A 119,258-nucleotide genomic window follows, 5' to 3' on the forward strand; every position below is an offset into this window, starting at 1 on the left:
TGTCATAAGTCACTTCTAATGAGGGCCCATAGGTGGTGTTACCACATCACAGGATACTCTCCTATCTACTTCATGGGAGAATCATACTTGTTGAATGTGTCATACTTGACAGAGCTTGGAAAAGTTACTTTTTTGAACTACAACTCCCATCAGCCCAATACAGTGGCCATGATGGCTGGGGCTCATGGGAGTTGTAGTTCAAAAAAGTAACTTTTCCAAGCTCTGATTGTAGCAAGTGACCTAATAGAGAAAGGATGTGTAACCTCTTGAGAGAATTCATAGTCTGAACCTAATACACAGTTCTACTTCTGTGTACTTTCAGACCCCCCAAAAGGGTCTACAAATTAGGCATTAAAGGGATAGATTGATGCATTCCACATGTTAAAAGACAATGCAATGTCCTTCCAAAATATGCACATGGACTCCAACTTCTCCTGCATTTTTCTTTTACAGCTGATACTCTAGGTACTGTCAGGCCCTCTCGCACATGCACACATGCCTCCAGTGTCTCCTCCTGCACTCTTTCTTCTACAACTGGGACATATGGGGTGAAGAAATCTATCAGCAACTTTCATCATCCTTCTCTGGCCTCTCCCTGTCCAGTACTTGGGGCTTCACTCTTGGGGAGACATACCTAGACCCTATCTGCACTAGGCATTTAAAACAGTATGATACCACTTTAAGCAGTCATGGTTCAAAGATTCCTGGGAAGTGTAGTTTGTAAAGGGTGCTGAGAGTTGTTTGGAGACCCCTATTCTTCTCAGAGAGCAGCAATTCCCAGAGTTTCCTGGGAAAAGGGATATGTGGCGGTTGGCTCCTTGTTGAGATTTTTCAAATGCTCCTGGGTAATTTTCTCAAAGGGCTTGGCTGCCATCACTTCCTCCCTCGTCTTCATCAATAAGAGTGAGCATCCTCTGAATATGTACAGTTCAAGCTTCACTAGTGGCAACCCTGTAGATTAAAGTAATGCAGGATACACAGGAGATACGTGGTGTTGACTCCTTGCTGAGCAGTTCAGATGCTCCTGAGGAATTTTGTCACAGACCATGGCTGTAGTCGCCGTCCATTCCTAAGTAGCAAGCAAGCATGGAGAGTTTCAGGTAAGATGGCACCATGAGTGGAAATGACTTTGCCACTCCTGGGCCTATTTTATTTTCATCTGAAAACATCCTGTGGTGGAAACTCTTTTTTCATCAAAAATTTGCAAAATAATTCCAAAACACCAGCATCAAACAAAATTAAATATATAGGATTGTATTGAACATAGCACTAAGCAAATTGTTCCATCAGCACAAGGATTTCTTCTTGTTCAGTGGAAAGTTCTCCTCCCCCTCTCCTCCTTTGTGCGCACCCTAAATCTGTTCTGGGTTTTCCCCACTCTCTGGAGCAGATTTGGGGATGGTGCGGGGCACGCTTGGAGGGAAGTCCCACTGCACTAGCTTTAATCCTTGCGCTAGTGCAACTATTTAGTCAAATACTGCCCATAAAAATTCCCTCTACAGACTTGTGTGTAGCATCATTATTGTATAGCTTCTGCCATATGCTGAAGAAACTACTCTTTACCCTGGACTTTGACACCTGCGATACAGTTTTTTTTAGGAGCCACCCTTTTTTCTGACTGTAAATAGTTTTTCCTAATTTTGTGTTTTTTCATTGTTGTCCTGGGACCTTATGATAAAGGGTAGGTAAGAAATCCAATTGATAGCAACCCCAAACAGATAAAACTCCAAAATATATAAAATAGGATTCCACCCCCTCAACACCCACCCAAATTCCAGCTAGGATGGCACCCTGAGTGGAAGAGACTTTGCCACTCCTGGGCCCATTTTATTCTCATCTGAAAATATCCTGTGGCGGGAACTCTTTCTTTTCCTCTTTCATAAAAAATTTCCACAAAATTTTCCAAAACACTGAAATCAAACAAACTTAAATGTACAGTAGGGCCCTGCTTTTTGGCGCCCCTCTTTTCAGCATTCCGCTAATACAGCGGCGCCAGCGGGGTGATCAGCTGTAGCGCGGGGAGCTCCAGCCGCTGCGCTCCAGCTGACAGCAATCACTGTCAACTGGAGCGCAGTGGCTGGAATACAGTAGGGCCCCACTGTATAGGGTATTCAACATAGTGCTAAGCAAATTGTTCCATCCGCTCAAGGATTTCCCCTTGTGCAATGGAATGTTCTCCCCTTTCCTCCCCTGTAGGCCCCTAAATCAGTTCTGGGGTTCCCCCAACTCTCTGGAGCAGATTTGGGGATGATGCGGTACATACTTAAGGGGAAGTCCTGTTGCACTAGTTTTAACCCTTGCACTGGTGAAACTATTTAGTTGAATGCCACCAATAAAAATTCCCTACCCACAGCCTTGTGTCTAGGATTCCACTGCCTCAACACCCACCCAAATTCAATACTATTCAACTCTACTGTTCTGTACAGTAATTCTATATCCCCACAAGCACGCAAAAGGCACAAATCAAATTCCAGAAAACAATACTGAAAACATCAGGAAGAATTCCTACAGCAGATCAATATACAGTCCCATAAGCAGAAGCGCCACCCCAGACCATGAAGTTGCCCACATGGCCGTTTGTCTTGGGGCTTCAAGGTGTTCCCAGTCCAAGCCCTCCAGCTGCCCATCCACTTTCTGGATCTCTTTAGCCAGCCCAGTCTGGGTGCTCTGCAGCTGGACTCCCAGGTCACTCTCAACCCCTTGTAGTGGCTGATCAGGCAGGGCTCTCAGGAGGAGGAGGGGGAAGGAGGGGATTGGAAGGGGAATGTGGGAGGGGGAGGGAGGGGCAAAGGAAGGGGAGGGAAGGGGCAAGAGGGAGGGGATAGGAGGGAGGAGGAGGGGAGGGCAGGTTTGATCATTTGCATGCTTCCCCCCACTCCGCCACCCCATGGGATTTACTCCTGTGCAATCATGCTTAGGATAGGTGAAACTGACCTGGGGGAGGGGCAGGGAGGAAAGGAGGAGGGCAGGGAGGGGAGGAGGAGGGAACGGGAGGGGAGGAGATTGGGTGGGTGGGCACTGGGCAGAGGGGAAGCCCCTTTCTTTTCCAAAAAGAAAACATTGTGAATAGTATAATTGAAGATGCCCTGTTCCTCACACAGAGTTCAGTCAGAGAAATAGGAGTCTCCTAACAACTCTTAGCACCCTTCATAAACTACACTTCCCAGGATTCTTTGGGGGAAACCATGACAGCCTCAAGTGAAATAAAGGCCTGGCATGGGTGTGGCCCCCAATTAGCCAAGCCAAGCAGCTGTGAGTCTGGCTTTTAGAACACGGACAGTTGGTTCTTACTGAGAATACTTATCATTGACTACAATGTTAAATTTTTTAAATGAATTAAAAATTGGCTAGGCATTCTTTTAACTTTTAAACTGCAGAAGATGAAGGTCAGAATATGGGGCAAGGTCGTAATAGGATTACAGGTATTCTGTGAACATAGCTGATTAATTTGTTTAATTAATTTCAGCAAATTATGAGAACACTGACAGAAAAAAGTCCAAGGGGAGTCTGTTTTCTCTCTCTTTTTACACTTTGAACTTTTGATTTTCTCTGATTGTTTTGTGTATCGCCATGAAAATTTAGAAGGTTGTTAAGAAAGCATTTCTGAGTTTGGGACTATATGTTTTATAAGGTTATGTTTTGAAATGAACTTATGGGAAGAATCAGAATGGCATGGGGGGTATTTTCAATTTAACATTGTGGAATGTGAAAAATCCATGCCGACTATAATATATAGCTGCTCTCGTTGCTGTATAATTTAGTACATTCATTTTGGAAACCAAAAATGTACATTTTACACTCCGTGCATACGATTTTATTTTTAAAAGTGCTGTCACGTGCAAAAGATGCCAAATGCCCGCAAAGCCTATGTCAGGCAGCTTACCCCTATCTTAATACAGATAAAAAAAAGTGCCGCTAAGCGCTGGAAAGAAGTACTACATTTCCCAGAATCCTCTCTGCTTGGCTGGTCAGAGTCGGAGAAGGGGTTGGAAAAGGACTACAAATCCCAAGAGGCCTTGAAACTGGAGGCTTCCTGAATCCTTGTTGTGCCTGGAAGTCCCTGTCCCTCTTTGAGCTTCGAAGGCGTCTGTGGTGGGCGGGAGAGAGGCTATGTAGCAGAAGGCGGGGAGGTAAGATGATGGAGAGAGGGAGGCCTTCCCGGGCATCGAGTATAGGAGGGGGAAGCACAGAGAAGGGAATTTCTAGGTACTTTTGAGGGCTCGGGGGGGTGGGGCTGTCCCGCGCATGGTTGCTGCACACGCAACTCATCGGCTCCCTTTCTCTCTCCCCTTCCATGCGGTCATCATCGTCTCCTACAGTATGGAGCACCAGGGGAACCTTTGCTCCGATCCAGCAGGGCGTTCCTCCCCCTGCCCTCCTTCTTCCAGCCCTGGTGGCGGGAGGGCGCCGAGAGAGGACACGCCAGTCGAGGAATGCCCGCTCCAGCATCCTGATCTCGCCGCGGCCGATAAGATCCCGATGGGAAGCCCGCAAGGGGGGCCTGAGCACCACGCCGCTCTCCCCGCTCCCCTTCCTCAGCAACGGGTATCCAGAGGTACACTTCCGACACTAGAGGTAAAACACATACACCACAATTGTCCTCTCCTCCTTTGAATTTGTCTGAACTCCTTTTAAAAGCATCCAAGTTGATAGCCGCGGCTGGTTCTTGTGAGAGAGAAATTTTATAGATTACCAATGCACAATGTGAAGAAGTGCTTCCTTTTGACTGTCCTGAGTCTCTCACTCTTCAGAGGAACCTTGATTATTGTTTTAGGAAAGAGGGAGAAAAACCTGTCTCTTTTTACTTTATCCATACCACGCACAATTTTACACATCTCTATCATTCCCCTCTTACTGGCAGTGGCGTCAGTAGGGTTGGTGTCACCCGGTGCGGTAACTCATGGTGTCACCCCCATGGACCTCCTCCCGTACCAGACCATACAGAATCCTTAGTAATGTTTTTTGTACTAATGTTACTCGTAAATCGTAATTCCCGTATATCACTGAATGTAATAGCAATAGTAGTGACATAAACAACTAGCAAAATTAAAATTACACCTTTAAATTACAATATCATACGCACAGCCTAAATGTATTTACATTTATACATAGTTTCATGTGGTTAAAGTGAAAATTCACCACTGAGATTAGGGAGCAGAAGGAATATGGCAAGCAGGGCCGCTGCTAGACTGGTTGTAAGTAAGGAGGTCGCAGAGCTTGAAAAAGTTATTTTTTTTTTTTTTTTCAATAATTTTTATTCAGATTTTCATAAAACACACAAGACAAAATCACAAAACATTCAAAGACAAAAAACAAAATCAAAAATAGTTAAACAAAAAGAAAAAAAGAAAAAAAAAAACAAAAATAAAAAATAAAGAGTAAAATATTGACTTCCCATTTGTCAAAGATCAAATCAGTTATAAGTCTATAATATATAACAATCCTGTCTCTTAAGTCATATTATAAAATCACTTTCCTCCAGTAGTTATCTTACTTAATCATCAAATCTCATAAACATTACTTTATTCTTTCCACAAAAAGTCAAAGAGAGGTTTCAATTCTTTAAGAAATATATCTATCAATTTTTTTTTCCAGATAAGCATATCGATTAATCCATCTCATTACTAATTATGATAATCTTATTGTCATAACCATAGTCAAAATAAACATTTCAATTAATCCATCACATCAGAATCTGTTAGGTTCAATAATTTCAGTAGCCATTGTTCTATTATCTCTATTAGTTCCATTTTCCATCTTCCATCTTCAGTAGTCTTGTTAAGTCCAGTAATTTCAATATCCAATCTTCCATTATCAGTATTCCATAATAATCTTGCTGTCAAAGCCATAGTCATATAATAAGAGTCTGATGGGGATTACCTCTATCCCAAATATTTTCTTGCCATCCATTCTGAATAGGTTGCTGAAATACTGCTGTAAAATCATATCTCTGTTCTTTTTTTCAAAATACACTGGGTCATCTCTTAAAAGTTTTTCCATTGTCACATGGCTGCAGTTAATTCCATAGATTTTCTCTATATTGGGCTCCATCACATCATTCCAGTCCAGAAGATTATCCATGCCATTGATAACTTTATCTCTAGAATCTTCATTCATTTCTTCAGAGATAACATTGAGTTCCAAACAATAGATTTTATTTCTAAAGTCCATAGACTCCAAATCTTGTTCCTGTTCCACGTTGGTTCCAATCTCCGGGATCTCCTCTCTCACAGGGACCCCTATTCCAGTCTCCAGGGTCACCTCTCTCACAGGGACCCCTGTTCCAATCTCCGGGTTCTCCTCTCTCACAGGGACCCCTTCCAGGGTCACCTCTCTCACAGGGACCCTTATATCTTTAATCTCCTGCTTCATTTTACTCAATTCAATTTTCATTATCTCAATCTCATCCATTATTTTCTGAAACATAGTTATTTCCAGATTTTCAGCCACTTTCTTAATTGCCATTTTAAAAGAAAAATATAGGAAAACCACTTCTTATTTCAGCAACAATTGGGTTAATACTCCAAACTTGGTGACATCACAGTATAAACAGAGCAGACAGCCTTATCTCTCCAATAGTTAAGTAAACAAAATGCAGTTCCCAGGATCGAAACAATTAATGGCAATCGTCAAGAAACAGATTCGTCAAAATAAAATAGACCAAAAAGAGAATAGTCTCAAAACAGTATAATATTTTTCAAAATAAAAATCTGGAATAGAAATCCCTCTTCTGTGTATATCTTTAGAATGCAAATCCAGGACAGCTTTTTGCAACAAAAACAGAGATAAGCTATTAATTAGTGCGTAGCAGAGAGAAGTTATGGCTCCCCAGTGAGATGTCAAAAACTGATCAATCTGGCAAATCTCTTTTAAACAGCAACAATTTAAGTCAAGTAAAAGAAAAATATAGAAAGAAGGGTGCTTGCCTGTTAGTGCGTTCTCTCTTAGAAGATAAGGTGAACGTTCGCTTTATCAGATAGAGCTTGCTGTTAAAAATCCGTCCCACTTTCGTCGGCTGGACCTCGTCCCATAAATTAATGAGATCTGGTCGTCCCAACAAAAATAGGCTTTGAGGTTAATCTCTTCGTTTCTCCCTACCCGGGAGAAGTTTAATCAGTCAAAAAAAAAGAAAAAACTGACTGATATATCTGAATAAGCTTCTTTTGAGGCAGGAGCCCGTCTCAAAAGCAGGCACAGGCTAAGTCACCCTTCCCGGAAGTCCGAAAAAGTTATTTTTTTGAACTACAACTCCCATCAGCCCCAGCCAGCATGGCCACTGGATTGGGCTGATGGGAGTTGTAGTTCAAAAAAGTAACTTTTCCAAGCTCTGGAGGTAGGCAGGCCAGACTGGCAGATGGGGGTTGGCTGAGGGCAGACTTAGCTTGGTGGGGTGGTGCCCTACTTGCCCTAATTAATAAATCAGCCTCCAGTGGAACTTCAGTGTCGTCCCCTCAGTTATTTTGGGAGTTAATGGCATTCCATATGAGAATCATGGTTCCACACACACACCCTGCAGTAGTGCAGATTTAGGAACTTTTACTGTTGTGTAATTTTTATAGAGGTGAAAGAGCCAGGCTTATTTTGTCCCTTAATTGCTCCCTTCCTAGGAAGACTTTAGAAAGGTTTAGAGCTTTCCTGGACACTGATAACGCAACCTGAACCTCATGTAACCAGTAGGGCTGGGAAGGACTCCGGTCTGAAACCATGGAGAGCCGCTGCCAGTCAGTGTAGACAATCCTGAGCTAGATGGACCAGATGACATAAGGCAGCCTTCTATGGGTGGTATTCAACTCAGTCCTACTCAGAGGAGGCCCACTGAAATTAATGGACCTAAGTTACAGTGCAAGCCAATATATGTCTACTCAGAAGTAAGCTCCATTAGGTTCAATGGGAGTTACTCCTATGTAAGTGTGGATAAGAGAAAAATCAACTCATTTGAAATGTGGTGCTGGAGGAGAGCTTTGTTCATACCATGGACTGCAAAAAAGACAAATAATTGGGTGTTAGAACAAATTAAACCAGAACTGTCACTAGAAGCTAAAATGATGAAACTGAGGTTATCATACTTTGGACGCATAATGAGGACATGATTCACTGGAAAAGACAATAATGCTGGGGAAAACAGCAGGGAGTAGAAAAAGAGGGCCAAGCAAGAGATGGATTGCTTCCATAAAGGAAGCCACAGACCTGAACTTACAAGATCTGAGCAGGGTGGTTCATGACAGATGCTCTTGGAGGTAGCTGATTCATAGGGTCGCCATAAGTCGTAATCAACTTGAAGGCACATAACAACAACAGCAAGTGTGTACTGGATTGCAGCCTTAGTCATGTCCATTAACTTCAATGGGTCTGCACTGAGTAAAGACTAGCACTGAATACCACCCAATACAATTAAAAACAAAATAAAACATTTAAAACAATTGAAACAACTAAAAGCATGTCTAGAATCTTGTTTGGAAGAAGGATTTGGCTAAAATGGGGGGGGAAGGGCTTTGAGATTCCATTATGGCACTCCCCCTCCAAAATTTCCAGCACTGCTCCCACATAAGTGTACCTAGGTTTGCAGCCTGAGCAGTAGACCCATTGAAAATATGGGGCATGACTTGATCCATTCAGTTCAATGGCCCTACTTTGAGTAGAAGTGAATTGGCTAAATAAAACACAACCCAGTGCTTTATTGCTGATGCGCTTGCCGCCCTGGGCTCTTTTCAAACCATTTATTTCAATGTCTCTACTCTGAGTAGGGCTGCTATGCACCCCTCCACTAAGAGTAAGCCCCCGTGGAGCTCAATGGGGCTCCCCACCAGCGAAAGTGAGACTAGGCAAGCAGCAGCCTTGGGGAATCATGACTTACCCGAGCTGGCCGGCTGCTTGCTCGGGGCTGTCCCTTACCGGTAGCGCCCAAGGCCAGCACATCCTTCTCACACTTCCTGTCACCCCCCCATCTTCCTTCCAGCAGGGCCAGGCAGGGCCACACGGCCGGCGATTGCGTTGGGGAAGGAGAGAACTGTGTCACTCCGTCACTCCTGCCTCTCCACCGCCTGGCCCCGTGTGGGCGGCTGAACTCTGGTTGGCTTGTTGGCTGGCCCGCCAAGAGGCCGGCGTCCAGCCAACCAGCCCTCAGCAGCAGCAGCAGCTGCCACCGCTGCACACAGCCTGAAGCCAGGAGGGATTTTCTGGGTTGCTTGGCGGCATGCCTGGCCTCAGGCTGCTGGAACTGCGGAGAGGGAGAGAGATCGCACCATTCTGCCAGCCTGTGAGGTGGCAGGGCGGGTGCTGAGTGAAGAGGGCAGTCGCCGCGCTCGCTCCTCTCTCTCCTCCTTGGCCGCACCTGCCGCTTCCCGGCAGCGGTGCCTAGGGCGGGGGCGGCGGCTCGTGGTGTCACCCCTGTCTTGTGGTGACACCCAGTGCGGCCTGCACCTGCCGCACCGCCATAGTGACGCCCCTGGTAACATTAGTACAAAAAACATTACTAAGGATTCTGTATGGTCTGGTACGGGAGGAGGTCCATGGGGATGACACCATGAGATGCCGCACCGGGTGACACCAACCCTAGTGACGCCACTGCACAGAACACCAAAGTCAGGATCATTTAGACCATGGTATTCCCAATCTCTATGTATGGATGTGAAAGTTGGACGGTGAAAAAAGAGGATAAGAGAAAAATCAACTCATTTGAAATGTGGTGTTGGAGGAGAGCTTTGTGCATACCATGGCCTGCAAAAAAGACAAATAATTGGGTGTTAGAACAAATTAAACCACAACGATCACTAGAAGCTAAAATGATGAAACTGAGGTTATCATACTTTAGACACATACTGAAAAGACAGGATTCACTAGAAAACAGAAGGGAGTAGAAAAGGAGGAAGGCCAAACAAGAGGTGGATTGATTCCATAAAGGAAGCCACAGACCTGAACTTACAAGATCTGAACAGGGTGGTGCATGACATGCTCTTGGAGGTCACCGATTCATAGGGTTGCCATAAGTTGTAATCAACGAAAGCACATAGCAACAAAAATATTTAAGGTGAGGGAATTCCAAAGGGTAGGCGCCACTACACTAAATATCCATTTCCTATGTTGTGTGGAACAGATCTCCTGATAAGATGGTATCTGCAGGAGGCCCTCACCTGCAAAGTGCAATGATCAACTGGGTATATAAGGGATAAGACGGTCTGTCAGGTATCCTGGTCCTAAGCTGTATAGGGCTTTGTACACCACAACTAGGACCTTAACCGTAGCCCAGTAGCAAATAGGCAGCCAGTGCAATTCTTTCAGTAGTGGAGTGACATGTTGGTGACACCCTGCTCCAGTGAGCAGTCTCGCTGCTGCATTTTGCACCAGGTGCAGCTTCCAAACCAACGTCAAGGGTAGCCCCACATAGAGTGCATTACGGTAATCCAATCTGGAGGTTATCAGTGCATGGACAACAGTGGTCAGTCTATCCCTGTCCAGAAACTGCCGCAGCTGTCTTACCATCCAAAGCTGGTAAAAGGCACTGCTAGTCATGGAGGTCACCTGGGCCTCTAGTGACAAAGATGGATCCAGGAGCACCCCCAGACTATGACCTGCTCTTTCATAGGGAGTACAACCCCATCCAAAGCAGGCAACTGACCAATTATCCAAACTTGGGAACCACAAATCCACAGCGTCTCTGTCTTGCTAGGGTTCAGACTTAGTTGATTTGCCCTCAACCAGCCCACCACAGAGTCCAGGAACTAGTCCAGGCCTTGCACAGTCTCTCCTGATTCAGATGTTACAGAGAAATAGAGCTGGGTATCATCAGCGTACTGCTGACACCTTGCCCCAAATCTCCTGATGACCGCTCGCAAGGGCTTCATATAAATGTTAAACAGTATGGAGGACAAAATGGTACCTTTATGGTCCTCAAGGATGGCTGACAGTCAACCCATACAGTATGGTGGAGAATATAGCTGCAGGCGTTGCCTCAGGGAATGAAAAGAATGTCTGCAGACCTGGTCAGTTACTATCTGAGCATGAGGAGAAGCTGTTTTCTGACAGGAATGGGCACCAGCTGGAGGCCCAGATTGGCTTTGTGAGAGAACTAAGAAGGCTGCTGCACTGGTTTCCTTTGGTGACAGATTCTCAAGTGAGGAGTGGGTGCAGTGTCTGCCCACTTCTAGTTTACCATGATGAGCCAAGAAGTATTAATTTCATACTAGAAAAGATGGCTGAAGCCTCCTGATAACCCCAGCAGCAATGGCTGTATCTGGCCCCTTATTTGACATTTGGTGTACATGCTGTATTACCTGCACATGCATCAGATTATTATAATCAAGTCTGGGGAATTCTGGATTGGCACAATACCTTAAGAAATATATTCCACCCAACTGGCAAACAGCCCCCCACCTCAGATAACAAACCCAAAAGTCTACATTCTGCCTACCCCTCTCCATGTATGTATGAATCATCTCCCAGTTTTTTAACGGATTCCAAATGCAGAATTTGTATTTTCTGCCCGCAGAACTTGTTTTAGTCTTGGGTACATAGCAAAGCTGCCTTAAACTGAGTCAGGCCACTGGTCCATCTAGCTCAGTATTATGTGTCCTGACTCGAAGTGGATCTCCAGGCTCTCAGGTATGGGTGTTTCCTAGCCCTATCTAAAAATTCAGGGACTGAACCTGACATATTTTGCATGCAAACCAAATGCTCTTGCCATTGAGCTAGAACCCTTCCCCGGTCACAAGAGCTGTGCTCTTTCAGGCAGCATTCCAATCTCAATATAATTTGTTGATTGTAAGTTGCTTAGGATTCACTATTGTGAGGAAGAGTGACTAATACATTTAATTAAATAAATAGTAACAGCCAGGGAGTTTCACTGAATTTATTCCATCTGAATAAGCACACAGAGGATTGCACTGTTAGTGCAATATTCTAAGCTTTGTAGATGTAACCAAAAAAAAGCTGAACACTGCTCCAGTAGTTTGTATTTTTGCAAAATGTTGAGCTTCTTGGAAATGCTGTTCAAAGATTTTATTCAGCCAAATAGTGATGCTGCAGTGTTCTGTCGATAGTTTTCAGGAGGTTTCAATCAGGAGTAAAGTGCCCCACAGGGGAATGTGTCTGCAACAACTTATCCTGAAAGAAATCCCTGTAAACTGACTAAAGACTGTGGTTAATGTTTTCTTCAAGCTTGCACCTTTCAATTGCTTATTTTGGGGGATAATTTATAGGGGGTGCTTTCACAACTGTGAACAGAGAACAGAGAACAGGACCTCAGATGTGTCCAGCTCTGTTCTGCAGCAGCACGTTGCAGGGGAATATTGATAACAGAGAGGCTGCCTTGCAAGGCAGTTGAATCACTTCCCAGGAAAACTGGCATTGCATGAATTAATAAAAATGGAAAGTTGTAGTTTCATACCAACTTTATTTCTCCCCCCCCCCCCAGAATCACTTCTTTTGCACAACAACCACCTCAAGTTGACAATGAAATGCATGTGGTAGATTTAAAGGAATTGGATGAGGCTCTTTTAAGAGTGAGAAAAGTCTGTTAATGGCACCATTACACTTTCTTATTTTTCTGGAAAGGACAAAGACAGCACATGCTGCATCGTAAGAAGTGAATCTTGTGCAAGGCCAACAATATTCAAACAGATTACCAGGAGGGAACAGGAGGCCAGTCCTGGGGGAGGGGGAACACCATTTAGGTTTGGGCTGTTGTCCAGGTATTTTGAAGTCTGCTTTCCATAGGCTGAGCTTCATTTTACACAAGAAGGAAACCACTTCTAGACGCAACCCTTACATAGTGCTTCTCAAACAGGAACCCGTACAATACACCTGGGACAGAGAAATTATCTGTGCTTTACACATGAAAGGAGCTTGCAAGGCTTGTAGCTCAGTCATGACCAGGTTTGCTGAGGTGGTAAACTAGTTTAGGACTTACTTCCAAAGACAGTATGTAGCCTTAAAAACTGAAGGTAGCAGTGAAAGCTGATCCACACATCAGGGGAGGCAGCGACAGACGGGCAGGCAGCGGCGGTGGGGGGGGGGGAGAGAGCCAGCGACAGGCGGTGGCAGAGGTAGCGACAGGCGGGAAGGGGACGGCAGGACAAGCGGTGGAAGCGCACACACACACACACACCCCATCACTAACCTCAGCTCTTCTGCTTCTGCCTTCTCCTTCTTTCTTGCCCTCCGGGTCGGTCTGGCTCTCCACTTCCTCCCTCGTGCCTCCTGATACAGAGCACGAGGGAAGAGCAACACTGCAGAAGCCTAGTGCGAGGCACATGTCTTTTTTCCACCAATCACAGGAGCAGACTTCCCTTGTTCCCCCTCCCCACGTCTAAATGTAACGCGGGAAACATCGTTACAGCTGAAAAGTAATAAAATGACCACTTGTTACTTGTAATTTGTTCCTTTTTTGCGTAAGGAGTGGGTAACTTCGTTACATTTTGCTTGTAAGAGAACGAGTGGTAATTTTATTACTTCCAAGCTCTGGAAATAATCCCATCAGCTGCGTGTTTCTTGCAGGAGAGACCAAAACGCAGCGTCTCGCCTCCCCCTTTCCTGTTAGCCCTGCCGCCCAGGAATGAGCCAGGGAGACATCCAGGAGAGGCGATCTTACATTTTTGTCAGTTTCACTTTGCAATTGTGTTAGTGCGCCGCACAGACAACGCAGCTCACCACCATCCGCCTGCCCCTCTTCCTGGTGCCTAGGGGGGCAGGGCGGCTCTGGGTGACACCCCCATCTCGTGGTGTCACCCGGTGCGGCCCACACCTGCTGCAGTGCCCTAGTGATGCCCCTGCTTACTGGCATTTTTTCCCTTAACACATTATTAGAGGAATTGAAAACAAAAAGTGAGCACTCCCAGAAAAAATGGACACCCCATTGCGGTGGTTCTGTTCTTACTTGGCTGGTTGGCTCCAGAAGGTGGTTCTTGGGGAGCATTGCTTGGCTTCATGGGTTCTCCAGTATGGGGTCCCGCAGGGGTCGGTTCTGTCCCCCATGTTGTTTAACATTTACATGAAACCACTGAATGGGGTCATACAGAGTTTTGGAGTGCGTTGTCATCAGTATGCTGATGACACATAGTGCTATTTCTCCTTTTCATCTTCTGCAGGTTTGGCAGTAGATGTGCTGAGTCAGTGCTTGGTTGTAATAATGGACTATATGAGGGCCTATAAACTGAAGCTTAATCCAGACAAGACTAAGATGCTGTTGGGGTTGGTTCCTCTGGCCATCTGAGTGGTGTGTGGCCTGCTCTAGATGGGGTCACACTCCCTCTGAAGGAGGGGTTTCATCATTTATGGGGTCTCCTGGATCCACTGCTGGTGCTTGAGACACAGGTGGCCTCAGTGGCATGGAGTGCCTTCCATCATTTTAGGTATGCATCAGTATCTATGCTCTGGTAACCTCAAGGTTGGATTATTGCCATGTACTTTTTGTGGGGCTGCCTTTGAAAACAGTTTGGAAGCTTCAATAAGTGCAAAATGCAGCTGCCTGACTGTTAATGGCTTCAAAGAGAACAAGGTGTATAACACCAAATTCTTCCAAGCTACACAGGAAGTGGATTGGACTGTGAAAGACCAACCATGGTGTTTGCATTTTGACAAATTTGTAGGGTAGTACAATGTCTCAGAGAGGAGGTCAGGTCTCCTGCTCCCCTGGTGCATTCACTATAGCTGCCCAATTTCCCTGCTTTTTAAAGTTTGATAGAAATATCTGTTGGCTATAGGTACATTCTTAAACTGCACGGTTTTTTGACTATTAGTGAATTTCGCTGCTTTTAGCCTGGGAGGTAAGAATTGGGATCCTGTGCAAGTTTGCTGAGAATGGATTGATCAATTGCATGCTTATTGACTTAAATGGGATTTACTCCCCTGCAATCATGCGTAGGATAGGTGAAACGGACCACAGGAGATGGGGAGGGGAGCAGGCAGGAAGGGGAGGAGGAGGGTAGGTTTGATCATTTGCATGTTTATTGAGTTCAGTGGTATTTACTTATGTGTAATCATGGTTAGGATAGATAAAACTGACCATGGGGAGGGAAGCCTGGAGTGGGCAGGGGAGGAAGAAGAAGGGAGGAGAGGAAGAAGGGAGGAGGAAGGGAGAAGGAAGGGAGAGGAGAAGGGACGGAGGAGAAAGGCATTCAGAGGTGGTTTCAGAGGCTGCCTTCCTCTGAGGCTGAGAGGCAGTGACTGGCCCAAGGTCACCCAGTGTGCTTTGTGGCTGTGTGGGGATTTGAACCCTGGTTTCTCAGGTCGTAGTCCTAAGATTGGTAAAACTGACCATGAGGGGGAAGGAGGGGATTGGAAGGGGATGGGGGAGGGGAAGGGAGGGGTGAAGGAAGGGAGAGGGAAGGGGGAAGAGGGAGGAGGAGGGTAGGGTAGGTTTGATCATTTGCATGCTTTGAGTTCAGTGGGATTTACTCCTGTGTGATCATGCTTAGGATAGGTGAAACTAAACTGGGGGAGGGAGAGGAGATTGGGTGGGTGGGCACTGGGCAGAGGGGAAGCCCCTTTCCTTTCCAAAAGGAAAACATTGTGAACAGTATCATTCTTATTCAGGGTTTCCCCCACCATTTTATTCTACAGCAGGCACGTGTAGCCTCCCACCCAAATTTAAATCAAAGCTGTTCCTGGCCACATCCACACCAGACCTTTATTTCACTTTAGGCAGTCATGGATTCTCCCAAAGAAACCTGGGAAGTGTAGTTAGTGAAGGGTGCTGAGAGTTGCTAGGAGAGGCCTTGTTCCACTCAAAGAGCTTCAATCGGAGTGGCTGACTGTTAAACCACTATGACCACTGGAGCTCTCTCAGGGGAATAGGAGTCTCCTTTCAGCACACTTCACAAACTACACTTCCCAGGATTCTTTGGGGGAAACCATGACCTTCTGAAGTGAAATAAAGGTCTGGTGTGGGTGTGGCCCCCTGAATAGGCAAGCAGCTGTGAGTCTGGCTTTTAGAACACTGACAGTTGGTTCTTACTGAGCATGCCTGACATCATTGAGTTCAAGCCAAAATTTCTTAAATTAATTAAAAATCAGCCAGGCATTTTTTAAACTTTTAAACTGCAGTAGATGAAGGTCAGAGTATGGGGCAAGGTAAGTAATACGATTAAAGGTACTCCGTGAACATGGCTGATTTTTAATTAATTTCAATGGATTATGAGAGAAAAAAGTCCAAAAGGGATGTTTTTTCTCTCTCTCTTTTTACACTTTGAACTCTTGATTCTCTCTGACTGTTTTGTGTATTGCCATGAAAATTTAGAGCATTGTTAAGCAAGCGTTTCTGAGTTCAGGACTATAAGTTTGGTAAGGTTTTGTTTTGAAGTGAGCTTATGGGAAGGATCACAGTGGCATGGGGGGTATTTTCAATATAACATTGCGGAATGCAAAAAATCCATGCTGACTATAGTATACAGCCACTCTCGTGGCTGTATAATCCTGTTCCAATTGGATTGGCTGCCTATATGCTTCTGAGCCCAATTCAAAGTACTTGTTTTTGACCTATAAAGTTCTTTATGGCTCAGAACCCCAATGTCTTCTGGAATGCTCCTCCCGATATGAACCTACCTGGATCCTTAGATCTTCCTCTGAGGCTTTACTCCAGGTCCCCACTTTGAGGGAAACTTGGAGGGTGGTAACAAGGGAGAGGTACTTTTCCGATGTGGCTCCCCATCAGTAGAATATGCTCTCCAGTGAGGTCCGCCTGCTGCCATCATTGACCTTTTCGGGTCCAGGTAAAGACATACCTTTTCTCCCAGGCATTTGATAAGATTGAGCTGATGTTTTGTTTTTAATATGCTGCCAAACCTTCCTGTGGCTGTGTGGGGTGGTATTACTACTTTTTGTTCTTGTTTATTGTTATGTTTTTATAGCCTGCTTTATTTGTTTTGTTTTAACATTGTGTGTGTTGCTTGGGGACTTCGGGTATCAAGTGACTAATAAATCAAATAATAATAATAATATATGATCTAGAAATATGGCTATTAATAGGTGTGGCGTATTCTTTGCTTTTGCTATAGTCAATGATATACTATTACTTGCATTATAATGAAGACAATCCGTTCTTTTCCCTTGATAAAATACAAAAAGAGAGGGAAATGTAATGTTGCATAACCCCAGATATCTGGGACATGATCCCCCCCCTTTTGGGCAAGGCTTTTGACATCTCTGGGGAGGCATATAGGGCTGGAATCTTAGGGCTCTTCTGGGATGAGCACATTGAAGCAAGTGGAATGAAAGGAAACATTCATATTAGATAACATTTAAATATCTTTGTCGTACGCTACTACTGAAAAGCTTACAACGACCAATAATAACTGAAACCATGAAACATAAATATGTCTGAGGGATGAAATTCTTCCTGTCCTTTGTCTTTCCTTCCACAGCCTCTGGAGCGACATCACCCTCCGGACCCAGCTTCCATTCCCTTCACAGTTCAGTACATGCAAGTGATGCCCATAATAAGCTACGTACTGGTGACACCCGTAATAGTTCAAAAACTAACACATACTCCTCCGTCACTGGCATCAGAGGCACGGTCTGGCTCTTCTCCTCTTTGCGGTAGAGTGGAAAGAGATTCTCCCATGCGGCCTCCTATGGTAAGTGAGGGATAAGTGGGAGAAAATGCAGGACCTCACTGACTCAGTATTGTAACTGAAACAAATCAAAAGAGCTTAAAGGCAAAATACTCAAAATAGAGCAAGAAATAATATAGCAATTAAAGCATGGCTAAAATCAAGACCTTCTTCGCAGCAAACGAGGCCTTTCTCATATGTTAATTTGCCACTGAGCCTGGTGCCAAACAATGGATATTTTCTTTCTTTCAGCGGCTGGTGTCCTTTGAGGAAGTGGCTGTGTATTTCACCAAGGAAGAATGGGATCTCCTAGATCCAGGGCAAAGAGATGTGTACAAGGAAGTCATGCTGGAGAATTATGGGAATGTGGCCTCTCTGGGTAAGGATATCTTTTCCTTGGTTTCCTGAATGGATGAATTCTCAGGGTTTGACCCTGCACTGTAGGAATCCCAGTGTTGAAAGGGGTGTCCAAGCCTTGCATCCTGAGCACTGACCAAGGGCCCAGGAGCCAAAATAATTGCACTCAGTGGGGAGGGGCATTGAGAGTGTCCTTCCGCACTGGTCATGTCTCTGGCCTGACAGGAACCATGGATACTTATCATGGTTTGTGAGGGGAGGGGAGCGACCACTAAGAGCAAAAATAACCCCACACAGTGGAGAGGGGCAGTGAGAGAGTCCTTCCACACTGGTCTTGTATCTGGCCTGACAGGAACCATGGATAACTTATCATGGTTCCCCAGCAGCAGCGGTCTGCTTGTTGCAGCTATCAGTGTGGCGACATTTTCCATACCATGGAGACCCAACATGTTTCTGGCAGTGGAGGAGGGGGTAGTGGTAACAGCAGCAGCGGCCCCTGCAGCAACAGAGATGGGTGGCAGGTAGGGTTGCCATATTCCAGTTCCACAAATCCGGGCAGGTTAATTTGCATATTATGCAAATTATTTGCATATTATTTGCATATTATGCAAATATTTGCATATTAATATTTGGATTGTCCAGTTGTTTTGTTTTTGTGCCTAGGAATTACCACCAAAAACTGGGGAAAGATGTGAGAAATCTTTTTTTTTTAAGCAACATTTTCAGCCTTAAATGCGTAGACTCTAGTTTCCAACACTATGGAATATTTATTGATTGATTAAGAGAATTTATATCCTGCCCTTTTGCTGTTAAAAACAGAGCTCAGCACAGCTTACAAATATAATAAAAACATAAAAATACACAATCAATATAAAAACATAATAAAAACACAAAATAGCAACAAACATAAAGTAAGTCAGGGCAGCAGCATGGTTAACCATAACATATACAATATATTTCAGAGATGTGGTGAGTGGAGAAAAACAAGCCAAAATGTTAGGAAAAGGAGTCTTTCACACCACATGCTCAGTTCTAAATACTGTTGCAGCAAGTTTTACAAGTTCCTCTAGTATTCCACTGGTGCAGGCACTCAGACATTCAAAGTATCTGTATGTTTCTTAGGTTTTATAAAAGCAGAGCTTTGCTTAACTCAAAATTTCTTCTCCCTTTGATCAACCACATCTACACAGGTTCCACCTCCATACTCAAAATGAAACTGGGCCTGGAAGTGTGCAACAACCCCACACATACCTTGCTAATTAGATTACCAATGCCAGGATGTCTGTCTTATCGACTACTCTCCTGCTGCCCCCCACCCCGCCCCGCCCGCGGCATCATGAAAGACCCAGTCCTGGGCTCAGAAAGAAAATAAATATCTGGTCCTCTTCAAAGTACTCATAAGCCTCTTGTTTTAATTAAAATAATTATTATAAATTCTTGCTCTTATCACTAATGGGAGTTAATTACCTTGCATATGCTGCTGTTGCTTCTATGGCTGTAACGGAGTGAGGTTAAAGATAAGTAAAATGCAAATAGGAAAAACAACAACACAAAAGGCAGTAACACTTTCCTAAATGCAATACCATACCAACCACAACAAGATTCCTATGAGTAAGGCAGAAAACTCAGCATCCCACAACCAGTCAGGATTCATAACCAAAAACCCAAACTAAAAAAATCCTAGCAGCCAATAAGCCAAGGTCACAAAAATCCCCATGCAGCACAGCCTGACCTGGGAACTGCAGTTAATGCAGAATGCTGCAGCACAATTGCTGACATGAGTGAGATCCTATCAGCACATAATACCTCTGCTCTGAAATCTGCATTGGTTGCTGATTTGCTACCAGGCCAAGTTCAAGCTGTGCTTTCCATGTTATGGGTGCCACGTAGTACAGTACTTGTTCTGCTCTTGTAAGAAATCAGTCCTGTAAAGTGGCAGCACCTACACTTTGGAACTCCTTGCCTATTGACATTAGACAGATGCCTCTTTTCAGCAGCTGCTAAAATCAGTGTTCTTGAGGCAAGCTTTTCCAGGCATGTGGAAGCTATTGTGTTTTTAAATCTGTTTTTAACTCATTGTTGGTTTTATTATTTTGAATGTTTTTAAGTATCTGTCCTTAATGCTTTTGCCAATAATTTTATTGTTTTAATTCTTTCTGTAAACTGCTTTGAGATTTTTTACAATAAAGCAGTATATAAATGTTGTAAATAAAAATACATGAATAAATGTTGAAGTCACTGTGGCCCTTGAGTCTCTTCCCACTTTTAGGAACCAGGGAATCTGCCTTATACTGATTCAGGCCATTTCGTACCATGATTTCTTAAATGCAACACCATACCAACCACAACAAGATTCCTATGAGTAAGGCAGAAAACTAAGCATCTCACAACCAGTCAGGATTCCTAACCAAAAATATGATAAATGAAGAAATATTTATATAAGCGTGACTATCAAATATATTTATTATTTATACAAACTGTAAAGATATTTATAGTGCAATCCTAGGTTTATTTATTCAGAAGCAACTCCCAGTGTATTTAGTGGGGCTTACTCAAACTGGGACAGGAATGCAACCTCAAGTGATAAGGAACTTCATTCAGATAATCCAAAATTCCGAATCATGCCACTTTACGCTGTTTTGCAACTGTTTATACTTGTTTTATGGTCATTGGATTTTAAATGGCTTTATTTCTTGTTGTGAGCTGCATTGGTTTCCAACCCTACCTCACAGGGGTGTTGGAAAGACTCCATACACACACACGCACACACAGCAGACGTATAAATACATACAGCCCATATAATAGTTTATTGTCAAACCAGTTGGTTATTGCAGAAAAATTAGTATTAGTTTTTAAAAAATCAGTATTACTTTCCTACAGAATAAAAACTGTAATACCTAAGTAAGCCCTGCCTACTTGCTTTAAAATTGGACTGGAGACAGAAAGAGTTAGAACACAAACATAATTCTTTTTTACATTCACTCCAAAGTCCCATTGATTTTCAGCACATTCATAACATGTCTACTCAAAGTAAGTCCTATTGAATTAAATGGGATTTACTTTGGGCATATGGGATTAGCATTGCTTTTACAAAAAGCAAGTATTGGGAAGGTTTTCAAAACACTGCCCAAGCTCTGACTCCTGCACACAAGAGGAAAAAAAACTGAAATGTGTATACTTACCCAATTTATGAGATTTTCAGATAAACGGGGGTGGAGGGTGTGAAACCACCATTTTGTTTTCTAGACACTGCCTGAGGTCAATGAAACTGAAACACAATCCCTGATTGGCTGCAATGCTGAACGGGCGGGGTTAAAGCTACAAAGTGCTATAGCACAGTACTGTTTAAAGAAAGATTTAACAGTCGAGGGGGGTCCCGGCTGACATTTTTATGTATATCTCGAGAACCGGACCACCTAGAAACTTAATTTTTTTAAAAAATTAAAGCTGAGAATCCGGGCCATGTAAGGAACTAGCCGGGCGCCGGGTGGCATGCATAGAATCCGGGTAAAACCCAGCTATCTGGGCAATATGGCAACCCTAGTGGCAGGGGAAGGCGAACAGGCCTGGCACTGGTGTTGGTGAGAGGCCCACTGGGCCTGTGGGCCCCTAGAAACCTGGAACCGGCCCTGCTTTAAGAAAGATAATGAGATTGTTAATGCCATGGAACTCAATCGTCCTTCATACTGGCAGTATCTTAAGCTAAGGAATATTGCAAAGAGCATAATGATTAAACATGGTCCAATTTGAGGAAAAAATGGAGTTTGACAATGTTAGCAAAGGATGCCGTATCCAAACCATTAAGTAAGATATACAAATTAATCAGGAGTTTGAATGTAGCAATGAACAAGTATCAGATTAAATGGGAAAGACACGCCGGATAAGGCATTCCTTTCACTATCTGGAAATGGCTTTGGAAAAATGTATCACATAAAAAAAACAGCTTTATTTTAAAAGAAAATGTCTGCAAAGTTCTTTTCATGTGGCATCTTACCTCAGCTAGATGAAATCCAGCAGGCTCTCCTTATGTTCTTATGAAATCAGAACTACCCGACATCTAATAATTTGTGCTGGGGATGTAAAGCCACGCAAGCTGACCCTTTTGCACATCATTTGGTCATGTCAAAAAGTAACACTTTTTGAGGCTGCCATATTAAAGGGGAAAGAAAGCATCACCAGAGATACTTAATCAGTAAACCTATTAATAGTACTTTTATATAAAAGATTATGTATTAGCAGAAGGCAGAGAAATGGTAACCTACTTTTTGACAGAGGACAGTTAGTATTGGAAAAAGATAAATCCCAACATTGGATAATTGGATTACAAAACTATGGGAAAATGTTTTAATGGTAAAACTAACCAATATAGTCAGAGTGAGAGAAGGAAGGCAAATGCACAATTATTTTATTGAAAGACAGACCCCTTTTATTATGTATTGATATATCAAACTACAAGAGAATGTGAAGCTGCAGACATTGCTAGGAACGCTTCATATCTTTTCCTCGCCTTCCTTGTTTTTTCTATTTTTCTTTATTTTTTAAAAAATTGTTATTGCTTTATTTCAGACAATCAAATAAGTTAAGTATGTATCTTGATTTCAATTGGATTTAATGCATATTTATAATAAAAATAATAAAATTTTATTTTTGAGTCGCCTATCTGGCCGAATTAACGGTCACTCTAGGCGACGTACACTAGTAGGATAAAATACAATATAAAACCACAAAACCATATTGAATAATTAAACTAAACAGCAGTAAAAGCTAACCTATCCCAGAAATCCCATAGGCTTGCCTGAACAGCCAGGTCTTCAAGGCCCGGCAGAAGCCCATCAGGGAGGGGGCATGACGAAGATCGAAAGGAAGGGAATTCCAGAGGGTGGGGGCCACAATCGAAAATGCCCTCTCTCTGGTCCGCAGCAGCCTAGCTGTTTTGACTGGCGGGACCGAGAGAAGGTCTTGTGTGGCTGATCTTGTCAGGCGGCATAATTGGTGATGCTGGAGGCGCTCCTTTAGATAAACTGGGCCGAAACCGTATAGGGCTTTAAAGGTCAACACCAACACCTTGAATTGGGCCTGGTAAACAACTGGTAGCCAGTGTAGATCAATTAACACCGGAGTGATATGATCACGGTGACAGCTGTTCTTAATCAACCGTGCTGCCGCATTTTGTATCAGCTGTAATTTCCGGACCGTTTTCAAGGGTAACCCCACGTAGAGCGCATTACAGTAGTCTAAGCGAGAGGAGACCAGGGCATGTATCACCCGTGGGAGCAGATGGGCAGGAAGGTAGGGTTGTAGCCTTCGTATCAGGTGAAGTTGATACCAAGCCGCCCGGCTCACTGCTGAAACCTGAGCCTCCATGGACAGCTGGGAGTCAAGAATGACCCCAAGGCTGCGGACCTGGTCTTTCAGGGGCAATTTTACCCCATTAAATACCAGGTCTATATCTCCCAACCTTCTCTTGTCCCCCACGAGCAACACCTCAGTCTTGTCGGGGTTCAGTTTCAGTCTATTCCTTCCCATCCATTCACTTACGGAGTCCAGGCACTTGGACATGGTATCCATAGCTAACTCTGGTGAGGATTTAAATGAGAGATAGAGCTGAGTGTCATCCGCATATTGGTGATACTGCAGCCCAAATCTCCTGATGATAGCCCCCAGCGGCTTTACATAGATGTTGAATAGCATGGGGGAGAGGATAGAACCCTGTGGCACTCCACAGTTAAGGGGCCAAGGGTCTGACACCTCATCCCCCAATGCCACCCATTGGTGTCTGTCTGAGAGATAGGAACGGAGCCACTGTAAAACAGTGCCCCCTATTCCTAATCCCCCCAGGCGATCCAGCAGGATACCGTGGTTGATGGTATCGAAAGCTGCTGAGAGATCTAGGAGGACTAGGAGAGTATCTTCTCTTCTATCCAACACCCTCCTCATATCATCCACCAGGGTGACCAAAGCTGTTTCAGTTCCATGTCCAGTCCTGAAGCCCGATTGGAATGGGTCTAGATAATCTGCTTCATCCAAGTGTGTCTGTAACTGTTTGGCCACCACTCGCTCAATAACCTTGCCCAAGAATGGTAAATTAGAGACTGGGCGAAAGTTGTTTAACTCTTGGGGATCCAAGGAAGGCTTTTTCAAGATGGGCTTTATTACTGCCTCCTTGAGGGCTGATGGCATTGCACCCTCTTTTAAGGATGCATTCACCACTGCCTTGATCCCTTCACTCAGCCTCTCTTTACAGGTCATAATAAGCCATGAGGGGCTTTAATTTAATTTATATTGGTCTATATTTGTATTTGGTTTTGATTTTAAACTGTAAATAAATGTATGGCAGGGACAGACACAGAACTTCACTTCAACTTTTACTCACACAAGTGTTGTTAAAACTTTACTTATTTATTATTACATTATATCCTGCTTTTCCTCCTCCTCTGCCATCTTGGTTGATGGCATGCACGCGTGCAACGCGCACGCGTCCCTGCCATCAACCAGGATGGCGGAAGGGGAATCAGCCCCTTAGGGAAGCCTCAGCTGCCATCTTGGTTGATGACAGGCTTGTGCCCACAGCGCAACCAGCATTTATGTCAAGAAAGAGGTAGATGTGGCATGCAGGCGGGTGTCACAGGCCTGCGTAGCAGTAGGGGTGTGTGTTTGGGAGCTCCCTCTCCGCAATCCATGGCAGGATTGGGAGCTGATGCTGCCGTGGATCGCAGAAGGGAGTGCTACCCACCCACCCTAAGAAGAGGCCCTTCAGGGGCCCCTTGGGACCTGGCCACCCTCCAGGCGTGAAGCAGAGGTTGGGATGTGCCCAGGGCAGTTCCTCGGGCTCACAAAAACAAATGGGATCTCTGTCTTTGGGGCCCTGTGCTTACATCAGAGAATGCTTGCTCTGGTTCCTGTGGCCGTACTGCAGTCTCCTCCCCACAACAGAAAAAAGAGGGAGGGGCCTGTGGCACCAGCATGAAGTGGGCGGGGCATGCCTCACTGATGCCAGCACTGTCTCTTGCGCAGGAACAACAGCTTAAAAAGCCCTGGTTGGTGGATGGTCCATCTCCTGCTGGTTCTCTCCTTTCCCTCCCCCAGTTAGAAGAAAGGCCCTCCCTAGCCAAGCACCCGGTGCCTCCACCACAAGGCAGGTGGGACAGTGGGAATCCACCTCTGTCGCTCCCCGCTTGAGCACCAAAAAAGAAAGAAAGCCAACTCTGTTACTCCTCACCTTGAAACAAAACAGAAAAGGAAAGCCACGTGAGGCCAGCTGTGGCATTGGGGGGAGGAGAGTAAGAATCTTTATCCCCATCCCCAGCCACCCCCTACTTACAGTTTAAAATGAAACGGCCTCTTGAAAAGGCCCTTCCCACCTCTGGAAACAAACCATCTTCCTGGCCAAAGTGCCCACTATTACCAGTAGCACAAGGCAGGTGAATGAAGACCTGGCCAGATTCCCCCTCTCTGGTGCCCCTCTCTGACTCAGGGGAAAAGGGAGTCTTCCTCCAGCATCTCTCCTTCAGTAATAAGTTCTGCCACGCAGCTCAGCCTTGGAAGTGGGCTGCTTTTATCCTCTCCTTTCCTCTTTTTTGAGCCAAAAGGGAGGGGATGAGTAGGGTAGCACATGTCCTAACTGAATCCAGGTTCCTCTGCCAGAAAGGGGGTTCGTGGGTCAGTATAGCATGTTGGAAGTAGCCGTGCGACTAGCCTTTGGAGGAGGAGGGATGGCCTCCAGGTTGAGGTTTCCTGCCCTTGTGTTGGGATATACCCCAAATACATCAACAGCTGACTCTGTATTCACTGTGCCAATGAGCTGACCTTAACGTATCCATTCACTAGTGCCAGATGGATTCTGCTTGGGTCCACAACATGCCCCTGTCCTAGTCATGGGCAGGAGATACAAGAACTTTTCTTTGTCTGGTCTTGACTTTCGGGAGGGTGTCATAGCAATGATTGGATGTGGAGTATAAGTGTCTCTGTTTCTCTGAAAGGTCTCCCCAAACCTGACCTCATCTCTTGGCTGGAAAAAGGAGAAGATCCATTTGTCCAGGGCTCTGAGGAAGGGGAGAGATTATCAGGTACCTACTTAAGTGAGAGGGGTATGTGTGAAATTTTTCAGTTTTTCATCTTGCAATAGACAGACTGACCATCAGGCTCTGAATTCTTCTAATGTACTTACTCTGTGTGACTTCACCCTCCCAGGCATGTTCACTTGATAATTATCCTACAGTCTCCAGAGTTGCCTTTGTTCATCAGAGCGCAAATAGGAGGTAGACGCTGAGGTGGTCTATCCCATCACTATAATTCAAACTGGATTGTGAACATTTCTTAATGTTTTTTTCAATAATCCTTTTTTGTATCTGGGATGAATTTTGAACAGGGTGGTCCCATCTCAGAAGATGAGCACAAGATTAGGCATGAACATTTCCCACCCCAGTATCATCAGGGAAACGGATAATTGTAAGGCATTGGGACAAATGTTTCAAACCAAGATTCCAAATAATCAGGGTCCGGCTGTTTTCTTTGTCGTGCATCGCCAGAGGTGTGCTTCCACTGCGAGTCTGGCAGACTGAGCTCTTCTAGTACATCAGCCTATAGTGGTGCAGTTCTGCTGTGCCTTAGCCTGTCCGTTTAAAATTACCTAGGTTTTCTGGTCCTCCATCATGTATAAATAGAGGTCACATTTTTTCTCAGTGAGGCCTGAATCCATAGGATGAAGATTGCTGTCTAGTAGATAATCCTGGCCCCTCCGGCAGAAGTTAAGGCTTGGATAGCCCCACTCTTCTTGCAACCAACACCTTGATCACTTCATCCTCTAGCCTTATTTGTGTTGTGTGTAGTCCCTATGTTCTTATGATCTGCACTGCATGGTTGACAGATTATTGGATCTCAAAATGAGCCATCTCAAAATACAAGCTTCTTTGTACCTGCAATTGAGCAGATCTCAGCACTAGAGGTTTGGGAGAAGCCATCCAATCCCAGTCCTGAGCAAACAGGCCAGGCAAAAAGTGGGGGAGGAACATCAGTGAGAGCGGGAAGGTAGGAGAAAACTGTGAGAAGAGTGGATTGCAGGTAAATTATCTTTTACTGCATCATAGAATAGTAGAGTTGGAAGGGGCCTATAAGGCCATCAAGTCCAACCCCCGCTCAATGCAGGAATCCAAATCAAAGCATACCCAACAGGTGGCTGCCCAGCTGCCTCTTGAAGGCCTCCAATGTTGGAGAGCCCACCACCTCCTTAGGTAATTGGTTCCATCGTCATATGGCTTTAACAGTTAGGAGGTTTTTCCTGATGTTTAGTTGAAATCTGGCTTCCTGTAACTTGATCCCCTTGTTCCATGTCCTGAACTCTGGGATGATCGAGGAGAGATCCTGGCCCTCCTCTGTGTGACAACCTTTCAAGTATTTGAAACAGTGCTATCATATCTCCCCTCAGTCTCTTCTCAAGGTTAAACATACCCAGTTCTTTCAGTCTCTCCTCATAATAATGTCATCTGGCCAGGAATTTCCTTTTTACTACATACAGAACAGCAGTACAAACAGGTCTTGGGCCACCACTGCCTTAATATCTGACATTCCAATCTTTTGGCTCACCTCAGATAAATCATGACCACAGAGTAGTCCTCTTGTGGAAATTTATACCACAGATGTATCTCTAAACATCCCCCCATGCCTAGCAAATCAAGTGGACACTTCATGTTACTGTCAGACAGAGCAGGGTATTCAACAGCCGACCTACTATTTAGCAGGGAGTACTCAAAATCAAATATTGAGAACTGCATTAAGAGAAACAGCTAACGGTGCTTGATCCCTAGAGAAATTCATGGTTTCTTCTTTGACCAGTTAATATAATTTTCATTTCCTTTTCCCCCAAGCAGTTGATGAACAGGACAGTGAGAATTATTGGAAGCTATCTGTGGGGTCATCAGAAAGAACCAAACATGAAGCAGGAGATGAATTGTTTGGGAATCAAAGGAGTGCAAAATGGCATGAGCAAAACCAGTCACAGAAATGGAGGAAGGAGTCCTCTGACACACATGGTAAAACCCATACAGGAGAGAAGCCACAAGCATGCATGGAACATGAAAAGAACTTCAGTGATAGGGAACTGCCTATAAAACATCAGGCAACCTACACTGGGGAGAAACCATATAAATGTATGGAGTGTGGAAAGGGCTTCAGTTGGCACTCAAGGCTTATTTCACATCGAAGAACACACACTGGGGAGAAACCATATAAATGTGTGGATTGTGAAAAGAGCTTTAGACATAAGGTGACCCTTATTTCTCATCAAAGAACACATACTGGGGAGCAACCATATAAATGCATGTTGTGTGGAAAGAGCTTCAGTGGGAAGGAGGGCCTTACTTTTCATCAAAGAACACACACTATGGAGAAACCATATAAATGCATGGTGTGCGGAAAGAGCTTCCATCGGATTGGGAATCTAACTGCTCATCAAAGGATACACACTGGGGAGAAACCATATGAATGCAAGGAGTGTAGAAAGAGCTTCAGGTTCAAAAGCAACCTTAGATTTCATCAAAGAACACATACTGGGGAGAAACCTTATACATGCATGATGTGTGGAAAGAGCTTCAGTCGGAAGGAGCGCCTTACTTTACATCAAAGAACACACACTGGGGAGAAGCCATATAAATGCATGGTGTGTGGACAGAGCTTCAGTCGGAAGAAGTACCTTACTTCTCATCAAAGGACACACACTGGGGAGAAGCCATATAAATGCATGATGTGTGGAAAGAGCTTCAGTCGGAACGGGCACCTTACTTCTCATCAAAGAACACACACTGAGGAGATACTATATGAATGCATGGATTGTGGAAAGAGCTTCAGCCAGAAAATAAGTCTTAGTGAACAAGGAACTCACACCGAAGAGAAACCACAAAAATGCAGGAAGTGTGAAAAGAACTCCAGTTGGCACTCATGGCTTACTTTACATCAAAGAACACACACTGGGCTGAAATCGTATAAATAAATGGAATGTGAAAAGAGCTTCAGTCAGAAAAGCAACCGTATGAATGCATGGAATGTGGAAAGAGCTTCAGTGACAAAAGAAGGCTTACGTAACATCAAAGAATCTGTGCAGGTGTAACATTTTATAGATGTATGTAGTGTGCACCTTCTTGCTATTATTTTAAAAGAAATTTCTACTAAACCTACTTTTGCTGATACACATCCGCTTTGGTCCCATAATGAATTTCAACACCTGAGGAGTATCTTTATTTAAATAAACCCAGTTATCACAATATTTATTCCACCTGCAAGATAAATGTATCGATATATGGGTTATATCCATCTGTCAGCCAGGATGGCAATATGGTCTGTGAGCGATAGACAAAACTGGCCTAAATTAATAGAAATAGTTGGAAATGTAAAGAGCAGCTCTAAGTCAAGTGAAGTAGGCAGTATGCAATAGAGGACACATTCTAGGAGTAAAAAGAATCTGGAATTATATTTTCCACTCTGAGATTGACTGCACTTATCCAGTGTATTTAAGTTGTCCCTTTACCATTGGACAGTAATGGCTAACGTGAAACTTAGAAGCATAAGTTGGACCTGGAGGAAGTAAAATCTAAGTGCCTTCCTAGTGCAGTGGATCAATGGTTTGGCCCCACGTCTTGAGCTTAAGATTGAGGAGAGCATGGAGACACAACAGCATGTTTGAACATGTATGGGATCAAGCAATCCATCTATTGGGCACTGAGTAACCTCAGGTCCTGAAATATTAAAGTGTACCCACAGAAATATACAAAGCTGTCACAGGCATGTAATGCCTTAGTTCCATCATCAGAAGTAATTACGCTGGTGTCCCAACAGATGTAGCAATATTTTTCTAACTTAGGAAATACTAGCATCACTTGATAGTGATCAACGATAAAACAAATGTACAAAATGAACATCCACCATAACTAATTCCAATACACACAGCCCTTGAATACTTGGCAGTAGTGAGTCTGTTGAGCAGATAAATATGTAATGTTAGTCAGCTGTGGCTAGTTAGGTTGCAGTCTAACACAGGTCTTCTCTCTTCTTTCTAAATTTCTTCTCCTTTACTTTCTTCCTCAGACCTGTCTTCCATTTCTTCAGTCTGCTGCTTGCTCTCCCATTCGCTCTGGTCTCCCCCAAAAGTCTCTCCGTAACTGACTCTCATTCTCTTCTGTCACCATTCTGTGCTGTTCCTTTTCATACAGTTCACATTCTAAACCTCTTAGGAGAAGACTTCACAGGAGACTTTTAAAAAAAGGTGACTACTAAAAACTGGAGGACTTTGAACACTGACTTGATGAAGGAATGGACCAGATAAAAATGGCATCTAGCCCTAATGGAAAAACTGACCCACAGATCACACTGAAGGAGAAATGAAAAACCAGAGACCAAATGGGCGGTGTGGGGTGGAGTTTTCTTCTGTTAGTCTTCTTTGTAGTTGTTATATCTGAAAAATTAATAAACATACTTATTAAAAAAAGATGGCTTTTCTCAGCAGTAAGTTGTTGCAGGAGGCAAAAAATACCATTGGGGGTTCCCAGTGAAGTTAATCCTCAAAGGGAGGGCAAGGTATACATAGCAGCGTGTTCCAAAGGTGCAATCATGCTCAAAGAACTCCTCACAGACTTGGGAATGTGTATGTATGTATGTATATGTGTGTGTGTGTGTGTGTGTGTGTGTGTGTGTGTGTGTGTGTGTGTATATATATATATATATATATATATATATATATATATATTATGTGCGTTCAAGTCGTCTATGACTTATGGCGACCCTAGCATCTGTCATGAACCACCCTGTTCAGATATAGTAAATTCCTGTCTGTGGCTTCCTTTATGGAATCAATCCATCTCTTGTTTGGTCTTCCTCTTTTCCTACTCCTTTGTTTTTCCCAGCATTATTGTCTTTTCTAGTGAATCATGTCTTCTCATTATGTGTCCAAAGTATGATAATCTCAGTTTCATCGTTTTAGCTACTAGTGATAGTTCTGGTTTAATTTGTTCTAACACTCAATTATTGGTCCTTTTCGCAGTCCATGGTATTTGTAAAGCTCACCTCCAGCACCACATTTCAAATGAGTTTATTTTTCTCTTATCTGCTTTTTTCACTGTCCAACTTTCCCATCCATACATAGAGATCGGGAATACCATGGTCTGAATGATCCTGACTTTAGTGTTCAGTGATACATCTTTGCATTTGAGGACCTTTTCAAGTTCTATCATAGCTGCCCTCCCCAGTCCTAGCCTTCTTCTGATTTCTTGACTATTGTCTCTATTTTTGTTAATGATTGTATTGATAACCCTTGGCAAGTTCAATGTCTTCGTTGTCAACTTTAAAGTTACATAAATCTTCTGTTGTCATTACTTTAGTCTTTTTGACGTTCAGCTGTAGTCCTGCTTTTGTGCTTTCCTGTTTAACTTTCATCAGCATTCGTTTCAAAACTTTAGTGGTTTTTGCCAAGAGTATGTTATCATTTGCATATCTTAAATTATTGATACTTCTCTCACCAATTTTCACACCTCCATTTTGGTCCAATCCTGCTTTCCATATGATATGTTCTGTGTATAGATTAAATAAAGAGGGTGATAAGATACACCCCTGTCTCACACCTTTTCCAATTGGGAACGAATCAGTTTCTCCATATTCTGTCCTTACAGTAGCCTCTTGTCCAGAGTATAGGTTGCGCATCAGGACTATCAGATGCTGTGGCACCCCCATTTCTTTTAAAGCATTCCATAGTTTTTCATGATCTACACAGTCAAAGGTTTTGCTGTAATCTATAAAGCACAGGGTGATATTCTTCTGAAATTCCTTGGTCCGTTCCATTATCCAACGTATGTTTGCAATGTGATCTCTGGTGCCTCTTCCCTTTCTAAATCCAGTTTGGATGTCTGGCATTTCTCACTCCATATATGGTAAGAGCCTTTGTTGTAGAATCTTGAGCATTACTTTAGTTGCATGGGATATTAAGGCAATAGTTCGATAATTACTGCATTCCCTGGGATCCCCTTTCTTTGGAATTGGGATGTATATGGAACACTTCCAGTCTGTGGGCCATTGTTTAGTTTTCCATATTTCTTGACATATTTTAGTCAAAATTTGGACAGATTCAGTCTCAGTAGCTTGTAGCAACTTTATTGGTATGCCATCTGTTCCTGGTGATTTGTTTCTTCCAAGAATTTTAAGAGCAGCTTTCACCTCACATTCTAAATTTTCTGGTTCTTCATCATACAGTTCCTCCATGAATAAATCTGTCATCGTGGCATCTCTTTTATAGAGTTTTTCCATGTATTGCTTCCATCTTCCTTTTATTTCATCTCGGTCAGTCAGTGTGTTCCCCTGTTGATTATTCAACATCCCTACTCTTGGTTTAAATTTGCCTTTCATTTCTCTAATCTTTTGGAATAGGGCTCTTGTTCTACCCTTTTTGTTGTCCTCTTCTATTTCTATACAATAACTATTGGAATAGTTCTCTTTGTCCCTATGTACTTGTCGCTGTATTGTTGCATTTAGGGTTCTGCCCGTGTTTCTATCTCCTTTTGCTTTTGCTTTCCTTCTCACTTTAACCATTTTAAGAGTTTCTTCAGTCATCCATTGAGGTTTTTCTCTCTTTTTAACTAGAGGTATTGTCTTTTTGCATTCTTCCTTAATAAGGTCTCTCATTTCACTCCATAATTCTTCTGGTTCTCTGTCAACTAAATTTAAAGCCTCAAATCTGTTCCTTATCTGATCTTCATATTCTCCTGGGATGTTATTTAAATTGTATTTTGGCATTATGATTGCTTTGTTCTTATTCTTTAGCTTTACTCTGATTTTCGATACGACCAGTTCATGATCTGTACCGCAATCTGCTCCTGGTCTTGCTTTCGCAGAAAGTTTGGAACTTCTCCATCTTCTGCTACCAATTATATAATCAATTTGATTCCTGTATTGACCATTTGGTGATGTCCATGTGTACAGTTGTCTTTTCGGTTGCTCAGAAAATGTGTTCTCAAGAAACAAATTATTGGCTTCACAGAATTCAATAAGTCTTTCTCCTGCTTCATTTCCGTCTCCTAAGCCCCATTTCCCCACAATTCCTAATTCTTCTCTGTTCCCTGCTTTTGCATTCCAATCCCCCATGATTATCAGCACATCTTGTTTTGGTGTGTGATCAATTTCTTCTTGTACTTCTGCGTAAAATCTCTCCAATTCCTCTCCTTCTGAGTTTGCCGTTGGAGCATAGACTTGGATGATGGTTAAGTTAATAGGTTTCCTGTTTAATCTCATTGATATCACTGGCTCAGACCTTGTGTTGTAGCTCCTAATTGCTTTTGCTACATCAGTTCTCACTATTAAAGCAACCCCATTTCTTCTTGATTTCTCATTTCCTGCATAAAATATTTTGTAGTTGCCTGATTGAAAATGTCCCATTCTCATCCATTTTAATTCACTCATGCCAAGTATTGTAATGCTGGTACGTTCCATTTCTTGCTTGACAATTTCTAGCTTTCCTTGGTTCATGCTTTTCACATTCCATGTTCCTATTGTGTGTGTTCTACAACTCCGGACTCTCCTTTCGCATCTGTGCGCATCAGCCTCTGGGCTTCCTTTCAGCTTTGACCCAGCTGCGTCATTAGTCACAGCGCTACTCGTACTTGTCCTTTGTTCTTCCCCAGTAGCTCAGTGAGTGCCTTCTGACCTGGGGGTCTCATCTTCCAGCACTATCTCGTGTTGCATTTTGGATACTCTGTTCATAGGGTTTTCGTGGTAACAAATATTCAGAGGTGGTTTACCATTGCCTTCCTCTGAGTTTGGATGCATCTTAGTCTGGTGTCTCAGCTTTGACCATTCTGCCTAGACTCCTGACGGTGTTGCTCTCAGCTTCTTCAACACTCTCAAACCCCCTCACCATGTTGTGCATCCTAGAGGGGGAGATATATATATCTTACCTGCATTTTACCATAAGGTCCCAGGGTAACAATATAAAAATTCAAAATCAGTTAAAACAATTTGGAACCAGAAGAATGTGGAGAGTGTCATGAGAATCTCCCCATTCTTCTGGTTCCAAATTGTTTTAAATGATTTTGAATTCTTATATTGTTACTCTGGGACCTTATGTGAAAGTGCAGGTAAGAACTTCATTTGATGGCAACAACAAACAGATAAAACTCCAAAATCCACACAAATTCCACACCATTAATACTCCCGTACCTCAGGCAACCTCCACCTGCACACATTCATTCATACACATACACTCCCTCTCAACAATTACAGATATCCAGCAATGGGTACACATACACAAAGACTGTCTAACACTAGGGCCCTATTTGCACTGAATACTTAAAGCAGCATAATCTCACTTTAAACAGCCATGGCTTTCCCCAAAGAAGCCTGGGAACTGTAGTTTGAAAAGGGTGCTGAGAGTTGGTAGGCAAGGCCTGTTTTCCTCAGAGTATTTCTCAGAGTTGTCTGGGAGGAGCGATTGACTGTTCATCCACTCTGGGAATTGTAGCCATAAAAATACAGTTTAAAATCAATATGAGTATCTAATGTGGTCACGCCATGGACCACCCAGGCATTTGGAAACCCCTGTGCTAAGAAGATAAATGAACTGGTTAAGCTTGTCTTGGTAGGAAAATCCAGTTATTGGGGAATCTTCATCAGTTAAATGCTTGCCTGACCCAGAAGACTGGCTAGGAAAAACCAAAGGTAATATTATGAGGGGGAGGAGTTGGTGAACTCTGTGAAGGGCTTCCCCAGGGAGGGAAATCTGTCTGCAGACCACAAGTCTATATAGAGAAAGAGAGATCTTTTAAAGATGGTATACTCAAAGCTCTTACATAGCAAAGTAGCACACACAACTGGCTTAAAAATATTTAGGGGACAAAAAGAGAGGCAGGCTCTGGTGCTTGGTAGGTTTATTAAGGCTCAACGCGTTTCGGAGTAATCCTCAGGAGCAATGGAGATCTGTTTCCTTTTCTCTGCCTGCGCAGTTCAAATTCTTTTGTATGGAGCTGGATAAATAATTTGAACTGCGCAGGCAGAGAAAAGGAAACAGATCTCCATTGCTCCTGAGGAAGGATTACTCCGAAACGCGTTGAGCCTTAATAAACCTACCAAGCACCAGAGCCTGCCTCTCTTTTTTGTCCATTGCTTGGTGCTTTTCCCTTTTGTTTCTGCCTTAAAAATATTTAGCACATTCATTTTGGAGACCAAAATTGTACATTTTACACTCAGTGCATACAATTTTGCTTTAAAAATGCTGTCACATGCAAAAGATGCCAATTCCCCACAAAACCTACATCAAGGGCACCTCTTTCTTCATATGAAAATGAAATGGACTGCGTTCAAGTTGATTCCGACTTACGGCGACCCTATGAATAGGGTTTTCTTGCTAAGCGGTATTAAGAGGGGGTTTACCATTGCCTTCCTCTGAGACTGAGAGACAGCGACTAGCATATAGACAAGGACAAAGCGCTGGAAAGAGCTACTACATTTCGCAGAATCCTCTCTGCTTGGCAGGTTACAGTCAGAGAAGGGGTGGGAAAAGGACTACAAATCCCAAGAGACCTTGGAACTGGAGGCTACCTGAGTCCTTATCATGCCTGGAAGTCTCTGTCCCTCTTTGGGGTGGTTGTGGTGGGCGGGAGAGGCTGTGCAGAAGCAGGCGGGGAGGTAAGATGGTGGAGGGAGGGAGGTCTCGCTGGGCGTCGGGTATAGGAAGGGAAGGTACAGAGAGGGGAGTTTGTTGGATGTTTGTTCCACACACAAGACATACCCCTGTCCCACTTCCCTCTCTCCCCTTCCATGCGGTCATCATCATCTCCCACAGTTGGGAGCTACCCAAGTTCTTGTTATGCCTGGGAGTCTGTCCGTCTCTGAGCTTGCAAGGCGCTGCGGTGGTGGGCGGGAGAGGCTGTGCAGAAGCAGGCAGGGAGGTAAGATGGTGGAGGGAGGGAAGGGGGCCTCGCTGGGCGTCGGGTATAGGAAGGGAAGGTACAGAGAGGGGAGTTTCTGAGTAGTTTTAAATGCTGGGGGGCGGGCTGTCCCGCTCATGGTTACTGCACACACAAGTCATCGATCACCCTTCTTTCTCTTCTCTCCCTTTCCATGTGGTCTTCATCATCTCCTGCAGTATGGAGCACCAGGGGAGCATTTCCTCCGATCCAGCAGGGCGTTCCTCCCCCTGCCCTCCTTCCAGCCCTGGTGGCGGGAGGGTGAGGAGAGAGGACACGCCAGCCGAGGACTGCCCGCTCCAGCATCCTGATCTCGCCGTGGCCGACCAGATCCCGATGGGAAGCCCGCAAGGGGGGCCTGAGCACTATGCCGCTCTCCCCACTCCCCTTCCCCAGCAACGAGTATCCAGAGGCACACTTCCGACACTAGAGATACGACACACACAGCCAGAATCGCCCTCTCCTTCCTTGAATTTGTCTGAACCCCTTCAAAGCCATCCAATTTGATAGCCGTGGCAGCCTGTGGTGGGAGCAAATTCCATAGATTAACAATGCACAGTGTGAAGAAGAGCTTCCTTTTGCCTGTCCTGAATCCCTCACCCTTCAGAGGACCACAGATTTTGGTTTTATGCAAGAGGGAGAAAAACCTGTCTCTGTTTACTGTAGGCGTACCATGCACAATTTTACACACCTCTGTCATTCCTGTCCTACTTGCATTTTACTCTAAACACTTTAGAGGAATTGAAAACAAGTGAGAACTTTCAGACAACACTAATTTAGATCTATATATCTCTATCTGTATAATATAAATTAGTATAAATACAAATTAATACATATATGAGCTAGAAATATAAGATGGCTATTAATAGGTATGGAGTATTTTTTGCTGTTGCTATAGTCAACAATATAGCATTAAAAATGTCAGTTCCTTTCCCTTGATAAAATACAAAGAGAGAGGGAAATGTAATTTTGCATCACAATATTGGAGTTAATTTTTTGCAACCCCCTTTCCTCTGGTCAGCAACCTGAGTCTTCTGGAACCAGTTTGGCAACCATTACAACACAGCGGGAGGGAACCGCAGAATCTGGGACATGATTCCCCCCAGGCAAGACTCTTGACATCCCTGGGGAGGCATATAGGGCTGGAATCTTAGGGCTCTTCTGGGATGAGCACCTTGAAGCAAATGAAATGAAAGCAAACAACATTTATTTTAAATAGCAGTTATACATATTTGCCATTATCTACTCCTGAAAAGCATGCAGCTGCTTATAGTAACTGAATCCATGAAGCATAAACGTGTGAGAGATGAAATTCTTCCTGTCCTTTGTCTTTTCTCCCAAAGCCTCTGGAGCGACATCACCCTCCGGACCCAGCTTCCATTCCCTTCACAGTTCAGTATATGCAGGTGATGCCCATAATAAGCTACGTACTGGTGACACCCATAATAGTTCAAAAGGTAACACATACTCTTCCGTCACTGACATCAGAGGCACAGTCTGGCTCTTCTCTTTGTGGTAGAGTGGAAAGAGATTCCACCATGAAGCTGTTAGGTCCAAACCCAACACGCGAGTCGTCTCTGTCAACCCCAACTCGCTTACACCCGAGAAAGTGCGGAGTTGAGTGCAATTGAACCCACTATCAGAGATCAAGTAAACACAAGACAATTCCTTTGCAAAGGGGACCCAATACTCACAAGCCAAGGCAGGTCAGCATGGGAACCTCGTTTATTGATAGCTTAGGGAATATATAGTCTCCCCCAAAGTTTACAATATCGGGGGCAACGTCATAAACACAAAAGAAGCAATTGCTAGTTATTGTAACCTTAAGATATGTAGAAGGAGGTAAAGGGGTACAGGGGAAGGGCATAAGTAGAAACATTGAGACTATCTTTTAGACTCTATGTCTGCATATTTCACGTGTCCTTGAGATAAGCACTCTGCCGGAACAGACAAAGAGAAAAGTTGGAAGAGGAGGCCCAGCTGCAACCGGGTGCCCCTCAAGTGGAGACAGACATGAAAGTACTAAGCTTGCATTTCAAAGGGTTTTACAAGTCAAGGTCTGTGGGGCATCGGAACAAACTTTTAACATTTCTATGCAAGGCACATTTGTAACAATAAGCAAGGTTATAGACATAGATGTGATACAGGAGACACAGGTTTCCAGCTTAAACCGGCTTTTATTACTCGAGCCACTGGAATGTAGGTAAGGGTCAGGTCACCAGGAAATAAACCGACATTTTATATCAAAAGTCATTCAAAGGCCACTTTGGTTCAGTTTCCCGTGATGCCCAAGTTATTTCGAGTAAAGTAAGTGAATTATAGTTTTCAGGCAACTGGACACCTAACAAAGCCATCTATGATAAGTGAGGGATAAGTGGGAGAAAATGCAGGACCTTGTAACTGAAACAAATCAAAAGTGTTTAAAGGCAAAATACTCAAAGCAAGAAATAATAAAGCAATTAAAGCATGTCTAAAAACAAGATCTTCATCTCAATGGACGAGGCCCTTCTCATCTGTTAGTTTGCCACTGATGCTGGTGCCAAAGCCCCGGGCAGCTTCTCAGCTGCAGCAAAGCAAACTTTGTCCATTTCTGTCCTCCCTCAAGGTCTGCCATGGCTGTCCTGAGGTTTGCCTGATTGAGCTGTCTGCTGTGTCTTATGGGGCCTGATTGATAGCGCTGACCTCTCCAGAATATTATACAAATTCTGTCAAATGTGTAGGGGAGATAATTTCTGAGTGGAGATCTTCTTTTCTTTCAGCGGCTGGTGTCCTTTGAGGAAGTGGCTGTGTATTTCACCAAGGAGGAATGGGATCTCCTGGATCCAGGGCAAAGAGCTCTGTACAAAGAAGTCATGCTGGAGAATTATGGGCATGTGGCCTCTGGGGGTAAGGACCCTTTTGGTTTCCTGAATGCATAAATTCCTTCTCAGGGTTTGACCCTGCACTGTAGGGATGCCAGTGTGGAAAGGGGTGTTCAAGCCTTGTGTCCTGAGCATGCCTTCCTTACCAGGCTGTGCCAAGGCCTGGCCTGACTAATGCCACTTTTTGAAGTGCAAAACTGTATCTTTAGAGGCGTGAATCTTGCAAAGGTGGCCCATTGTGTTTGTTCATGTGTGTAGCACCTCCTCTTACCTCTGTGTCCCTCTTTTCTTAAGAGTAGATGAGGTAATAAAACTTTGGCTCCTGTTGGGGAGTCACAGGATTTAATGCCCTCCCATACACACATATAACAAGCAAACAAAACAAGGGAAAATCCCTTACCAAACTGGGAAAACTATGTGTTGGGGAGAACCGTTCTAATGCAGCTGTCTCCCTGTCCTGCTAAGTTTATCTGTGTTTGATTCTCATTCTTTCTTTCTTTTAATGGAGAATGATTCCACTCACAGGTTGGAATGCTGCAGTTGCCATACGGGTTTGCCGTCGGAGAGCCAGTGTGGTGTAATGGTTAGAGTGTTGGACTATGACCTGGGAAAACGGTTCAAATCCCCATTCAGCCATGGAGCTCTTTGGGTTACTTAGGCCAGTCACTGCCTCTCAGTCTGACCTACTTCACAGGGTTGTTGTGAGGATCAAATGGGGAGGGGAGAACCATGTACGCCACCTTGAGCTCCTTAGAGGAAAGGTGGCATATAGATGTAAGTAAATTAAGAAATAAATGTAAATCGCACCTGCTGTTTATGAAATCTAGGCCTATCTTACCCTATTTCTCATCCCTCTTGTGGTTGTCTACCACATGGAAAGGCCTTGTGGGGTGAGGTTTTATTTATTTGTATTTGGGAAGTTTGTGTCCCACCATTCAAGGGAGTGAACTCATTTTGACCCTTGAGGTATCATTAACCCCCCCCCAACTAAGAATAAGCTCAATTTTTTAAAAAGATCAGAATGGATAAGATAAAATTTAGACAGAAATATAAAAGACAAAATAACAGAGCAGTGTATTATATCCTGGAGAGATAATCCTGTTAGATATCTTGGATAACTCCTAGTTTAAAAAATCTATCCTAATACAGTGATCACAAATTTATGAAAGAGGTCATAAAGGATTTAAATGAATGGGCACACTTATCAATCTCATTAATGGGACAGATGGCCACTGTTAAGATGGTGATTCTGCCAAAGATATCTTTTTTGCTGTTAGATATCCCATTACAAGTATCCTTAAATTTATTGGTAGAATGTTAATTAAATTTGTATGGGGAAGAAAGATGCCCAGAGTAAATGAGAAGATGCTATCTAGGGCTTTGAAAACTGGTTTGGCATTTCCAAGCATTCTAAAAATATGTTGAAGCTGCTGTGCATGTGCATATAAAATTCTGGTACCAGTCTGATAAATGGTTCTTGAGCAGCGTAATATTACCACAGACTTGAAAAATGTATTATGGTACCAGAAGTGATTTGACAGAGATGTGATGAAACAAAATTAATGTTTTTTTAAAAAAATCTGTCCAGTATCTGGCCCCCTCTAGGATGCACACCTTAACGTGGGGAGGGGGTTTGAGAGTGTTAAAGAAGCTGACAGCAATGCCGTCAGGAGTCTAGACCAAGAGGCTAGACTCCTAGCAGGGGCACCCAAGGCGGAATGGTCAAAGCTGAGACACCAGACTAAGACTAAGTTGGCCACTTCAAAGAAACAGACCCCAGAGAAGTAGTCCTGGAGTGTGCTGGGGATCTTAGCCCTCTGTCTCTCTCTCTCTCTCTCTCTCTCTCGCACACACGCACGCATGCACACACGCACTAGCAATCAGCAGTCAATCACTCTCACTGTGTTTCATGCGGATTCTCTTGCATTGAAATTTTTTTAAACATGCTAGCTCCCTACCACAGCATCATATCCTAGCCAACCCGGGAGCCATGAACAGTAAAGAAATGAATTAACTATTATTATTATTTTTAAAAGTCTTCACTACCTGGACACTATCTGCTCCCCGGTGCTGCTGCAGATGACACCTCCCTCTTGTTCCAAATGAGAGGGGAGGACTTTCCTGAAGCGCCAGAGCATCTTTCAGGCACGGCAAGGGCAGGCATCTGCTTATATCACACAAGGCAGATGCTAAAGGAGGCTGAGGGAGGTGCTGCCAGGAAGGAGGGGATTACTATCCCAGCTCCCGACTCCTCGCACTGCCGCTGCTGATGACACCCTGGCTAAGAACGAGAGGAGCCGGCTTTTCGTGAAGCAAAAAGAAGCAAGGCTGCAAGGAAAGGCTGCTTTTCCCCTTCCTTCCTGACAGCCAGCCTGCCTGCCTTTCTTGACTCCTGCTTTGCTGCCACTTCCTTTTAAAAATTGTTCTTATTTGCAAGGCCGCCCAGAGGGAGCCAAGGAGCAGTGAGGAAGTTCAGGACTTGCTCGTCCCCCATCTCTGAGGCTAAGTGTGTGTGCCAGTGTCCCTCCTTTTTTCCACCTACATTCTGTCCCCCCAACCCCTCTCTCCAAGATGCTGCAGCAGTTGAGGGTTTCCCCCTTCCCACGTGCCCAAATGCATGCACCCCTAGATGCTTGTGTGAGGGGCAGGTGTGTTTGTGTGTGTGCTAATCTGTCTTCTGCTCCACTCTCATTCCCCAAGTGCACGCTAACCAAGTTACCAGTTCTGATGATTATCCCAAGGCCTAAAAACACTAACCCCCCTCCTCAACCTATCCCCACCACTACCATATTGCTGCTTCATGAAGATGATGATGACTTTAAGAAAGCTCAGCAGGTTGGCTGAGCATATTTATTTATTTATTTATTTATTGCATTTATATCCCACCTTTCCTCCAAGTTGCTCGAGATGGTGCACATGGTTCTGCCCCCCGTTTCCATTTTATCCTTACACCAACCCTGTGAGATATGTCAGGCTGACAGACTGTGTATGGCCCAAGGTCACCCAGTGGGCTTCATGACTGGGTATGTATTTGAACCTTGATCTTAGTCCAACACTGTAACCTACTGGTGTTGGGAGACAGGATTGTACATCTTCAGACTGTTGGGGGGGGAGAATCCCAATTTGGTGGGATTTCTTTTCTGAAGAAAAGAAAGCAACACCACCCTCTCTGCAGGGAGGTTTTTATGGAATGGGATATTTGGAGATCTGATTTTTTCCACACACCATTTCCTCAATTAACAGTGGGTAAAATTACAATGGGGAGGGGGTCATGAAATTTTTTGAGCTTAGAAAGGGGGTCCTGTACTCATAAAGGTTGGGAGCCAGTGTCCTAGATCATATGTGTGTTAATTGACTGAGCTATAAGAATCATGGATCTGGTGTATCCTAGGCCACAAACACATGGATTCAAGGCGTGGATGCAACCCTGTTAATGACTTTTACATGGGATCGGCCCAAAAACGTACACTGTTTGAATCCATGGAGCCAGATAGGATCTCTGCTTCGATGGTGTTGATAGTATCAGGTTTCTGTGTCACTCACAGCAGATCCCAAATGATTTCATGGCTTTTTGCTTATCCGGGTTAGATTTCTACCACCCCAAATGTGCACTGGAAAAGGGAACTGAGGCCAGGTTTGGCTTTGGGCAGGACACAGAGTAGGAATCTTTATCCCCATCCCCACCCCCTACACACATGGCAGAGGTCTCCAAAAGGCCCTCCCCACCTCTGGAAACAAACCCTCTTCCTGGCCAAAGTGCCCGCTGCTACCAAGAGCACAAGGAAGGTAAGGACCCCGCCAGCTTCCCCCTTTGCTGCTGGTGCCCCACTTTGACTCGGGGGAAAGGTGATCTTCCTCCAGCATTCCCCCTTCAACAATAAGGTCTTCCTACATGCTTAGTCAGTCACCACAGCTCAGCCTCTGAACTGTGCTGCTTTTCTCCTCTCCCTTACTCTTTTTTGAGCCAAAAGGGAGGGGATGAGTAGGGAGGCACACATCCTAACTGAATTAAGGATCCCCTGCTAGAAAGGGGGTTCATTTCCCAGTTTCCATACAGCAAAATAAGATGAGAGGATGGGTCAATATTGCATGTCGGAAGTAGCCGTGCAACTAGCCTTTGGAGGAGGAGGGATGGCCTCCAGGTTGAGGTTTCCTGTCCTTGTGTTGGGATATACCCCAAATGCAACAACAGATTACTCTGCATTTACAGTGCCAATGAGCTGACCTTAATGCATCCATTCACAAGTGCCAGAAGGATTCTGCTGGGGTCCGCATGCCATTGGCAGGAGACAGAAGAACTTTCCTTTGCCTGGTCTTGACCTTTGGGAGGGAGCCAAGCAATGACTGGACTAAGAATATTTTGTAGTCAGAAGTAACAATCTTCTCTTTTTCTTTGAAAGATCTCCCCAAACCTGACCTCATCTCCAGGCTGGAAAAAGGAAGATCCATTCACCCATGGCTCTCACGAAGGGGAGAGATTGTCAGGTACCTACTTACGTGAGAGGGGTGTGTGTGAATTTTTTCAGTTTTTAATCTCGCAATAGACAGTCAGGCTCTGAATTCTTCTAATGTACTCACTTGATGTGAATTCACCCTCCCAGGCATGTTCACTTGAGAATTATCCTACAGTCTCCAGAATTGCCTTTCTTCATCAGAGTGCAAATGGGAGGTGGACGCTGAGTTGGTCTATCCCATTCTTATAATTCAAACTGGATTGTGAACATTTCTTAATGTTTTTTTCCCCCCAATAATCCTTTTTTGTATCTGGGATGAATTTTGAACAGGGTGGTCCCATCTCAGAAGATGAGCACAAGATCAGGCATGAACATTTCCCATCCCAGTATCATCAGGGAAACTGATAGGGAATTGTAAGGCATTGGGACAAATGTTTCAAACCAAGATTCCCAATGATCAGGATCCGGCTGTTTTCTTCGTTGTGCATCCCCAGAGGTGTGCTTCCACTACGAGTCTGGTAGACTGAGCTATTCAGTTAATACCAGCTTATTGGACCACTCATTTGACTGATCTGAAGTGCCAGTCACTGGTGGTGTGGTTCTGCTGTACATTAGCCTGTCTGTTTTAGATTACCTAGTTTTTCTGGCTCTCCACCATGTATAGGTATAGAGGTCACATATCTTCTCAGCCAGGCCTAAATACACAGGATGAAGATTGCTGTCTAGTAGAGAATCCTGGCCCCTCCAATAGCAGTTAACACTTTGATAGCCTCACTATTCTTGCCACCTTGATCCCTTCATGCTGTAGCCTTCTCTGAGCTGTGTGCGGTCCCTGTGCTTGGGGCTCAAAGCCTCCTGTCAGTCAGAGCCCACTTGGGGGAAGAGCCCTTAAAAGGGAATGTTGCCAGCATTGCTTTGTCCCTCAACATTCCTCCTCAAATCTTATTTAAAACTCTCTTAAATTGGGCTGTTGGGGTTTGATATTTATTGGTGATTGCTCACAAGAGATTGTGCCTAGGCTCATTAATTCCATGCTACGTGATAGTGCCTAGGGAGAATTTGAGGACAGCAAGCTGCTCTGCTTTCTGGAGAGGAAGAGGCGTAGGCTAGATGTTCCCTTATCCGCCTGACTTATCTTCATCACATGTTGCTTGGAGAATTGCCCTTTTCTCAAGGTGAGAGGGAAAAGGAAGGGCCGGTGGCAGCACACTTTATGGTTGAAATCATGAGCAACCCGTTTCCAGGCAGATAGGATTGAGCTCTTATGCTCTGCACTGCATGGTTGACTGCTTATAGAATCTCAAAATGAGCCATCCCAAAATACAAGCTTTTTTGTACCTGAAATTGAGCAACTCTCATCAGCACTAGAAGTTGGGGAAAAGCCATCCAATCCCAATCCTGAGCAGACAGACCAGGCAAAAAGGAGGAGGGGGACATCAGTGAGAGCAGGAAGGTAGGAGAAAGCTGTGAGAAGAGTGGATTGCAGGTAAAATATCTTTTACTGCATCATATAATCTGGCGAGGAATTTCCTTCTTACTACAGAACAGCAGTACAAACCAGTCTTGGGCCACCACTGCCTTCATATCTGACATCTAGTCTTTTGACTCACCTCAGATAAGTCAAGGCCACAGAGTAGTGCTCTTGTGGAAATTGATACTAGACATGTATCTCTAAACACCTCCCCCATGCCTGGCAAATCAGGTGGACACTTCATGTTACTGTCAGAGACAGCAGGGTATTCAACAACTAACCTACTATTTAAAAACAGGTACAAAAAATCAAAAGCGAACATTGAGAACTGCATTTAGGGAAGCGGCTAACTGGGCTTGATCACTAGAGAAATTCATGGTTTCTGCCTTGACCAGTTAATATAATTTCCTTTTTCTTTTCCCCCAAGGAGGTGATGAACAGGACAGTGAGAATTATTGGAAGCTATCTGTGGGGTCATCAGAAAGAACCAAACATGAAGCAGGAGATGAATTGTTTGGGAATCAAAGGAGTGCAAAATGGCATGAGCGAAACCAATCACAGAAATGGAGGAAGGAGTCCTCTGACACACATTGTAAAACCCATACAGGAGAGAAGCCACAAGCATGCATGGAACATGAAAAGAACTTCAGTGACAGGGAACTGCCTATAAAACATCAGGCCACCTACACTGGGGAGAAACCATATAAATGCAGGTGGTGTGGAAAGAGCATCAGTCGGAAGGACAACCTTACTGTGCATGAAAGAACACACACTGGGGAGAAACCATATAAATGCATGGAGTGTGGAAAGACCTTCAGATGGCGCTCAGGGCTTGTTTTACATTGAAGAACACACACTGGGGAGAAACCATATAAATGCATGATGTGTGGAAAGATCTTCAGTCAGAAGGACGGTCTTACTTTGCATGAAAGAACACACACTGGGGAGAAACCATATAAATGCATGGAGTGCGGAAAGAGCTTCAGGCAGAAAAGCAGTCTTAGTGAACATCAAGGAATGCACACAAGAGAGAAACCACATACATGCATGAAGTGTGGAAAGAGCTTCAGTTGGAAGGAGCAGCTTACTTTACATCAAAGAACACAGACTGGGGAGAAACCGTATGAATGCATGGAATGTGGAAAGAGCTTCAGCGAGAAAAGAAGGCTTAGGGAACATCAAAGAACCCATGCAGGCATAACATCATACAGATGTATGTAGTGTGAAAAAACTTCAGTGTAAGCTTCTGAGGCCTTTCTTTTAATCAAAGAACCCTCACAGCAGAGAAGCCAGGTAAATGTATGGAGTGTAAAAGCCATTCTGCAGGGAATGCTCTGGCAAAGGAGATCCCTGCAGCCAGTACGATTGAGCCCACCACTCCTCAACTGGTAAGTAGTGGTTTAATCCTGCAGAGTGCTGCTTTGCCAGTGTGTTCCTTGTGGGGAATGTGCTAGACCCAGTGCCTGCAGGAGGAAGAGACCATCACCGCCAAGGGAAGGAGAGGCTGCTGCTGCTGCTGCTGCTGCTGCTGCTGCTGCTGCTGAGGGACCACCACCTCCACCGCCCTTCCCTGTAGGACTTCTGCCTGGCAGGACCAGGCCCCAGGTACCCAGCCAGCTAGGACTGATTTTGACCACCTGTCCCTCTTTGGAGGGATACATAAGCCGGCTGGCTGAGGTGGCCTGGGAGACCCAGTGCCTGCAGGAGGAAGAGACCATCACCGCCAAGGGAAGGAGAGGCTGCTGCTCTTGCTGCTGTGCTGCTGCTTTCTTTTGCTTTGATGTCTGCCGCTGTTGTTTTAGCTGTGATTGTCTGGTGTGGATGAGTTTGAGTTATTGTATGAACTGTATGACTGTGTTGTCTGGGTTTTTGTGTGGCTGATTTGTGGTTCGAGTTTGGTGTGAATGGGATTGAGTGAGTGTGTGAGTGCATGAGCGTGTATTTATGTGTGTTTTGTCATGTGCCTGGGAGAGAGAGTTCGACTGGGGGGACTTTCGGGGGCCCCAATCAACGTAGTGATGGGTAATGGGAGGTATGGTGATGTGAGAAGAACATGCCAGGTAAGGGGAACTCGTCTCAGACAAGTTGTGTCTGTACCTTGTTCCGGTCCTTCTCACACCCGCAGGACTGTTGGTTGTCCTATCAGCCAGCCCTTGGATCTCCAAGTGCTGCTTTTAAATGCCAGGTCGGTACATAATAAGATCTCCCTTGTCCATGACTTAATTGTTGATGGGGAGGCTGACCTGGCATGCATAACCGAGACCTGGGTTGGTGATCAGGGAGGAATTGCTCTTTCCCAGCTCTGCCCACCTGGGTATACGGTTCAGCACTGTGGCAGATCTGAGGGTCGGGGAGGTGGGGTGGCTGTGGCCTATAGGAGTTCTCTCTTGCTCATCAGGCACCCTGTCCAGGTGACGACTGGCCTGGAATGTCTCCACCTTGTGCTGGGTCAAAGAGACAGACTGGGAATTTTGTTGGTGTACCGTCCACCCTGCTGCCCAACAGCTTCCCTAACTGAGCTGTCAGAGGTAGTCTCGGAGGTACTGTTGAGGTCCCCCAGACTATTAGTACTGGGAGACCTCAACATCCATGCCGAGGCTGCTTTATCTGGGGCAGCTCAGGACTTCATGGCTTCCATGGCAACCATGGGGCTGTCTCAATTTGCCACTGGCCCTACACATGTGTCGGGGCATACTCTTGATTTGATCTTTGCCACTGGACATGGAGATGGTGATCTGGAGGTGGGGAGTTTTTTATTGACCCCATTGTCATGGACAGATCACCGCTTGTTGAAGTTTAGGCTTACAGCCACCCTTTCCCTCCGCAAGGGTGGAGGACCCATTAAGTTGGTCCGACCTCAGAGACTAATGGATCCTTTGGGTTTCCAAAGGGCTCTGGGGGATTTTCCGGCTGATAAGACAGGTGCTCCTGTCGAAGCCCTGGTCCAACTGTGGAATACGGAAATGACCCGGGCCGTGGACACGATCGCTCCTGCGCGCCCTATCCCATGCAGAGCTCATGCAGTCCCGTGGTATACCCCGGAGCTGAGAGCGATGAAGCAAGAGAGGAGAAGGCTTGAGTGCAAATGGAGGCGTACTCCCGACGGATGCAATTACGCCTTGGTGAGTGCCTCCACCAAACTCTATACAGAAGCGGTGAGGGCAGTGAAAAAGCGACATTTCGCTGCCACTATTAAATCAGCTCTCAACCGCCCAGCGGAGCTCTTTAAAATTGTCCGAGGGCTTTTACATTCTAGCCCTCAGGATATTATAGTACCTTCTGAATCCCGCTGTAACGAGTTCGCTGGGCACTTCCAAGATAAAATCTCTTGCATCCGCCAGGACTTAGACTCCAGTATTATGGCAGTTGAATCTAATAAGGTATCTGGAACACGGTCTTGTCCTCATTTATTGGATGAGTTTCAGTTGGTACAGCTTGAGAACGTTGACAAGGTGCTTGGACTGGTGCGTGCAACCACCTCTGTACTGGATCCTTGCCCCTCTTGGCTAGTGAAAGCTGGCAGGGATGGAACAGCCGGCTGGGCCAGGGAAGTGATAAATGCCTCCTTGAGAGACGGAGTGGTCCCTAGTTGCTTAAAAGAGGCAGTAGTGAGACCACTCCTGAAGAAACCTTCCCTGGACCCAGATAATTTGAACAACTATAGACCGGTGGCGAATGTTCCATTCCTGGGCAAGGTCTTAGAACGGGTGGTTGCCAGCCAGCTCCAGGTGCTCTTGGATGACACTGATTATCTAGATCCGTTTCAATCCGGTTTTAGGCCCGGTTTTGGCACTGAAACAGCCTTGGTCGCCCTGTATGATGACCTATGTCGGGAGAGGGACAGAGGGAGTGTTACTCTGTTGATTCTCCTTGATTTCTCAGCTGCTTTTGATACCATCGGCCATGGTATCCTTCTGGAGAGGCTCACAGAGTTGGGAGTTGGAGGTACTGCTTGGTGGTGGCTCCGCTCCTACTTGGTGGATCGTCTCCAGAGGGTAGGGCTAGGGGAGCATGCATCGATACCCTGGACTCTCCATTGTGGAGTCCCGCAGGGATCGGTCTTGTCCCCTATGCTTTTTAACATCTACATGAAGCCGCTGGGTGCGGTCATCAGGAGCTTTGGAGTGCGTTGTCACCAGTATGCTGATGACACACAACTCTATTTCTCCTTTTCATCTTCTTCAGGTGAGGCTGTTGATGTGCTGAACCGCTGCCTGGCCGCGATAATGGACTGGATGAGAGCTAATAAACTGAGGCTCAATCCTGACAAGACCGAGACACTGTTGGTGAGTGCCTTCTCTGACCAGATGGTGGATGTTCAACCTGTTCTAGATGGGGTTACACTCCCCCTGAAGGAACAGGTTCATAGCTTGGGGGTTCTTTTTGATCCATTCCTGTCTCTCAAGGCGCAGGTGGCCTCGATGGCACGGAATGCGTTCTACCACCTTCGGTTGGTAGCCCAGCTATGTCCCTATCTGGAAAGCAACGACCTCGCCTCAGTTGTGCACGCTCTGGTAACCTCTAGACTGGATTACTGCAGTGCGCTCTACGTGGGGCTGCCTTTGAAGACAGTCCGGAAACTTCAGTTAGTGCAAAACGCTGCAGCCAGACTGCTGACGAAGACCAGGCGGTCCGCGCATATTACACCTGTTCTGGCGCGTTTGCACTGGCTGCCTATTTGTTTCTGGGCTAGATTCAAAGTGCTAGTTTTGACTTATAAAGCCTCACACGGTGCGGGACCACAGTACCTGGCGGAACGCCTCTCCCAATACGAACCTACCCGCTCACTACGTTCAACATCTAAGGCCCTCCTCCGAGTTCCGAATCACAGAGAGGCTCGGAGGGTCGTAACAAGATCTAGGGCCTTTTCAGTGGCTGCCCCCGAATTATGGAACAGTCTCCCCGATGAGGTCCACCTGGCGCCTACACTTCTATCTTTTCGGCGCCAGGTGAAAACCTTTTTATTCTCCCAGGCATTTTAATCTACCTTTTAAGCTTTTAATGTATATGAGGTTATTTATTGTTTATATTTATGTTCTATTGTTCTTGTGATGTTATTGTATTTTATTCTATGCTGTACACCACCCTGAGAGCCTTCGGGCTGTGGGCGGTATATAAATTGAACAAAATAAATAAATAAATAAATAGCACACTAGACCCCTCAATCCTACAGGTCAACTTTGACAGATTTTACAGACTGTCCACCTTTCAAACCCCTGGCATCATCATGAGGATGGGGGGAGATACAGATCTGGCATCACTGGGCTAAAAGAATTCCCTATCTTTGGCCTAACAGAACTTCTACATCTGTTATCTACTTAATCTTTCTTAGCATCTGTATGGAAAAGTTTTGTAAAACCAGATAATTACACCAAACATGCAACATATGTGCTCTATAGAATTTGCATTTCCAACATTCGGCTTTCTCCTCTGGGTAATTTTTTTCTAAATTCTCAGTAGTCATGAACTGTTCTGTTATTATTTTAAAAGAATTTTCTACTGAACCTACTTTTGCTGAAATACATCTGCTTTGGTCCCATAATGAATTTCAGTAACTTCTCAGGAATATCTTTATACAACCTGCTTATCATAATGTTTATTCCACCTGTTATATAAATCTGTCGATATATGGGATGCATCCATCTGTCAGCCAGGATGGCAACATAGTCTGTGAGCCCCAGACCACAATGGCCTATATTAATAGACTAGTGGAAAATGTAAAGAGCAGCTCTAAGTCAAGTGAAGTAGACAGTATAGAACAGAGGACACATTTTAGGAGTGAAAAGAATCTGGAATTGTATTTTCTACCCTGAGATAGACTGCAATTATCCAGTGCTTTTCTTTTGGCCATGTAGCATCGGACAGTAATGGCTGGGCTGAACCTTGGAAGCTTAAGTTGCACCTGGAGGATCAGGAGAATTGCAGGTGGGGAGGGGGGTCTTAGATTCAGAATGGTCCTAGAGTTGGCAGAGAAGTAAAGCGTAAGTGCCATCCTAATGCAGTGGATCAGTGGTCTGGCCCCAGCTCTTGAGCTCAAGACTGAGGATATAGACAGAACATGGAGACACAACAGCATATTTGGACGTGTATGGGATCAAGCAATCCATCTATTGGGCACTGAGGAACCTCAGGGTCATGAAATATTAAGGTCTACCCCTACAAATATACCAAACTCTACCACCAGCATGTAATACCCGAGTTCTATAATTAGGAGGACTGGAAATCACACTGGAGTCCCAATAGATACAGCAATATTTTTCTAACTTAAGAACTATTAACATTACTTGTTAGTGATCAACTCACATCATCTCAGCTGTAATCCACTGCCCACTCCTGGGCCTAGGATAAGTAATAACGACACGTCTTTGGGAACCTGAGTTTGTGAACCTGCCACCCACGTGTCCCATGAAACACACCTCCTTGAGAGGAGGGGGGTCTTTTGATAAGGATAAAACAAGCATTTTGCCCTGAAATGTGCCTATATGGTGCATGAATAACCCAAGGAATGCAGGTCCAAACCAGACATAAAGCAAAGATTTTTCTTATTGAAAGAAAAGAAAATAGCATTACAAAATTACTGGGTGCGTGGCAGCATTAATCATTAATATCCTAACCCATTCATAACTATACTAAAGAAATAAAAGGTCCCTATTGCTATAAGGAATGGCAGGTAGCAGAGATTATGTATCATATGCCCAGGAGCGGGCACTGGAATACAGCTGAAGTGATGTGAAGGAGCTCTGACCAAAAAGCAGGAAGGAATCTGTTTGCCTCAAGGCTTGTGCCGAGACACAGAATCCCTGCCGGAAACCACAGACCAGAATTTACAAGATCTGAACAGGGTGGTTCACGACAGATGCTGTTTGAGGTCACTGATTCATAGGGTCGCCATAAGTTGTAATCGACTTGAAGGCACATAACATACACAGGGGCAAAGTAAAACCAGGCAAATTCTACACTATATGGAATAGGTTTATTGAATCTGTTTATGATGTTGGGGCACCGTCATGTCCCTTCTGCAATACGACAATGAGTTTGACTAGCTGCTTGATGGATGTTCTTCGATGGCAAGTTATGGGCGGACTGGAGGGACTCTTTGTGGAGCCCTGGAGCTTTGGTCTGGAAGGAAGTGGAGAGACAGAGACTTTATGTGACATTCTGGCATTTGAGATCTATTTCAATTATTTTTTCTGTTCTGTGAGATGTAGTTATATCTATGTGTGAAGCCACACACAACTTTTTTTTCTGTTTTATTTTAATTTTGTTTCGCAACAAAGATTGTTTTTAAAAAAAGGGTTTGAAGGACCACTTAATGATTTTTCTGCGTGTGGCAGCAGTTGTAATGCACTATATAGATGCTGTATGATTTTTAATTGTATATTTATTACTTTTATATATGTTGTATTTTATTGTATTATGATTTGACTTCCATCAAATTCACATTGTGATACAATAAAATACAATTTAAGAAATAAAAGAAGCAATAAAATACAATTAAAAATGAATATGAACATTTAATGCAATGGATGGGCCATCCCCCTTCTTCAACCACAGATACACTCCTGGACCACTGGTGGGAACCCTGTAGATTAAAGTAATGCAGGATACACAGGAGATATGTGATGTTGACTCCTTGCTGGGCGGTTCAGATGCTCCTGAGGAATTTTCTCATAGACCGTGGCTGTAGTCGCCGCCCATTCCTAAGTAGCAAGCAAGCATGGAGAGTTTCAGGTAAGATGGCACCCTGAGTGGAAGTGACTTTGCCATTCCTGGGCCCATTTTATTTTCATCTGAAAACATCCTGCGGTGGAAACTCTTTCTCTTTCATCAAAACTTTTCAAAAAAATTCCAAAACACCGAAATCAAACAAAATTAAATATATAGGATTGTATTCAACAGAGCACTAAGCAAATTGTTCCATCAGCACAAGGATTTCTCCTTGTTCAGTGGAATGTCCTCCCCCTTTCCTCCCCTGTGTACTCCCTAAATCTGTTCTGGGGTTTCCCCCAATCCTCTGGAGCAGACTTGGAGATGGTGCGGGGCATGCGTGGGGGGAAGTCCCGCTGCACTAGCTTTAATCCTTGTGCTAGCGCAACTAGTTAGTCGAATACCGCCAATAAAAATTCCCACCGTACAGACTTGCTAGCATCATCATTGTATAGCTTCTGCCATATGCTGAAGAAACAACTCTTTACCCTGGACTTTGACACCTGAGATACATTTTTTTAAAGGATCCACCCTTTTTTTCTGACTGTAGATTGTTTTTACTGATTTTGTATTTTTACACTGTTGTCCTAGAACCTAATGATAAAGGGCAGGTTGTTGTTATGTGCCTCCAAGTCAACTAAGGATTACGGCAACCCTACGAATCGGCGACCTCCAAGAGCATCTGTCATGAACCACCCTGCTCAGATCTTGTAAGTTCAGGTCTGTGGCTTCCTTTATAGAATCAATCTATCTCTTGTTTGGCCTTCCTCTTTTTCTACTCCCTTCTGTTTTTCCCAATGCTATTATCTTTTCTAATGAATCATGTCTTCTCATTAAAAGGGCAGGTAAGAAATCCAATTGATAACAACCCCAAACAGATAAAACTCCAGAATCTATAAAATAGGATTCTACCACCTCAACACCCATCCAAATTTAACACTAACACACCCGTACCTCAGTCAACCTCCACCTGCACACATTTCACTCATACACACACACTTCCTCACTCTCAACAATTACAGATACCCAGCAATGGGTATACATACACAAAGAGAGTCTACTGCTAGGGCCTTTTTTGTGCTGTATGTCTGCTTTAAACAGTCATGGCTTTCCCCAAAGAATCCTGGGAGCTGTAGTTGGTAAAGAGGTCTGAGAGTTGTTAGGTGAAGCCTGTTTCCCTTAGACTTCTCAGAATTGTCTGGGAGGAGGGATTGACAGTTCATCTGCTCAGAAGTATAGCCATAAAAATACAGTTTAAGATCAATAAGCATATTTAATGTGGACACACCATGGACCACCGGAATGAAGCTTGTGGACCACTGGTGGTCCACGGTTTAGTTTGGAAACCCTGTGTTAAGAAGATAAATCAACTGGTGAAGCTTTTCTTGGTAGGGAACTCCTATTATTGAGGGATCTTCATCAGTTAAATGCCTCCCTGATCCAGGAGCCCGGCTAGGAAAAACAAAAGGCAATATTTTGAGTTGGAGAGTGGAGATTGTGAAGGGGCTTCCCCAGAAAGGCCGGAAGGGGCTTAAAATATTTAGCACATTCAGTTTGGAGACCAAAAATGTACATTTTACACTTGGTACGTACAATTTTACTTTAAAAAGTGCTGTCACGTGCAAAATAGGCACAATGCTCACAAAACCTGCAGTGAGGCTCACCCCTGTCATATAGACAAGAAAGGGGCTAAATGCTGGAAAGAGCTACTACATTTCCCAGAACCCTCTCTGCTTGGCCGGTTACAGTCAGAGAAGGGGTGGGGACAGGACTACAAATCCCAAGAGGCCTTGGAACTGGAGGCTACCTGAGTCCTTGTCATGCCTGGAAGTCTCTGTCCCTCTTTGGGGCGGTTGTGGTGGGCGGGAGAGGCTGTGCAGAAGCAGGCGGGGAGGTAAGATGGTGGAGGGAGGGAGGTCTCGCTGGGCGTCGAGTATAGGAGGGGGAGGCACAGAGTGGGGAATTTCTGGGTACTTTTGAAGGGTGGGGGTGGGACTGTCTCTCGGATGTTTGTTGCACACACAAGACATACCCCCGTCCCACTTTCCTCTCTCCCCTTCCATGCGGTCATCATCATCTCCCACAGTGTGGAGCACTAGGGCAGTCTTTGCTCCCATCCTGCCCTTCTTCTGCCAGATCTGGTGGCGGGAGGGCGAAGTCAGAAGAGACGCCAGCCGAAGACTGCCCGCTCCAGCATCCTGATCTCGCCGCGGCCGACCAGATCCCGGTGGGAAGCCCGCAAAGGGGGGCCTGAGCACCACGCCGCTCTCCCCGCTCCCCTTCCTCAGCAACGGGTATCCAGAGGCACACTTCCGACACTAGAGGTAGGACACACACAGCCACAATCGCCCTCTCCTCCCTTGAATTTGTCGGAACCCCTTTTAAAGGCATCCAGGTTGATAGCCGCGGCTGCCTCTTGTGGGAGGGAAATTACATGAACAATGTACCCTGTGAAGAAGCGCTTCCTTTTGTCTGTCCTGAATCACCCTTCAGAGAAACCCTGATTGTTGTTTTGTGGGAGTGGGAGAAAAATGGTCTCTGTTTACTCTATTCACACCATGCACAATTTTATACACCTCTAACATTTTACCTGCATTTTATTTCTAAACACATTAGAGGAATTGAAAACAAAAAGTGAGAACTTTCAGAAAACATGGATCCCCACTAATTTTATATATGAGCAAGAAATATAAGATGGCTATTAATAGGTATGGAGTATTTTTTGGCATTTCTATTGTCAGTAACATACTGTTGAAAAAAATGAAGCCATGAAGACTGTCTTCAAGTCGATTATGACTTATGGCGATTCTTTGAATAGGATTTTCATTGTAAGCAGTATTCAGAGGGGGTTTACCATTGCCTCCCTCTGAGGCTGAAAGGCAGTGAATAGGCCATATAGGCCTATAGGGCTGGAATCTTAGGGCTGAGCACCTTGAAGCAAGCGGAATGAAAAAAAAATTATATTAGAGAGTATTTAAATATCTTTGCCATTCACTACTACTGAAAAGTTTGCAACAACCAATAATAACTGAAGCCATGAAACCTAAATGTGTGAGAGATGAAATTCTTCCTGTCCTTTGTTTCTTCTTCCGCAGCCTCTGGAGCGACATCACCCTCCAGACCCAGCTTCCCTTCCCTTCACAGTTCAGTACATGCGAGTGATGCACATAATACACTACATAGTGGTGACACCCATAATAGTTCGAAAACTAACACATACTCCTCCGTCACTGACATCAGAGGCACGATCTGTCTCTTCTCCTCTTTGCGGTAGAGTGGAAAGAGATTCCCCCAGACGGCCATCTACGGTAAGTGAGAGATAAGTAGGAGAAAATGCAGGACCTCACTGACTCAGTATTGTAACTGAAACAAATCAAAAGAGCTTAAAGGCAAAATACTCAAAGCAAGAAACAATAAAGCAATTAAAGCATGGCTAAAAACAAGACCTCCTTCTCATTGCACGAGGCCATTCTCATCTGTTTGCCACTGACGCTGGTGCCAAAGCCCAGGGCAGCTTCTCAGCTGCAGCAAAGCAAACTTTGTCTATTTCTGTCCTCCCTCAAGGTCTGTCATGGCTGTCTTGAAGTTTGCCTGATTCAGTTGTCTGCTGCATCTAATGGGGCCTGATTGATAGCGCTGACTTCTCCAGAATATTATACAAATTCTGTCAAATGTGTAGGGGAGATAATTTCTGAGAGGAGATCTTCTTTCTTTCAGCGGCTGGTGTCCTTTGAGGAAGTGGCTGTGTATTTCACCAAGGAGGAATGGGATCTCCTGGATCCAGGGCAAAGAGCTCTGTACAAGGAAGTCATGCTGGAGAATTATGGGCATGTGGCCTCTGTGGGTAAGGACCCTTTTTCCTTGGTTTCCTGAATGCATAAATTCCTTCTCAGGGTTTATTTATTATTTATTTATTTTATTACATTTTTAGACCGCCCTATAGCAATAAGCTCCCAGGGCGGTGTACAGCATAATAAAACAGGTTAAGATACAAGTGGATGTAAATACAATACACAGTAAAACATAATTAAAAATTTTCAAATTTAAATTCAGATTTAAAAAAATTTTTTTAAAATGCCTGGGCAAAGAGGTAGGTCTTTACCTGGCGCCGAAAGGATAACAGAGAAGGCACCAGGCGTATCTCGTCAGGGAGGGCGTTCCATAGTTCGGGGGCCACCATTGAGAAGGCCCTAGCTCTAGTTATCGTTCTCCGTGCCTCCCTATGCGTTGGGACATGGAGAAGGGCCTTCGACGTCGAGCGCAGCGACCAGGTAGGTTCATAGCGGGAGAGTCGTTCCGCCAGGTATTGCGGTCCGATGCCGTTAAGGGCTTTATAGGTAAGAACCAACACTTTGAATCTGGCCCGGAAACATATTGGTAGCCAGTGCAGCTGGGCCAGGACGGGTGTTATATGATCAGATTTTTTAGTCCCAGTAAGAACTCTGGCCGCAGCATTCTGCACCAGCTGAAGTTTCCGAACCGTCTTCAGAGGTAACTCTACGTAGAGTGCATTACAGTAGTCCAATCTAGAGGTTACCAGAGCATGGATAACTGTGGCGAGGTTCTCCCTATCCAGATAGGGTCGTAGTTGGGCTACCAGCCGAAGCTGGTAGAACGCATTCCGTGCCACCGAGGCTACTTGAGCCTCCAGTGACAGGAGCGGATCTAATAAGACCCCCAAACTATGGACTTGCTCCTTTAGGGGGAGTGTAACCCCATCTAGGGCAGGTTGGACATCAACCATCTGGGCAGAGAGCTCCCCCACCAACAGCATCTCAGTCTTGTCAGGATTGAGTCTCAGTTTATTAGCTCTCATCCAGTCCATTATCGCGGCCAGGCAGCGGTTTAGTACATCAACAGCCTCACCTGAAGAAGATGAAAAGGAGAAGTAGAGCTGCGTATCATCAGCATATTGCTGGAAACGCACTCCAAATCTCCTAATGACCTCACCCAGCGGCTTCATATAGATATTAAAGAGCATGGGGGACAGAACTGAACCCTGCGGGACCCCATATTGGAGTACCCAGGGACTCGAGTAATGCTCCCCAAGCACCAGCTTCTGGAGATGATTCTCGAGGTAGGAGCACAGCCACTGCCAAGCAGTGCCTCCAACTCCTAAGTCCGCAAGTCGTCCCAGAAGGATACCATGGTCGATGGTATCAAAAGCCACCGAGAGATCAAGGAGAACCAACAGAGTTACACTCCCTCTGTCTTTCTCCCGACAGAGGTCATCATACAAGGCTGTTTCTGTACCAAACCCCAGCCGAAAGCCCGATTGACATGGATCCAGATAATCAGTTTCATCCAAGAGAGCCTGGAGCTGGTGGGCGACCACACGCTCTAAGACCTTGCCCAGGAACAGAACATTTGCTACCGGTCTATAGTTGTCAAGATTTTCAGGGTCCAAGGAGGGTTTCTTTAGGAGCGGTCTCACCACCGCCTGTTTCAGGCAGGGTGGTACCACTCCCTCTCGTAAAGAGGCATTGATCACCTCCTTGGCCCATCCGGCTGTTCTGTTCCTGCTAGCTTTTATTAGCCATGAGGGGCAAGGATCCAGAGCAGAAGTGGTTGCCCGCACCTGTCCAAGCACCTTGTCCACATCCTCGAGCTGTACCAACTGAAATTCATCCAATAAAACAGGACAAGACTGTGCTCCGGACACCTCATTAGGCTCAACTGCTACAATATTGGAGTCAAGGTCCCGGCGGATGTTCGTGATCTTATCTTGGAAGTGTCTCACAAACTCATTACAGGTTTGACCCTGCACTGTAGGGATGCCAGTGTGGAAAGGGGTGTTCAAGCCTTGTGTCCTGAGCATGCCTTCCTTACCAGGCTGTGCCAAGGCCTGGCCTGACTAATGCCACTTTTTGAAGTGCAAAACTGTATCTTTAGAGGTGTGAATCTTGCAAAGGTGGCCCCTTTTGTTTGTTCGTGTGTGTAGCGCCTCCTCTTACCTCTGTGTTCCTCTTTTCTTAAGAGTAGATGAGGTAATAAAACTTTGGCTCCTGTTGGGGAGTCACAGGATTTAATGCCCTCCCATACACACATATAACAAACAAACAAAACAAGGGAAAATCCCTTACCAAACTGGGAAAACTATGTGTTGGGGAGAACTGTTCTAATGCAGCTGTCTCCCTGTCCTGCTAAGTTTATCTGTGTTTGATTCTCATTCTTTCTTTCTTTTAATGGAGAATGATTCCACTCACAGGTTGGAATGCTGCAGTTGCCATACGGGTTTGCCGTCGGAGAGCCAGTGTGGTGTAATGGTTAGAGTGTTGGACTATGACCTGTGAAAACGGTTCAAATCCCCATTCAGCCATGAAGCTCTTTGGGTTACTTAGGCCAGTCACTGCCTCTCAGCCTGACCTACTTCACAGGGTTGTTGTGAGGATCAAATGGGGAGAGGAGAACCATGTATGCCACCTTGAGCTCCTTGGGTTCAGGCCTGGTTATGGGACTCAATCAGCCTTGGTCGCCCTGATGAATGACCTTTATCGGGAGAAGGACAGGGAGAGTGTGACCCTGTTATTCTTACTTGATCTCTCAGCAGCTTTTGATACCATTGACCATGGTATCCTTCTGGGCTGACTTGGTGAGCTGGGTATTGGAGGCACTGTTTTACAGTGGTTCTGATCCTATCTCCAGGGTCGCTCCCAGAGAATAGCATTGGGTGACTGTCTTTTGGCCCCCGGGCAGCTGTGCTGTGGGGTGCCACAGGGTACCATCTTATCCCCCATGCTGTTTAACATCTATATGAATGATAAAGTCAGAGCACCCTAGCGAGGGAGCCTGCTCCACGAGCTAGAAGGAGCCCCAGCTGACGAAGTGTCAAGGCGAGTTAAGCAGCAGGGCGAGGAGGCCAGGGCCCCCCACTCTGCCCGTCTGTTCCCTGACCTCAACTAAACCACAGTCTCCAACCCACTAACGTAATAAACCTTAAACAAAACTATGCAGGTAAGAAGCCAGCAGGGGTGTGGGGGCTTTCCAGTGTTTTGCACCGCCTGCAGCATGTACGACTATCTGCCTGTTGGACAGAAGTCGTGGGTGTGCTCTCGGTGCAATGAGCTCCTGGCTCTCCGGGAACGACTTTATTTCCTTGAGGCCAAGGTGGCGGACCTGGAAAAGCTGAGAGAGGCAGAGAGGTGTGTGGAGGAGGCCTTCAGGGACGTTATAGCTGTGTCCCACTCCAACGATGATAGCTCTCCTGCTATCATGGAGAACGATGGTCTTGGGGAAGGAGAGCATCCAGCTGAGGAAGAGGGAAACGATCCCTTAGAAGGGACCCATTCCTTGGGGGATGAGCAGCTATCCTCTCGTGCCGAGGATATATCTCCAGGGGGTGGAGGGATCCTTGTAGTGGGTGATTCGATCATTAGGAACATAGACAGTGGGGTGTGTGATGGGCGTGTAGACTGCAAGGTGTTTTGCCTGCCTGGTGCGAAGGTTGCGGATATCGCCCGTCGTTTAGATAGTTTGGTAGACAGTGCAGGGAAGGAGTCAGTGGTCGTGGTGCACGTTGGCACCAACGACATGGGGAAATGCAGCCGTGAGGTCCTGGAAGCAAAATTTAGGTTGCTAGGTAGGATGCTGAAAGCCAGGACCTCCAAGGTGGCTTTCTCTGAAATGCTACCGGTTCCACGCGCAGGACCAGCCAGACAGGCCCAGCTTTGCAGTCTCAATGCGTGGATGAGACGATGGTGTCGGGTGGAAGGGTTCGGATTTGTTAGGCACTGGGGAACATTTTGGGACAAGGCGGGCCTGTACAAAAGGGACGGGCTCCACTTGAACCAGAATGGAACCAGACTGCTGGCACTTAAAATTAAAAAGGTAGCAGAGCAGCTTTTAAACTGACTGAGGGGGGAAACCCGACAGGAGCTGAGAAAGGTCCGGTTCAGAATAAACCTCCCCCCTGGGATTAAAACCAAAGAAATGATGAAATTTTAAAAGGGGTAGGCCTAGAAGTAGGCATTGTGAGAGCAGGGGCACAGGATATAAATTCAGAAGAGCAAAATTACCACAGGCCTAACCACAAGTGCCAAAGACACTTGAAGAGAGACACTGCTTACAAGTGCCTGTACGCTAATGCTAGGAGCCTCCGAACCAAGATGGGAGAACTGGAGTGCTTGGTGTTAGAGAAGAGCATTGATATAGTGAGCATAACCGAGACCTGGTGGAATGCAGAAAACCAGTGGGATATGGTTATCCCTGGATATAAACTATATCGGAAGGACAGGGAAGGACGTATTGGTGGCGGAGTCGCTCTATACGTGAAAGAAGGCATTGAATCCAGCAAGCTCGAAACCCCAAAAGAGGCAGACTCCTCCACAGAATCATTGTGGGTGGTGATACCGTGCCCCAGGAGGGACTTAATACTGGGAACGATCTATCGTCCCCCTGATCAAAATGCTCAGGGAGACCTTGAGATGAGATATGAAATTGAGGAAGCATCCAAACTAGGAAATGTGGTAGTAATGGGTGACTTCAACTACCCGGACATAGACTGGCTGCATATGTGTTCCAGTCATGACAAAGAAGCAAAGTTTCTAGATATTCTAAATGACTATTCCCTAGATCAGTTGGTCATGGAACCGACCAGAGGGACGGCAACCCTGGACTTAATCCTCAGTGGGGACCGGGACCTGGTGCGAGATGTAAGTGTTGTTGAACCGATTGGGAGCAGTGACCACAGTGCTATTAAATTAAACATACATGTAACTGGCCAATTGCCAAGAAAATCCAACACAGTCACATTTGACTTCAAAAGAGGAAACTTCACAAAAATGAGGGGATTGGTAAAAAGAAAGCTGAAAAACAAAGTCCAGAGGGTCACATCACTCGAAAATGCTTGGAAGTTGTTTAAAAACACTATATTAGAAGCTCAACTGGAGTGCATACCGCAGATCAGAAAAGGTACCGCCAGGGCCAAGAAGATACCAGCATGGTTAACGAGCAAAGTCAAGGAAGCTCTTAGAGGCAAAAAGTCTTCCTTCAGAAAATGGAAGTCTTGTCCGAATGAAGAAAATAAAAAAGAACACAAACTCTGGCAAAAGAAATGCAAGAAGACAATAAGGGATGCTAAAAAAGAATTTGAGGAGCACATTGCTAAGAACATAAAAACCAACAACAAAAAATTCTATAAATATATTCAAAGCAGGAGACCATCTAGGGAGACAATTGGACCCTTGGATGATAAGGGAGTCAAAGGTGTCCTAAAGAACGATAAGGAGATTGCAGAGAAGCTAAATGAATTCTTTGCATCTGTCTTCACAGTGGAAGATATAGGGCAGATCCCTGAACCTGAACTAACATTTGCAGGAAGGGATTCTGAGGAACTAAGACAAATAGTGGTAACGAGAGAGGAAGTTCTAGGCTTAATGGACAATATAAAAACTGACAAGTCACCGGGCCCGGATGGCATCCACCTGAGAGTTCTCAAAGAACTCAAAGGTGAAATTGCTGATCTGCTAACTAAAATATGTAACTTGGAGCAAAAAATCTGAATTTCACATATACGCTCATGGGGTCTGAACTGGCGGTGACCGACCAGGAGAGAGACCTCGGGGTTGTGGTGGACAGCACGATGAAAATGTCGACCCAGTGTGCGGCAGCTGTGAAAAAGGCAAATTCCATGCTAGCAATAATTAGGAAAGGTATTGAAAATAAAACAGCCGATATCATAATGCCATTGTATAAATCTATGGTGCGACCGCATTTGGAATACTGTGTACAGTTCTGGTCACCTCATCTCAGAAAGGATATTACAGAGTTGGAAAAGGTTCAGAAGAGGGCAACCAGAATGATCAAGGGGATGGAGCGACTCCCTTACGAGGAAACGTTGCAGCATTTGGGGCTTTTTAGTTTAGAGAAAAGGCGGGTCAGAGGAGACATGATAGAAGTGTATAAAATTATGCATGGCATTGAGAAAGTGGATAGAGAAAAGTTCTTCTCCCTCTCTCATAATACTAGAACTCGTGGACATTCAAAGAAGCTGAATGTTGGAAGATTCAGGACAGACAAAAGGAAGTACTTCTTTACTCAGCGCATAGTTAAACTATGGAATTTGCTCCCACAAGATGCAGTAATGGTCACCAGCTTGGATGGCTTTAAAAGAAGATTAGACAAATTCATGGAGGACAGGGCTATCAATGGCTACTAGCCATGATGGCTGTGCTCTGCCACCCTAGTCAGAGGCAGCATGCTTCTGAAAACCAGTTGCCGGAAGCCTCAGGAGGGGAGAGTGTTCTTGCACTCGGGTCCTGCTTGCGGGCTTCCCCCAGGCACCTGGTTGGCCACTGTGAGAACAGGATGCTGGACTAGATGGGCCACTGGCCTGATCCAGCAGGCTCTTCTTATGTTCTTATGAAGCCCTTGGGAGCAGTCATCAGGAGCTTTGGGGCGAGGTATCAGCAGTATGCTGATGATACCCAGGTCTATTTCTCTGTAACATCTGAATCAGGAGAGGCCGTGCAAGCCCTGGACCACTGCCTGGATGTGGTGGTGGGCTGGATGAGGGCCAATAAACTGAGTTTGAATCCTAGCAAAACAGAGGCGCTGTGGGTTGGTGGTTCCCGAGTTCGGATAATTGGTTAGTTGCCTGCTTTGGACAGGGTCGTACTCCCTTTGAAAGAGCAGGTCCGTAGCCTGGGGGTGCTCCTGGGTCCATCTTTGTCGCTAGAGGCCCAGGTGACCTATCTTTTTGGCACCTTTTGAAGACTTTCCTCTTTCAACAAGCCTTTTAGATTGAGACCTATCCCAGTCTGCGTCTGTGTTAGAATTGCTTGATATGTTTTTTAATAATGTTTTTAACCCTTTTTTAGAGTTGTTTTTTACAATGTTTTTAACGCTGTTTTGTTTTAATGTATTTTAAGATCTGTTTTTATGATCTTTTAAAGTGTTTTTAGCGCTTTGTTTGCCGCCCTGGGCTCCTGCTGGGAGGAAGGGCGGGATACAAATGAAATAATAAATAAATAAATAAATAACTGTAAATCACACCTGCTGTTTATGAAATCTAGGCCTGTCTTATCCTATTTCCCGTCCCTGTTAAGTGGTGGGCTATCTCAGGAAAGGGCCTTCTGGAGTGACTGTAAACCACCCAGAGAGCTTCGGCTATGGGGCAGTATATAAATACAATAAATAAATAAATAAATAAATAAATAAATAAAATTATTTGTATTTGGGAAGTTCCCACCCTTCTGCTGCCATCCCAGCACTTAAGGGAGCTAACTAATTTTGACCCGTGAGGCATCATTAACCCCCTCCAAACTAAGTAGAAGCTCAGTTTTTTTAAAAAAACCCAGAATGGATAGGGTAAAACTTAGAAATATAAAAGACAAAATAACAGAGCAATATGTTACATCCTGGAGAGATACCCCTGTTAGATATCTTGGATAACTCATAGTTTGGAAAATCTATCCTTATGCAAAGGATTTAAATGATTGGGCACACTTAACAATCTCATGAATGGGACAGATGGCCACTGTTAAGATGGTGATTCTGCCAAAGACACCATTTTTGCTGTTAAATATCCCATTACAAGTACCCTTAGATTTATTGATAAAATGGCAGAAACTGTTAATTAAGTTTGCATGGGGAAGAAAGAAGTCCAGAGTAACTGAGAAGATGCTGTTTAGGGCTTTTGAAAACTGGTTTGTGGCATTTCCAAGCATTCTAAAAGTATGTTGAAGCTGCTGTGCATATATGTATAAAATCCTGGTACCAGTCCAATAAATTGTTGGTTCTTGAACAGCATAATATTACCACTGGCTTGAAAAATATATTAGGATACCAGAAGTGATTTGATAGAGATGAGATGAAACATTCATTTTTTTAAAAAATCTGTCCAACAAAAAAATTGGGTCCAGGAATATCTCCATGCACAGTGATATATATGAAGTTTATGACATAATCTCCTTGGGGAATTGAATTATTATTATTATTATTATTATTATTTAGATTTATGCCCCATTCTTTCTCCCAGTAGAAGCCGAGGGCGCCATAACATAAACTTTGTAAGAATGGGACTTTTAAGTGGGTCTGGCAACAGCAGGTGGCCTGTCAGGCACTGGCCAAGGGCCCAGGAGTACACAGGGGACCCTCATCACCACCAGCGCAGGGCCTTGTCACCTCCTTCCATCTTTGTTGCTCCAGGGGCCCGCCAGTGCCGCTACCACTGCTACTTTCTCCTCCTCAGCGCCTTGCCTATTCCTTCAGTAGCTGGAGACTGCAGGTGCTCCACCGCTAGCCCTTCTGCAGTAGGGTTGCCAGGTCAGAAGCATCCCAAACCCGGAGATTTTGGGGGCGGGCCTGAGTGATGTCATGGGGCGGGTCCAAGTGATGTCATTAAGCATGATACATTAAGCATCAACCACAGTTGCTTGGTGCATACAGTTCATACAAAAACATTTATCTGATTGGAAATTAAGATAGAAATCTTAGCTAAAAGATGGAGCCTGGGTGGGGAACATTTAATCTAGCCAATTAGCTTCTGGCAAAAAGGGTTCAAGTGCCCTCAGGCCAGGCCAGGCCAGTCACCAGAAGGCCACTGTAAGAAGAAAGGAGCCTAGTGTTGTGGAGATTAGATGGGAGCACTCAGGAATAAAGATGGATGCCCCCGAAGAGCTGCAATTCTAAACACACTTACTAAGGGACTAAGCCCCATAGACCTCAATAGGACTTACTTCTCAGTAGATATGGTTTAGATTGTGTTGTTGGTAAAGCTTGACAAGGGATCCTCTGCAAAGATATCCATATCCAAGTAGGGTTGGCAACCCCCTGCCAGGAATGCCCTGCCCCTACCTTTTAACATCCAAATTTCTTTACAGATTTGACCCTTCATTTCAGAAAGAGGTCTGAGTAATGAATAAGAAGATTCTCTACCCTTTTCTGTCTCCCCTGTGGGCTGCTATAAACTCACTTTATCAGCCAACCCAATTCCACTGAATATAATTGACAGAGAGAAAGCACACATGATTTGGTTTACCTTCACAGGCAGTAGCTTAGGAACAACACCAATTGCAGCCATGCTGCTCAGTATGTGAATTCTCTTTTACCACTATTGGACAAGAAACAAACAACAAGGTGAATCATCAGTGGGTTTAAGAAGGTTGAGCGGAGTGCATGGAACCACTGTTGTTGCTTGTATGGATGAAAGGGAGTGAGGATAAAGGTAAATGAAATGCAAATAGAAGAAGAAGAACAAAAGACTGTGATGATTTCTTAAATGCAATACCATACCAACCACACAAGATTCCTATGAGTAAGGCAAAAAACTAAGCATCTCACAACCAGTCAGGATTCCTAACCAAAAACCAAAAATATGATAAATGAAGAAATATTTGTATAAGCATGACTATCAAATATATTTATTATTTACACAAACTGTACAGATATTTATAGTGCAATCCTACGTTTATTTATTCAGAAGCAAGTCCCAGTGCATTCAGTGGGGCTTACTTAAACAGAGACAAAACTGCAACCTCAAGTGATAAGCAACTTCATTCACGCAACCCAAAATTCAGAATCATGCCACTTTACGCTGTTTTGCAACTGTTTATACTTGTTTTTATGGTTATTGGATTTTAAAGGGATTTATTTCTTATTGTGAGCTGCCTTGGTTTCCAGACTGCAACCCTACCTCACAGGGTTGTTGGAAATATTCCCATATACACACACACTTTGGAGATGTAAAAATACACACACCCCATATAATCGTTTATTGTCAAAACCAGTTGATTATTTCAGAACATTAAAAAAAAATGAGTATTAGTTTCCAACATAATAAAAACAGTGATACCTAAGTAAGCCCTGCCTAATTGCTTTAAAAATAGGATTGGAGGGGCAGAGAAAGATATACAACACAAACACAATTCATTCCTATGTTCACACAAAAATCCCATCTATTATTATTATTATTATTTATTACATTTGTATACCTCCCCATAGCCAAAGCTCTCTGGGCGGTTTACAACAATTAAAAACATTAAAAACAAATATACAAATACACAAATTTAAAAACACAAAAAAAACAATTTAAAAACACATGCTAAAATGCCTGGGAGAAGAGGAATGCAGCACAATCCTAACCATGTCTACTCAAAAAGAAGTCCTATTGAATTCATTGGGATTTACTCTGGGTATGTTTACTCTGGAAAATCAAGTACTAGATGATGATGATGATGATTTATTGCATTTATTTACCTCCCCATAGCCAAAGCTCTCTGGGCGGTTTACAACAATTAAAAACATTAAAAACAAGTATACAAATTTAAACCATTAAAACCCATAAAAACAGATAAGCAAGTTAAAAACACACGTTATTCAAATGTTGTTTAAATGCCTGAGAGAAGAGTTTGCAAAACACTGACCTCTTCAAAATTTAAATCTGTCTGACTCCTACACACAGGAGAGAAAAAGACTGAAAGCTTACTTATTCAATCTGTGAGATGTTCAGATAAGCAGGAAAAACCACGTTTCTGAGCCTTGGGCCAGTCACTTCCTCTCAGCCTCCGAGGAAGGCAACGGTAAACCCCAGAGCTTGGAAAAGTTATTTCTTTAAACTACAACTCCCATCAGCCCCAGCCAGCATGGCCACTATCATTCCTTGTCAATCACAACCCTGATTTCTTATTGGCTAATAACCTGAAAGGGCAGGGATTAGAGTAGAACTTACAGCAACCAAGAAGTTGTGTGTGTGTATGGGGTGACGTTTTGGTGTGTATCTCTGGAACCAGACCACCTAGAAACGTAATTTTTTTAAAAATGAAAGCTGAAAGTCTGGAGATTAAGGTGAGTTAGCCGGAGGGGACCCCCAGAAACCAGAGTCTCAGGCTGAAAAACAGAGACCTGGCAACCCTATTCTGCAGCCACCACTGCGAGAAACATGTCGGACCCCGTCCTCTCAGAGACAGCCACCATGGCGTGGGAAGCTTCACCACACGGACACTGCCACTGCCACAGCTACCTTATCAACGAGGTGAAGTTTCTCATGCCATAGAGACCTGATGTGCCACTGGCAGTGGAGCAGGGGATAGTGGTAGCAACAGCAGAAGGGCGCAACAAAATTGGGGGTTGGGGTTTTTGTATTGGTTTTTATGCACATTTAATTTATGTTGGTCTGTATTTGTTGTTTTTTTGGAACTGTGAATAAATCGATTGGAGGGGACAAACATGGAACTTCACTTCAACTTTTACTTACACAAGTATTGTGAAACTTTATTTATATATTTTTACATTTATATCCCACCTTTTGTCCAAGGAGCTCAAGGTGGTGACCATGGTTCTTCTCCCTCTTCATTTTATCCTCACAACAACTCTGTGAGGTAGGTTAGACTGAGAGATTGTAGCATGCCCCTGTCCTGGTCATTGGCAGGAGATACAAGAATTTTCCTTTGCCTGGTCTTGACTTTTGGGAGGGGGCCACAGCAATGATTGGACATAGAATATTTTGTAGTCAGAAGTAACAAGCGTCTCTGTTTCTTTGAAAGATCTCCCCAAACCTGACGTCATTTCCTGGCTAGAAAAAGGAGAAGATCCATTCATCCAGGTCACTGAGGAAGGGGAGAGATTGGCAGGTACGTACTTAAGTGAGAGGGGTATGTGTGAATTTTTTCAGTTTTTAATCTCGCAATAGACAGACTGACCATCAGGCTCTGAATTCTCCTTTTTTTAAAAAAATAATTTTTATTCAAATTTTTCAAAAGACAAACAAAACAAAGTCAAAAAACATAACAATACAACAAAAAAAATAAAAATAAAATAGTTGACTTCCGATTTGTCGCAGATCAGCTATAAGTATATAATATACATCAAACCTGTCCCTTAATGTATACATACAGGATCACTTTTCTCCATAGGCTGTCTTAGTTAATCGTCAAATCCCAATATCATCATTTTATTTTGATCTTTCAACAAAAAGTCTAAGAGAGGCTTCCATTCCTTAAGAAATGTATCTGTCGATTTTTCTCTAAGTAGACATGTCAATTTATCCATTTCTACTAAGTCCATTAATTTCAATAGCCATTCTTCCGTTGTTGGTGTTGATTCCATTTTCCACTTTTGTGCATATAATAATCTTGCTGCCGTAATCATATATAATATTATTCTTCCATATTTCTTTTCTATTTGTTTATCCATAAAACCCAATAAAAAAAATTCTGGTTTTGACTGAATATTTATCTTTAGAATTTTTTGCATCTTCCTACCTATCTGTGCCCAAAATGATTTTGCCTTTTTACACAGCCACCACATATGATAAAATGATCCTTCTTGTTGTTTACATTTCCAACAAACATTAGAAACATTACTATACATTTTTGACAACTTTTCTGGAGTCATGTACCAACGGTACATCATTTTATAGAAATTTTCTTTAAGATTATAGCATAATGTAAATCTCAAGCCTTTTTTCCACATATTTTCCCATTGATCCATTTGTATGTTATAACCAAAATTTTTTGCCCACTTTACCATACACTCTTTTACTTGTTCTTCCTCCATATCCATTTTCAGTAAGAGTTTATACATTTTTGCAATTATATTTTCATCATTTGTACACAATCCTATTTCAAAATCAGATTTACTTATTTCAAACCCATACATTTTCTTGTCCATTTTATATCTTTCTAACAATTGTATGTTGGATGTTGTATCTGGCGCAAGCAGATGCCCCGGATGCAGAACAGTATAGTGACAGGCTAGATGCCAGTTGAAGCAATGAGCCGGACAAGCAATAAGTTTTAAGAGTTACTTTACTGACAATATATCACAAGCTCTCTCTATACAAACTCCTCGACCCCCACACCGACTGGCCAGATCTGCTAAGTCTTATAGATAAGGCCAGCTGGTTGCCTTGGATACTTGTCCTTGAGATCTGCACGGACTCTGTGCTTCTTGGCCTTGTAACTCTGCTGTGGAAAAATACATTCAGGCACTCTTTCTTTGCCAACACCCTCCACCTATTTTTCCATAGCATAAACCTTTATCATTTACATTACATCTTTCATGTTTCTTCTAACTTTTGTTATCACAATTACAGTTACATTTCTTGCAGTCACTTAAATTACATTTCTCCACATGATACATTTCTTTTCTTCAGTTTACATCAGCATCATTTGTAATACAGTTACTCCATTGCAATCTCAGCATCATTTTTATTACATTTATTTCAGCAATTATTTTTCATGATTCCCATCATCCCACTTTTTCCAGTTACTGAAGTCTATATGCTTAATGGAATTTATTTTAAATCTAACAGGTGGAATACCTTTGGTTGTTCTCTCTGATCTGCGTGGTTGTATTTCTGCCCTAGTGTCTGTGTCTGTGTCAGGCGATTCCTCAGTTTCTCTCTCAGAGCTAGAACTTGATTCACTACTGCTGCCTGTTTCTTCTTGTTTTATTGGTACTGTATCTGCCTGTTCTTGTTCATTACTAACTTCAGTGTTTCCCAACTCCACATATGTTTTCTCTTCCCAATCCTGCTCTATTGCTTGCACGCTTCTGCTTAACACCACAGACCTTTGTTTTGGCATTCAAATTCTGTAATACGTGTTTTCAAAACCCAGCATGTACCCTTTGTCTGCTCTCCTTTGCAGCTTCCCTGTCCTTTTATTTTTGGGAACATGTACCCAGCATTCTGCTCCAAACCTAATCAAATGTTTTAATCTGGGTTTTCTGTCATACAATTTCTGATAAGGAGACATTCCAGTGGCCTTATGGAATATTCTGTTTTGAATGTAAGCTGAATACAGAACACACTCTCCCCAGAAACCTTGTGTTAAAGAGGAGTCACACAGCATTGATCTTATTCAGTCCTGAAGCAACCTGTTCCAGCGTTCAGCTAACCCGTTCTGATGAGGACTATAAGGGGCTGTTAACTCCTGTTTTATTCCTCTTTTATCCAAGTATTCAGTAAAAGAGTGTCCTAAGAACTCTCCTCCTTGATCTGATCTTATTCTCTGTATTTTAACACCAAACTGCACTTCAATTTTTGTAATAAATCTTTTCAGTTTCTCTGCAGCTTCACTTTTAGCTTTTAGTAAATAAACAGTGCAGAATTTTGAAAAATCATCAACTATTGTCAGGAAATATCTTGCACCCCCCTGAGTAGGTTGAAATGGCCCCACTAAGTCCACGTGTATTAATTGATAAGGTGCATTTGTACTGGGCATGGCTTCTTTGTTCTTTGCAGCCACAACTGCCCTAGTTTGTTTACACACGTGGCAGTCTACATATTTTTCACAGTTTCTCAATGTCACATCATTACTGTTCTCTGTTGTTTTCACCACATTTTCATATCCTATATGGCCTAGTTTTCTGTGCCATAAATGAACACAATTATTATGGGGTTTCTCATTAGCACACATGAGTACATGATTTGTTTGTTTCACGTGTAAGAAGAACAATGAGTTCCTCACTATTCCTTTCATGAATATTTTTTCTCCTCTCATTACATGCACTGAACCCCTTTTGAACATTACATTGAACCCCATTTCATTGAGTTTCGACACAGCCATAATGTTGCATTCAATATCAGGAACAAACAGCACATCAGTCATAATGGTATTGAAACCTGCTAATTTCACTGTACCCCTACTTTTGATCTGTTTCTTAGATCCATCAGCCATTATTACATGATCCTCTACGTCACAAAATGTATGAAACATAGATTTATCTTTGATTATACTATTTGTTGCCCCACTGTCAATTGCCCATAAATCTTTACAGTTATTTCCGTGCTCATTGTTAATACATTGCTTATTCTTACTAGCATAGATCACCTGTACACATGGCTTTCTTCCTCTTTCTCTTCTTCTTGCTTCACAATTCCTTTGAAGATGTTGCCTGGAACCACAAAAATAACACGCCTTTTGTCCATACAGTCTCTCCTCCGCTGCTTTGTTGTTCAGCTTTCCCAAGTTGTGTTTAGACTCAGTCCTTTCCTGCTTTGCCATTTCTTGCCTTCTTTGAAATTCTTGTAATAGTTTTCCTTCAATATAATCCATGGTTAGGTTTGCGTCATTCATTGCTTCCATAGAACTCACCAGAGCATCATAACTGGAATCTAGTGAAGCTAATGTGATATACACTTTTTGCATTTGAGAATGTTCAATTTCACGTTCTGATAACTCAGTAAACAGTCTGTTTATTTCCAACAAATGCTCTGACATGGTTGTATCTCCAGATAAGCGCATCTGATACAATTTTCTGGCAAGATATATTTTAGAACTAGCAGTCTTTTTCACATGAATATTTTTCAAAGTTTCCCAGGTTTCCTTTGCTGTTACTGCGTCACGCACGTGTAGTAATTGAGAATCATCAATAGCAAGAACAATTAACGCCTTTGCCCTCTCATCCAGCCTTCTCCAATCTGCTGGAATAGGCACCCCGGCGGGTGGGTCTTCTGCGATAGCTTTCCACAGGTCTTCTTTCACTAGAAAAGCCTGCATTCTCTGTTTCCAAGTGCCATAATTTTTCCGTCAGCCTTTCCAAGGGAATCCCGGCCGATAACGTAACAGACATACTTTCACTTTTCACAGTTCACCGCCTTTGTAATTAGAGCTTCTCACCTCTGTCCTTCAGTTAGTTTTTTTTTCCCACGGCTCTCTCACAGCTTTCAGCTCAGCTTTCGGTTTCTCCGTCTCTCTGCTGCTTTTCTCGCTGGTCTGCAGTTCTGGCTTTTCTCTGCCGCTTTTCTGCAATCCTCAGCACCAGGTAACCATCAGCACCAGGTAACCATCCTCTGCTACCACTTGTTGGATGTTGTATCTGGCGCAAGCAGATGCCCCGGATGCAGAACAGTATAGTGACAGGCTAGATGCCAGTTGAAGCAATGAGCCGGACAAGCAATAAGTTTTAAGAGTTACTTTACTGACAATATATCACAAGCTCTCTCTATACAAACTCCTCGACCCCCACACCGACTGGCCAGATCTGCTAAGTCTTATAGATAAGGCCAGCTGGTTGCCTTGGATACTTGTCCTTGAGATCTGCACGGACTCTGTGCTTCTTGGCCTTGTAACTCTGCTGTGGAAAAATACATTCAGGCACTCTTTCTTTGCCAACATTGTAAATAGGCAAACCATTGAAAACTATATCCTTCCTTTGTCAGTTGTTCTCTCTCTTTCATTATATATTCTCCATGTACATTTTCTAATAGTTCTTGATAAGTTAACCATTTCTCTTTTCCAGCCATTTCTCTTCTGTAAAACGCTTCTTGACTTGAGACACATAATGGTATTTTCGAATAAAACCTTGGTTTATATCTATTCCATATTTTCAAAAGAGGACGTCTTATAAAATGATTGTTAAAGTCTACATTTACTTTTACTTTGTCATACCATAGATATCCATGCCATCCCCACTTCAAATTATGGCCCTCCAAATCCAATAGTCTTTTATTCCTCAATAAGATCCATTCCTTTATCCATACTAGACAGCAGGCAGCAAAATAAAGTCTCAGATTTGGTAATCCCAGTCCTCCTCTTTCTTTGGCATCTTGTAGTAGTTTAAATTTAACTCTTGGTTTTTTTCCTTGCCATACAAATTTAGAGATATCTTTTTGCCATTGTTTAAAAGGTAAATCAGAGGATATTACAGGTATTGTTTGAAACAAAAACATCATTCTCGGTAATACATTCATTTTTATCACAGATATTCTACCCATTAATGACAATTGTAGTTTATCCCATCTTAGCAAATCTTTCTTAATCTCTGTCCATAATTTTTCATAATTATTATGAAACAACTTTGAATTTTTATTTGTCGTAATGATACCTAAATATTTCAACTTTTTCTCTATTGTAAAATCTGTCTTGTCCATTAACTCTTTCTGTTCCCTTAAAGTTAAATTTTTCACCAACATCTTTGTTTTTTGATTGTTGATCTTAAATCCTGCTAACGGTCCAAATTCTTTTAATTTGTCCATCAATACATTAATTCCTTCCAAAGGGTTTTCTAGTACAATTATCAAATCATCAGCAAATGCTCTCAATTTATATTCTTCTTTTTTTATCTTTAATCCCGAAATCCTTTTATCTTGCCTTATATCTCTAAGCAGCACTTCTAAGACCAGAATAAATAAAAGGGGAGATAATGGACATCCCTGTCTTGTACCCTTTTGTATTTCACATGAATCCGTTAAATCTCCGTTAACAATTATCTGAGCCTTCTGAGATGTATAAATCGATCTAATCCATTTTATAAAATTGTCTCCAAAATCCATTTGCTCCAAAACCTGAAACATAAATTTCCAATTCAAATTATCAAATGCTTTTTCAGCATCTAAAAAAATCAAAGCTGCTTGTTTATTATTTCGTTGTTCTAAATATTCCAACACATTCAAGACATTCCTGACGTTGTCACGTAATTGTCTTTTAGGTAAAAACCCTGATTGATCTTCCTGAATAAATTGTTGCAATATTATTTTCAATCTTTCTGCCAAGATCATTGTAAAAATTTTATAGTCATTATTCAATAGAGATATTGGCCGATAATTCTTTGTTTTAGTTAAATCTTGCTCCTCTTTAGGTATTAATGTTATGTTAGCATTTTTCCAACTATCCGGTATCTTTCCCTTTTGCAGAATAGAATTCATTGTAGACTGTAAAGGTAGCAAGAGTTCTTCCTCCAAACATTTATAATACATTGCAGATAACCCATCTGGTCCTGGCGCCTTTCCTAATTTAATTTTGTTTATAGCTTCAGATATCTCTCTTGATGTAATAGGGCCATTAATAGCTTGTCTCTGAAAGTCTGTAATTTTAGGCAAATTCTGTTTAGATATATACTCTTCTATTTTTTCAGATGGAATTTCCTGACACTTGTACAATGTTGAATAATATTGATGAAAAATCTTTTCGATTTTTACATTATCTGTCAGCGTCTCATCTCCTTCTTGTATCTTTAAAATAATATTTTTTTGACGTTCTTTTCTTAATTTATATGCTAACCATTTCCCTGGTTTATTTGCAAATTCAAAAGTCCTTTGTTTAGCAAAATTTAGTTTCCTTTCAATTTCTCTAACTGTCAGCATTGATACTTGCTTCTGTAACATTTTAATTTGATTTACAATAGAAACTTTAGTTGGATTCTTTTTCAATTCTTCCTCTTTTTGTTTTATTTCTTCCAAAATTAATTGCATTTTCTGTTGTTTCTTTTTTTTTAATTCAGAGTTACATTTAATAAAATATCCCCTCATAAATGCCTTACTTGTATCCCAAACGATATTTTCATTTGTTCCTTTATGTAAATTATGTTCAAAAAACTCTTTTAATTTCTTCTTACATTCTTGTACTACTTTGTCATTCTGTAATAAAGATTCATTTAGTCTCCATCTAAATCCAAGATTTTTTTTTTTTAAAGTTAATATCACAGGATTGTGGTCCGAAAAAGTTTTTGGTAATATATCCATTTTAAAAATATCCTTCGCTAGAATTTTAGACATCCAAATCATATCAATCCTCGAGAATGTTTTATGTCTTTCTGAAAAATAAGTAAATTCCTTTGCGTTATCATTTATATATCTCCAGGTATCCACCAATTCTAAATGTTCCATCAGTTCAAAGCAAATCTTCGGTAATTTACCCTGTGTCTCTTTAATATTTTTTTCAGAAAGTCTATCAATTTTTGGTGAGATTACCCCATTCCAATCACCCATGACGCACCAATGATCATATGAAAACTCTGACAATTTTTCCATAAGTCCTGTGTAAAACCTTGTTTTATCTTCATTGGGGGCATAAATACCCACTATCAAAATGTTTGTACCCTGTAAAGTAATTTCAACCCCCACAAATCTACCACTATCATCCAGTAATACCAATTTAGGAAGCAATTGTGGGTTAATGTAAAGAACAACTCCATTTTTTTTTTTTGGTCCAGCCGAAATAAATTCTTCACCCAAATTTTTACAAATCAAATATTTGGAATCTTTCTTCTTAATATGAGTTTCTTGTAAACAAATTATATCCAATTTTAGTTTTTTCAAATAATGAAACACTTTCTCTTCTGCGCCGTGTTGGCTCCATTTATATTCCAAGTTAGATATTTGTAATCCATCTTTAAGCGTGTATTTTAAAATGTACCTGATGCTCCTTTTAATCCATCATCTTCCTTCCCCTCCTCTGCATGTTCTTGTTGACTTTGTTTCCCAGGAATTATATCCATATCTTTGAGTTTATCTTCTTCCATGTCTTTTGAAGCTTTTCTCAAGAAGTCCCTTGCTTTTTGAACAGTATTCAATCTATATTTCTGTTGTCTGAATGTAAAAATCACTCCTTCTGGAACATCCCATCTAAATTGAATTTTGCATTGCTTAAGTTTTTCTGTAAAGAAAGCATATTCTTTTCTCTTACGTAAAAGTCTAATAGGAATTTCTTTCATCACCAGTATTTCCTTACCATCAATTTTAAAAGTATTTTTAAAGTGTTGTTGTAATACCATATCTCTGGTCGTCTTCTTTATAAAGTGAACAAGCACATCTCTTGGAATTTTTTTCATTGTTGCATATCTGGAATTAATTCTATAAACTTTGTCTATTTCAAATTTCATCCGATCTTCATTCAGATCCAAAAATTTTACTAAAGCATTAACAATTTTATCTCTGATGTCTTCACCTGTTTCCTCAGGGATTGCACGGAATCTCAAACAATGTTCTTTATTTCTCAATTCAGTCACAGCCATATAGTCCAAGTTTTTTTCTAATTCCAGATTTAATATATCTGTTCTATTCTCCAAGATTTGTACCTTTTCTTTAGTATTTTTTGCATCCTCCTTTATTTGCCCAATTGTCCCTTTAATCTCATCCACTTGTGTTTTAATATAGTCTTTTATATCTATCAATTCAGTTTTCATTTCCTGTTTTATATCATTAATCCCTTCCATTATTTTTTGAAACATATCTGGGGGTATAGCCCCTTCCTGTGGGTCAATTGAACCTCTTCGCTCCTGGGCCTTAGTTGCTTTTTTAGTTGTCATTCTCGAAAGAAGCCTTTAATTTCTGATATTAACCACTGTTCCAAAACCTAGAGGCAGTCTATTTCTTTTTTTTTTCCTCCACCAACAAAAGAGTTAATATTCCAGGCCTGTTATTATAGTCCGGCCAGCACAGCACAGTTCTTATCTATGTCCAGGAATGCAAAACAATTCTAGTTCACAACACCAAGCGATTAGTAACATATACGAACAGCAGATTCGTCCAAAAAGAAATAGTCCAAGGAGAAAAATAGTCCAAAATATATTTCCATCAAATAATAATTACCTCTCATCCGTTTTTAAACTTTAAAACTCCAAATTCAGGCCAGCTTTTTGTCGTAAAAAAATATATATAAGTTGTTTACATTTTCTTTCTTCCTTAATTATATTTAAAAGAGAAAAAGTATGACTCACCCAGATTTCTCAGTTGCTGATTCGTAAACAAATCCCTTTTATTGTAGTAATTTAAGCCAAATGATAAGATTTAGACAGAAGTAGGCTCGCTGGTTAAGGACGTTTTTTTTAGAAGAAAAAAAAAACGCTTCGCTTTTTTCCAGTACAGCTTGCTGGAAGTCCTGTCTCCATCTTCAGCCGATCGGCATGCCTTCTTATCTCAGGGATTTCCTGATCAATTCCAGCAGCCGACAGCTCAACGAATTCTCCTAATGTACTTACCTGATGTGACTTCACCCTCCCAGGCATGTTCACTTGAGAATTATCCTACAGTCTCCAGAATTGCCTTTCTTCATCAGAACGCAAATGGGAGGTGGATGTTGAGTTGGTCTATCCCATCCCTATAATTCAAACTGGATTGTGAACCTTTTCTGTATCTGGGATGAATTTTGACCAGGGTGGTCCCATCAAGATCAGGCACGAACATTTCCCACCCCAATATCATGAGGGAAAGTAATAGGGAATTGTAAGGCATTGAGGCAGATATCTCAAACCAAGATTCCCAATAATCGAGGTCGCGCTCTTTTCTTCCTCCTGCATCGCCAGCAGTGTGCTTCCACTAGGAGTCTGGCAGACTGAGCTATTCAGTTCTAGGACATCAGTTTATTGGACCATTCATTTGACTAATCTGAAGCACCAATCACCAGTGGTGCGGTTCTGCTGTATGTTAGCCTGTCCGTTTGAGATCACCTAGTTTTTCTGGCTCTGCACCATGTATAATTAGAGAGGTCACATATCTTCTCAGCCAGGCCTGAATACACAGGATGAAGATTGCTGTCTAGTAGAGAATTCTGGCCCCTCCAGCAGAAGATAACACTTTGATAGCCTCACTCTTCTTGCAACCAACACTTTGATCCCTTCATCCTCTAGCGTTCTTTGGGCTGGGTGTAGTCCCTATGCTTGGGGCTCAAAGCCTCCTGTCAGTCAGAGCCCACTTGGGGAAAAAGCCCTTAAAAGGGAATGTTGCCAACATTGCTTTGTCCTTCAACATTCCTCCTCAAATCTTATTTAAAACTCTCTTAAATTGGGCTGTTGGGGTTTGATATTTATTGGTGATTGCTCACAAGGGATTGTGCCTAGGCTCATTAAATCCATGCTACGTGATAGTGCCTAGGGAGAATCTGAGGACAGCAAGCTGCTCTGCTTTCTGGAGAGGAAGAGGCGTAGGCTAGATGTTCCCTTATCCGCCTGACTTATCTTCATCACTTGTTGCTTGGAGAATTGCCCTTTTCTCAAGGTGAGAGGGAAAAGGAAGGGCCGGTGGCAGCACACTTTATGGTTGAAATCATGAGCAACCCGTTTTCAGGCAGATAGGATTGAGCTCTTATGCTCTGCACTGCATGGTTGACTGCTTATAGAATCTCAAAATGAGCCATCTCAAAATACAAACTTTTTTGTACCTGAAATTGAGCAACTCTCATCAGCACTAGAAGTTGGGGAAAAGCCATCCAATCCCAATCCTGAGCAGACAGACCAGGCGAAAAGGAGGGGGGAACATCAGTGAGAGCGGGAAGGTAGGAGAAAGCTGTGAGAAGAGTGGATTGCAGGTAAAATATCTTTTACTGCATCATATAATCTGGCGAGGAATTTCCTTCTTACTACAGAACAGCAGTACAAACCAGTCTTGGGCCACCACTGCCTTCATATCTGACATCTAGTCTTTTGACTCACCTCAGATAAGTCAAGGCCACAGAGTAGTGCTCTTGTGGAAATTGATACTAGACATGTATCTCTAAACACCTCCCCCATGCCTAGCAAATCAGGTGGACACTTCATGTTACTGTCAGAGACAGCAGGGTATTCAACAACTAACCTACTATTTAAAAACAGGTACAAAAAATCAAAAGCGAACATTGAGAACTGCATTTAGGGAAGCGGCTAACTGGGCTTGATCACTAGAGAAATTCATGGTTTCTGCCTTGACCAGTTAATATAATTTCCTTTTTCTTTTCCCCCAAGGAGGTGATGAACAGGACAGTGAGAATTATTGGAAGCTATCTGTGGGGTCATCAGAAAGAACCAAACATGAAGCAGGAGATGAATTGTTTGGGAATCAAAGGAGTGCAAAATGGCATGAGCGAAACCAATCACAGAAATGGAGGAAGGAGTCCTCTGACACACATTGTAAAACCCATACAGGAGAGAAGCCACAAGCATGCATGGAACATGAAAAGAACTTCAGTGACAAGGAACTGCCTATAAAACATCAGGCCACCTACACTGAGGAGAAACCATATAAATGCAGGTGGTGTGGAAAGAGCATCAGTCGGAAGGACAACCTTACTGTGCATGAAAGAACACACACTGGGGAGAAGCCATATAAGTGCATGGTGTGTGGAAAGAGCTTCAGGCAGAAAGTGGGCCTTAGTTTGCATGAAAGAACACACACTGGGGAGAAACCATATAAATGCATGGAGTGTGGAAAGACCTTCAGATGGCGCTCAGGGCTTGTTTTACATCGAAGAACACACACTGGGGAGAAGCCATATAAATGCATGGAGTGTGGAAAGAGCTTCAGTCAGCGCTCGGGGCTTCTTTCACATCGAAGAACACACACTGGGGAGAAACCATATAAATGCATGGAGTGTGAAAAGAGCTTCGGTTGGCACATAGGGCTTGTTTCACATCAAAGAACACACACTGGGGAGAAACCATATAAATGCATGGTGTGTGGAAAGAGCTTCAATCAGAAAATCCAGCTTACTTTACATCAAAGAACGCACACTGGGGAGAAACCATATAAATGCATGGAATGTGGAAACAGCTTTAGTGAGAAAAGAAGGCTTAGGGAACATCAAAGAACCTGTGCAGGCATAACATCATATAGATGTATGTAGTGTGAAAAGAACTTCAGTGTGAACTGCTGAAGCCTTTCTTTTAATCAAAGAACCCTCACAGCAGAGAAGCCAGGTAAATTATGGAGTGTAAAAGCCATTCTGCAGGGAATGCTCTGGCAAAGGAGATCCCTGCAGCCAGTATGATTGAGCCCACCGCTCCTCAACTGGTAAGTGGTGGTTTAATCTTGCAGAGTGCTGCTTTGCCAGTGTGTTTCATGTGCGGAATGTGCTAGCACACTAGACCCCTCACCCCTACAGATCAACTCTGGGCCATAAGGATTTCCCTATCCTTGGTCTAACAGAACTTCTATATCTGCTATCATCTTAATCTTTCTTAACAACTATATAGTAAAGTTTTGTAAAACCAGATAATTATACCAAACATGCAGCATACCTGCTCTACAGAATTTGCATCTCCAACATTCAGCTTTCTTCCGTGGGTAACTTTTTTCTAAATTCTCAGTAGTTATGCACTGTTTTGCTATTATTTTAAAAGGATTTTCTACTGAACCTACTTTTGCTGAAATACATCTGCTTTGGTCCCATAATGAATTTCAGTAACTTCTCAGGAATATCTTTATACAACCTGCTTATCATAATGTTTATTCCACCTGCTATATAAATCTGTCGATATATGGGATGCATCCATCTGTCAGCCAGGATGGCAACATAGTCTGTGAGCCCCAGACCACAATGGCCTAAATTAATAGACTAGTGGAAAATGTAAAGAGCAGCTCTAAGTCAAGTGGAGTAGACAGTATGGAACAGAGGACACATTTTAGGAGTGAAAAGAATCTGGAATTGTATTTTCTACCCTGAGATAGACTGCATTTATCCAATGCTTTTCTTTTGGCCATGTAGCATCGGACAGTAATGGCTAGGCTGAACCTTGGAAGCTTAAGTTGCACCTGGAGGATCAGGAGAATTGCAGGTGGGGAGGGGGGTCTTAGATTCAAAATGGTCCTAGAGTTGGCAGAGAAGTATAATGTAAGTGCCTTCCTAGTGCAGTGGATCAGTGGTCTGTGTGATGTTCCTGTAAGTTAGCATCTGTAAATATGGTAAGTGCGGGTCTATTAGGTGATGTATGGTAATTGACTGAGAGAGAAAGGGGGAGTACATGGGTGAGAAGCTGAAGTATGCTGGATGATTGGCTGAGTGGCTGGCTGGCTGAAGGTATAAATGGAGGTTTGTGAGTGATGAGAGGGAGAGAGTCAGTGAGTCGGTTAGAGAGAGGTGGTTGAGTTGGTTGGCAGAGTTCTGAGGGAAGTTTGGATTGGATTTGGGTGATATTTAAAGAGGATATATATGAACAGAAACAAAGAGTGACCAAATATGAAACCATACGCTTGTGAAACATTCCTAAAGTAATCTTGTTATTTCCTGTTATTAGTAAATAAATACTTCTTTGGTTTACCAAAGGCCTGATCCTTGGCTGGGGAATATACAGACCAGAAGGGAGGGCAAGGTAATTACCAAGGCTGAACAGAAACAGTATCTAATGGTGGCATCGGTGAAGGGAGAAATTGTAACAAGTCAAGTATCCAGAGCAACCCAGAGTTGTATGCTTTTTATATAAAGATACAAGGGGGTTGGGAACAGCATAAGCACTCAGTCACAAAAGTAACCAGCTAGAGAGAGACTCAGGCAAAGTCTCTGGGAGTATTGGTTACAGGACGTGACTGGTGGTGCTCCCTAGCAGTGGGATCTAGTGAGATCTGTGCTAGAGCGGAGTGAGAAACCATATAAAGGACGGTCCTGACTGGTGGTGCCTAGTGAAAGGCAGTAGGCACAAGCAGGTGGGAACGTGACAGGGAGAACCAGGGAAGGACGTCACAGTCTGGTCTTGAGCTCAAGACAGGATATAGAGAAAGCATGGAGACACAACAGCATGTTTGGATGTGTATGGGATCCAGCAATCCATTTATCAGGCACTGAGGAACTTCAGGGTTATACAAATATACCAAACTCTATCACCAGCATGTAAAGCCTGAGTTCTGTCATTATGAGAGACTGGAAATCGTGCTGGAGTCCAAATAAATGTAGCAATATTTTTCTAACTTAAGAACTATTAACATCACTTGTTAATGATCAATTCTAAAAGAAATGTACGAAATGAACATCTAGTATAACCCATTCCAATACACATGCCCCTTGAATACTTCGCAACAGTGAGTCTGTTGAGCGGATAAATACGTAATGTTAGTCAGCTGTTGCTTATTTTCAATCTGACACTGGTCTCCTTACTAAATTTCTTCTCTTTATTTTCTTCCTCAGATCTCTTGTCTTCTATTTCTTCACTCTGCTGTTCCCTCTCTCATTCTCTCTGGTCTCCCCCACAAGTCTCTCTGTAACTGACTCTCTTTTCTCACCATTCTGTGCTGTTTCTTTTCATACAGTTCACATTCTAAAACTCTTAGGAGGAAGACATGACAGGAGACTTTTAAAAAAAAGATGCCTACTAAAAACGAGGAGTTTGAACACTGACTTAATGAAGAAATGGACAAGACAAACATGGCATCTAGTCCTAATGGAAAAACTGACCCACAAATTACACTGAAGCAGAAATGAAAATTGACCAACAAATTTTCTGATATTTGGTCAAGATTTATTGCATATGTAGCAACAAAGATGTAGCAAAAAAAGAACCTCCTTGGCGCAGAGTGGTAAGTAGCGGTAACGCAGCCGAAGCTCTGCTCATGGCCGGAGTTTGATTCCAACGGAAGGAGGAAGTCGAATCTCTGGTAAAAGGGGTCAAGGTCCACTCAGCCTTCCATCCATCTGTGGTCGGTAAAATGAGTACCTGGCATATGCTGGGGGATAAAGAAAGGCTGGGGAAGAAACTGGCAATCCCACCCCATATATATGGTCTGCCTAGTAAACATTGCAAGACATCACCCTAAGTCAGAAACGACTCGCACTATAAGTGCGGGGACACCTTTACCTTAGCAACAAAGGAACATGGTTTCATGGGAACATGGGAGCAGTGACCACAGTGCTATTAAATTAAACATACATGTAACTGGCCAATTGCCAAGAAAATCCAACACGGTCACATTTGACTTCAAAAGAGGAAACTTCACAAAAATGAGGGGATTGGTAAAAAGAAAGCTGAAAAACAAAGTCCAGAGGGTCACATCACTCGAAAATGCTTGGAAGTTGTTTAAAAACACTATATTAGAAGCTCAACTGGAGTGCATACCGCAGATCAGAAAAGGTACCGCCAGGGCCAAGAAGATGCCAGCATGGTTAACGAGCAAAGTCAAGGAAGCTCTTAGAGGCAAAAAGTCTTCCTTCAAAAAATGGAAGTCTTGTCCAAATGAAGAAAATAAAAAAGAACACAAACTCTGGCAAAAGAAATGCAAGAAGACAATAAGGGATGCTAAAAAAGAATTTGAGGAGCACATTGCTAAGAACATAAAAACCAACAACAAAAAATTCTATAAATACATTCAAAGCAGGAGACCATCTAGGGAGACAATTGGACCCTTGGATGATAAGGGAGTCAAAGGTGTACTAAAGAACGATAAGGAGATTGCAGAGAAGCTAAATGAATTCTTTGCATCTGTCTTCACAGTGGAAGATATAGGGCAGATCCCTGAACCTGAACTAACATTTGCAGGAAGGGATTCTGAGGAACTGAGACAAATAGTGGTAACGAGAGAGGAAGTTCTAAGCTTAATGGACAATATAAAAACTGACAAATCACCAGGCCCGGATGGCATCCACCCAAGAGTTCTCAAAGAACTCAAATGTGAAATTGCTGATCTGCTAACTAAAATATGTAACTTGTCCCTTGGGTCCTCCTCCGTGCCTGAGGACTGGAAAGTGGCAAATGTAACGCCAATCTTCCAAAAGGGATCCAGAGGGGATCCCGGAAATTACAGGCCAGTTAGCTTAACTTCTGTCCCTGGAAAACTGGTAGAAAGTATTATTAAAGCTAGATTAACTAAGCACATAGAAGAACAAGCCTTGCTAAAGCAGAGCCAGCATGGCTTCTGCAAGGGAAAGTCCTGTCTCAGTAACCTATTAGAATTCTTTGAGAGTGTCAACAAGCATATAGATAGAGGTGATCTGGTGGACATAGTGTACTTAGACTTTCAAAAAGCGTTTGACAAGGTACCTCACCAAAGACTTCTGAGGAAGCTTAGCAGTCATGGAATAAGAGGAGAGGTCCTCTTGTGGATAAGGAATTGGTTAAGAAGCAGAAAGCAGAGAGTAGGAATAAACGGACAGTTCTCCCAATGGAGGGCTGTAGAAAGTGGAGTCCCTCAAGGATCGGTATTGGGACCTGTACTTTTCAACTTGTTCATTAATGACCTAGAATTAGGAGTGAGCAGTGAAGTGGCCAAGTTTGCTGATGACACTAAATTGTTCAGGGTTGTTAAAACAAAAAGGGATTGCGAAGAGCTCCAAAAAGACCTCTCCAAACTGAGTGAATGGGCAGAAAAATGGCAAATGCAATTCAATATAAACAAGTGTAAAATTATGCATATTGGAGCAAAAAATCTGAATTTCACATATACGCTTATGGGGTCTGAACTGGCGGTGACCGACCAGGAGAGAGACCTCGGGGTTGTAGTGGACAGCACAATGAAAATGTCGACCCAGTGTGCGGCAGCTGTGAAAAAGGCAAATTCCATGCTAGCGATAATTAGGAAAGGTATTGAAAATAAAACAGCCAATATCATAATGCCGTTGTATAAATCTATGGTGCGGCCGCATTTGGAATACTGTGTACAGTTCTGGTTGCCTCATCTCAAAAAGAATATTATAGAGTTGGAAAAGGTTCAGAAGAGGGCAACCAGAATGATCAAGGGGATGGAGCAACTCCCTTACGAGGAAAGGTGGCAGCATTTGGGGCTTTTTAGTTTAGAGAAAAGGCGGGTCAGAGGAGACATGATAGAAGTGTATAAAATTATGCATGGCACTGAGAAAGTGGATAGAGAAAAGTTCTTCTCCCTCTCTCATAATATTAGAACTCGTGGACATTCAAAGAAGCTGAATGTTGGAAGATTCAGGACAGCCAAAAGGAAGTACTTCTTTACTCAGCGCATAGTTAAACTATGGAATTTGCTCCCACAAGATGCAGTAATGGCCACCAGCTTGGATGGCTTTAAAAGAAGATTAGACAAATTCATGGAGGACAGGGCTATCAATGGCTACTAGCTGTGATGGCTGTGCTCTGCCACCCTAGTCAGAGGCAGCATGCTTCTGAAAACCAGTTGCCGGAAGCCTCAGGAGGGGAGAGTGTTCTTGCACTCGGGTCCTGCTTGCGGGCTTCCCCCAGGCACCTGGTTGGCCACTGTGAGAACAGGATGCTGGACTAGATGGGCCACTGGCCTGATCCAGCAGGCTCTTCTTATGTTCTTATGAGAAAAAGACAAATAATTTGGTGTTAGAACAAATTAAACCAGAACTATCATTAGAAGCTAAAATGATGAAACTGGTTATCATACTTTGGACACATCATGAGAAGACATGATTCACTAGAAAAGACAATAATGCTGGGAAAAACAGGGAGTAGAAAAAGAGGAAGGCCAAAGAAGAGATGGATTGATTCCATAAAGGAAGCCACACACCTGAACTTGAAAGAGCTGAACAGGGTAGTTCACAACAGATGCTGTTGGAGGTCGCCGATTCATAGGGTTGCCATAAGTTGTAGTTGACTTGAAGGCACATAACAACAAAATCAGAAAAGATACTCCCAAATTTGAATGGAGGTGGCCGGAGTGGATAAAAGGCCATTGTCTTAATGGGCCTAGGCTGGAAGAGGAAGAACCAAACCTGAGGGTGGACCTGGGCTCAGACTCACTTGACTAGGACACTGGAGGCCAAGTGACAAGTTTCCACCCTTGCTGGCTAGCTAAGAAACTATTATTCAAAAAACCCAATCTTCATACATGTATTCTTTAGTGTGTTGCAGTTGTCTTATAATAAAGCTTTAACATTATTTTAACTTGCTTAATCTGCTACTGCCTGGTTCAGTCGGCAGATGGACTCCAATGGACACCAGAAACACATTCAAACAAGTTGGCGGGATTCATTATTTATTTATTCATTATTATTATTGGCCACCCTTCAGCAGTAGGTCCCAGGGTGGGTCACAACAGTAAAATACAATATTAAAACGTTTTAAACAGATTACATTCACAACTACAGAGGATCTTTAGGTATATTTCACAACTAGAGAGGGTCTCAATATGCATATATATATGTTTTGAAATTAAAACAAATTACATTCACAACTAGAGAGGGTCCTTGTGTGAGTGTTTTTTGAAAGCAACAAACAGAACTTCACCCAAGCTTGCTCTTCAGCATACAACACAACCTGTTTAAGGTGCCAGATGCACCTCTGTTGGGAAGGAATTCCACAACTTGGGGATTTCCACAGAGAATGTCCTCTCCTGGGTCATTCCCCCCCGAACCTCTGAGGGTGGTAGGACTATCAAGAGGGCCCCCTCTGCTATTCTCAACACCTGAGATAATATGTAGGAAAGGAGGCAGTCTTCCAGATATTCAGGGCCTAAGCATGAGTGCCTTGAATTAGGTCCATAAAAGAACTAGCAACCAATATGGCTGTTTTAAAATCATCTATATAGGATCTAAATTGAACCCCAGCCAATAATCTCGCTACTGCATTTTGGGCCAGTTGATGTTTCCAAGATGTCTTCACGGGAAGGCCCACATAGAGCACATGGCAACAATCCATTCTGGAAGTTACCAGAGCATGGAATACTATGGCCAAGTCATGTGTCCAAAAGAGCCCATAGCTGACGAACCAGCTGTAGCTGAAAACAGGCACTCCTAGCCACCAAGGCCACCTGAGCTTCCAGTGATAAGACCTGATCCTTCTAGGGGAGTGCAACCCTAGCCAGGATAAACCATTTCCCCACCTCCCGGCCTCAAGAACTTGGGACACATAATACTTCTGTCTGTTCAGGATCCATTTTAATTTACTGGCCCACATCCAGCCCATCACCACCTCCAAGCACTGTTTTCACATTTCAACCACCCTATTTAGATGGTAGATAGAGCTGGGTGTCATCCACACATTGGTGATACCTCACTCCAAATCTCCTGATGACAGTTCCCAGTGGCTTCATATAGATGTTAAGTAACATGAGGGACAAAATGGAACCCTGAGGAACACCACAGGACTCATACAGGCCGAAACCTGGGCACACGTCAATGGGCTGTGCCTGCAAGAAAAAGCTAGGAAAGGAGTGCATGAATCCCGAGGTTGTGAGTCCTGGAGAAGGGGGCAGGGATGTGTCCCTTTTCAAGCAGATCCTATGTATGCTCCTTTGGAATTAAGCTTTGGAGAGTTGAGTGCGGTGCACAAGCCTGCTCTGAGATGGGAAAAGTTCCTTCATGACTGATGCAAAGGCCAGCCACTGGCTCCTCCTGAGAGAAAATAACCTCTGAGCCCAATCCTGAGCAGCAGACTGTACATCAGTTGCAACCCCAGTAAGCAACGTCTGTCTGTCTCCATCTTTAGGCAGAGAGTGTCAGGTGGCCTTTACTGATCACCAGAAAAATAATAATAATAATAATAAACTTTATTTCTACCCCACCCTTTTTCCAATAGGACTCAGAGCGGCTTACAACTAAAAACAACACCATTAAAACATACAGAGTATATTATTAAAAAAGAATTAAACTATGAGAAAAATTAAAACCATAAAATATAGGTTAAAAACAGCGGACAATTTAAAATAACAAAATCATATAATGTAATCACCAAACCTATGACACTTAATCCTGATCGTTCTCTATCCCAAATGCCCGTTGAAATAAAACAGTCTTTACTTGTCGCCGGAAAGATGGCAAGGAGGGAGCTGATCGCACCTCACTCGGAAGGGAGTTCCACAGCCTAGGGGCGGCTACCGAAAAGGCCCTATCTCGTGTCCGCGTCATATGTGCTTGCGAAGGTGTGGGGAACACAAGAAGGGCCTCACCTGAAGATCTCAAATCCCGGACAGGTTCACATAGGGAGATATGATCTGTCAAATAGTCTGGACCTGAGCCGTATAGGGCTTTGTAGGTCAAAACCAGCACTTTGAATTGTGACCGGAAACAAATTGGCAGCCAGTGGAGCTGTTGTAACAGGGGAGTTGTATGGTCCCTGTAACCAGCCCCGGTTAGCACTCTGGCTGCAGCTCTTCGTACCAATTTAAGTTTCTGAACAGTCTTCAAAGGCAGCCCCACGTAGAGTGCGTTACAGTAGTCTAAGCGGGATGTAACCAAGGCATGCATCACCCTAGTCAGATCAGGTAGCTCCAGGAATGGGCGCAGCTGGCACACCAGTTTTAATTGGGCAAATGCGCTCCTGGATACAGCAGCAATCTGGGCCTCCAAATTCAAAGCTGAGTCCAGGAGTACACCCAAACTGCGACCCTGAGACTTCAGGGGGAGTGCGACCCCATCCAGCACTGGTTGAATCCCTATTTCCTGATCTGCCCTCCGACTGACCAGGAGCACCTCTGTTTTGTCAGGATTTAATCTCAACTTGTTTGCCCTCATCCAGTCCATCACTGATGCCAGACACTGGTTTAGGACCTGTACGGCTTCCTTGGCTTCAGGTGGAAAAGAGAAATAGAGTTGAGTGTCATCGGCATACTGATGGCACCGAACCCCAAAACCCCGAACAACCTCTCCCAGCGGTTTCATGTAGATGTTGAATAACATGGGGGACAAAACGGAACCCTGAGGGACCCCATAGGTCAATGGCCAAGGGGTTGAGCAGGAGTCCCCCAGTACCACCTTCTGGGTTCGGTCCTCCAGGAAGGATTGGAGCCACTGTAACACAGTGCCCCCAAGTCCCATCTTGGCAAGGCGGCCCAGAAGGATACCATGATCGATGGTATCGAAAGCCGCTGAGAGGTCCAGTAGAACCAGCAGAGACACACTCCCCCTGTCCAGTTCTCTGCATAGGTCATCCACCAAGGCGACCAAAGCCGCCTCTGTCCCATAGCCAGGCCTGAAACCAGATTATTTATTATTTATTATTATTTATTAAATTTATATCCCGCCTTATGGCCAAAAGGCCCTCAAGGCGGCTTACAAAAACACGAATATAACACATCATAAAGCATAAATACAATAATGCAATTCTCAAAATTAAATAACAAATAACATTATTAAAAGAAAAGAAAAAACATTTAAATATGTCACAATAAGAGAACCAAACACTTTATAAAAAGGCCTAGATAAAAATCTTCAATTTCCCAGCAAATAAGTAGCGTTTTTATTTTTAACATGTAAATATACACAGTATATAAGTAGCCAAACAATAATAATAAACAACAAACTAATGAGAACATCTCAATAAATATACAATTAAACAATCCCCACACACTTCACAACAGTGTTTAACAAAAATATGCTATAGTCCAAATAACAGCAAAAATGAATCTCCAAAATTAAATCTTGACCCCCAAAACAACTAAAAAACAACTAACCCCAGTAGTCTATAGACATCCCGAGCAGCAGGTTCACGCACACATACACACACACGGTCTCTGGCCCCTTCAGCAGTTGCTGCTTTTGTAGCTGGTGAGAGACAGGGCCCTGCCCTTCCAGGCCAGGTGGAAATCAGCCAGAAATGCAGGGAGCAGGTCTTGCAGAAACTCACACAGGTAGATGGTCTCTGGCCCTTCAGCAGTTGCTGCTTTTGTAGCTGGAGAGAGACAGATTGAAATGGATCCAGATAATCCGTATCATCCAGGAATCTCTGGAGTTGGGCGACCACCACACGCTCTATTATCTTGCTTAAAAATGGAATATTGGAGACTGGCCGGTAGTTACCTAGTAGAGGGATCCAGGGAGGGCTTTTTCAGCAGTGGTCTTATAACTGCCTCCTTTAAGCATGATGGAATTCTGCCTTGTTGTAGAGAGGCTCCCCTGACCCAATCGACCAGTCCCCCTCTGGTACTTCTAATGAGCCGGCAAGGGTCCAGTACACACGTGGTGGCACGCGCCGCTCCAAGGATCTTGTCCATATCCTCGGGTAGAACAAGTTAAAAAGAATCCATTTTAATTGGTCAAACAGGCGCTGAAGTTACATCCTCAGAGACTGTAAAAAGGGGTAGAAGGGTCTGTCCTGAGAATGAGGCTGCTGAGAATGTGTGAAGAAGGGCTGCTGTATCAGCATCATAAAAGGCCACCCGACCTCCTTCGCAGTTCAGAGTCACTCGGATCCTTTTGGGGTTTTCACTCAGGGACAGAGGAAGGTAGTCAGGGGGGATGGAGGCCCTGTATTCACCATTCCACTTCCCCATCTCCCAGATCCATTCTTCTGGTCCAGAAATGACTTCATCCTTCCTCTTCACAGACTTCCTGGCAACCCCAACAATCCATGTCTCCTCACTCCCCACAGCGACTTCCCAGAAATGTCTGCCTGCCGTGAACCCCTCACGCCCCAGCACATATTGATGTATGTCAAATCTCTCCGGATTCTCAGCCAGGTCTGCATCTCTCACACTTTTACAATCATCGTACAGGATGAGTTCAGGATGGGCTGTGTCTGGATCGAAAGTTACGTTTGCTGCAAGAGGTGAAGCAGATGGAGAAGGGGAGGGGGAAGCAACATTAGCTGGGACACCGGCAACTCTGGAGCAGCAGTTGGATTGCTGATGGTCTTGTGGAGCACTCAATGATCTTTCTACCTATTGTAGCAATTATATTGGGCTGCGCTAGGTGCTGTGCGATTTTTAATTGTATTTGTGCTGCTTCTTTTATTTCTTGTATTATATTGCATTACAATTGGCATTCCACAGAATTCAAATCGTAATACAATTTAATAAAGGAAACAATACAAAATACAACTAAAAATAGTATGAATATTTAATGTGGGCATGCTGCTGACCAGCTGAATGAAGCTTGCAGACCAATGGTGGTACACAGGCCATAGTTTGGGAACCTCTGGTCTGGAAACTTTACAGGAAAAGCATTCCCTTTTGAGGCACTTGGACTTCCATGTCCTGCATTTGGTGTTGGGATGCTCCTCTCCTTTCAATAACAACACTTAACATATGTATAGTGCTTTCAAATGTTCAAAGCGTATCACATGGCATATCTAGTTATAATTGACCCTGTATTGTATTTCAGCTCTCTATTTTTGTTTTACTTATTTTATTTATTAGATTTATATCCCACCCTTTCTCTCAGTAGGAGCCCAGGGCGGCTAGGAGGACTGAAGCTGAAAGAGAGTGGACTGCTTAAGGTCACCTTAGGAGTTCATAGCTCAATCTTTTAGCCAACATTTCAACATGCTCCAAGCTAGAAACCTCTGCAAAAAGCAGGCCAGTCCAGGACAAAGAAAATACTCTCCTCTGAACTATGACCGAAGATTCGGTTATTTAAAGTATTGTAACGGGGACCCCAATCTCCGATTGGTGAGAAATTTCAGGGGTGCCAGCACATACTTCAAGTTTGGTTCATTGGAATGGTCACCAGAGACTGTTGATGCTGTTGTGATATACATTTAAATTATCCTAATTTTTTCCTGCCTTCATCCTTATCCGGGGCAGGGGGATTTTATTCCAAACCGGACTCTCCTCAGCCCCTGTTCCCTTTCCCCCCTCAATCAGTTTAAAAGCTGCTCTGTCACCATTTTTTATTTTAAGTGCCAACAGTCTCATTCCATCCTGGTTCAAGTGGACCTGGAGGCAGCACAGAGGGAGGGAACAAGTAATGAAAACCCTGCAACAGCCGGCTTTACGCTGCCCTTTTCTGCATCTTTTTGTAACGTCCAGCACCAGGCCAGGCTGGACCTCTGCCTTCACATCTCATGCCTTCTCCCATTTTGGGGGAGTTTGAAGACAGAAGTGTTGCTGGAAATTCCCTCCATAGTCCTGGTAAGCTGTGTGATGCCCTGTTTTTGTTACGGAGATTTCTGGCTAAATGGCTAGGGCATACCTGCAAGGTCCTGAAAAGGGGCATGCCTTTCAGAGAGCTGAGTTTGGGCTCTCTAAGGTAGCAGTTTTTTGAGTGCTGGGTAGGGATAGGATCCGTTGGCCGGTGCTGGTTCAAAAGCATTCCATCGATCTGAGTTCGTCATTTGTTCGCTAGCTGCTGCTTTTACCTACCTGGGTTTTTCCCCTTCCAAAAAATATTGATACTGATATTTTTATAAATTTATTTATTTATTAAATTTATATCCTGCCCTTCCTCCCAGAAGGAGGAATTTCAAAGGAAAAATCTATACTTTGAAAGGAAATATTGATAAATTAAAGGAAATGTCACTAAAATTATTGTTCTTAGTATCAATATTTTAGAGGCCTTTTTAAAAAAAATCCGTTTTCAAAAATAGCTACGGAAAATTGCTACGTAGAAATGGAATCTGCAACAACAGGGAACAAGTTAATTAATGGAAAATTTGGTACCAATCCAAACGGGACAGAATTCTAAGACATCCCTAGTGCTGGCTGCCTTGCTCCTGAGGTATCTCCTGAGGCATCCATCTGAGGCAGCGGATTTGGCTGTTTAAGTCAGGGATAGCCAAAATAGTCTTCTCCAGATGTTCATGCATTCCCATCAGCCTCAGCCAGGATGGCCGATGGTCAGGAATGATGGGAGTCCACCGAATATCTGGAGGGCACTATGTTGGCTATGCCTGGTTTAAGCTGTATGCTTCTACCTCTGCTCATATTTATAAATGTACTCAAGATATTAGAAAACACCATAAACCTCCAGTGATCTCCTTCCTAAGGAAATCAAGCTTGGGTAAATGCTGAGCTTGCAAACGCTGCTCACCAGTCAGAACCCCAGGGTGGTGGTGTAGTGGGAATGTGACATCCCAGGTACAATTTATAGTTCCTTGAAAACTAAGAAGTATACATACGTCAAACATGGAAGTGCTACCCAGGGAAGCTGAGAGTCAGACAAACCAGCCCTAACCTCACCAACAGACTGGTCTTTCATGGAAAGACCTTGTCTCTCATGTGAATTTGAAAACACTGAAATTTACCTTCTTGCGGCGGAAGTCCAGAGATCAGCATGTCTGGGGAAGAAAAGGGAATAGGAATTTAGCATCATGCCAGGGTAATGCTTACAGCACTGTAGCTGAGTGCAGGTGAAGATCGCACAAACATACCATTTTATCAGTCCTCAAGAGTGGAAGGAGGTTTGGATGAATTCAGGCCTCCATATGGGGTGGGGGTTTTAAAGGGGAGGTTCTAGCCCAAAGGTGGGGAACTAGATCCAGTCACCGCTCATGGACCACGTTTGACACATGGGGTGGATTCTTGGTGGAGTTTTGGAGTGGGGGCAGGATTACCCTCCCCTCCCCACTTGAGACCCCCCTTCATGTGGTAATAGTTGTTTTTAAAATAAAGCTTCCATTAGCACCATTGTAAACTCTTTTTAAACCTATTTTTAATGTGGTGAGGCCATGGGTCAGTTAGAGAGGTTCCCCACCCATGGCTTTGGAGAGGTTCCCACTCATGACCTAGAGCAGGGACTGACAACCCCTGGCACTTGCTGGTGCTATGGTGCCCACGAGGACTTTTCTTGGCACCCTCTGTATTTTTGAATGTTGGGGTGGTGGTGAATGGCAAAGCAGTTGTTGGGAGCTGGAAGGGCTGGTCCCCTTGCACTCCAGTTGGTATGGAAGGATGTTGTGGGGGGGGGAGTGGCACTGATGACTCCCCTGCTCCCCTAGTGGCCCACCCTGTTTGTTTGCTTCTCTGTTGCTTCCCGGCCCTATCGAGCTGCAGGTGAGCACTTGCTTTGCCCCATGAAGGGATTCTGTTTTCAATGCTGGGGGGGGGGGGAGAGAAGGAGGGACGACATGATAGGGACAACCTTATTAGCTTGTTGTTGCTAATCATCATGTGGAGCTAGCAGCACACACATTTCCTTTACCCATGGAGAGGCTTTTCTGAATGGACGTGTGTGCACTCAAGAATACTCTCTCTCTCTCTCTCTCTCTCTCTGTGTGTGTGTGTGTGTGTGTGTGAGTGAGTGAGTGAGTGAGATGTATATGTGAGATTCAAAAGAGATTGTTGAGGGGGAAGCACCAACGACTCTACTCTCTCTCAATGTGTTATGCCATGCCCTCTCACAGCAGCCATGTTGCTTTATGCCACACACACCCAAGGCAGCCATGTTATGACCCTCCCCATCAGCTATGTTGTGACTGGCACCCAAAGCACTTTGTCAAAATTCAAAATGTGCCACTGATCCAGAAAGGTTGGCAACCGCTGACCGAGAGCCTTTCACATAGACTTTTATAAACTATAATGTCTAGTATAATTATACAGCCACAAGAGTGGTTGTATACTATAGCCAGCATGGAGTTTTCGCATTTCACAATGTTAAATTGAAAACACCCCCCATGCAATCCTGATGCTTCCCATAAGCTCATTTCAAAACAAAACCGTACAAAACTTAATAGTCCTGAACTCATAAATGCTTGCTTAACAACCCTCTAAGTTTTCAAGCCGATGCACAAAACACTCAGAGAGAATTGAGAGTTCAAAGTGTAAAAAGAGAGAGAGAGAAAAAACAGACCCCTTTTGGACTTTTTTCTGTCAGAGTTCTCATATTTTGTTGAAATTAAGTAAATATCAGCCATGTTCACAAAATGCCTGTAATCCTATTACTGATCTTGCTCCATACTCTGACCTTCATCTTCTGCAGTTTAAAAGTTTAAAAAATATGTAGCTGATTTTTAATTAATTTAAGAAATTTAGCACTGAACTCAATGACAAGCCCAGGCATGCTCAGTAAGAATCAAATGTCAGTGTTCTAAAAGCCAGACTCATAGCTGCTTGGCTAGGCTAATCAGGGGCCATACCCATACCAGTCCTTTATTTCACTTTAGACAGTCAAGGCTTCCCCCAAAGAATCCTGGGAAGTGTAGTTTGTGAAGGGGACTGAGAGGAGTCTCCTATTCCCCTGACAGTGGCGAGAGTGGTTTGACAGTCAGCCACTCTGATTGAAGAATCTCTCCTTGACAGGGTGTCTCCTAGCAACTCTCAGCACCCTTCACTAACTACACTTCCCAGGATTCTTTGAGGGAAGTCATGACTGTCTAAAGTGAAATAAAGGTCTGGTGTGGATGTGGCCAGGGACAGCTTTGGTTTAAATTTGGGTGGGAGGCTACATGTGCCTGCTGTAGAATAAAAAGGTTGGGGAAACCCTGGAAAAGAATGATACTGTTCACAATGTTTTCCTTTTGGAAAGGAAAGGGGCTTCCCCTCTGCCCAGTGCCCACCCATCCAATCTCCTCCTCCTCCTCCAGGACAGTTTTACCTATCTTAAGCATGATTGCGCAGGAGTAAATCCCACTGAACTCAATAAGCATGCAAATGACCAAACCTGCCCTTCCATCCTCCTCCTCCCTCCCATCACCTCCCTTTTGTCTCTTCCATCCCCCTTCCTTTGCCCCCCCTTCCTTTGCCCCTCCTTCCCCATCCCCATCTCCTTCCAATCCCCTCCTTTCCCCTCCTCCTTACCTCCCCTCTCCCCTCCTCCCTCATGGTCAGTTTTACCTATCTCAAGCATGATTTCACGTGAGTAAATCCCACTGAACTCAATAAGCATGCAAATGATGAGACCTACCTTTCCTCTCTTTCCCCTCTCCTCTCCCTTCCTCCTCCCTTCTTCCTCCCCTCCCCTGCAAAACCCAGCCCTCCCTCCCTCTCTGCTCCCCCCCCCCGTCAGTTTTACCGGTCCTATGCATGCTTGCACAGGAATAAATCCCTCTGAACTCAATAAGCATGCAAATGATCAATCTATTCTCAGCAAACTTGCACAGGATCCCATTTCTTACCTCCCGGACTAAAAAGCAGAGAAATTGATAGAAATATCTGTTGGCTATAGGTAAGTTCTTAAACCGCAAGTTTTTTTGCCTGTTAGTGCATTTCCATTCTTTATTCTAAAAAGCTCTTCTTCATTACCTTTGAATTGCTTCATGATGCCCTCTAGAAAGGGATTTATGTCAGACAAGTCCCAGATCCACGACATCAGCACAGGGGGAAAAACCACCAATTGACACCTGCTTTGAAGAAAAAATTGAAAACCCAGCAGCTCATCATCCCAATCTGAGAAGCCCAATGATTTATTCTGATGTGAATTCTTCACATCATAGATATATAACTGAGATCAAGGAATCTTACTGCGGGAGATGCTCTAGCTGTGGATTTCCTGCTGTGAGCAGGGGGTTGGACTCGATGGCCTACAAGGCCCCTTCCAACTCTATGATTCTATGATTCTACTATGGTGAACAGCTGCATCCAGAAGACCTGCGGATCTATAGAGTATTTTGCAGAAACACACAAACACTTTGCTTCCATAATATATATAAGCAAATATATTTATTTATTTTGGCCCATTTCTATACTTCTTGACATACAAAAAAATCTAAGCTGTGTACCGCAAACTAAAACAATGCCAGAACAAATGTTACAAAAATATACAATAAAACCCATTAGTACACATTACTAATATACTGATATCAACCCCTTCTCTTTCTGACACACCACCCCTCCTCCTGGCTCTCTGCCTATCCACCCTGGCTCTTACCCAGAGTCCAAACGAACTCACAGATCAGATCTCCCACAACATCTCACAACAAAGGGGGTTCCTGGAACCTGCTGACATTACTCTAGTCTCTCCCTCTAGGTTTGCTTTCATGGCCAGGCGTCACCAAGCTGGATGGAGCTGCCTCAAGCTGCCCACAGCTGTGTCCCATTCATCACTCAAATCAGCTGCGCTGCACAGTTCCAGGCCACAGCTGGTTTGGTCTGGTGAGTTTCCTTTTCTAGGGGGTCCAAAGAATGGCAAATAGGACACCCCCCCACTCACAGTTCTTTCTCTGCTCACCTCTCCGCTTCCAAGTGTGAATATATGTTTGAGGATAAAAAAGAATATATGTGATTTCATTAGACCAATTTTCCTGCCATGGAGGAGGGGATCCTTAGATGGGTTGTCCCTCCCACTTGCTCTACATGCAGGATTAGGAACACTTACCCTAGAGTGGGAAGGTGGCCAAGCCTAGTTCCTTCCTCTCGAATTTTCACAGTATGTCTTCGGCGACGGCAATATCTCCCATTCAGGCTGACTACTTTGGCGTCTTGGCTCCCTTTCTGTTTCCTTCCTCCCAACCTGTGGGGACAAAGGTCAGGACAGAGATTAGGGCCCACTCACGCTCACAGTGGTCTCTTCACGGCTCCACATATTGGGGACTGGATTTTTCAGCAGAGCCAATAGGGGTCCAGACTGCCCACAGTGGCAGATCTGCCCCCTTGGAGGAGACAGGCTCCAGCCAGAGTCAGGAAGACCCAGTAGGCCTGGTGGAAAGGCTGGCCTCGTCCAGCAACCACGCCAGGACCAGGACCACCCCACTGGGGAGGGGGCAGTTAGGGATCTGCTGGAGCGAGGGAGGATGTTCTGGTGAGTCAGGAGTGTACGGGAGAGGGACTGTGATAGGTTTCCCTTACCACACCAATAGGGATGGGGAGAAATTTGATTCAGTTCATATTTAAAACTGAATCTATCAATATAACAACATAAGAAGAGTCTGCTGAATCAGGTCAAAGACCTGTCAAATTCACACTTTCTGAAACTGTATGAGAATCGAAACAGCCATTCTTCAGAATTCACACTTATCCGAATTTTGCAATGCAGTTTTCCAACCAAACAATGTTTACAACATTTCATATTTTAGGGGGAAGTGAGAGTGAACATGGTGAAAATAACATACAAAAATGCATTATATTAGGAGAAGTTGCTTCAAAATGTATAGATTAGTCAAGACTTCATACAAAAAGGCGTTTATCAGGAGAAATTTGCACTAAAATCTGAAGAATTTTCATGAAAATTTTCCTTTTTTTAAAAATAACAAATTGCTGCAGAAATGTGGAGAAACGAAAGGAAACAGAAGAAATTTGACAGAACCAAAACTGACCGATCCCTCCCTACCCACCAGTCACTGAAGGCAAGGCACTCCATCCAGAATTCTGTCCTTGAATTTGGCAGATTATAGTTCAAGACTGGTGTGTGTGTGTGTTACTTCTTTGGAAAGGGAAAAGCTGAGTTCAGACCCCTCAAGCGCTAGCCAGGACCTGCTGCTTCAGCCTGTCTGCCTCAGCCGCCAGGAAAAAAGATGGAGAATGCTCTTCTCTTCACCCCCCACCATATTTTGATGCAGAGGGGGAGCACTTTAAGCTGTATGGGGTGTTGGAATGTATGAGGTTCAACTCCACCTTGTGGGTTGAGGCTGCATGGGGCTCAAAGGAGTAGCTAGAGAGGAGACCTCTTGGTTGCTAGGATATACCTATCCCTTTGATCTCCTGCTGTCTCTTCCTTCCTGCTAGACTGATATGCAAAAGATGTTGATCCCAGTTCCTTTCCTCCTTCCCAGTTCTTCTTCTTTTCTTGAGAGGGGAGCAGACATCTTTCCTTTGTCTCTCTCCTCTCGTCCAGCATGAGGGCAGACCCTGGGATCAGAGCCTGCTGCTCCAGCTTAGCTAGTTAGCTAGATATAGGACTCTTTCCTATCAAACATGTACTTCCAGAATAAAGTAGTTATTTCTTATTTTAAAGCTTAAAGTCTCTGTCTGACTAATTTGCAGGGAAGGTAGAATCTTAGCAAAGATTCAAACACACACACGTAAGCTCGCTCAATACTCTCCGTTCCGCTATGCAACTCTCTGCAGGGTCCTACAGGACATTGGGCCCAACGTTCTATATGGGGCATGGTCATACAAGCAGCAATGGTTGGCCAACCCATGGAGGCTGGAGCACTGTGAGGAGAAGAGCCATGAGCTGGGGGAGCGGCCATAGTGTAGTGGCACATTCAGAAGTGCAGGGTCCCTTCATGATAGTCACACCATGGCCCCTTTTTCATTTCCCTTCATCTCCCTTGCTCTCCATGTGGTCACTGAGTCCACACCCCACCACAACAGATGTCCCTAGATGCTAATCAGCATGAAACTGGAGGCTGAGTGTCAGCTATTGAGAAGAGCCTTCTCAGTGGAGGATTCACCTTTCACTCTGATGGGCTCCAATCAGCATGAAAGAACAAGGACTCTTCTCAGTGGCTAACACACTCCGCTTTTATGCTGATTGGCTCATACATAGGGACCCTGGCTGAGACCCTGCTCCCAAAAAATTAAAAGGTCTATGACCTCCCACAACCATGGACAACTACACCCCTGGGAGGGAAGCAGAGAAGAACCACGTACCAAACCAGCCTTCTTTGATCTGGAGGCTGTCATCTCAGCGGGGCGTGGGGTTCAGGAAGAATAGCTAGTGCTGATGGGGTGGAGGGAACTGGCTCTGTTTTCCCCCTCCCTTAAGAAAAGGGGAGCTCTCCACAGATTATTATTATGTAATTTATATACCGCTTATGGCCATACTACCCTGAACACGCCCAATGTTGTCTGATCTCGAAAGCTAAGCAGGGTCAGGCCTGGTGTATGTGTGTGTGTGTATATATATATATAAATAAAAAGAGTCATAGGGTCGCTATAAGTTGTAATCGACTTGAAGGCATATAACAACACAATTTATATAGCGCCTTTTAAACAGAGACCTTACTCCAATCTGTGTCTGTATCAGAATTGCTTTTTAAGATGTTTTTAAAGCTTTTTAAAAAATATGTTTTTAAAGATGTTTTGTTTTAATATGTTTTAAAGTCTGTTTTTAAGGTGTTTTAGAATGTTTTTAGTGTTTTGTCTGATGTCCTGGGCTCCTTCTGGGAGGAAGGGCGAGATACAAATTTAACAAATACTGTAGTAATAAATAATAATATATGCCAAAATGGCTTCTAAACCGTTTACAACTATAAAATAAATTATAACACCCATGAGGGGCAGCAAGGAAGCTCCCTTGACTTTGTGACCAAATATCTGCCCCCCCTGTTGGGCAAGACATGCAAAATAGTCAATGTGGCCCCTGTGGGTGGAAAAGGCACATGATATAGGTCTGGTCACTGGGAGGAGGAGTTCAGAGGTGTTCCCCACAACTAACGTTCCCAGGTATGTGATGCCATTCCCAAACACCTTTTGGATGTGCTTTTGGTTGAGTGGGGTAACGTTAAGAGCGGTAGGGGGGTGGGAAGAGTATCAAGCCAAAGAGCGTAGCAGCAAAGAAATTTTGCTCTTTACCCAAGGTGATTATAGATAAAGGGAAGGTGTTGCAAACTGATGACCCAGTCTTCTCTCTGGTATTGGGCGCAGAGATGGCTCAGGATGGGGAGGAGTTTCCGGGGGGGGGCATCTTTAGAAGGGCCCATGATTTATGATTTATTTATTATTTGATTTATATCCCGCCCTTCCTCCCAGCAGGAGCCCAGGGCGGCAAACAGAAATGCTAAAAACACTTTAAAACATCATAAAACAGACCTTAAAATACATTAAAACGTTAAAAACAAATTTTAAAAAGCTTTAAAAACATCTTTTAAAAAGGGTTAAAAACATATTGTTAATACACACACACACACACATGCATGATGCATAATCTCTGGCCATTAGGGCAGCTGCCTATTCTTCTTCTATTTTATGGGCGTGAGGGTTACCCCAGGAAATGTTCATCTCAAACAAGGAAGGGCTGAACAAGGTTCCATCTGTGCTACACATTTAAAGCAATATCATCCTACTTTAAACAGTTATGGCTTCCCCTAAAGAATGCTGGGAAATGTAGTTTGTTAAGGGTGCTGAGAGCTGTTAGGAGCCCCTACTACCCTCATAGAGCTACAATTCCCAGGGGAGACAGACTGATTGTTAAACCACTCTGGAAGTTGTGGTTCCGTGAAGGGAACAGGGGTCTGCCAACACTCTCAGCAGCAATCTTAACAAACTACAATTTCCACCGTCGTTTGGGGGAAGTCATGACTATTTAAAGTGGTATGGCAGTGCTTTAAATATATAGTGCAGATGGGGCCTAAGTTGGTAGCCTTCATGGCAAACACCAGCCCTGAAATCAGAACTTATAAAAATGGAAAGAGCCAGGCTGGGAGTCCTAGGATGAGAAGGACCTTGAGTTCTTTGTGTGCATGAGGGCCAGAGGTGGGAGAAAAAGGGTATTTACAACTACAAAAAGAGTGTCCTTATTTTTATCTGTGATTATTTTGGAGGGGATGATGAAAGTCCTATATTCACTCCCTGGGAGATTGGAGGGCCATATTGTTCCCCCATGAAACAAACGTTTTCCCAGGAACACAAAGGAGGATTCCACTTACCTCTGCCAGAAGCTTCCAATACCCTGGAGGGAAAAAGAGAAAGAACTCAGTGGAGCTATTTCCATGCAGAACATGGTCTTGAAGCAGACAGGTGCATCTACTGTGACAATCCACTGGTCTACCGCAGGAGTGGCTGTGGTGGTGGGGTGGCGCCGTGGTGGTGGGGCACCGGTGTGGTAGTGGGGCGCTGCCGTGGTGCTGCTCTCCCAGCACCATAGTTGCTCCTGCTTACCTGGACAATGCAGGGGCATTTGGCAAGGCTGGCGCTATGCAAGCCCACCAGTAGACCCAATCTGGCACTCCCGCTGGTGGGCCTGCACATCCCTGATGTCACTGTGACCCTGCCCTACCACCAGACCATCTGAGGAAGTGGCAGAGAAGCTGGTGTCAGAAATGCGGCTTTGCAGTGTTGTCCCACTGCTCTTGGTCCACCATTGAGCTTCTAGGGCATGATGAGGATAGGCTTGTTCATAGAATCATAGAGTTGGAAGGGACCTATACAGCCATCAAGTCCAACCCCCTGCTCAGTGCAGGAATCCAAATTAAAGCATACCCAACAGGTGGCTTGTCCAGCTGCCTCTTGAACGCCTCCAGTGTTGGAAAGCTCACCACCTCCCTAGGTAATTGGTTCCACTGCCATACCACTCTAACAGTTAAGAAGTTTTTCCTGATGTTGAATTGAAACCTGGCTTCCTGTAACTTGAGCTCATGATGTGGTGTCCAGAACTGGATGAAGTACTCAAGATGAGGCCTAACCAGTGCTGAATAGAGGGGAACTAATATTTCACACGATTTGGAAACTATACTTCTGTTAATGCAGCCTAAAATAGCATTTGCCTTCTTTGCAGCCACATCGCACTGTTAGCTCATGTTCAGCTTGTGATCAGCAACAATCACAATATCCTTCTCACATGTAGTATTGCTGAGCCAAGTATCTCCCATTTTATAACTGTGCATTTGTTTCTTTTTCCTAGGTGTAGAACTTTGCACTTATCCCTGTTAAATTTCATTCTGTTGTTTTAGCCCAAGTAGAGAGCCAGTGTGGTTGTAGTGGTTAGAGTGTTGGACTATGACCTGCGAGACCAGGGTTCGAATCCCCACACAGCCATGAAGCTCACCTTGGGCCAGTCACTGCCTCTCAGCCTCAGAGGAAGTCAATGGTAAGCCACCTCTGAATACCGCTTACCATGAAAACCCTATTCATAGGGTCGCCATAACTTGGAATCAACTTGAAGGCAGTCCATTTCCATTTCGTTTTTAGCCCCATGCTCCGGCCTATCACAATCACTTTGAATTTTGTTTCTGTCTTCCAAGGTATTAGCTATCTCTCCCAATTTTGTAATCTGCAAATTTGATAAGCATTCCTTGCCCCTCCTCATCCAAGTCATTAATACATGTTGAAGATCACTGGGCCCAGGACTGAGCCCTGCAGTACCCCGCTCATTACATCCCCCCTAGTTTGAGAAGGAACCACTGATAAGCACTCTTTGAGTACAATTCTGTAGCCAACTGTGGATCCACCTGACAGTTGTTCCATCCAGCTTGTTAGTCACTTGTTACCCAAAGGTCTCCCAGCGACTTACAACAATGGCTTACTGAAATTCCAGAATCCTTTTTTTAAAAATGAAAAAAGTCATATGTTCAATGCAACACGGTCTCTACATATGAGCACAGGGCACGTGAGACTTTTTTATACAATGTTAACAGCAACAGAGGATTTAGCTAGGCGCTTCCTTGATTCTTAACCATAGCCACTGACTGCCAAACACCATGTTTGAACAAAGCTATTCAACCTGGCCACTTTTCTTTTAGAGAAAATGCAGCTGAGTGGTGGTGGGGTGATCAGGATTGCGGGCCACTGCTGTTTGCCTGATGAAAAATCACCCACTACCTAGCTGCTGTTGGCCCCTGAAGATATTGCCTGCCTATGGCAAAGTTAAACATACTTGTTTAAATGCATAACGCTTTCTCACATGTAGTTTGGCCAAAATGAGTGGGGGCTCTAACTCCTTGATATGCAGAAGGCACCGAGCACCTGAAGTGCCTCCGTGAGGGCCCTGACAGAACTTCTGTTACTGTTCACACTGAGAAGAGGATTCAAGAGGCATTTTGCTCTTTCTCTGAATCTCATGGGAGAAAGAAGTTGACATTCAGAATGAGGGAGGGGATACCATGGGATAGGAAACTATGCTGGCAGATACATAAGAATATTATACCCGCTTGACGGCTTTGATCTGCAGAACTGGCACTGTTACAGGTGCCACACAATGTTCATTCCACTCTTGTGAGGAATCAATCTTTTGGTGTGGCAGCACCTACGCTTTGGAACTCCCTGCCTATTGACATCAGCCAGGTGCCTTTGCTGTACATTTTTCATGCCTGCTTAAAACATTTTTGTTCAGGCAAGCCTATCCAGACATGTAGAAGCTGACATGTTTTAATTTGCTTTAAACTACTGCTTTTAATTATACAGTAGGGCCCCGCTTTCCGGTGTTCCGCTAATGCGGTGGCTTTGATTTCACTTTTTTAAAGCTGATTTTGCAGTTTTGCGACATTTTGGCGTCATTTTTGCGCAACGGCACCATTATATTCAATGGGGTTCCACTTTACAGCGATTTCTGCTTTACGGCGGGGGTCTGGAACGGAACCCGCCGTATAAGCGGGGCCCGCCTGTATTTTCTTTTTTTTTTTAAAAAAAGCTTGTTTTTAAATTGTATTTTATTACAACGTTGGTTTTTTTTGTAAACCACAAAGGTTCTATTTACAATCAAGCAGTATATACTTTGTCAATCAATCAATCAATCAATCAAGTATAAGAAGCCCAGAACAGGCCTAGTAGATCAGGCCAAAAGCCCCTCTAATTCTTCAGCCTAATGCTTCCCACAGTGGGCAAGGAAATGCCTCTTGGGGAAGCCCACAAACAGGACATGAAGGAGCCCCTGCATCAATCTATTTCTCTGAATCCAAGTTATCAGTACAATACGTTTTTATGGCAAGGAGGAATCAAAAATGGTATCCCCCTGCCTACAATCTGAAGTGGCGTTACCATTATTATTAATAATTCTATTTCTTACCCACTCTTCATCATAAGGTCCCAGGGCGGGCTACAGCAATTTCAAAATACAGTGGTAGGTATTCAACTAACTTTTTTATATTAGTGCAAGGATTAGCACTAGTGCAATGGGATTTCTCCCCTCTCCTACCTTCCAAGCCCCCATAAAATCTGCCCCAGAAGATTGAGGGAACCCCCAGAACAGATTTAGGGGGTGCACAGGGGAAGGAGAGCGGGATATTGTGCTGTCATGCAAGAAGTCCTTGTGTTGACAGAACCTTAGCGCTATGTTGAATACAACCCATTATAAAAATCAGTTTAAAACTGTTGGAAGTGGGGCAAGAGCAACTCCTGTTTTGTTCTTTTGTTTATGTTCCAGAAGGGAGATAGAGTTAGGGTCCTCCATATGGATAGGCTTGTTTACCTGTGATGCTCTGACTGACTTCCTCCCAGCTACTAGACTGTTACGTCTTTAGGGAAGGTTACCTGCCCCTCCTCCCTCCTCCCTCTGCCCTTTCCGCCCTTCTCTTCTCCGACTGTCTGAGAGAGAGGAGACACCCTTTTGTCTCTGCTCTCTCTCTCCTAGCCATGAGGTCAATTCCCATGCCTGGGCATTGTGCCTCCAACTTAGTTAGTTAGTTAGAACTAGGTATGCCTTTCCTATCCACTATGTATTTCTATAAATAAAGTAGCTTTTCTTAATTTACCAAGTCTCAGTGATGCTGATGCAGGGTAAAAGCCTGCTTTCTTAGGCAAACGCACGCACACGCTGGCACACTTGCTTTTCCACATCCACTGTTACTCTCTGCTGCTGCTGTGCTCCTTAAACAAATTTAGCACACACACAGCAACAAAAACCAATTATAGTCAAGATAATATCTCTCTCTCTCAGGTGTCAAAGTCCACAGTAAAGAGCTGCATTGTCAACATGTATTGGAAACTATAAAATGAAAGTACCAGATACATTTCTGTGGGGAGGGAATTCCAAATTCCAGAGCCAGTTGGTGTAGTGGTTACAGCATTGGACTATGATCTGGGAGACCAGGGCTCAAATCTGCATGGCCATGAATCTCACTGGGTGACCTTGGGTCAGTCACTGCCTCTCAACCTAACCTACCTGAAAGGGCTGTTGTGAGGATGAAACGGAGAGAACCATGTACGCCACCTTGAGCCCCTTGGAGGAAAGGTGGGATATAAATGTAATTAAAAATAAAGTAAAATAAAATAAAATAAGCTGAAGGGCTGCCACAGAGAATGCCCTCTCCCGGGGCCGTTACTCCCTGAAATTCTGAGGCAGAGGGTCTACCAAGAGGGCTCCCTCAGCTATCTTTTTTTTAAAGTTTTTGTTAAGTTTTCAGAATTAAACCACAAAAATGCATTAAAAAAACTAAAACCATTAACAAAAATATACTACATATCAGTTTATGTGTGAAAAATTATCTATATCTATATCTATCTATATCTATCTATCTATATCTATCTATCTATCTATCTATATCTATATGTCTATATCTATATATCTATATCTATATATCTATATATATAAGGATTTTTGAGCAAGATGAGATTACAAAATGCCTCTTAAAAGCAAAGAAACGCACAATGAACAACCACCACAAATGTTTGGGGAGCAAATTATACCAGAAAGATTTGTGTCCTTCAGAGGTTTGAGCAATCCACCTTGCTCTGAGGTGAATACAATAAGAGGAAACCAAGTACTCCCAAATGTATCTCGTGTTTTTGAACTTTGTTCCACTCTATTAGCTTCCGTCAACTTCTCTGCTAGAGCTGGCTCCCATACCTTTGATCACCAGCCCTGTATCATGAATGAGGAGGTATATCACCAACATTTGGCAATTTCTAGACATACCACAGCCAAGGGAAAAGCAATCAAAATTTTGTGCAGCAGGTTGGTCATCACTTCTGGGTAAAGAGAAGACCCAGCTCTTGATCCATGGAAATGATTTGATTTACAATTGCTGAGATTTCCTGGAATACCCGTTACCAGAAAAACTGAGTAACTTGGCATTCCCACCACATATGGAAGTAACTTCCTCTACCCCCACAACCCCTCCAACACTTTTCTGAGAGCACATTATGAATTTGTTATAGTTTAACTGAAGTGCAGTACCACCTATACACAATCTTCAGCTACCGAACCCATGCTGAAATTATCTTTAGGGTAGGTTTGACCCACATCAGTTTCCACTGAGCGTCACCAATTTAAACATTCAAATCACCCCCACTTTGCCTGTAGACCTGACAAGAACAGGATATAGTCTCTTAGTAAAGTCCCTCCGCCAGTCTTAACATCTGAGAGGGTCTGCAGGGAAGCAGGTGGTCTTTCAGATACTTGGGGCCTAAGTCGTTTAGGCTTTAACCATTAATGTGAGCACCTTCAAATGAATACACTCTCACCGCATAACCAGACCTCACCTGCAGGAGTTCAATCACTGGCTCCTGACGCTTCTCTTCCATCTCCCGCATGATACTGTCAAGACTGGAGAGTTCCTCAGAGAGTCTCACCAGATGCTCATCCCTTTTTGAGGTAATCTCCTTCTGTACTTCTTTCATCTGCACCAAGATTTAATTAATTTTTTAATTAAAATGATTTATATGCAGGCAAAGTTTATGAAGTAATGCAGATCCACAAAATATATCTAAAGCACATCCAAGTCGCATTTAAAGGGATGACTTCCCCCAAAGAATCCTGGGAAGTGTTAGATTAAGTGTTCCTTACCCAGGGTCTCTAAGCAGGTGAGAAGGATGTTCCCATCAATTCAGCTGGACCCAGAAAGATGATTTCTATCTTAATTTTCAACAGGAGAATTTTTTTTGTTTGACTGGTATGCTCCAAGCAACTGTGGTTGATGCTTAATGTACCATGCCTGGTGTTAATGTATCTGTAGATCTGTCATCTGAATGTATTATTGATTTTATTTTAATTTTATTATTACATGTATATCCCACCTTTAACAGCTGGTATAGCACAGTGGGGAGGACAGCCTGGCTAGGAGTCCAGAGTCTGTGAGTTCAACTCCCAGCTCATGTCTTCTGGGTGTCAAGGGCCAGCTAAAGATTACCCCACAGTGAGTGGCTCAGGGGTTATGTGCCCTGCCAACTGTGCAGCTGTGAGCAAGCTGTATAGTCCGAAGGAGCCCAGTTCCCCCCAGCTGGCAGTTGTAGACAAGGAAGGGGCTGGCTTGTGCAGCAGTGGCAGGCTGAGCAGGCCCTAGCCAGCTGGGGAGGACTAGCCTCAGAGGGAGGCAATGGTAAACTCCCTCTGAATACCGCTGACCATGAAAACCCTACTCATAGGGTCGCCATAAGTCGAGATCGACTTGAAGGCAGCCCATTTCCATTTTCATCCCACCTTTCCTACAAGCTCAGGCTGGCGTACATGGTTCTCCTCTGTCTCCATTATATCGTCACAACAACCCTGGGAGGTAGGTTAGACTGAGAGACAGTGCCAGGCCCAACTCTTTCATTTTCCTGTCCCTGCTAAGATTATAAATGACCTGGAGCTCTTCCTGCACACTTTTTAACCTCCATTGTAAAACCATTGCAGCCCTTTCTTCATTACCTCTAATTGTTTCATGACACTCTCCAGGAAGGGATTTATATCGCAGAATTCCCAGATCCTCCACTTGAATGCAGGAGGAAAAACCACTGGAGTCTCAAACTTCTCCTTTTCCTGAGACCTGGTGGAGGAAAACAAAGTCAGCTCACATGCCATGAGATGCAAGTAATGTTCTGCAAAGCCAGATGTCCCTTCGTGATGTCAGTTCTCCACATCACAGATATGTCATGGAGTATTGAGATCAGGGTATGGCAAAAAGCAGCATCTAGATGACACGTGCATCTATAGGGTATTTGAAAAACACACACAAACTAATTTGCTTCCATAATATATAGAAGGAAATCAATGAAGGTATGTTTGAGGGTAAAGAGGGAGATATATGAAAATTAATTTGTTGAAGAAGAATAAAACTATAGGTTCCTTAGAGAGAGAAATCTTAGTAAGTCTGTGCAGCTGCCCCCCATACAACTCAGAGCTCAATTTCAGCTATTTGCATCAAGCCCAGATCCAGTCCCGATAGATTTGGATCCCTGAAATCTGAATCTTCGGCACTCTCTTTAACTTGCACGCACCTTGGGGACATGGTAGCCCCTCAAGCTTGACTGTGTATTATACAGCGTATGTGTGCTGTTTGTGTACTGTGTACCATCTGCTGGACTGTGCTCAATGTACTCATAAGACTTACTGACACACACAACTGACACGCACAAGAAAAAGTATTAATGAACAGAGACACAGAAAACAGATCATAGCTGTAAATAAACGTATCCTAAAAAACTAGGGCTGAAATTGGGATGGGGGATAAGGCAAGTGTGATTCTGCCTAGATAACTAAAACACTACAGCACAGACAATTTTTTTCAAAGCGGTTATATTTTGGAGTGGATGATGAAGTCCTTAATTGGAAAGGAAAACTGGAGGGTGAGTTCACAGGTTAAGAACTTTCTTAGCATCATAAAGGGGCAATTTCAGTCACTTACCTCTGCAAAAAGCTTTTAATATCCTGGAGGGAAAGAAAGAAAAAACTCAGTGGAGCCATTATTGCACAGAGCCCTGTGGTCAGTTTTAATTACTCAGCAGTTTAAGTACAGATGGTTGGCCAAGCACAAAACAGGTTGGCAAAAAAGTTGCCTGCATGAGGTGCCCCAAGCCCACAATCAATGGCTGTGTGGAAGTACCAGTAGGTAATAGAAGAAGATATCAGCAGCATGAACCTGGCCCCTTTGCTTCTCGGGAAGGTGAAGGAGACCCTGCAAGGTTTGAAGTCAGCCTCACTCTGGAGGCTGGGGTGAAACTTCAAAAAATCAGGTGGGAATGTGGTGGCAGGATAAAGTTTACCACGTCAGTCTATGGCTGGTGTATCACATTTATGAATTGTGCCCTACATTTAAGAAAAAAGTCCCTGCAAGTTCAAAACTAGAATTGGAAGGATGGGGTGAGGCTAGAGGAGGGATCACCAAGCCTTTTAGGCCTGTGGGCAGATATGGAATGCTGAGAGAGTGCTAAAGGCAAGAAGCCCAGGGCCTCTGGTCTCTGGCCATTTTCCCAGATGAGGAACAAACAAAAAGGGAGAATGCAGGCACCCACATGCTCCCAGATTCTTTACTCTTCCATACAGCCTGGGTAAATTCAGATGCTGGAAATTAAAATGGATCCTTTTGAATTCAGACCATGGTATTCCCGATCTCTATGTTGGACAGTTGAAAGTTGGACAGTGAAAAAGGTGGATAAGAGAAAAATCAACTCATTTGAAATGTGGTGCTGGAGGAGAGCTTTGCGCATACCATGGACTGCAAAAAAGACAAATAATTGGATGTTAGAACAAATTAAACCAGAACTATCACTTGAAGCTGCAATGATGAAACTGAGGTGAAACTGGATCCCTTTTTGAATATTGATGTTACATTTGCCACTTTCCAGTCCTCAGGCACGGAGGAGAACCCGAGGGACAAGTTACATATTTTAGTTAGCAGATCAGCAATTTCACATCTGAGTTCTTTGAGAACTCTCAGGTGGATGCCATCCGGGCCCGGTGATTTGTCAGTTTTTATATTGTCCATTAAGCCTAGAACTTCCTCTCTCATTACCACTATTTATAATAATAATAATAAAATTTTATTTCTAGGCCGCCTATTTGGCCGAATTAACGGCCACTCTAGGCGGCGTACATAGACCAAAATATAACATAGAGTAAAATATAACATATAATACAAAACAACAATAAGTATACTCAATCCAAACCTACCCACATCATACAAAAATTTAAACTAAATTAGACAGAGATCTCGAATGCCTGCCTAAAAAGCCATGTTTTCAGTTCTCGATGGAAGCCTGTCAGGGAGGGGGCATGGCGGAGATCATAAGGCAGAGAGTTCCAGAGGGCGGGGGCCACAATTGAAAATGCCCTCTCTCTGGTCCACACCAGCTTAGCTGTTTTGACTGGTGGGACCGAGAGAAGGTCTTGGGAGGCTGATCTCGTTTGGCGGCCTATCTGGTGATGCTGAAGGCGTTCCTTCAGATAAACTGGACCAAAACCGTGTAGGGCTTTAAAGGTTAAAACCAACACCTTGAATTGGGCCCGGTAAACAACTGGTAGCCAGTGCAGATCTTTAAGTACTGGAGTGATATGGTCTCGGCGGCGGCTGTTCTTGATCAGACGTGCCGCCGCATTCTGTACCAGCTGTAATTTCTGGACCGTCTTCAAGGGTAGCCCCACGTAGAGCACATTACAATAGTCTAAGCGAGAGGAGACCAGGGCATGTACCACCCGTGGGAGCAGATGGACAGGGAGGTAGGGTGGCAGCCTCTGTATCAAATGTAATTGATACCAAGCTGCCCGGCTCACCGCCATGACCTGAGCCTCCATGGACAGCTGGGAATCAAGAACAACACTGAGGCTGCGAACCTGGTCCTTCAGGGGCAATCTTACCCCATTCAACACCAGGTCAAAATCACCCAACCTCCTCCTATCTCCCACAAGCAGTACCTCGGTCTTGTCGGGGTTCAGCTTCAGCCTGTTTCCTCCCATCCATTCACTTACGGCGTCCAGGCACTTGGAAATGGTATCCACAGCCATCTCTGGTGAGGACTTAAATGAGAGATAGAGCTGAGTGTCATCCGCATATTGGTGGCACTGCAGCCCAAATCTCCTGATGATGCCCCCCAGCGGCTTTATATAGATGTTGAATAGCATGGGAGAGAGGATAGAGCCCTGTGGCACACCACAATTGAGAGACCAAGGGTCTGAAACCTAATCTCCCAATGCCACCTGCTGGTGCCTATCAGAGAGATAGGAATGGAACCACTGTAAAACAGTGCCTCCTATTCCCATTCCCCTCAGGCGATCCAGGAGGATACCGTGGTCAACGGTATCAAAAGCCGCTGAGAGGTCCAGGAGGACGAGGAATGTATGTTCACCCCCGTCCAACGCCCTCCTCAGTTGTCTCAGTTCCTCAGAATCCCTTCCTGCAAATGTTAGTTCAGGTTCAGGGATCTGCCCTATATCTTCCACTGTGAAGACAGATGCAAAGAATTCATTTAGCTTCTCTGCAATCTCCTTATCGTTCTTTAGGACACCTTTGACTCCCTTATCATCCAAGGGTCCAATCGCCTCCCTAGATGGTCTCCTGCTTTGAATGTATTTATAGAATTTTTTGTTGTTGGTTTTTATGTTCTTAGCAATGTGCTCCTCAAATTCTTTTTTAGCATCTTCTTGCTAAATGTCTTCTTGCATTTCTTTTGCCAGAGTTTGTGTTCTTTTTTATTTTCTTCATTCGGACAAGACTTCCATTTTCTGAAGGAAGACTTTTTGCCTCTAAGAGCTTCCTTGACTTTGCTCGTTAACCATGCTGGCATCTTCTTGGCCCTGGCGGTGCCTGTTCTGATCTGCGGTATGCACTCCAGTTGAGCTTCTAATATAGTGTTTTTAAACAACTTCCAAGCATTTTCGAGTGATGTGACCCTCTGGACTTTGTTTTTCAGCTTTCTTTTTACCAATCCCCTCATTTTTGTGAAGTTTCCTATTTTGAAGTCAAATGTGACCGTGTTGGATTTTCTTGGCAATTGGCCATTTACATGTATTCTCCTTCTATAATGGCCAGGATCGACCTTGCATTCTTACGATTCTGGAAGAAACTTTCTGTAGCAGACCCTCCCTCTTTGTCTAAATTATGCTGGGTACACCAGATGGAACATGGAGGCTGGGCGGAAAATATTTTTGCTCTAGGTCTACAATATCTTCTCACCCCTTCTCAAATTGGCAACCTTAACTCGAAGTCACTACGCAAGCAGATCTTTGAACATGAGGTAAAACAAGATAGTTCAAGGATCGCATCTTCCCGCTTTTCCCAATGGTTTTCCCTTATTAAACCAAATAATATATGGCCTAAATATTTAGATATTCTGACAAGGGCTCCTCAATGAAGAGCCTATACTGAACTTCATTTTCAAGTGATGGCCACAGTGCTCTTACAAGGAAGATACCTAGGCATCCCATACGAGGATAGATCATGCATAGCAGGGTGCATGGTCCCAGAGGATCTGTTGCATTATATGCTAGATTGCCCAATGTTCTCTATCCCAAGAGCAAAATATCTAGCTCCATTAGTCCAGGCAAAAAATGAGTTAAACAGATCTCAGAAACTGATTTTTTTATTATCAGCAGTAGAGGCAAATGTAATAATTTCCACTGCAAACTTTGCCCTGGCTGCGAAGAAGCTCAGAGCCAACTACGTTAAGAATATGTTGTAAATAACCTTTTTAAGCTCATGTTATTTTAACCTATTATTTTATTCTGTATTATGTTTATATGCTTATATTTCTTGTGTAATAGCCTTTGGCTACAAACAATAAACTATCTACCACCATGTATGTTTAATTTAATAGCACTGTGGTCACTGCTCCCAATCGGTTCAACAACACTTACATCTTGCACCAGGTCCCGGTCCCCACTGAGGATTAAGTCCAGGGTTGCCATCCCTCTGGTCAGTTCCATGACCAACTGGTCTAGGGCATAGTCATTTAGAATATCTAGAAACTTTGCTTCTTTGTCATGACTGGAACACATATGCGGCCAGTCTACGTCTGGGTAGTTGAAGTCACCCATTACTACCACATTTCCTAGTTTGGATGCTTCCTCAATTTCATATCTCATCTCAAGGTCTCCCTGAGCATTTTAATCAGGGGGATGATAGATTGTTCCCAGTATTAAGTCCCTCCTGGGGCATGGTATCACCACCCACAACGATTCTTAGAATGTTCATGAACATTTCCTGTTGGAGAATGAGGCCGTCGTAGGAATAAGGCTGCCTTGTGTGTGTGTATGTATGTGTCTTTCAATTTCTGCATTTGATTTTCCCCAAGATATTATTTCTAGACTAAGAATACTTTTTTCTTTTTACTTCCCAGTATCAGCAACACTTACAAGCAGGTCTTGGCTTTTTCTGCGTCAGCTTTGCAGGCCACAATCTTCTCTCTCTTCTGCCTCAAAGACTCCAGGCAATGCCAGATTTGATCCTAAAGAGAAAATATAATTCCAGTTGGTTTCTTTTTTGAGGTTTATTGGGTGTATTGAAATCAAAATTGCAAAAGAGAGAGGCAAGATGAATGATATGCTTCTCCCTGCCCCCCTTTTCTGAAGGTCTCCTGCCCCTTCTGTGGCTGTGAACACACCAGTAGCCAAACCAGTTTCCATTAGCCACATCTGGAGGGGGAACGGGTTCATCTGCCGATCAGTTTCAAAATCTCTTTGAAGCTGAATTTTTTTTAAAAATGGACTTGAGCTGATCCCACCAAGTTTTGGGGTGCAAGGGGGTGGGTTTGACTAGGGTCATGTGTCTCCCTTTTTCAGAAGAGAGAGGTGCACTGGAACCAGCAGAACAATAAGTGTGTCTCTACCCTGTATTCCATTTTAGCATACATTACAGTCAGTGGGTGGAATTGGATGGGTGACTGAGTCTAGCGCGTTGTGATGGAGCAGGGGAAGGCTCCCTAATGCCTTGGGAAGAGAATACATTCAAGAAAGAGAGAACATAGACAAGTGCTATGAACAATGGTATAGCTTTATTGTTTTCGTTAGTCAAAGTGATGGGGCATGCAAGCCTCCAACCTCGTATGGTCAGATCTGGCGGTCCACATTGGGATAATTATCTGGAAAACAATTCAGGACAATAACCATTTAATATATGCTTACCTCCCTAGAGCATTATAGGTACCATAACTCCTATTGTCAACTGCACTATTTTCTCTCATTGTTTTGTACGTTATTCTTGTTTTGTATTCTGTTCTACCCAAAATCAATAAAAACATTATTAAAAAAAAAGAGAGAGAGATCATAAGAACAGCCCTGCTGGATCAGGCCAGCAACCTGTGAAACAGTGGTCGGCCAGATGCCTCTCGGAAGCCCACAAGCAGGAGATGAGCACATCAAATTTCTTCTTTTTGTCAGTCCAGAATCTTTCAGCTTCCAGATTCATTGGATGGCCCCGAATTCTAGTATTGTTAGAGAAGGAGAAAAACTTCTCTCTCCCCCCACTTTCTCCACACCCTGCATGATCTTAAACACCCCTGCCATGTCCTTACCCAAAACTATAAAGTCTCAAATGTTCTAACCTTTCCTCATAGGGGAGTTTGAAAAAGAAAGAGACAGATTAATGTATCATAGAAATGATGACTGTTTTCCCTTTAGAGTTAGCAAGTGTGTGAAAAGGTCGAGTTAACTCTGAGCGCAGACCTGAGGTGCAGGAGTCTTGTACATGTCACAAATGAGGTTATGTAATCCGACTTCACCCTTCGGCAGGGAGTGTCAGGTGGGCTTTATGTTGCACATAAAACCAGGGCTGAAGGGTCTCTCCTGAGAATGAGGCTACTGAGGTTGTGTAGAGAAGGGCTGCTCTATCAGCATCGTAAAAGGCCACCTGACCCCCTTTGCAGTTCAGAGTCACTCGGATCCTCCGGGTCAGTTTACAGTACTTACGGTACTGTACTTACTTTGCACTGGCAAGGAGTCAGCATACCCCTCGGTTTGGGATAGTTAGAAAAAACTAGCTTGCAGCGACTTAGTTCCTGTTCCCATTTTTGCTGAGTTAATGGAAGAGGTTTATGAAGCATCCTGCCATACGGTGGCTTATCGATGTTCAGTTCGTTCAATGCATGCTGCCATGGGTCTTGTATTTCCTTACTAAAAACCCCACTGTCCGTTTTCATAGTCAAGCATGCTAGTTGAAGTGGAGCCACGTCTTCTGGAACAGAAGGAGGTAAGAGCGGGTCAGAGCAGGGGCTTAAGTCAGTTTCTGTAGATTGTATCTTGCCAGTCTGCGAACTTGATTTTTGTGTCTTTGCCAGCTTAACGGAGGGCTGTTGAGTTTCTTCCATAATCTTGAAAAGTTTCTTAAAGTTTAATCCTTTCTGCCGCTTTAAGGATAGACAGGTGTGGAACTTGTGAAATTCAGCTATCACCACTAGCAGAGCACAGCTTTCAGTCAGGAAATTTTTAATTCGTTCAAGATCATCATTTAGCAGTAGCAGATGTAATTTCAATTCAGAAGGATGGATACTCTTTACCTCCTTGCTTTCTGTTTGCCTCGATAAGGAAGAAGTTTTCAGAGGGCTAAAAACTTTGCCAGTCATTGTTGAAGCAGCAGGTGCTAAACGTTCATTACTGCTCAGATTCCAATCATAGGCTGTAACTTCCTTATCCTCCACAAGAGGGGGGTCCTTCAACTCACCATCTGTTTCTGAAACTTGTGGTAAGGAATTTGAGTTGCAACCTAATCCTGGATTTTTTAAAAATGATTTTCCTGGGAGAGTATCAATTAAGGCAATTTCTGCTGCAAGGTCTGTTCCCAGGGGAGGCTTATCATATAGATATAAATCACATTTATTATGGACTACAGTCCAATAGTGAATAAATTGCAATTGGGTTGGGTCCGTATGCTCAAAATCAACCCCATGTTGAGGAGAGGATCTTCTGGCTCCGTTAATCCTACTATCTTCTTTCTTTGGAAAGTAAGAACTTATGTCAGCTTGTCTCGTTCTTTTCTTCTGTGGGGAGATTGAGCCGGTTAAGATTGTTGCTCCCAGCAACCTGGTTGCCTGCCTGGTACGAACCATAGCCTCTGAATTCCGGGCTGAGGCTACTGAATAATGCCTCCACTTAGATTAGAGATAAGTTGTAATTTTCTGCAGTATAACAGTAATATAGTTGAAGAATAGTCAGTTTTCCTCCCCCTCTCGTACTAATTAACCATCATTCATCCCAGATCCCTAGTTCAGAGTAAGAAGAGATATGGGGGGGGTGTCTTCATCCTTATCTCTCCAGTGTTTTTCCCGTTCTCGCATCCAGCAATCATTTATCACTCTCTCATACAACTCCTGAAAAGCTGCACACTCCAGGAGTTAATTTGCTGTTGTTTTAGCCAGCTTTATCGAGATCAAAGCTTACCAGGCAAGAAAAGGCACAAGACTGTATCCGGAGGCTATTACAAACGCAGCTAGCCCGCCGCCATCTTTTTTCTGTCTCCCCACACAGTCATGAATCTGACTGTGTGACCTTGGGCCAGTCACTGCCTCTCAGCCCCAGAGGAAGGCAATGGTAAAACCACCTCTGAATACTGTTTACAATGAAAACCCTATTCATAGGGTTGCCATAAGTTGGGATCGACTTGAAGGCAGTCCATTTCCATTTTCAAACATGATTGCACAGAAACAAATCCCACTGAACTCAAAAAGTATGCAAATGACCAAACCCACCCTCCCTTCTCCCTCCTTCCCCTCTTGCCCCTTCCCTCCCCCTTCTTTTGCCCCTCCCTACCCATCCCCATCCCCTTCCAATTCCCTTCTTCCCCTTCCCCCCTCCCCTTCCCCTTCCTCCTCCCCATGGTCAGTTTTACCTATCTGAAGCATGATTGCATGGGAGTAAATACCACTGAACTCTATAAGCATGCAAAGGATCAAACCTGCTCTCTCTTCCCCCTTCCTTTGCCCCCTCCAATCTGTTCCTTCCCTTTCTCCCTCCTCCTCCCCCATGGTCAGTTTTACATATCCTAACAGTGATTGCATAGGAGTAAATCCCACTGAACTCAGTAAGCATGAAAATGATCAGACCTGTCTTTCCCCTCCTTCTGCTCTCCACTCCCTTCTTCCTCCCCTCCCCTCTTCCTTCTTCCGCCTTCCCTGCCCACTCCATCCCTCCCCCCCAGTCAGTTTTACCTATACTAAGCATGATTGCACGGGAGTAAATCCCACTGAACTTAATAAACATGCAAATGACCACATCTGTCCTTCTTCTCCCCTCCCCCTCCTGCCTGCTGCCATCCCAGTCCTCCCCTCTGCCTTTCCACCCCTCCCTCCTCCCCCTCCTCCCTTCCCCATCCTGTGGTCAGTTTCACCTATCCTAAGCATGATTGCCGTGTGTGTGTGTGTGTGTGTGTGTGTGTGTGTGTGTAAATCCCACTTAACTCAATAAGCATGCAAATGATCAATCCATTCTCAGCAAACTTGCTCAGGATCCCATTTTTTACCTCCCGGATTAAAAAGCAAGGAAATTCACTAATACGCAAAAAACCTTGCGGTTTAAGAATGTACCTATAGCCCACAGATATTTCTACCAAACTTTAAAAAGCAGGGAAATTGGGCAGCTATAGTGAATGCACCAGGGGATCAGGAGACCTGAACTCCTCTCTGAGATATTGTACTGCCCTACAAAGCTGTCAAAATGCAAACACAATTTGGGTTGCTCTTTCACAGTCCAATCCACTTCCTGTGTAGCTTGGAAGAATTTGGTAACATGTGCCTCTGAGCATATGGTGAGTGGTGCCAACACCTGCAGTCAGCTCAAATAACAGAAACAAAACATGTGCTGTGCTGATCTTGTTTTAGCAGGGAGGAAGCAACGTTATTAAGACAGTTGATATAGTTCAGATGGTCACTTTAAATATGTCTGATTTACTTTGCAATTGCAGTGAAGTTTCCTATAGGGAAAGAAAATGCAAATATTCTTCCACCTGAATATTATACTATCAAAAAAAAATACAAACAACTGATTTCCTCTAAAAAGAGACAATCAATTCAAAATGATTGGAAGGTTCTAATAAATGCTACTTTAAATGAAACTTTTTTGGTCCTTGGTTACTGATGCCATGGGCTCTACTTCTCCCGCTTATTGTAACATCTCACCGGCTGTTTGGGAATGCCATTTTTCTGCATTATTTGCAACCTTTAGTGACCATGATCCACAATTGACCAAAATGGCGGACTTTAATGACCTGCCAGTTTGGCCTCCCATACAGCAGCAGGAGATAATTACCCGGGTTAACAACTTAAAAACAGGAAAGGCCCCGGGAATTGACACCATACACTCAGAATTAATCAAGGCACGTATTGATTGGAGGGCTCCACTACTGGCAAATCTTTTCACCCAGATAAATCTTACTGGCAAACTCCCCCTAGATTGGCTTGAAGCAGTTGTTATTCCAGTGTTCAAGAAAGGGGACAGGGACGATCCCTCAAATTATAGACCGATCAGCCTTTTATCTGTTGTGGGAAAGCTATATGCTAGCCTACTAAATGAGAGACGGAAATCTTGGATAGAGGAGGAGGATATCTTGGGCTGGGAGCAGGCAGGTTTTAGGAAAAATAGATCTACAATTGACCATTGCCTAGTTCTTAAGTCATCTGGCGGAAAAATATAAGAGCTCCTATGGTAAGGGCCTTTTTGTTGCCTTTATTGATCTTAAGGACTCCTTCGACTCTATTCCGAGAGAACTATTATGGGTTAAGCTATCCCAGACATCGATGGACAAGCGACTTCTGTCCTTGATTAAATGCCTCTATCAATGCACAACACTTCGGGTACACTGTGGAGCTGATGGCAGTTTGACAAATTCCATCCCCGCTACTAAAGGGGTACGACAGGGATGTATTTTGGCCCCCACTTTATTTAATTTGTTTCTAAATGATCTGATTAAGCACTGTATCGCCGGTAATTTTCATTCTCCAAAGCTGGCTGGTATTAAGTGTCCGCTACTGCTATATGCAGATGATGCTGTGTTAATGTCCTTTTCAAAGGTTGGCCTTAAACGGCTGCTACGGGCCTTTATGACTTATTGTGATAAAAATTCGCTTACTATTAACTTCAATAAGACTAAAATTATGGTTTTCTCTCATCGGTCTTCGTTGCATCCATGGTTAATAAACGGCCAAAAGATAGACCAGGTCAGACAGTACAGATACTTAGGGATCTTGTTCTGTGCTTCACTCTCCTGGTCTACCCATATTCAGGCCACTATTCAATCTGTAAATAATAATCTAAAGGCCATCCTTCATTTTTTTCTCATAAAGGTCGGTCAGTATATTCCGGCTGCTCTTCAAATTTTTAAAACTAAAATACTTCCGCAACTTTTGTATGGAATTCCAATTTGGGTACCTTGTGTTAATGCCAAGATCGAATCGGTACTTTTGGGCTTCCTGAGATCAATATTTAGAATGCCACGCTGTGTTTCCGCAGCCGGTTTGAGTCTTGAAGTGGGATTTACCTCAATTGAGTGTTCTACCTGGCTCCAGGCTTTTAGATTTTGGACTAAAATAACCTATGCAAACCCTCCTTCAGGACTCCCAAACTTAATCTGGAGCGACTCATACACCATCTCCTGGTCTAAAAGCTTCAATGAGAAAATAAAGATTCTTGGCCTTTCAATGGATCTTCTATCCACTATGGATATTGGCACAGCTAACCATATTATTGGCCAGAGTATTAAGGACATTGACCTTCAATATTCTATGGCTAACGCTCATAAAACCTGCTCTCCATCCTATTTTGGCTTAAATTACCTTTTTCCCAACCATGCGACCTATTTGG

At 43.6% G+C, this 119,258-nt stretch overlaps 3 protein-coding genes across 7 annotated transcripts; 2 read left to right on the forward strand and 1 right to left on the reverse strand.

The window, feature by feature from the left end:
• Positions 1-3,988: 3,988 nt before the first annotated feature.
• LOC133381054 (zinc finger protein 436-like) lies at positions 3,989-30,356 on the forward strand. Of its 4 annotated transcripts, none has more exons than XM_061619501.1 (6): positions 3,989-4,130; positions 4,320-4,575; positions 17,355-17,567; positions 17,796-17,922; positions 25,880-25,987; positions 27,767-30,356. In XM_061619501.1, exons 2-6 carry the CDS (start codon positions 4,321-4,323, stop codon positions 28,882-28,884), a joined length of 1,821 nt encoding a protein of 606 aa, XP_061475485.1. In that variant the 5' UTR covers positions 3,989-4,130; position 4,320; the 3' UTR covers positions 28,885-30,356. The 4 variants fall into 4 exon arrangements, with proteins under 4 accessions (XP_061475485.1, XP_061475482.1, XP_061475483.1 ...); XM_061619498.1 differs by lacking the exon at positions 3,989-4,130 and adding an exon at positions 4,138-4,206; XM_061619499.1 differs by lacking the exon at positions 3,989-4,130 and adding an exon at positions 4,138-4,206 and having other exon boundaries at positions 25,880-25,966; positions 27,764-30,356.
• Positions 30,357-35,820: 5,464 nt separating this feature from the next.
• LOC133378864 (zinc finger protein 25-like) lies at positions 35,821-81,011 on the forward strand. The gene is made up of 10 exons (XM_061613478.1): positions 35,821-35,873; positions 36,013-36,235; positions 37,177-37,239; positions 38,593-38,719; positions 45,227-45,372; positions 54,426-54,650; positions 55,422-55,634; positions 56,044-56,170; positions 67,809-67,895; positions 78,706-81,011. Exons 1-10 carry the CDS (start codon positions 35,821-35,823, stop codon positions 79,581-79,583), a joined length of 2,142 nt encoding a protein of 713 aa, XP_061469462.1. The 3' UTR covers positions 79,584-81,011.
• A 7,747-nt stretch (positions 81,012-88,758) lies between these two features.
• Positions 88,759-115,941, reverse strand: LOC133381058 (E3 ubiquitin-protein ligase TRIM7-like). 2 transcript variants are annotated; one of them, XM_061619508.1, is made up of 10 exons: positions 115,845-115,941; positions 112,827-112,918; positions 108,385-108,407; positions 107,409-107,526; positions 106,262-106,399; positions 100,774-100,796; positions 96,561-96,695; positions 95,489-95,586; positions 92,554-92,586; positions 88,759-90,129 (listed from the first exon to the last, which is right to left on the reverse strand). In XM_061619508.1, exons 4-10 carry the CDS (start codon positions 107,421-107,423, stop codon positions 89,627-89,629), a joined length of 945 nt encoding a protein of 314 aa, XP_061475492.1. In that variant the 5' UTR covers positions 107,424-107,526; positions 108,385-108,407; positions 112,827-112,918; positions 115,845-115,941; the 3' UTR covers positions 88,759-89,626. The 2 variants fall into 2 exon arrangements, with proteins under 2 accessions (XP_061475492.1, XP_061475491.1); XM_061619507.1 differs by having other exon boundaries at positions 95,489-95,589.
• Positions 115,942-119,258: the final 3,317 nt, after the last annotated feature.

Source organism: Rhineura floridana, chromosome 3 (genome assembly GCF_030035675.1).
Source record: "Rhineura floridana isolate rRhiFlo1 chromosome 3, rRhiFlo1.hap2, whole genome shotgun sequence".
Taxonomy (NCBI): Eukaryota; Metazoa; Chordata; class Lepidosauria; order Squamata; family Rhineuridae; genus Rhineura; species Rhineura floridana.

Coding starts and splice junctions, on each gene's coding strand:
- LOC133381054 (XM_061619498.1), top strand. CDS start 4,139: ATGGAGAGAGGGAGGCCTTCCCGGGCATCGAGTATAGGAGGGGGAAGC. Junction 17,568..17,795: donor CTCCCATGCGGCCTCCTATG/GTAAGTGAGGGA, acceptor TCTTTCTTTCAG/CGGCTGGTGTCCTTTGAGGA. Junction 17,923..25,879: donor TGGGAATGTGGCCTCTCTGG/GTAAGGATATCT, acceptor TTTCTCTGAAAG/GTCTCCCCAAACCTGACCTC.
- LOC133378864 (XM_061613478.1), top strand. CDS start 35,821: ATGGTGGAGGGAGGGAAGGGGGCCTCGCTGGGCGTCGGGTATAGGAAG. Junction 35,874..36,012: donor GTCGGGTATAGGAAGGGAAG/GTACAGAGAGGG, acceptor CATCTCCTGCAG/TATGGAGCACCAGGGGAGCA. Junction 56,171..67,808: donor TGGGCATGTGGCCTCTGTGG/GTAAGGACCCTT, acceptor TTTCTTTGAAAG/ATCTCCCCAAACCTGACGTC.
- LOC133381058 (XM_061619507.1), bottom strand. Junction 100,797..106,261: donor CAGTGATTGAACTCCTGCAG/GTGAGGTCTGGT, acceptor TTTTCCCTCCAG/GGTATTGGAAGCTTCTGGCA. Junction 96,696..100,773: donor ATTGGAAGCTTCTGGCAGAG/GTAAGTGGAATC, acceptor TTGTCCCCACAG/GTTGGGAGGAAGGAAACAGA.